The sequence below is a fragment of the Suncus etruscus genome, chromosome 3 (genome assembly GCF_024139225.1).
Source record: "Suncus etruscus isolate mSunEtr1 chromosome 3, mSunEtr1.pri.cur, whole genome shotgun sequence".
Lineage (NCBI taxonomy): Eukaryota > Metazoa > Chordata > Mammalia > Eulipotyphla > Soricidae > Suncus > Suncus etruscus.
Genome location: NC_064850.1, coordinates 85351028 through 85495206, shown reverse-complemented (window position 1 = coordinate 85495206; position 144179 = coordinate 85351028). Strand labels below are relative to the sequence as shown.

The following is a 144179-nucleotide window of genomic DNA, read 5'->3' as shown; positions in this document are numbered from 1 at the left end:
GAAAAAAATGTATTTTAAATTCCTGCAGAAAAGAGAACTTTGAAATTTGCACTTTATATAGCATGTCACTTTTACTGTAGTAAAACATGAATAACAAGTTTAACTTGATTCTTCTTGCTTAGGCTACATTTGACTTGAGAAGGCTATGTAGTAGTTTTTATCAGGCATCACTAGAAATACAATTTGTTAGAACAAAGACTGTTGTGTAAGTATAATTGCATCTTCCTGTATGATTAAATGAGAGCTGTATTGGAGCTTTTTTTCTGCAATGGCAGCTGTAGGCCAACTAAGTTTAGCCTACAAAAGAATTCCTGTGACTAACTGGTACTAATTGTAAATGAACCAGTGGGACTAATATTCATGAATGCTAAAGAAATTAAATATTTCAAGAGTGAATGATTTATCCCTTGTTTTCACCTCTTGATGGTGTCCAGATTATATTATTTGTATTATCAGACCAAATAAAGTAGGAGTTCTTACGCTTTTGTTGTTGTTAAAGATGACATAGTGAGGGGCCAGAGATATAGCATGCCAGCGTTTGCCTTGCAGGCAGGACCTAAAGGACCCAGAACCTAAAGTGGTTGGTTCGAATCCTGACATCCCATATGGTCCCCTGAGCCTGCCAGGAGCTATTTCTGAGCAGATAGACAGGAGTAACCCCTTAGCACTGCCGGGTGTGGCTCAAAAACCAAAAACCAAAAACCAAAAAAAAAAAAAAAAAAAAGATGACATAGCTAGAATTCATGTTCAGGCTCTCATTTTATTTGTTTGTTTGTTTGTTTGTTTGTTTTGGTTTTGGGGCCACATCTGGTGACACTCAAGAGTTACTCCTGGTTCTGAGCTCTGAAGTCGCTCATGGCAGGCTTGGGGGAACATATGGGATGGTGGGGATTGAACCCGGGTCCATCCTGGGTTGTCTGCATGCAAGGCAAACTCCCTATCACTGTGCTATTGCTCCTGCCCTAAGGCTTTCATTTTATAAAAGGAGAAATTAAGGCATAGGGAGTGATTGAGAGGTTAAGACTACTGGACTTCAAATATTTTGCTCAGATTTTAAATGCTCATTCTCAATCATATGTAAATTAAAATTTTTTTTATTGATTTTGGTACCACATCCAGAGGTGCTCATGCCTTACTTTTGATTCTGTGCTCAGGGCCTTCTCCTACTCCTGGGGGACTGTATGCAGTGCAGTACATTGGGTACATTAGGCAAGCTTATAAGCTTTACTATCTCTTCAGCCTCGAAATAACATGTATATGTATATATTTCCACACACATATATAATTTTATATTTAAAGAACCATGATTTATAAAGTTAACGATAGTTGACATATAATAGTTGGCATATAATACTTCAGCACCAGTCCCAACACCAATGTCAGCTTCCATCACTAGTGTTCCCAAACTCCATTATCCCTCCCCCCTCATCCACCATTCCTCTATCATCCTAAATTATAAATTTTGATATCACTTAAATATATTAGTTCCCTAAGTAGATATTATGAATACTAACTAGTGTAAATACTCAAACTAAAATATTTAGATAATGAGAGAAAAATAATTTCTATTTTCCTCCCATAGCCTCAAAATTGTTATCACTCTGGAAACCACCAAATTAGGGCAGTCAGATAAAAAAAAAAAAAAAGAATTTGCTTCTGGAGGATGGGAAAGACTGGGATGCTCAATAAGTTAATCAGAATTAATACAGTCTCATTCTTCTATTTTACTTCCTCTTTACATATGAGGAGTTTTAGACTAGTTGCAAAAATCCTGCAGCATATTAAATAGGAAAACAATGCTTGGGGCAGGAGATATAGCATAACTGTAGGCATTAGCCTTGCACACTACTGACCTGGGATGGACCCGGGTCTGTCCCGAGCCTGCCAGGAGCAATTTCTTTTTTTTTTTTCTTTTTGTTTCTTTTTTTTTTTTCTTTTTTTTTTTTTGTGCTACACCCGTTTGACGCTCAGGGGTTTCTCCTGGTTATGTGCTCAGAAATCGCCCCTGGCTTGGGGGGACCATACGGGACACGGGGGGGATCGAACCACGGTCCATCCTATTCTAGCGCTTGCAAGGCAGACACCTTACCTCTAGCGCCACCTTCCCGGCCCCACCAGGAGCGATTTCTGAGTGCAGAGCCAGGAGTAACCCATGAGCTCCAACGGGTGTGGCCCTAAAACAAAAAAAGGGGGGAGGGCATAGAGATAGCATCACAGTAGGGTGTTTGCCTTGCATGCAGCCAACCCAGAACTGGTCGGTGGTTTTATTTCTGGCATCCCATATGGTCCCACGAGCCTGACAGGAGCGATTTCTGAGTACAGAGCAAGGAGTAGCCCTTGAGCACTGCTAGGTGTGACCCAAAAACCAAAAATAAATAAATAAATAAATAAATAAATAAATAAATAAATAAATAAATAAATAAAAGGACACTTGCCTAACATACACCTGACTCTGATATTCTCAGCATTACTTGGTTTTCCTGAGCCCTGAGCCAGGAAAATAGACCCTAAACACTGCCAACTCTGAACCACCCCCTCCAAAAATTTTTTTTTAATCTTTTGCCATATGGGGTGTATCCAACTCTCCTAGGGCTGGTGATATAGCTCAGCAGAAGTATTTACTTTGCATGCATTTTTTGTTTGTTTATTTTTTTTGGGGGGGGTCACATCTGGCAGTGCTCAGAATTACTCCTGGCTCTGCACTCAGAAATTGCTCCTGGCAGGCGGGGGGACCAGGATTCGAACCACCGTCCTTCTGCAAGCAAGGCAAACGCCCTACCTCCATGCTATCTCTCCGGCCCCAGCATGTGTTAAGGCCCCAAGTTTAGTCTCACTACAAAATAAAAGCAAAAACCAAAAAGGAAAATCTCTCCTGGGATAACAGAAAGTCCAATAGAATTAAAGTCCATGAAGATACATTTCTTTTGTTTGTTTTGTTTTGGGGGCACACATGGCAGTGCTCAGGAATTGCTCCTGGAGGATTCAGTGAACAAAATGCGATGCCAGAGATCAAACCCAGGTTGACTTTGTGTAAGGCAAGTGCCTTACATGCTGTCCTAAAATATTTTTGTTTGTTTGTTTTTGGGTCACACTTGTTGACGTTCAGGAGTTACTCCTGGCTCTGTACTTAGAAATCACTCCTGGCTTGGAGGACCATTTGGGAGGGACACTGAGGGATCTAACTGAGGTCCGTCCTAGGTCAGCTGCGTGCAAGGCAAGCACCCTACCGCTGTGCCACCGCTCTGTCCCCCCCTTTTATTTGCCTTTGGGTCACACCTGATGGTACTCAGGGGTTACTCCTGGCTCTGTGCTCAGAAATTACTTCTGAAATTTCTCAGGGAATCATATAGGCTACTGGGGATTGAACTAGGGTTGGCCATATACAAGGCAAATGCCCTACCTGCTATGCTATCACTCTGGCCTCTAAAGATCTTTTGTTGTTGTTGTTGTTGTTGTTGTTGTTGTTTTGGCCATACCTGGCACTGCTTAGGGGTTATCCTGGCTCTGTGCTCAGAAATTGCTCCTGGCAGGCTCAGGGGACTATATGGGATGGCTGGGATGGAACCTGGGTCTGTCCCAGATCATTTGCATGCAAGGCAGAATGCCCTAATGCTGTGCTATCACTCTGGTCCTAAAGATCTATTTATTTTGTGTGTGTGTGGGGGGGGGTGTCACACCTGGTGGCACACAGTGGTTACTCCTGGCTTTGTACTCAGCAAAATCTCTCCTGGCAGGCTCGGGGACCATATGGGATGCTGGGGATTGAACCCAGGTCTGTCCTGATTATCCACACATAAGGCAAGTGCTCTATCAGTATGCTATCACTCTGGCCCCTAAAGATCCATTTCTTTTTTTGTTTTTGTTTTTTTGGGGCCACACCTGGTGATGCTCAGGGGTTACTTCTGGCTCTGTGCTCAGAAATTGCTCCTGGCTCAGGGGAGCATATAGGAGCCAGGGGATCGAAATGCAGTTCGTCCTAGGTCAGCCACATGCAAGGCGAATGCCCTACTACTGTGCCACCGCTCTGGCCCCAAGATCCATTTCTTATCTTTAAGAAAAGCAAAGCTGGAAGTTTCTTAGGTGACTGTTTGATGTGTAGCTGGTGCCAGGAATTTGGACCATGCCAGTTTCTGTGGGAATCTTTTCCTCAACTCCTAGAGACAAGCTCTCTCCATGGGAGGACATGTGCAAGCCAGCAGCCTTCATTGCTTGTCGCCCCAAGGGCTAATTTTATGCTACATTTTCTTTTCTGGAGAGCCTGGTAGAAAGTATCACTAATCACTTCTTTGTGGCTCTCTGTTGCAAAATCTACAGGTAGAGGGCAAATTGGTCAGCAAGAATCACAGAAGCATCTCAGGGAAGGTCCTTTATGATGTTTATTTGTTTTATTTTTGGTTTGGGGCCATACCTGGTAGTGCTCAGGAGTTACTCCTGGCTCTGCACTCAGGAATTACTCCTGGCAGAGCTTGGGAAACAATGTGGGATGCTGTAGTTTGAAGTCGGATTCGCCCCCTTACCTACTGCTCCCATCCAGGTCCTTTACATAAACCTCTATAAACCACAGAGCCCATCCACATTTACTTCCAGAGGAATTAGAAAATATATTTTTAACAAACAAATCCAGGATTATTTTTCTATTTATGAATCGTTGCTTTGGCATTGACCCAGAAGCAAAACATGTATTATGTGAGCCAGGCGTTAGTATACAACAACACCTGAAATTCCCTTTTAATTTGTCCAGGCTTTTGCTTTTTTTAAGTAGTTATTTGTAGAAAGAGCAAATCGATCTACTTCTGATTTGATTGCAGCCAGAGGCATGCAGGCTTTTTGAACCAATTATTGCCAGACATTGAGATAAATCACCTTGGGAGCCATTCGTGCTTGAAGGATTATCAGCCTCAAAGATTTATGTGCAGGATTAATTGGGGTGTGTGCAGTTGAACACTGTTGGAACCACACTGTCCTGCAAATCACGCTCATGAGTGCTTTGTTCAGAACTCTTTAGCCTTATATAATACTGACAGGGCAGGGAAATCTGAATGAGCATTTTTTTTTTCTATTCCTGGTTTGACCTACCTCTACCCTGCACCCCTTATGGCCAAGTTAAATAGTACAAAAGCTACTCAAAGCATCTAAAGATCTAGGAATTCGCACCATTGCAAAACTACTCCAGTGGCTTCCGCTCAACGGAGATCTGACCTTGCCCTGAGAGTGCAATGAGGTACAAAAAATATACGGCTCTTCTGGAAGCCGCAATTGGCATCACCCCACTTAACAAAAGAGAACTTCTCCCTGAGAGCAGAAGGCATGTGAATCTTTGGCGGTGCCCTGGGTAAGTAGAGGCCACGGCTGATTTATGGGGGTTTTGGGGGCTTACATCAAGAAAGGCTTGTCTCCATCGCTGGGGTGATCTGCCAGGGCTAGTGCTTCTTTTCTTTTATTTCTTTTCTTTTGGGGATGGCCTCTCTAGATGGGTTTAAAATTCTTGGAAGCTGGGGCTGGAAAAATAGCACAGCAGGTAGGGCATTTGCTGGGTTCAGTCCCTGGCATCCCGTATGGTCCCCTGAACATCACCAGGAGTAATTCCTGTGCAGAGCCAGGAATTAAGCCCTAAGCATGCGGTAGGTGTTTGCCTTGCATTTGCGTCAACCCTGGATGGACCTCTGTTTGATTCCCGGTATCCCATATGGATCCTGAGCCTGCTAGGAGCGATTTCTGAGCACAGAACCAGGAATAACTCTGAAGTGCCACCAGAAGTGACACAAAAAACAAACCAAACCAAACAAACAAAAAAACCCCAATATAAAAAATAAACTTCATGGAAGTAAAAAGAGGAGAGCTCATACAGGGATTAAGTACGTGACCTGTATGCAGGCCAACCCAGTTTCTGTTCCTGGCACTGTATATGGTCCTCTGAGTCCCATCAGGAGTGATTCCTGAGCAGAGCCAAGTGCATGCAGGAGGTCAGCATCCTTCCTCCCTCAAAAATATACATTCATGATAATAAAACTCTAGAGGCATGTGAAAAAGAAAAAAAAAACTTTAGAAAAAAATTTAGTCTAATATTCAAGATGATTAGTCTAATAGTCAAGATACTGATAAAGTATTGGGTATATCTAGAACTCTTTTTATTGTTTTTTTCTTGTTGCTTGTTTATTCGTTTTGGGGCTACACCTGGTGATGCACAGGGATTACTACTGGCTCTGTGCTCAGAGACCATTCCTGATGGGCTCAAGGAAACATATGGAATGTTGGGAATTGAACCTGAGTTGGCTGTATGCAAGGCAAATTTGCCCACTGTACTACCTGTCCAGTTTCTAGAACCTATTTTTTGTTTGTTTGTTTGTTTTATTTTTGAGTCACGCCTGGTGACACTCAGGGGTTACTCCTGGCTATACACTCAGAAATCACTCCTGGCTCAGGGGACCATATGAGATGCCGGGGAATGGAACCATGGTCTGTTCTGGTTCAGCTGTGTGCAAGGCAAATGCCCTACTGCTGTGCCATCACTCCGGCTCCTTTCCATGTCTTTCCTTTTCTTTTTTTTCTGAGGACTTAGACAAGAAGCGGGGGGAATCAAACTGGGGACTGACACATGCAAGGTCAACTTCTTAACTTCTTGGATCTAAAGACCATTTGATTTTTCATGCTGAAGAAAGGCTAATGATTTTTTTAGGGGCCTTGGAGCCGGCTTCTTTTTTTTTGAGGGGGGGCACACCTGGTGGCGCTCTGGGATTACTCCTGGTTCCGTGCTCAGAAATCGCTCCTGGCAGGCTGAGGGAACTGTATGGGATGCCAGGGATCAAGCCAGGGTTGGCCACATGCAAGGCAAATACCCTATCACTACTGTGTTATCACTTCGGCCCCCATGGGAGCTGGCTTCTAAAGAGTTATTGTGCAGGCTTTGCATGTTGGAGATCTGAGTTTGATTCCATCCTTACATGGTCCCCTGATAACTGAGTTCATTGTACTTGAGCACCACCAACAAGTATATTAAAGTTCTTTTCTGGATACTAGAGACTTGAGTTCTGACTTTCTCTTGATATCCTTATTGTGTTGTTGTATACATTAAAAAGTGATTTAATTGGTTTCCTTTCATTTGGGGGCCACAGCTGGTGGTGTGCAGGGGAGCATGTGGTGGTGGGGATGAATAGACTGCTGACTTCCTGCATGCAAAGCCTATTTTTTAGACTGTCCCACTTTCTCTGATTTGGGGAGCTTTCATGTAAGGTCAGTGTGTAAATAGATTATTTTTAGGTTCTAAATTGAACAAGCCACACATGCTCATTCCCTGAAAGACCCACTTGAGGTATCTGTGTAACAAATGATATTTCTCTTATAAAAGTAGGAAGTTGGGGGAGGGCTGGAGTAATAGCACAGTGGTAGGTCATTTGTCTTGCACACAGCCAACCCAGGATGGACCTGGCTTCGATCCCATATGGTCCCCTGAGCCTGCCAGGAGCAATTTCTGAGCACAGAGCCAGGAGTAATTACTGAACACTGCTGGGTGTGACTCAAAAACAAACAATACAGAAAAGTGGAGCTTCTATTTGGGGCCAGAGAGATAGCACAGCAGAAGGGCATTTGCCTTGCAAACCAGGAGGGACCTGGATCGATTCTGGCATCCCATATTGTCCCCCAACCTGCCAGGGGTGGTTTCTGGGTGCAGAGCCAGGAGTAACCTGAGCACCACCGGGTGTGGCCCCCTCAAAAAATGGGGCCGGAGAGATAGCATAGCGGTAAAGTGTTTGCCTTGCATGCAGCCAATTCAGGATGAACAGTAGTTCGAATCCCAGCATCTCATGTGGTCTCTCGTGTTTGCCAGGAGTGATTTCTGAGTGCAGAGCCAGGAGTAACCCCTGAGTGCCGCTGGGTGTGACCCCAAACCAAACCAAAACGAAAAAGTTGAGAGAGAGGGAGCTCTGTGAAGATAGTGTAGGGGTAAGGGGCTTGCCTCGCACACAATTGACCCTGGTTTGATTCCCAGCACTACCTATTGTTCCCTAAGCACTCCCAGGAGTTATCCCTGATCACAGAGCCATGTGCGTCTCTTTACAAAAATAAGTAGAAAATGTGGGGTTTGAAATGCTAGCTCAAAGGGCTGGAGAATATGCTTTGCATGTCAAGTGCTGGGGTTTGATCCCTGCACTGAAGATTCTTGGTCGCACTAAGGTGAATACGCCTCCCACCTCCAAAAAGAGCAGAAATACTTAGCCTGTTATTTTTCATGTGAACAATTTATCTTCATAATAGAAGATACAGAAAAATAAAGTGGGGAATCATTCACAGTCCCATCTCTCCCTGGGAGAATGATTCTAGTCACTTGTTTAGGTGAATGGTATAGGTACAATGGAGAGAGGAATTTCTCCCCTCCCCCCATGTGTGGCACATATTGGATGTTAGAACCCAGGGGGCATGACTGATACAAGTGTGCCGAGGCTGCCTGGCACCCTATAATGGAGAGGTAGTTCCACAGCAAACAGTCCAACCCCCAAAATCAAAACAGTGCTGTTGTCTGTCTTTTCTTTTGCCACTCCCCACAGTGTTTAGGGGTTATTAATGGGTCAATGCACATTATGGATCAGAGGTTGCTTCCTGCAGTGGTTGGACTAGGGAGGGGTGCAGTGTCATTAATCAAGCCTGGGGGCTTCTCTATGCAAAGCTTGTGATACAGACCCTTGATCTAAGTTTCTGGCTGTATGTGTGTTAGGTAGATTCCACCCCTCCCCCCATTTGTGAAAGGACGTTTGTTTGATTTGTTTGGTTGCTGTTATTTAGGGGGTGGGGGTGGGACACACCTGGCAGTGCTCAGGATTACTCCTAGCTCTGCACTCAGGAATTAGGCCTACCAAGCTCAGGGGAACATATGGGAAATCAGGAATCCAAACCCAGTCAGTTGCATGCAAGGCCAGCTCCCTACTATCACTCCTAAACATAGGTTTGCTTGATTTATTTTGCTTTTGATTCTCAAAGTTATAGTTAATGAAATAACACATCAGACAACAGAGATCTAGTCATTAGGTATTTTTCTTCATCTTGATTTTGGTTGTCAGGAATACAAGGTAGTTTTTAATTATAATCATGTTAGATGTTGGGGCCAGAGAGATAATACAGCAGGTAAGGCACTTGCCTTGCCTGTGGCAGACCTGGATTCAGTCACAATCCATATGGTCTCCTGAGTCTGCTAAGAGTGAAGCTGACTGAGTACAGTTCTAGGGATAAACCCTGAGCACTCTAGGTCATGGCTCAAAAAACCAAAAGCAAACAAAACAAAAATTAGAATGGATTCATCAGGCATCATCATCATTATCATCATTATCATCTTTATGTTCTTTTCAAAGTCAAAAGATTTATATATACGGAGAATGCAAATGACATATAGAGAATACATGTGAATTAATGTTGCTTAGCATAATGACCAAAGAGTAATTCTTCAATTAGTCTCTACAGGTTGCACCACTGTTACTGGACCTTTGTTTTATAAGACCTTAACATTTTTGAGCAAATTGGGGGCCATTCCTGGAAGTGCTCAGAGGACCATATGGTTCTGGGGATGGAACTAGGGTCAGCTTAGCTTTTTACTATTTTTCAACCCTCCCTTAAGAGTATTTGTACTGGAGGACCTTTGGTCAGTCTCAGTGAGCTGTTGTCCAGTGGGCATGCCCCAACGAAATGATGGGTGTTCGCTGAGAGTATCCTGATAGGGAGGATTCCTCAGCCTCACAATAGTTTTTTTCTTGGCTGCATTCTGCAGGAAAGGCATAGTGTGGTTAACAAATGGGAAATATTTGGGACATGTGAAAGGAGAATCAGGAGCTTGTAACAGCTTGTATAGATTGTTTTCTTTCTGTCCTTCCTTCTTCTTCCTTTTGTTTTGTTTTGTTTTTGGATCACACCCAGCAGCACTCAGGGGCTACTCCTAGTTCTATGCTCAGAAATCACCCTTGGCAGGCTCGGGGGACCATATGTGATGCACGAATTGGAACCACTGTCCTTCGTGCAAGGCAAACACCCTCCCACTGTGCTATTTCTCCAGCCCCACTATCCTTCCTTTATTTTTCAAAAAAATTTTAAGTATTTATTTATTTATTTGTTTGTTTGTTTTTTTTGAGGCCCCACCCATTTGATGCTAAGGGGTTACTCCTGGCTAAGCGCTCAGAAACCGCCCCTGGCTTGGGGGGACCATATGGGACACTGGGGGCTCGAACCGCAATCCGTTCCTTGGCTAGCGCTTGTAAGGTAGACACCTTACCTCTAGCGCCACCTCACTGGCCCCCCTTTATTTTTATTTTTTTATTTTTATTGTGACCAATGTGCATTACAAGTCTTTTACAGTTATATTTATGGTATATACTGACAGTGAATTAGGGCTATTCCCACCACCAGTGTTGTCCTCCCTCTGCCCTTGTCCCCAGCATGCATCCCACACCTCTCTACTTTGCCCCCTGGACTGCTAGTGTAACTTGTTGCAGAATGGTTATCTTGATTTTGTTGTCATTGACTTTGGGTTTGGTATTTAGATCTGATCCTTCCTTCCTTCTGGTTTAATCTTTGGATTTTACAAGTGTAGAATTTATCTTTGTTTGAGTCATAGTGACTGAGGGCTTGGCCTTCAGGCACAGTGGATGTTCCTAATTTCTGGCTCAAGATTTTTCAGTAAGGAATTTACCCCTCAACAAATGCAGACAACTGGGATCTGGTGGCCAAATTATTTCAGTCCATTCTGGAGACCACCTTTTATATTCCCAGAAACTGGGATTAATGAGCACCTTAAATAGGACCATCCTCTTCTTGTCCCCTTGCCCCATGTCAAGGTCAGATTATTTATTCGAAAGTGTTTCTGGGGCCAGAGTTATAGTGCAGAGGTAAGGCATTTGCCTTGCATGTGGCTGACCCAGGACGAACCTTGGTTCCACGCTGGCATCCCATATGGTTCCCCAAGCCAGGAGCGTTTTCTGATTGCATAGCCAGGAGTAACCCCTGAGCATCAACAGGTGTGGCCTCAAAACCAAAAACCAAAATCCAAAAAAAAAAAAAAAAAAAAAAAGGGATCCTGAATAAGAGAAGTGATGTAAAAAAATTAACAACCAGGGACTGGAGTGATAGTACAGCAGGTAGAGTGTTTTCCTGACATGTGGCCAACTCTATTCTATTCCTACCATCCGTTATAGTCCCCATGTATACCACCAGATGTCCTAAGCACAGAGCCAGGAATAACCCTGAGTATGACTGGGTGTGTTTCAAAAAAAAATAAATAAAACAAAACAAAACTGAGGTCTGGTGAAATATCACTTCATTGTAAGAAAACAAGTTCTCACTTGCATCTGTAATATTGTGAGTTCTTTGAATATGCCCAGACAAAATGTACCTTTATTGATTTTTCTTTGAGGGTTGCACCTGTCAATGCTCAGTGGTTACTCCTGGCTCTCTATTTAGGAATTACTCCTGGCAGTGCTTGGTATATGGGACATCTGGGATCGAACCTAGACTGGCCACATGCAAGGCAGAGGATTGAACTTGGAACTTTTGTGTGCAAAGAAGGTACTCAGTCCACTGTGCATTCTCTCTCTCTCTCTCTCTCTCTCTCTCTCTCTCTCTCTCTCTCTCTCTCTCTCTTTCTCCCCCCTACTTGCTATCTCTTGGGAGGAGGCCTTGAGAGGAGAATAATAGGGCCACACCCTTCCATACGAGGGATCACTTCTGGCTCTGTGCTCATGGATCACTGCTGGTGGTACTTGGGAGACCCTAAGTGGTGCTAGATATTGAACCTGGGTTGTTAGCAAGGCAAATGCTTTACTGCAAGGGACCAGATCTGAGTGAATGGGTCTGAAGCAGGGGCACAGGAGAATTAAGGAAGAAAGACATGAGAGAAAGCATGGGGTCTGGGAACTCATAGTCTCCTAGGCTGAAAATCTTCACAACCTGGATTCTCCATCACATTTCATATTTATTGTCATAAGTCAACAATCATTGGAAGAATAAAAGCAATCATTTACAACCTTTTGCCTTTCTATGCTAATCTAACCAACTAAGGTTTTATATATCAAAGGTAAACAGTCTTTTTTTTTTTTTTTTTTGGTTTTTGGGCCACACCCGGCGGTGCTCAGGGGTTACTCCTGGCTGTCTGCTCAGAAATAGCTCCTGGCAGGCACGGGGGACCATATGGGACACCGGGAGTCGAACTAACCACCTTTGGTCCTGGATCGGCTGCTTGCAAGGCAAACGCCACTGTGCTATCTCTCCGGGCCCAACAGTCTTAATCTATGCTTACCTGGAATTTTTGCAGTCTATTCTTTCCTGTTATATTATTCTTTTCTGGGTGCATTTTGCAAGCCCTTTGCATTCGATTACCTAAACTGTCATACCTAGGTACGTATTTCATCCTTAGGTATTTTTGCTAGGGGGAATGAATTCCCACACTTGAATTACTCTCTCCAACCCATTTGTTGTTTCTTAACTTTGAACTTGTATTCTGCTTCTACAGTACTTTCCAATACTTTTAGTCCCAATACCCTCATTTTTCTAATCCCGTTAGTCTCAATAAGAGACTGCAAATGGTAGAGCACATGTATAGGTCCCAGCACCTGAAAACAACAAAGCACAAAAAACATTGAGATGTCGGGCCCGGAGAGATAGCACAGTGGTGTTTGCCTTGCAAGCAGCCGATCCAGGACCAAAGGTGGTTGGTTCGAATCCCGGTGTCCCATATGGTCCCCCGTGCCTGCCAGGAGCTATTTCTGAGCAGACAGCCAGGGGTAACCTCTGAGCATCGCCGGGTGTGGCCCAAAAACCAAAAACGAAAAACAAAAACAAAAAACATTGAGATGCCAGTGATGAAATATAGATAGGTAAGGTGACTGGAGATCCAGGGCCACTCTGACCTGAGCTCCTCTCCCTCTACTTCACTAAACAAGAGGCCCACATTTCCTCCATAGGCTTCTGCCTCTTTCTTTCTGAAGTAGTACTTAGATTGTTACAATGGATGCATAACATTGTATAGTTTTCCTTTTAATTTTTTTTTTTTTGTAATTATGTTTCTGTTTTGTGGCCACAGCCAACTTTACTCACGGCTTACTCTGGCTCTGTGTTCAGGGTTCCCTTGAGCAGTGCCAGGGATCAAACTCTGATCAGCTGCATGCAAGACATATTAGTTCTCCATCCCCTTCGTATTTATTTATAATTTTGCCTTTGCCCCTTTGTCACTGATGGTAGATGGAAGGGGGTGTGTGACACAGGCAAGGTTCTGGGGCTCGCTGAGATTTTGCTGCTTGAATTGAGACATGATGCATGTACAGCTCACTGGCTGTCATGATCCTGCCTCAGTGTTTGCACATCTTCTGCTGCAGTGCTTCTTGTTGGTGCACATGCACACCTGATTACATGGCAAGGATCTCACACTCTGTTGCAGCACTCAGACAGCAGAGCTGCTGACACAGAACTTGAGACATGTGGTCAGCTCCAGAGAACCAATCTTGGACTAGCATTCATGTTTTGCATGCTGGAGGTTCAGGGTTTTGTTTTGGTTTTTGGTCACACCTGGCAGTGCTCAGGACTTACTCATGACTCACTGTTGGGAGTGCTTGAGGTGTCAGGAATCAAACTTACATGCAGTACAGGGATCACAGGGGTTAGCTGTGTGCAAGTCAAGTCCCCTACCCACTGTATTATTGCTCTGGCCCTTGAGAGGCTCATAGGGTCCCCTGAGTACCACCAACAGCAAGTCCTAAGTGTATAACTGGAAGTAGCCCTTGAGCATCACTGGGTTAAGTCCTTTAAACTGAGCAAAACTAAAATAAACTAAAATCGTTACATTTTCCAGTTCTGACTTCTGTTATTTATCAATACTTTTACAACAATCTGTCACTACTGTGAAAAACTAAAATATGACTTAGTTATTTTTGTCTAGTTTTAAAAAAAAATCTTTATTTAGAGCAGAAGAGATATTACAGCAGGTAGAGTGCTTGCCTTGCACACAACCAACCCCTGTGATCCCTGTACTGCATGTAGTTTGGGGTGTCCTAGGTACTCCCAGCCTCACATCCTTGACCCATGCACTGAACAGAGAATTGCTGGTACAGCCCCCAGAGCTGCTGGGCCCTGCTTAGGGACCTCCCCCTTCTCCCAGTGAGATACAGAAAATGAGTTAATTTATTTTTGTTTTGTTTTGGGGCCATAGCAAGTAGTGCTCAGGACTTACTCCTGGCTCTGTGCTCAGGAATCACTGGGGTGGGCTTATGGGCCCCCGTGGAGTAACAGGGATTGAACTTGGGTTGGCTGCAGTCAAGGCAAGCATCCTACCTCCTATACTATCACTTTGGCCCAGAAAATTAATAATAATAATAATAATAATAATAATAATAATAAAAAGCAAGTTATTTCAATAAAAGAATCAGAGCTCTCTTTGCAGTGGAAATCTGTATAGATATTTCACTGTGGGACTGGAGAGATGGTACAGTGGGTACTATCTTGCCTTGTACACTGCCAAACTGAGTTCTTACCCCAGTACCACAAATATTCCCCAAGCCCCGCCAAGAGTAAGCCCTGAGCACTATTGGATGTGTCCCTGGCCCCAAATGTTTTATTCCCATTAAGCCCCAAAGTATAAATAACCCAGCCTGTCTTGATCTGTGGCCAGTTACATCTATGGCAGCAACAAGAGAAACCTGTAGGGCCGCTCCTAAACTGTTGCTTGCTTTGTAGGGTGTCCAGATGGCCTTGGCAGTCAGGGCCTACATTTCCTGCTGATCTCTGGAGAAAGGAAATGGGGGCTCAGCCTGTACAAATAAAGTGGATACTTGACTTGCATCTTGTTGGGAAGAGTGTTTTTTACACTGAGTCCACAATATTATTTTGTTTTACAAACAGAAGCAAATGCCCAGAACTGGAGAGAAGACACATTCTTCTTCCTGTGGGAAGTCGGGTGAGGCAGCCACTTCCTTTGTGCTGTTTGAAAGGCATGTGCAGGCTTTCCCCAGAAAATGTCCAGAAAGAACATTGCTTGAATTTTCTTGGCACGAGGGGAAAAAAATAAGTGTCATCTACCTTTTTAAATTAGCCTCCAACATATACTTATAAAAAGTGAACTAATATTGCAGCCGGAGAGATAAGCATAAGGTATTTGCCTTGCACGCAGCCTATCCAGGACAGATGATGGTTCAAATCCCAGCATCCCATATAGTCCCCTGTGCCTGCCAGGAGCAATTTCTGAGCTCAGAGCCAGTAGTAAACCCTGAGTGCTGCCAATGTGACCCAAAAACAAACAAACAAGCAAATAAAAAAGTGAGCCAATATGATAAATGCTGTGATTAAAAACATTTTTTTGTCCTTTTTCCTTTCTTTCTTTCTTTCCTTTTTTTTTTTGTTTTTTTTTTTTTGTTTGTTTGTTTTTGTTTTTGGGCCACACCCTGTGGTGCAGGTGTTACTCCCATCTCTGTGCTCAGAAATCGCTCCTGGCAGGCACTGGGGATCATATGGGACAGCATGGATCAAACCCAGGCCCGTTCCGGGTCGTCTGCATTCAAGGCAAATGCCCTAACACTGTGCTATCATTCGGCTCCTAAACACAATTTTTTAACAGTTAAAACATTTTCTTCTAGATCCGAATCATAGTACAGAGGGTAGGGTGTTTACCTTGCACATGGTCGACCCAGGTTCGATCCTTGGCATCCCAGATGGTCCCCCATGCTCACCAGGAGTGATACCTGAGAGAAGAGCCAGGAGTAACTCCTGAGCATCGCTGAATGTGGCCCAAAAACAAAAAAAAAATTTTTTTTCTAGGACCAACAGTACAATGGATAGGTGTAAGGTATCCACTATCAACTCCAAACAAAAGTTTTTCCCCAACTGCTTTTTTCCCCCTAACCCCTTCTTTTGATAAGTAAAAAGCCCACCTGGATTACTACACCTTCCACCTTAGAAACAGGAGTAACTCCCCCAAATAAAAAATTTAGGGGGGGTGGTTATGCCTTGAAGTGCCCAGGAGTTACTCCTGGCTCTGCACTCTGAAATCACTTCTGGCAGGCTCAGGGGATCATGTGAATGCTGGGATTGAACTGAGGTCAGCTGTATGCAAGCCAAACATTCTACCCACTGCGCTATCTCTCTGGCCCCCAAATGGTAAATTTTGTTATATTTTACTTCAGCATTTTTAGGGAGGGGCAGGAGCATTCTGGGCAGTACTCAGAGGGCCTTGCAAATCCAGGGTCTCTTGCCAGGAGTGTTTAGTGTGCTCAGCCCATTAAGCTTTCTTTTTTGTTTGTTTGTTTGTATTTGGGCCACACCTAGTGATGCTCTGGAGTTATTCCTGGCTCTAAACTTGGGATCTACTCATAGTGTTTCTGGGGGGCCATGGGATGCTGGGGACCAAACCCAGGTCAGTCAACATGCAAGTCAAATGCCTACCCACTGTGCTATCATTCTGACTCCTAAACTGTCTCTTTAGACCTAATAAGATATTATCCTACAGCATGCATTTTCTCTAATACAGAAAAGGTTTATACCGTTGTTTTCTCCCCTCCCCCCCATGGTTTTTGGGTCATACCCAGTGGTGCTCAAGGGTTATTCCTGGCTCTCCACTTAGGAATCTCTTCTGATGGTGTTCAGCAGACCAGATGGAATGCCAGAGATCGAAACTGGGCTGGCCACGTTAAAAAAAAATGCCCTACCCTCTGTACTATCATTCTGGTCCCTCTTACTCCAATTTTTGTTTGTTTGGGGGCACCAAGATCAAATCTAGGATTTCACACATACAAGGCAAATGCTGCCTCACTCAGTTTACATTCCTATGTTTTCTTTCTTCCCCACCCTTTAAATTTTTTTGTTTTTGTTTTTAGGCCTTGCTTGGCAAGGCAAATGCCATACTCATTGTACTATCTCTCTGGACCAAGCTCTGCTACATTTCTAACCAGACTCTCTTTTTCAGGGTGCAGAGTGCCACCTTGTTATCCTCTCCCTGTGAGTGGGATCGACATCTCCACTGTACCTCCTGCTACAAGTCCAACCCAAGACACAAGAGTGAGCTGGCCCACCGCCTGCCTGACCAGGTACTTGCTGCTTTGTCTCTTCCCCTACGCAGACTTCCATGGAAGTGGTTTCACATCCCAGAGGATGTGAAATGCAATGTTACCTATAAAGAAATGGTTTGATATCAAGGGAGAAAATTCATTTTCATGCCATATTAACCAGCGGAAAGAAACCTCTTGCATTTATGGTTTGAACTGACCAACCTAACTTTGCTCTGATTGGACAAATGCTCATTGCAGTCCTTCCTCACTATTGCATGTGATTACAACACTTGTGGTTCACAATAAAAGCCCACTTGCATGTTGATATCTGGTGTTATAGGACATTCTTGTAGGTTGTGGCTTTTATTATCTGTGTGGTAGTAGTATTATGAAAGACTGTAAGCACTTTGCTGAGCATATAAAGGACATCAGTCACACTGGTTTCTAAAGATTAATTATACATAAGCTTTTAGTGAAAGAGCTAAGAGTGAGTATTATCTATTTACTGATGCCATTTTAAGTACGAATTAAGTGAGATTTACAAGGCATTAAATTTTATTTTGACAGATGCTGGAATGTATTTATTCTTAGTTACTCTTTAACCCCTGATTATAGACTGGTCGCTGGCTGGCTGGAATGGGGTTGGAATTTTTTTCAGGCACTTGTTTCATAACTCCTGTCTAGTTAAGCACACAGCCTCTGCCTGGGCAGATTCCAATAAATGTCAGAGCTGGAGAGGAGTTGTGAATAGCACACAACTGTTCAGTCCTATGTGTCTCTCTTCCAGGGGTATGATCCTAAGTGCAAGTCTTCGTCTTCCTGAGGCTCAGGTCCTTTAACTTTAAAAATGGTATTAATATTGGGGCTGGAGCAGTAGCTCAAGCAGTAGGGCATTTGCATTACATGCGCTAACCTAGGACGAACTGCGGTTCGATCCCCCAGCATCCCACATGGTCCCCCAATCCAGGAAAAATTTCTGAGCCCATAGCCAGGAATAACCCCTGAGCGTCACCAGATGTAGTCCAAAAACAAACAAAAAATGATATTAATATGAGGGTAAATGAGTTAATATAAAGCAAGATTGGGACCAGAGGGAAAATACAGGGTATAAGATACTCGCTTTGCAGCTGACCCTGGTTTGATCCCTGACACTTCTTATGGTCACCTAATTTTTTTCTTTCTTTGTTTCTCTTCTTTGTTTCTCTTCTTTGTTTCTCTTCTTTCTTTCTTTCTTTCTTTCTTTCTTTCTTTCTTTCTTTCTTTCTTTCTTTCTTTCTTTCTTTCTTTTTCTTTCTTTCTTTCTTTCTTTCTTTCTTTCTTTCTTTCTTTCTTTCTTTCTTTCTTTCTTTCTTTCTCTCTCTCTCTCTCTCTCTCTCTCTCTTTCTTTCTTTCTTTCTTTCTTTCTTTCTTTCTTTCTTTCTTTCTCTCTCTTTCTTTCTTTCTTTATCTCTTTCTTTCTTTCTTTCTTTCTTTCTTTCTTTCTTTCTTTCTCTTTCTTTCTCTCTTTCTCTCTTTCTTTTTCTCTCTCTTTCTTTCTTTCTTTCTTTCTTTCTTTCTTTCTTTCTTTCTTTCTTTCTTTCTTCTTTCTTTCTTTCTTCTCTCTCTTTCTTTCTTTCTCTCTTTCTTTCTCTTTCTTTCTTTCTTTCTTTCTTTCTTTCTTTCTTTCTTTCTTTCTTTCTTTCTTTCTTTCTTTCTTTCTCTCTCTCTTTCTTTCTCTCTCTCTTTCTTTCTCTTTCTTTCTTTCTTTCTTTCTTTCTTTCTTTCTTTCTTTCTTTCTTTCTTTCTTTCTTTCTTTCTTTCTTTCTTTCTTTCTTTCTTTCTTTCTTTCTTTCTTTCTTTCTTTCTCTCTCTGTCTCTCTCTCTCTTTCTTTCCTTCTCTCTCTTTCTTTCTTTATTTCTTTCTTTCTTTCTTTCTTTCTTTCTTTCTTTCTTTCTTTCTTTTCTTCCTTCCTTCTTTCTTTCTTTCTTTCTTTCTTTCTTTCTTTCTTTCTTTCTTCTTTCTTCTTTCTTTCTCTCCTTCTCTCCTTCCTTCCTTCCTTCCTTCCTTCCTTCCTTCCTTCCTTCCTTCCTTCCTTCCTTCCTTCCTTCCTTCCCTTCCTTCCTTCCTCCCTCCCTCCCTCCCTCCCTCCCTCCCTCCCTCCCTCCCTCCCTCCCTCCCTCCCTCCCTCCCTCCCTCCCTCCTTTCCTTCCTTCCTTTCTTCCGTTTTTGGTTCACACCCAGCGAAGGTGCTCAGGGGTTACTCCTGGCTTTGTGCTCAGAAATCGTTCCTGGCAGGCTCGGGGATGCCATAGGGGATGCTGGAATTCAAACCACTGTCTGTCCTGAATTGGTTGCATGCAAGGCAAATCCCTACCGCTGTGCTATCTCTCTGGCCCTAGTTTCTGATTCTTGAGTTTCAGTATAGGATATTTATTTATTTATTTTTTGTTTTTGATTTTGGGTCACATCTGGCAGTGCTCAGGGGCTGCTCCTGGCTCTATGCTCAGAAATCGCTCCTGGCAGGCTGGGGGGGGGGGGGAGGGGGCATATGGGATGCCGGGATTCGAACCACTGTCCTTCTGCATCTAAGGCAAACGCCTTACCGCTGTGCTATCTCTCCGGCCCCAGTATAGGATATTTATAGTATCAGTTTCTATCCTATCTGTCTTAGAAGACTGCTGGAGGGGCCGGGTGGTGGCGCTAAAGGTAAGGTGCCTGACTTGCCTGCGCTAGCCTTGGACGGACGGCGGTTCGATCCCCCGGTGTCCCATATGCTCCCCCAAGCCAGGAGCAACTTCTGAGCACATAGCCAGGAGTAACCCCTGAGCGTTACCGGGTGTGGCCCAAAAACCAAAAAAAAAAAAAAAAAAAAAAAAAAAGAAGACTGCTGGAAAATTAAGATAATGTGAAGAATTTAAAATTCATGAGGGGTCAGACAGTACAGAAATTAAGGTGTTTGCCTTAATTGCAGGCAACCTCTTTTTTTTTTTTATATCTTTATTTAAGCACCATGATTACAAACATATTTGTAGTTGGGTTTCAGTTATAAAAAAGGTAACCCCTTTCACCAGTGCAATATTTTCACCAGCAATGCCCCTCATCTCCGTCCTCCCCAGCCTCCTGCCTTTATTCGAGACAGGCATTCTATTTCTCTCACTACCACTGTCATGATAGTTGTCAGTGTAGTTATTTCTCTAACTGAACTCACCAGTTTGTGGTAAGCTTTATACCACAGGCTGGTCTTTTTGGTCCTCATCTCTATTGTCTCTGGGTATTATTACAATAATGTCTTTTATTTTTCTTAAATATCATAAATAAATGGGTCTATTCTGTGTCTTTCTCTCTCCTACTGACTTATTTCACTCAGCATAATAGTTTCTATGTCTATCATGTATAGGAAAATTTCATAACTTTATTTTTCCTGATGACTGCATAATATTCCATTGTGTATGTGTACCACAGTTTCTTTAGTCATTCATCTGTTGGGCATCTGGGTTGTTTCCAGATTCTGACTATTTGTTCTTTTTTTGGTTTTTGGGCCACACCCAGCGTTGCTCAGGGTTTACTCCTGGCTATCTGCTCAGAAATCACTCCTGGTAGCCACAGGGGACCATATGGGATGCCAGGATTCGAACCAACCACCTTACATCCTGGATCGGCTGCTTGCAAGGCAAACGCTGCTGTGCTATCTCTCTGGCCCCCGATTCTGACTATTTGTAAATAGCACTGCAATGAATATAGGTGTGCAGAGTTATTTTTTGTATTGTGGTGTGTGTGTGTGTGTGTGTGTGTGTGTGTGTGTGTGTGTTGGTTTTTGGGTCACACCTGGCAGCACTCCTGGCTCTACGCTCAGAAATTGCCCCTGGAAAGCTTGGGGGACCATATGGGATGCCAGGATTTGGGCCACTGTCCTTCTGTATGCAAGACAAACGCCTTGCCTCCATGCCATCTCTCCGGCCCCTTGTATTGTGTTTTTGTGTTCCTAGGTATATCCCTAGAGGAGTGGTATAACTGGATCACATTGGAGCTCAATTTTCAGTTTTTTGAGGAATATCCACATTGTTTACCATAAAGGCTGGACTAGACGGCATTCTCATCAGCAGTGAATAAGAATTTCTTTCTCCCCACATCCCTATCTGTACTGATTGTTCTTATTCTTTGTGGTGTGTGCCAGTTTCTGTGGTATGAGTTGGTACCTCATTGTTGTTTTGATTTGGATCTCCCATATGATTAGTGATGTGGCACATTTTTTTTTGCATCTTTTGGCCATTTGTATTTCTTCTTTAAGGAATTGCCTGTTCATTTCTTCTCCCTATTTTTGATGGGGTTAGATGCTTTTTTTTCCTTGTTAAGTTTTTTTTTTGGGGGGGATGGCCACACCTGGTGATGTTCAGGGGTTACTCCTGGCTCTGTGCTCAGAAATCGCTCCTGGCTCAGGATGCCAGGGCATTGAACCACTATCTGTCCTAGGTCAGCTGCATGTAAGGCAAACACCCGACTGTTGCTCCACTGCTCCGACCCCTCTTGTTAAGTTCTTTTAATACCTTATATATCTTAGATATTAGCCTCTTATCTGATGGGTATTGGGTGAATAGTTTCTCCCATTGGGTGGGTTTTTTGTTTTTTGTTTTTTTATCCTAGGCACTATTTCCTTTGAGGTACAGAAGCTTCTTAGCTTAATATAGTCCCATCTGTTTAACTCTGCTTCCTCTTGTTTGGACAGTGGTGTTTCCTCCTTGAAGATGCCTTTAGTCTCAATGTCATAGAGTATCTTACCTACATGTTCTTTTATATAACTTATGGTTCCAGGTCTGATATCAAGGTCTTTAATCCATTTGGATTTGATTTTTTTGCATGGTGTTAGATGGAGGTCAAAGTTTGCTTTTTGCATGTGGCTGTCCAGTTTTCTCAGCTCCACTTGTTGAAGAGGCTTTCCTTGCTCCATTTTGAATTTCTTGCTCCTTCATCAAAGATTAATTGATTCTATGTCTTGGAAACATTCTCTGAATACTCGTCTATTTCATTTATCTGAGGGTCTGCCTTTATTCGAATACCATGCTGTTTTAATGACTATTGCTTTGTTGTACAATTTGAAGTTGAGGAAAGTGATGCCTTCCATCTTCTTTTTCTTTAGAGTAGCTTTAGCTACTCATGGGCATTTATTGTTTCCAATCAATTTTAGGTGTGTTTGATCCACTTCTTTGAAGAATGTTATTGGTATCCTTAAAGGGATTGCATTAAATCTGTATAATGCTTTGGGGAGTATTGCCATTTTAATTATGTTAATCTTCCCAATCCATGAACAGGTTATGTGTCTCCATTTCCCTGTGTCCTCATTTATTTATTGAACCAGTACTTTGTAGTTTACTTTGTATAGGTCCTTCACCTCTTTAGTTAAGTTGACTCCAAGGTATTTGAATTTGTGTGGCACTAATGTGAAGGGTATTATTTTTTAATGTCCATTTCTTCTTTAACTTTTTTGTGTATAAGAAGACCATTCATTTTTGCATGTTAATTTTGTAGTACACCACTTTGCTGTAGAATCTATTGTTTTTAGAAGCTTTTTGGTAGTCTTTAGGGTCTTCTAAGTATAGTTGTATGTCATCTGCAAACAGCGAGAGCTTTATTTCCTTTCCTATCTGGATTCCCTTGATATCTTTTTCTTGCCTAAATGCTATGATAAGTATTTCCAGTACTATGTTGAATAGGAGTGGTGAGAAAGGACAGCCTTGTCTTGTACCAGAATTTAGAGGGAAAGCTTTTAGTTTTTCTCCATTGAGGATAATATTTGCCATTGGCTTGTGGTAGGTGGCCTTAACTATATTGAGAAAGGTTCCTTTCATTCCCATCTTGCTGAGAGTTTTGATCAAGAATGGGTGTTGAACCTACCATTACCATTTTGTTGAGAGATTTTATCAAGAATGCTTTCTCTGCATCTATTGATATCATCATATGATTTTATTTTTCTTTTTGTTGGTGTGGTATATTATGTTGATTGATTGATATTTTTATTTTTATTTCTTGGTTTCTGGGCCATATCTGGTGATGCTCAGGGGTTACTCCTGTCTATGTGCTCAGAGATCACTCCTGGCTTGAGGAACCATATGGGATGCCAGGGGATTGAATCGTGGTCTGTCTTAGGTTAGTCACATGCAAGGTTAATGCCTTACCACTGCATCACTGCTCCGGCCCCTGATTTACATATGTTAAACCATCCTTGCATTTTGGAATGAAACCTACTTGATTATAGTATATGACCTTTTTGATGAGGCATTGGATTTATTTGCCAGGATTTTGTTGAGGACCTTTAAAATGCAGGCAACCCTTATTCTATCTTTGACTCTACTTGCTTTCCTGAGCAGTCAGGAGTAAGTCTTGAGCACCTCCATTTGTGGCTTTAAACCAAACTGTCTCAAGTTAAATAAAATAAGATGAAATGGAGGCTATATTCAAGGTAATCTGATCTTACTGTTTTCACAATTTTGTAAACTTACAAATACTTGAGTCATCTGATTATAGCTATCCTATTCTTTGTTTCCTTCTCAACTTGGCCTAATTGTTTGAAAACTTGTTAGTCCTTATGTGTGTAACGACATATGAAATGATTTCACTATTCAGGGATTCAATTTAGTTCTCTAGTCATTGAAATTTCACACAACTAATTTTTAATTGCATGATTTCATATTTTCCTAAGTGAAATGAAATGAAAGAGCAGAATACTAAAATACCAAATACTAAAATTTTCATTGTGACTGACTGGTATAGTATTTAATTGACAGTCAGACCAAAATAAGAGAATTTTTCTCCCTTGCTTTCAGCAACTTTAATTATACTCTAATATGTTTTCCTAACAAAAAATTTGAGCACCTGTTTAGTCATGAAAATAACAAGACAGCATGCTGGTTATCTGGCCTATCCTTGGAAATCGGAGATGTCTGAGCACTTAAGTATAGCACATCTATGAATAATAATACTCTGTCTAGGTTCTGAAACATATTTAATTATACTGGCATGTTTAAGAGAATCCAGAACCTAAGAATGAAAAGGTAACTAGAGGCATACAAACTTATATTCCTTTTATTCAGTGTCAAATTTATCACAAGGATTTTGTTGTTCTTTTACTTTTATTTTGTTTTGAGCCACATTTCAAGGTACTCAGGACTTCTTTCTAGCTATGAGTTTAAAGACCACTCCTGGCTCTGCACTCAAGAGTTACTGGCTCCTGTCATTGCTTGAGGAACCATATGAGATGCCAAGAATGGTAGCCAGGTCAGTCACATACAAGGAAGCACTTTATACATCTCATTGCCTCTCCATCACCTCTTTCAGATCTTAAATGTAACGAAAACGATTTATGCTGCCAACTCTTGAGAGAGGCTTCGTGCTATGTACCCTTGGGTATTCTGATGACTTTACCTTAATAGAACAATGGTGGTAAGAAAAGGAACATCTTTTGTCACTCAAACACATGCACATGCACACATGCACAAAACTCCCACAAAAATGCAAGCAAATAAACAACAAACCTATCAATTTTGTTTATCTTAAACACATCTTGAACATTTTTTTTTTCCATTTGGGCACCACATCCAGTGACGTGCAGAATTTATTCTTGGCTCTTTGGTTAGGGATTACTTCCTTCAGGGCTCTGGGAACTATATACTGGGCTGGTGATTGCACCTGGGTCAGCCGTATGCATGTCAAGTGCCCTACTTTTTTCAGGACTTACGCTGAAACTCTCTAATTCCCCCACTTTTATTTCTCTGTTTTGAGGTCATACCCGGTGATGATCTGGGCTTCCTTTTGGCTCTACACTTGGAATTTATTCCTGACAGTGCTCAGGGGACCCTATGGGTACTGTGTATTCAACCCAGGTCAGGTCAGGTCAGTGTAAGGGAAGCATTTTACTCACTGTACTGTCTCTTTAATCTCTGAACACATCTTATACTCTTTCAACTTAGTATGTATATTTTTTTTGATTTTGGTTTTGGGCCACTAGATTGTTCCTGGTTCTGAGCTTAGGAATCACTCCTGGCTGGACATAGGGGATCAGATCACATGGGTGATTGAACCTGGGCCTGCCTCATGCAAGGCAAGCACCTGATCTATTGGACTATTGCTTTGGCTCTGTTGTATGTGTTTTGAAGACATCCGATGATTTCTGCCCAAGTTTTTGCTTTGCTTTGCTTTTTGGGCCACGACTTGGTGATGCTCTGGGATTACTTCTGTCTCTGCATTCAAGAGTCACTAGAGGCGCTCAGGGGACCATTTGGAACATTAGGAATTGAAACCAGGCCAGCTGCATGCAAAGCAAATGCTTTACCCAGTATGCTATCTCTCTGGCCCTCTGCCTGAGTTTTATAAGCTATTCCCTCAGCATTGTTGTGAAATTAACATCAGAGTTTCTTTCATATTGTCTTTTTCTTGTCCTCTATTATATTATTATAATTATTATATTTATTTTTTGGGAAGAGAAGAACCACCATTGAAATGTTCATGGGCAACTTTAGGGAGTGCTCCATCAACAGTGCTTAGGACCAGGCAGTGCCAGGGACTGAACTTGGGATGCCCATATGCACAGCATGTGCTCCAGCCTTTTTTGTTTATTTGTTTGTTTTTGTTTTTTGTTTTTGGGTCACACCCAGCAGCGCTCAGGGGTTACCCCTGGCTCTACACTCAGAAATCACTCTTGGCAGGCTCAGGGGACTATAAGGGATGCCAGGATTCAAACCACCGTCCTTCCGCACGCAAGGCATACTTCCATGCTATCTCTCGGCCCCTGCTCCAACCTTTTGAATTAACTTCCTGGGCCTCTTCTCTTTACTAATTATGTGGATTCATGCTTCTCTGCTCTGCCCTTTCACTGATGTTTTATTTGACTTGGGGGAGAGAGGAGGCAACAGCAGCAGAACTCACGTGATGTTCAAGGTTTCTAAGAATCTACATCAAATGAGGTAGGGGCTGTGGTTCAAGTGAATGAAAACATGCCTCATCTGTGTGAGTCCCTGGGCACCAGTTATTTCCAACAACATGTGTCTCCTTGCACTGTGGAAACTCATACCTTAGCACTATGGGATGTGTCCTCACCCCTAAAACAAACACTGCCTCTTTCATAGCCACTCCCACCAGGTTGTACATAAATGGATCTCAATAGCATAGCATTGGAAAGGAGTTTGGCACACTATGTACATCTAAGCAGTCATTATTACCAGGGCTTCTCTGTTTTTGTTTTTGGTTTAGAGGGAGGGTTTTCTCTGGCTGATTTTCCTGTGGAGGGAGAGTGGATGTCACTTGCCCTGCACTGTTAGTAATAGTAAAATAATTGAAGTTGCCATGAGTCCAGTGTTGGGCTGGAGAAATAATATATATAATGGAACTCTTTCTATATACATAGCTCTCTCAATATATTTATAGAGTGCTTACCTTGCACATGGCTGACCTGGATTCAATCCATGGCATTCTGTATGATGCCCTAAGCACTTCTAGGAGTTATTCCTGAGTGCAGAGCCAGAAGAAACCCCTGAGAATTGCTGAGTGTGGCCCCAAGCCCTAAAACAAACAAACAGACTGAAACTGAATCCAGTACCTACAGACTTCAGGCACCCTGCCAAGAAGGATGGGTGGTTGCCCCAGAGCAGAGTCCTGTTCCATGCAGGGCTGCTTCACACCAGACTGTGTTCCTGAAGTTGCTCCTGGACTGTGCTTTGCCTCTTTCTGCTCTTGACCAAGCTCCTGGTCTTGCCTGCCAGCCCCAGTCCACCAGATCATCCCAGAAGTCTCCTAGGAGCCCACAGTCACTTTACCCCTAAACTCTCTCCTCAACACCAATTCAGGGCCTCCTAGGACTCCTCACCCATCCTGCCCCCTACTGCTTGAGTTGAACAGTAAGTTCATCTGACAGCTTTGTGGCCAGCTAAGCCTGTTAAAATCAGGAATCTGGCCCTGTTCTCATTGCAGCTGCTTTGAGAGAAGAATACCAAAGCTTCTGATACCAAATGACCCCTGGTGTTTCCATCACCTTTGTATGTGCTATGATGTCCCTCCACCCCCATTTTTGGATTTTGAACTATACTCAGTGTGGTGCTCAGGGCTTACTCCTAGCTCTATGCTCAGATAACTCTTGGCAATCTTTATGTGCTGTAGATTGGATTGGGGATGGCCACCTGTAGTAAGGGATGCTCTACCTGCTGTACCCTTTCTCCGGCCCCTCTGATACCTTTTCACTGTGTAAGAGCTACCTTCCTCTTTACATATCCTAGTTGCCCTCACAGTGATAGTAAAGTTAACAAGAAAGGGGTGTGCCTATGATCAATTTGCAGCTTAGAATGTGCAGCTTAGACCATATCTTCCTTCCTGCTATTGTTCTTCTGGAGGCTTCCCTTACCCATGGCCTCCGCCTCTCCCTTCCTTATACTGTGCTCTCGTCAGAGCTTTTTTCATGGCATGTGAAACACTCAACTCAACTCCAGTTCCTAAGACTAGCTTTTCTGGGAATCACATCCTGTGGATGCTTCTGGCTTTTTTTTTTTTTTTGGTTTTGGGGCCACACCTGGCGGTGCTCAGGGGTTACTCCTGGCTATCTGCTCAGAAATAGCTCCTGGCAGGCATGGGGGACCATATGGGATGCCAGGATTCGAACCAACCACCTTAGGTCCTGAATCGGCTGCTTGCAAGGCAAACACTGCTGTGCTATCTCTCCGGCCCCGCTTCTGACTTTTTATTTATTTATTTATTTACACCCAATGGTATTCAGAGCTTACTTACTCCTGGCAGTGCTCAGGGGACCATATAAGATGCCTGGAATAGAACACAAGATGCAAGGCACACATCTTACCCATTGTAATATTGCTCTGACCCTCTGAATTTACTTTATTTTTATTTTTTGTTGGTGTTGTACAGCAGCACTCAGAGCTTATTCCTGGCTCTTTGCTTATGGGTCATTCCTTGTAGTTCTTAGGGAACCATATGGGCTGCAGGTATTAAACCGGGATTGGCTACATGCAAGATGAGGGCCTTAACCTGCTGTATGCTCTCTCCAGCTTCCAACGTGAGCAAGGAGAAATCTAAGAAGGAACTGGCTCTGGAATGCAAGAAGGTGCTGAGAAAAGGCTCTTGTGTGGGGCCAGCATGAACTTGGCTGGGTCTAAAGAGAAAGAATCACAGAACGCTGTGCTATGCTTAGCAGATTAATTTAAGGGTGCCCATCTCAGAAGAGTGGAGTTTGGAGAAGGTAGCAGGGTCAGTTCTTGTGGAACTAGGGTCTGAGTCAGATGGGCCTGGCCTGTGGCCTAAATACCAAACAATTTTCCTCATACTTCTAGAGACTAAAGAGCCAACATAGGCTTCTTGGTGACCGAGTTTCCTCAAATCTGCTGGGGACAGTGGCCTTTTCTGCTCCTGGTCTTTCCCAGGAGGAAGCACAGGGAAATAAAGATCTTTCCTGGCCCCTCTCCTTCTCCCTATCCCATCCAAGACCATGCTTACTGCCAGACCCCACCCTCATGGCCTACTCCAAATCACCTTCAAATACCAGTCAGAGATTAGAACTTCAACCCCCTGGGAGGTTGACAATACACAGTTAGCCCACAGAGACCACAAACATTGTCTCAAGGAGACCATGGCAATAGATTGGTGACCTTTAAAACACAGGAGTGACAAGATCAGAATTGTTTTGTTTTAAAGGTCTCTGGCTGCTAGAAAGGAGAGAGGTTCAGGCAAGGCTAGATTGTGAGATAGTGAAGAAGAAGGTTGTGGGGACAAGAGAAATAAAAATTTTTTTTTTTTTTTTTTGGTTTTTTGGGCCACACCCAGCGGTGCTCAGGGGTTACTCCTGGCTGTCTGCTCAGAAATAGATCCTGGAGGCACGTGGGACCATATGGGACACTGGGATTTGAACCAACCACCTTTGGTCCTGGATCGGCTGCTTGCAAGGCAAACACCGCTGTGCTATCTCTCCGGGCCCAAGAGAAAAAAAATTTTTTTTTGTTTTTGTTTTTTTGGGCCACACCCGGCAGTGCTCAGGGGTTACTCCTGGCTGTCTGCTCAGAAATAGCTCCTGGCAGGCACGGGGGACCATATGGGACACCGGGATTCGAACCAACCACCTTAAGTCCTGGATCGGCTGTTTGCAAGGCAAACACCGCTGTGCTATCTCTCCGGGCCCACCAAGAGAAAAATTTTAATGTTAAAATATATATACTTGGGCCCGGAGAGATAGCACAGCGGTGTTAGCCTTGCAAGCAGCCGATCCAGGACCAAAGGTGGTTGGTTCGAATCCCGGTGTCCCATATGGTCCCCTGTGCCTGCCAGGAGCTATTTCTGAGCAGACAGCCAGGAGTAACCCCTGAGCACCTCGGGGTGTAGCCCAGAAAAAAGTTAAAAAAAAAAAAGGTATATATACTTTATATGTATATAATACATATATATGTATTATATACATATAAAGTATATAAACATTCACACTTTGAAACAAATAATAATAATGTAATATTTTATAAATTATATAAAATATATTTGGATCAAATATAAATTTATTTATAAAAATATAAAAGTATATAAAAATAAAGAAAAGGATAGTCTTATTATTTGGGGTTAAGAGAGTTGCACCACACTTGGCAGTGGTTAGGACTTCCTCCTGGCTCTGTGCTCAGGGATTACTACTGGTGGGATTCAGGAGACCATATGGTGTTCTGGGGGATTGAACGCAGGTTGGTTGTGTGCAGTCCTTAGCTGCTGTCTCCTTGGTTCTGGAAGTATCTTTGGTTTTTGGGACCCACCCATCTGTGCTTAGGGCTTACTCTGGGCTCTCTGCTTGTGGACCATTCCTAGTGGGCTGGGATACCCTGTGGGATACCAGGGATGGAACTTATGTCGGTCATTTTTTTTTGTTTGTTTGCTTGATTTTCTTGTTTTTGGGTTACACTTGGCAGAGCTCAAGGAGTACTCCTAGCTCTACACTCAGAAATTGCTCTTAGTAGGCACCTGGGACCATATGGGATGCCGGGAAGAATCACAGTCCTTTCTGAATCGGCTGTGTGCAAGGCAAATGCCCTACCGCTGTGCTATCACTCCGGCCCTAAAGTAATCATTTAAAATTCACTCTTGAAGACATTTTGTGGAAAAATAAAATTCTTTGTATTTGGGCCACACCCGGTGATGCTCAGGGGTTACTCCTGGCTATGCACTCAGAAATTGCCCCTGGCTTTGGGGGACCATATGGGACACCGGGATTGAACCGAGGTCCCTCCTAGGTCAGCCACGTGCAAGGCAAACACTCTACCGCTGTGCTATCACTCCGGCCCCTATTTATTTTTATTAATTAATTGTTTTTGCTTCATTCTACTTCTCTTTTACAGTCACTATCATGAAGATTTTAATTTATTTATTTTATTTTTTTTTTTGGTTTTTGGGCCACACCCGGTGGTGCTCAGGGGTTACTCCTGGCTGTCTGCTCAGAAATAGCTCCTGGCAGGGGACCATATGGGACACTGGGATTCGAACCAACCACCTTTGGTCCTGGATCGGCTGCTTGCAAGGCAAACGCCGCTGTGCTATCTCTCCGGATTTTAATTTATTATTTCAAAATAAATGAGCACTGCTAGGTAGCTAGTTAGGATCCTCTTCTTTTCTCTCCAAGATGAGATGAAGTTTAATAAAGAAAAAGCATAAAGACTGGGCATAGACAGTACAGTGGGGAAGTTGCTTGCTTTGCATGTTCAATCCCCAAATTCAATCCCCAGCATCCCCTAATGTTTCCCAACAATGCCAGGAGTGTTTCTTGAATACAGAGACAGGAGTAATTCTTGAGCATAACTGGGTAAAGCCTCAAAACAAAACCAAAAGCTAAATAAAAAAGGGGAGGGGCGGAGCAGTGGTGCAGAGCATAAGGCGTCTGACTTGCACATGTTAGCCTAGGACAGACCATGGTTCAATCCCCTGGCATCCCATATGGTCCCGCAAGCCGCGGGCGATTTCTGAGCATATACTCAGGAGTAACCTCTGAGCAACACCAGGTGTGGCCCAAAAACCAAAGAAAAAAAGAAAAAATTATGAAGGGGGCTGGAGTGAAAGCACAGCATAGGGCATTTTCCATGCACGTGGTCAACCCAGGATGGACCTGGGTTCGATCTCCAGCATCCCATAAGGTTCCCCAAGCTTGCCAGGAGAGATTTCTGAGTGCAGAGCGAGGAGCAACCCCTGAGTGTGGCCAGGTGTGGTCCAAAAACAAAAATAAAAATAAAATAAAAATAAAAATGAAGATCAGAGCATAAGTTCCCCCCACCCCCGGGTGGGGGTGTGAGGCATGGGGAGCTACACTCAGAAGATCTTTTTTTTTTGGGGGGGGGACACCCGGTGGTGCTCAGGGGTTACTCCTGGCTATCTGCTCAGAAATAGCTCCTGGCAGGCACGGGGGACCATATGGGACACCGGGATTCGAACCAACCACCTTTGGTTCTGGATCGCTCTGCTATCTTGAGAGTCATTCCCCAAGATGCTTAGGCCATTGGTGCCAGGGAATTCAAACCAGTCATGCTCACTCCTTTGAACTATCTTATTTCCAGCCTTTTTTTTTTTTTTTTTGAGGGGCATGTTTGGACCACACGCAGGAGTGGTCAGGGTCTACACCCAGTTCAGTGTTGAAGGGGTTGCTCCTGCCTATATGCTCAGGGTTCATATGATCTTGGCCTCCTGTATGCAAAACACGTGCTTAGTTTGTTTTATTTTGCAGGGGTGCACAACCAGAAATTACTCCTGGCGGACCATCTGGGATGACAGGGGCTGAACCCAAGTTGGTCATAGGTTCATCGTGTGAATTGTACCCACTGTACAATTTCTCAGGGCTGTACTTGGTTTAGTTCTTTGATCACTCTGGTTCTGAGAGCAGGACTTCTGTGCCTATTTCCTGGATGTGATGTTTAGGGCCAAGAGGCTGTTTTTGGAAGCAGTAGCAGGATCCTAACTTTGTTAAAATGATTCTGATCTCTGGAGCAGTCATGAGTTAGCTCTTTGTAAGTGAGGAATGCCAGCTTTTGGGTGCGATCATGGGTAGGATTGTTTGGACTGAGAGGTAGTAGGGTCAGAAGAGAAGAGACAGCACAGGGAAGGAGTGCAATGGGGGACGCATTTCTCTGGAGACACACCATTCCCTCAGGACCGAGTTTCATGGCTACCATAGCACTTCACTCATACCTACACTTGAGACACCTTCGGTCTTGTCATCATTTGTTTATCTTCATCATGCTGTGACTCAGAGCCCGAGTACCTTCTCCACAAAGTACGTACATGGCAAGGAATGCTGAAGGATGGGCCCTCTTGATAGCATGGAGGTGCTAAGCATGCAGAAGGATGGTGGTTCGAATCCTGGCATCCCATATGGTCCCCCAAGCCTGCCAGGAGTGATTTCTGAGCATAGACCCAGGAGTAACCCCTGAGCGCTGCTGGGTGTGACCCAAAACCAAATTAAAAAAAAGAGAGAGAGAGCGAAATGCTGAATGAGAGCATCTCTGTATTTCCAGCCAGACATTTAATGTACAGAACAACTCAATCTCTCAGTTAACCTAGATAATCAGGTCTTACTCCTGGCTCTGCATTCAGATTGCAATTGCTCCTGGTAGGTTCAGGGACCATATGAGATGCCAAGGATCAAACCTGGTTCTGTCCCTGGTCATCCGCATGCAAAGCAAAACACCCTACCACTGTGATATTACTCTGGCCCCAAGCTGTTTCTTCTTTATAGGAGAGACTTTATACTACAAGTATATGTATGTGTGTGTATGTAGGTTCAAACATGTACATACATATATTTTTATATAGATTTGTGTATATATGTATGTATTATACACCTTTATGTGTATTCCTAAATCTTTTTTTTTTTTTTTTTTGGTTTTTGTGTCACACCCGGCAACGCTCGGGATACTCCTTGCTCTATGGTACTGTCATCATCTACTTTAGTTAAGGAAGCGAGAAATTTAGGAGTCACTTTAGATTCACTTCCTCTTCCTCACCTCATCTCTCATCAGGCAGTCATCCAGCCTGTTAATGCCACTTCCCTGTAACTTCTCTAGAACTGATGCATACTACCCAACTTCATACCCGGTGACACTCAGGGGTTACTCCTGGATATATGCTCAGAAATCGCCCCTGGCTTGGGCGACCATGTGGGATGCCAGGGGATCAAACTGCAGTCAGTCTCAGGGTACCACATGCAAGGCAGACGCCTTATGCCCTGCGCCACCGCTCTGGCCCTTCAAGGCTTTCTCTTGCCTTTGCACTCTAGATCACTCCAGGCGGTCCTCAAGGGACCATATATGATGCCAGGGATTGAACCTGAGTTGGTCATGTGCAAGGTAAGCAGGTAAGCAGCTACTGTACAGTAGCTATACAGTGCAGTGCCTACTGTACTATATAGCTCCAGCCCACTTACATTCTATTTATTCTCTTAATTTCTTATTTCCCCACTTGATATTTATTCCTTTTCCTTGGAAAAGGTTTTCTGCTTGTTTTGTCTCACAGATTTATTCCTCTCTCTCTGTCTCTCTCTCTCTCTGTCTCTGTCTCTCTCTCTCTCTCTCTCTCTCTCTCTCTCTCTCTCTCTCACACACACACACACACACACACATACACACACACATATATATATATTAGGGCCATATTCAATAATATTTAGGGTCCTATCTCTGCACTCAGGAATTACTCCTGGCGGTGCTCTGGGAATCTTGTGGGATGCCAGGATTAGAGCTTGATTTGGTCATTTGTTTTTGGTTTTTGGATCATCACACCCGGCAGTGCTCAGGGGTTACTCCTGGCTCTATGCTCAGAAATCGCCCCTGGCAGGCACAGGGGACCATATGGAATGCTGGGATTTGAGCCACTGTCCTTCTGCATGAAAGGCAAATGCCTTACCTTCATGCTATCTCTCTGGCTCCTGATTTGGTCATTTGTAAGTCAAATGTCCACTGTATTATCTTTTTAGCCCCCATGCATCTGTTATCATCTATTAGTAGTCCCATTTTCCTAGTTTGGGTGAAAACTCCCTTGCCATCCTGGTAAAATTTCAGGTTTTTGTTTGCTTGTTTGTTTTGGTTTTTGGGTCACACCCGGCAATGCTCAGGGCTCCTAGCTCTACGCTCAGAAATCACTCCTGGCAGGCTCAGGGGACCATATGGAATGCCAGGGTTCAAACCATCAAACCATCGTCCTTCTGCGTCTAAGGTAAACTCCTTACCACTGTGCTATCTCTCTGGCCCTTTTGTTTATTTTTGGGCCACACCTAACAGTATACAAGGATTATGCCTGGTTCTGTGCCTAGAAATTACTCCTGGCAGATTTTTGGGACTGTATGGGATGCTAGGGATCAAACCTGGTACAGCTGCATGCAAAGCAAACACCCTACTTGCTGTGCTATCGCTCCAGCCCCTAACATTTAAGTTTTGAAATTTTTTTAGTTTGCTGCAGTAGATGTAGATCTTTAAAATAAGAGCATATATTGTTTATAGTTGCTTTTATTCCCCTGCTTGATAGAGACATTAGTAATTCTGTTAGGATTATTTTGGAGAAATAAATTTTAGGCATGGTATTCAAACATGCAGCCCCATGTGTGGGACATATATATGATAAATGGCTTCTTAAAGAGTTTGTATTGATTTATACTGCCACCAGCAATGCAACTGTCTCAACTGAATTGGGTTTTTCAACAAAGATTTATTAAGTCCTTATTATATGTAAGGCACTGTGCCAGAAGAATAGTATTTCTAGTTTATGAATCATCATTTGGGGTCGTGTACTTCAAGAGAATTTTCTGTAGTGATGGTAATATTCTCTATGGGTGTTGTTCACATTGGTATCTATTATTTATCTGTATATGGCTATGAGTGAAGCCCTGGAAATGTGACTAGTGTAACTAAGAAATGGAAATCTTAATTTCCTTTAAATTTAGTAATTTTAAATTTGGTAGAAATGGAGTCGGAGCGATAGCACAGCTGTAGGGTATTTGCATGCAGCCAACCTGGGTTCAAATCCCAGCATCCCATATGGTCCTCCGTGCCTGCCAGGAGCGATTTCTGAGCGCAGAGCCAGGAGTAACCCCTGAGCACCACGGCCGCCGCCGGATGTGACCCAAAAACCAAACCAAACCAAACCAAACCAAAAAAAAATCAGTTTGCTAAATTTGGCAATTTAGGGAGAACTAACCATCTCCCATCTGATTCCAGCCCTTAGACTTAAATGTATAAAATACCCACAAGCAACAAGTGGTAATGGAAGGACAGGACAAATGAAAAAGAAAAAGGAAAAAGAACCATTTGTAATGGCTGCTTCCTGAACCTGTATTCCTTTATTAAAGCTTATGGTAACTGCTGCACTAAGGCGCTAGCAGTTCACAAATGTGTCATTCTGAGTCAGTGCCACCTCATTCACCAGGCATTTTTTAAAAAAACCAGTGCTTAGATCTGGAGAGTAACACCTTTCCTCAGAAGTACAAACAAACACCTCCATTTGGAGAAGGGAAGTGAGAAAGGCCTTTTGGGGGAGGAGGGGTTGCAGGGACAAAGACAAACCAGGCTGTGCTCAGAGCCTCCAGATGGCTCTGTCCGCCTAAAGGATCACTCCTGGCAATGCTCAGGGGATCATTTGCAGGGTCTGATCCCAGTTAACTATGAACAAGGCCAGTCAGTACTTTCCACATTTAGACTTGTATTTCCATGTGTTCTATACAAATTGTCATTTAGGCAGGAAATGAAGCAACTTTTTGCTATTTGTGTCCCATCAGTGGGTCAAAGCTGGCCTTTCACCTTTTTTTTGTTTTCTTTTTGTTTTTCGGGCCACACCCATTTGATGCTCAGGGGTTATTCCTGGCTACGCAGTCAGAAATTGCCCCTGGCTTGGGGGTACCATATGGGACGCTGGGGAATCGAACCGTGGTCTTTTCCTTGGCTAGCGCTTGCATGGCAGACACCATACCTCTAGCACCACCTCGCCAGACCCGGCCTTTCACATTTTACCTACGTGTGGTGTGGTGTGGTGTGCTGTGGGCCAAGGTCTCTGGATTGTTCCTTTGAGAGAAGAGCTGGGTGGGTCACAGTCTTCACTCTTACATAACGATTCCCTTACATTTCAAACTTCCAATTGAAATTAGTCTTAGTCCTCCAGATCTTCAGCTGGCTTATCTAGCACAACCTTTTGTGCTCCCACAACTCAAAAACCAATGTGCTGAGTTGAAGCAGATTAGTCCCACTGGAGAAGCACCGGTGACTCACCCATCAGTAGTCTTTTAAAAGTAGATGGGAGAGGAGGGGGCCCTAGCGCCATAGTGCAGAGGGTAGGGCTTTTGTCTTGTAGATCCCCGACCAGGTTTGATCCTTGGCATGCCTTATGGTCCCCGGAGCCCGACAGGACGAATTCCTGAGCAGAGTTTACAATTAAATCTTGACCACTGCCAGGTGTGGCCCCCAAACAGAACAAAATAGAAAACTTAGGTGTGGTGTACCCCAAGACCCACCCATATCTGGGAGGAGTTTTGGGAACCGGATAATAGGTGTAACTACCTGCAAGACCTCCCATTTCTGGGAGGGGTCTGGAAAAGGATAGATAAACCTCTGAGCCAGGGGATTCGGGGCTGGTGCCCTTTTGCCGTTTCTCTTTTGGCCCGGCTTGGCTTCCTGGCTTTTGGATCTTTGGGCCGCATGGAGCCCAAAGGGAAGATGGCTAACAGGAGATAAGATGCAGGGCTAGCAAAATATAGCTGAATGCTTAAAAGGTTGACATAGGCCACACACCTGTGGTGGCTAGGGCATAAATAAAGATGATTCTTCCTGAAGGCTGCGTGTGAGTGAGTGATTTCACCTGGGCCTGGAACTCGCCGGCTGCATGGAGGTTGCAGAGCCATGTGGGCTGGATGGCATCATCCACCTTCCAGCCCCATTGTTAATTATTTAACACAACACTTAGGTTAAAAAAAAAGAGAGAGAGAGATGGAAGAGAATCTGTGTTCCAGGGCCTGGGTTTGGAGCCATTAAAGATGCTGAAATGACAACTTAAATCATATCATTTATTATGATCATCTATGTCCTAAAATCTCAGAAATGAGGGTAAGGAATTGTCAAGTTGAGAAATTTGTGGGGGGGGGGGCAATGCCAACTTGGGTACGAGTTGGCTGGTCGGGCAGGCAGGCCTCCCTGCGGTGGAAAAGTTGCGGTGAAAAGTTGGGGGGATGGCCTCCGTGGCCCTTCTTTCACGAAGGGAAGGTGAGCGCCGCTCTTAAGGAGTCTCCAAATTCTTCTCCAAAGATGAAGCCCAGGAACCACACTCGGATCCTGCTCCCAGCGCCCACCATCCCAACGCTGCCAACTTGCAGCGCTTCCCGGCGCGCGCGCTCCGGGCCGGACCTGCTCACCCGGAGCGCGCCCCGGAGCGAACCATCGGGTAGCCGGCGCGGGGGTGGTGTGCGGGCGCCTGGCCGCGAGCCTTGGGGCCTCGGGGTCCCGGAGCCGCCGCCGGTCCCTCCCGCACCAGAGTCGAGACTCCTGCACGGCGCAGCCGGCCGCGAGAGCCCCGTTCCCGCAGCGCCGAGGCACTCCCCATCCCGGGCCGCGCGGGGGTGGTAGCGGCCTCAGCGCGAGTTTCACCGGCCGGGGCGGGGCTGGAGGGAGGGACAAAAGGGGCGGGAGGCCGGGACCCGCATCGCGACGCCGGCGGCGGCAGGTCCTATCGGCGGGCCGGTGGCGCGCTGCAGACCGAGTCCTCAGAGCGCAGGGTTCGGACACGCGGGACACGCGGGCGGCCAGGATGCCGGTGCGGGGAGATCGCGGCTTTGTCCCGCGGCGGGAGCTGTCAGGCTGGGTCCGCGTAAGTTGGGGAGCGGGTCTCCCAGAGGCGCGGGCTTGGGGGCGCGTGGTGGGCTGTGCTGCAGCGCGGGAGGGAGATGCTGAGCCTCCGAGGTGGCTTAGGAGATGGCTTGGTGGCCTCCGGAACCTCTGGATTCTTTCCACCACTCTCAGGAATAACCTGGACTCGAACCTAAGTTGCTAGCGGGGGGGGGGGGGATTGTTTTAAAAGTCCGCTGGTTGTGGACTCGCTCCATCCCGGGTCTCCTGTGCCTGTTTTACCGCCAGCTCTCCCGCCTTTGTGTTTTCCTTCTCTTTTCCAATCCGCCCAGCGCGCTCTCTTCCTTGATGCAGAAGTGCTTGTGCTTGTGCTTGCGACACGACTGACAGATTTGGGGAGACCAGAATTCTCGATCCCTTTCGAATCAGTCGCTTCTGCAGTATCCGAGTTCGTTTCACTAGGGACCAGGGAGTGCACTTTTTGGAAGAAGCTGCAAGGAAAAGGGAGTGATGCATGCTTTCATGTCTGCTCGTATGTTTACCTGCTCCCAGTTACTCTTTTGTGCTTTCGTGTGTTAAGTTTCCACTTTCACACAGTAGTTTAACTTATAAATCATCTGGGGTTTGACTTCAGTTTCTTTTTCTTTTTTTTTTTTTTAACATTCTTGAAGTGTGGATGAAGTTGGAGATGAATACTACTGGGCTTAGTAATGGAATACCTCCTCCCACACCTCTATTTTCGCTTCACTTAAGCAGAGCAGCGTCCCTGGCAGCTGTCTGGCCTGAGTAATGGCTGTGGTTTCCCCGAGTTCCCAGGACAGACTCATCCCATCATAGAAACCCGTCTTCTGAGTCACACTACTCAGACAGGAGAGAACCCTTCCTCAGCTCGTAGGTGGTCTGTGCTGAGTACACTGACTCCACTTGGATATTTTATATTTTCTCAGAAATGTTTTGGGGACCACAGTGGGTGAGTGAGATCTACCCATTGAGAAAGAGATCTTTTTCTTTTTGGGGGGTGGGGAGGGTTTGGTGGTCCTAACAGGTGGTGCTCAAGACTTATGGCTCTGGCTCAGGGATTATTTCTGGTGTTGCTCAGGGGACATTATGGGCTGCTGGGGATCAAATGGGCTAGCCATATGCAAAGCAAAGACCATGTACTGTCTCTTAGTCCTGGAAAGAGAGCTTTTAAAGGAAGTTATTGGAGATATTATATTTGCCCTGAAGACACCATTGAAGACACCATTGTAATAATGCCCTGAAGACACCATTGTAATAATCTGTAAAGGGAACGTGTTCAGTGTATTTTTATGAACCACTGCGTTTCAATGTGGACAGTATAAATGGGTGCTAATGAACCACTACCATTTAGCTTTTTAAATTGTGTAACTGAATGTGGGGTTCATGAAAACTTGGCAACAGTAAAAGATTTCTGGATAATGCCATGAGTAAAAATTCATTCAAAATCAACCACATAATGGATCTCTGGTATTTCTGGCAGTCCTTAATTTTCTTTTCATCTTGCATTTCTTGGGTGAAAAATGGAAAAGGTTTAAGAAGCCCTGCTCTATCACATAGCCCTGCTGGGGAACTTTGCAAGTAATTAAGAATCTGATGTGTTCCAATTAGCAATGTGGACTAGGTGCCACAAGGAGCTTTCCCTCTCCTGAAGAAGAGGAAACTTGGGGCCGGGCGGTGGCGCTGAAGGTAAGGTGCCTGCCTTGCCTGCGCTAGCCTTGGACGGACCGCGGTTCGATCCCCCTGTGTCCCATATGGTCCCCCAAGCCAGGAGCAACTTCTGAGCACATAGCCAGGAGTAACCCCTGAGCGTTACAGGGTGTGGCCCAAAAACAAAAAAAAAAAAAGAAGAGGAAACTTTTGCTTTATTAAGGCAGTGACTTTTGTGAACTTTTTTAAGGGCACATCCAGCTGTGCTTGGAAATACCAAGCATCAAACTCAGGAGCCCTGCATGCAAAATGTGTGTTCCACCCTTTGAGGCCATCTATCTTGCTCAGAAAAGCAGATTTTAAGTACTTTAAGATCTTTGTTTTGAGGCTGAACCTGGCTATACTCAGAATTTACTCTAAGCACCCCACTCAGAGATCACTCCTGGTGAGAGTTGGAGGCCATAGACAGTGAAGGGAATAGAATACTGTTGACCAGGTGGAAGGAAAGCCAACATTTTACCTGCTCTATTGTGTCTAGAGCTTGTTTCTTGAGAGATTTTTCAGAACTGTTAGAAATGATTGAGGAAGGGAAATTCTCTCCCCACCTATTTGAAATGCAACTGCAGCTATTTTAGTGCCAGGAAACTGGCAAAGGGTTTTTACTTGCTCCTTCATGAAGGAAGCTGTGAACTGAGTGCTTTGAGATTGTTTTGGACTTCAGGGGTTGTTTCAGTGGAGATACCACGTGTGCAGAAAAGAGTGAGAGAGCCCTAGAGAAGCTCTCTACCGGGGATTCTTACCTGGAAGAAAAAGGGAGGCATTTGAACAGAGAGGTCACCATGTGAGTCAGTGTAGAATGAAGCTTATGATGTTCCTAGAGGCTCAGGTTGAGCAAAGACTGAGTGAAATGATGGCAGTCCTTGGCATGCAGTGAGCTACTAAAGTGGGAGCAGCAGGTCCTTTGAATAACATACTTATTCAACGGGAGAAGCAACTTTTGAGAACCTGGTTTTGGTATATGTCATTTCATTGGAATTTGCAGTTTCCAAAACCCCGTGGACCATGTTTTTTGTTTGTTCTTTGGCCCATGTCAGGCACTGCTCAGGGATCACTTCTTGCATATCTCCCAGGGCCAAATGTGGTACCAGAGAGTGAACTTAGGTCAGCTGTATTACTACTCTGAGACTCTCTGAGGACCATGTTGAGGATCATGTTGCTGGAATGGGAACTAACTACAGGTGCACGAGTGAAATAAACTTTTATTTCCTTGGTGGATAAATGCAATGGGGGGGGGGGGTAAAAGTGAGTTGCAAGTGCCAGGGAGGTGTTAAGGCAGGAGCTGTTTGAAAGAGAAAGAGTTGCACCTGCTGTTGCAAAGCTGTGGCTACCACTAGTGAGTTGGGGGTGGTAGTAGTACAGTGTACTTTATTGATTCATAATGAGGTAGGGCTCCTTGAGTTCCTCCACTTCCTTAGGAAGTCTGGGATGGAAAGATGTTCCTTCTATTAGGTGATTTGGGGACCTGCCCCCCCCCCCCAGCAGCTGAAGGCAAGAGTTCCAGAATGCTCTTTCTGGAGCTGGTAGGTAGAGTATAGGTGGAAGATAGTACAGCAGCTCCTCATTTACTTATCAGGGCTCAGAGTACTCTTAGGAGAACCCCCCCCCCCCAAAATGTCAGAAATTCCTAATGTCGAGTGATTGATTCAAAGAACTGAACCTGTAATTACGCACTAAATTCCAGCGAATACTCATGTTCTCTACCACCCCTACACCAGGGATATTTTACTGTTTGGGGGACTTTTAGACTTTAGACCAGTGCATTTTTCATTTGCATCACCCCCTGGGGGATTCTGTTTACAAGGATTTCTCCATTTGTTTAACTTTTTTATCTAGTTCTTTGTATATTCACAAAAGGTCGGCCCAGCCAACCATACATCTTCTGGGAGATAAGTGTTTGGGAATGCTAGAGAAAGAATAGAAACTCCACAGTCACTTCTGAGTTGAGCAAGATTTGCTCTTTTTAAGAAAAAAAATTTTTTGTAGTTGTTTGGCCTCATCCAGCGATGCTGGGGCTTATTTCTGCCTCTGCTTTCAAGTATCACTTTTGATGATGCACAGGAACCATATATGATGCCAAGATTAAATCGGGTCAGCCTTATGCATGGCAAACACTCTATTTGCTGTACTGTCTCTCCATTTAAAAAGGTTTCTTTTTAGGGGCCCAGAGAGATAGCACAGCAGTAGAGTGTTTGTCTTGCAGGCAGCAGATCTGACGGGATGGTGGGTCAAATCCTGGCATCTCACATGGTCCCTGTGCCTGCCAGAAGCAATTTCGAGTGCAGAGCCAGGAGTAACCCCTGAGCGCTGCCAGGTGTGACCTCCCCCCCCCCAAAAAAAATCAACCAAACAAAAAAAAATGTTTTCTTTTTAGGGGCAGGAGTACAGTGGGAAAGGTGTTTTCCTTGCACATGGCCAACCTGTATTAGATCCCTGGCATTCCATATAGTACTCTGTGCCAGTCAGCCAGGTATAATTCCTTTCGGTAGATCCAGGAGTAATCCCTGAGCAATAGAGGATGCTGTGCAAAACTAACAAAAAGCCAAACCAAAGCAAAATCCAAAAAGTGTTCTTCTCTCCCTCTCTCTCTCCCTCCCTTCCTCCCTCCCTCCCTCTCTCCCTCTCTCCCTCTCTCTCTCCCCTTCCCCCCTTCTTCCCTTCCTCCCTCCCTCCCTCCCTCTCTCCTCCTTCCTTCCTTCCTTCCTTCCTTCCTTCCTTCCTTCCTTCCTTCCTTCCTTCCTTCCTTCCTTCCTTCCTTCCTTCCTTCCTTCTTTTTTTTTTGGGGGGGGGCACATACCCAGCGACTCTCGGGGTTACTCCTTTCTATGTGCTCAGAAATTGCTCCTGGCTTGGGGGACCATATGGGACACAGGGGATCAAACCGAGGTCTGTCCTAGGTTAGTGCATGCAAGGCAGATGCTTTATCGCTTGTGCCACTGCTCTGGTCCCCAAAGTTTTCTTTTTAAATAACAAATACATCCTGAAGCAAGGCGGGGCTGCTTTGCTCCAGTGCAGTGTACTGGTGAGTTGTCCGGTAGTTTATAAGGGGTCATGTGAAATCCAGGAGTGGCACAAGTGTGGGAGTGTTGGGGTGGGGTAAGTGATTCTGTAGGGTTAGTAATCACAGCAGAAACTTTCAACTTCTTTCAACATACTTCCTCCCAGAATATCTGCCATCGGGGAATTCCTTTCCTAATCTCTAAAACAAATCCCATTAAGGAGTTGTGGCTACCGATTAATTTATCTGGTTTGTGTGCTGTCTCCTGCAATACACCACACTGATCTGACTGTGAACAATAGTTAAGGGCTGGTCAGACTGAATTTGATCCAGTCACATTTAATGTTGAGAAACATTTCCAGAACAAGGCGATTTGGGACAGGAAAGGTATGAGGGTGTAATTGCAACCTTATGATGTGCTGTGACGGTGTGTACAAAATGATTATCTAAATGCTTTACTGCCTTAGTATCTTGACCTTACTCTATGGGTCAGGTTCAGAAACTCACAGGTAGGTTTCACAGAGGGTTAAGTGCTCAGTAGATACATGAACAGTGTTTACATTATTTACAATGGTTACATTGTTTACATTCTTAGATTTAAAGAAAAACACTTTCTTAAATTTATTTGGAACCTATTTCATCCTTGCAGAAATTTTTATATTGATCTGTGTAAGCAGAAATCCCTTGCAGATTTATGAGAGTCTGGGGTATCTTTGCCTCTCCCACACATTAAATTTTCTTTTCTTGGGGCCGGGCGGTGGCGCTGGAGGTAAGGTGCCTGCCTTGCCTGCGCTAGCCTAGGACGGACCACGGTTCGATCCCCCGGCGTCCCATATGGTTCCCCAAGAAGCCAGGAGCAACTTCTGAGCGCATAGCCAGGAGTAACCCCTGAGCGTCACAGGGTGTGGCCCAAAAACCAAAAAAAAAAAATTTTTTTTTCTTTTCTTTTTATTTCTTTTTTATTTTTTTCTTTTTTCTTTTTTGGGCCACACCTGGTGACAGGGGTTACTCCTGGCTATGCTCTGAGAAATCGCTCCTGCCTCAATGGACCACATGGGGCACTGGGATCAAACCCAGATCCATCCTGGGTCAGCCGCCCTACCGCTGTGGCTCCCCACACATTAAAATTTTTTTTTGTTTGTTTGTTTTTGGGTTACACCCAACAGCGCTCAGGGGTTACTGGCTCTATGCTCAGAAATCACCCCTGGCAAGGCACAGGGCACCATATGAGATGTCGGGATTCGAACCACCAATCTTCTGCATGCAAGGCAAATGCCCTACCTTCAAGCTATCTCTCCGGTCCCACCACACATTAAATCTTTTATTAAAAATCGTAAAGTGCAGGGCTAGAGAGATAGCATGGAGGTAGGGCATTTGCCGTCGTGCAGAAGGACGGTGGTTTGAATTCTGGCATCCCATATGGTCCCCTGAGCCTGCCAGGAGCGATTTCTTTTTTTTCCTTTTCTTTCTTTCTTTCTTTCTTTCTTTCTTTCTTTCTTTCTTTCTTTCTTTCTTTCTTTCTTTCTTTCTTTCTTTCTTTCTTTCTTTCTTTCTTTCTTTCTTTCTTTCTTTCTTTCTTTCCTTTCTTTCTTTCTTTCTTTTCTTTTTTTTTTTTTTTGGAGCACTTTCTGAGTGCAGAGCCAGGAATAACCCCTGGGCCCTGCAGGGTGTGACCCAAAAACCAAAACCAAAACCAAAGCCAAAAAACCATAACGTGGAAAAAAAGTAGTAGGCACTCAAATCTCAATCTCCAGTACTGGAAAAAAGCCAGCTTCAGGCTTGAAGGTACCTAAGAACCCTATCAGGCCAATCAGGGTGTTTTCTGCTTATTGTATGAAAGGCTGAGTACTGAACCTGATTGCCTGATTAGGAAATGCACCTTAGACATTAGCATCTGCTTCAGCTCTGGCAAGCCAGCAGGGGCCCTCTGTGGCCTGACTGCTTCATACTGGTTTCTAAAGGGACTGATAGCACTGTTATCTAATGAATGGCATTGTACTCAGCCATGATGATTTGTGAGTTCCAGAGACTGGAGACCAGTGGTTTTCAGCCACAGGTTTGCTAATACAGGTATAGGTATAGGTATACAAATAGGTTAGAAACTGCTGATTTGCTGCAATAGTTGTTGACTGCGGGTGGAGGACTAGTTCATGGAACCTGCAGATTGATAACGAGTGCGATAGATGGCCATACTAAAACTATCTGATGCATTCATGAAGCATGTTCTCTGCCATTTTGCTGATCCCCACCAATGTTTTTCAGAGTGTGCTCTTCAGACTTAGCAGGTGGCTTTCAGGTTTTTGTTGTTGTTTTTGTTGTTGTTGTTGTTTTATTTTGGGTCACACCCGGCAGCACTCCTGGCTCTATGCTCAGAAATCGCTCCTGGCAGGCATGGGGCACCATATGGAATGCCGGGATTCGGACCACTGTCCTTCTGCATGCAAGGCAAACGCCCTATCTCCATGCTATCTCTCCAGCCTCGGTTTCAGTTTTTTTTTACTCTCTGACTGAATATGAATATTGCGTGTCTGGAATAAGCCCAAAGCCAGTTGTCAAGCTCATTTATTTTCTGGAAAGATAGGTCAGGTTGAATGAAAGATAATATTGAAGATAAGGAAAGTTCAGTTTTATTTTGTTTGTTTATTAATTAGGTTTTTGGGTTATACCTGGCAGTGCTCAGGGGTTACTCCTGGCTCTGCATTCAGAAATTACTCCTGGCAGGCACAGGGAACCATATGGAATGCTGGGATTCGAACTGCTGTCCATCCTGGATCAGTTGTATGCAAGGCAAATACTATATCACTGTGCTATCTCTCTGGCCCTTGTTTGTTTATTTTTGCCATGCCTGACATTGCTCCTGGTTCTGTGCTCTGGTTTTACTTCTGGCAGAGCTGTGGAAGTATATATGATTCCGGGAATTGAACTTGCATCAGTTATATGCAAGACAAGCACCTTACCCTCTTTATTATCTCTCCATACCTATCCAATTTTTGGGTTTTGTTTTGTTTTTGGTTTTGCTCCTTGGACCACACTAGGCAATCTCCAGGAATTACTCCAGCCTTCACACTCGAGAATTACTCCTGGTGGTGTCCGGGGGACCATATGAAAGTCAAACACCTTATTGGCTGTACAATTTCTCTGACCATCTAACCAATTTTTTAAACTATGATTGAAGGTTGTGTATTTAGAAAGCTCTTTGTGACCTAGCTGCTGCTCATTCTTTTCTCTGCTTCTTGTGAGTCATTCTGCAGTTTTGAAGGCTTGTTGGTATGGCATCAGAGATAGGAGTGAAAGGAAAGAACTGTTTGGCACAACTGGAGGATATCATTGTTGGTGCCTCTTTCCTTGTGATAGATATATCAGAACTGAGGGAAGGCGAGAGCCCAAACAAAGGTTGGTTCATTTCACTTGGTGTTGGAGATAGGCTTGGGTGTGTGGGCCATACTGAGAGGTCCTCACGCTATTCCGGGCAGTGCTGAGGGTGGGGTACCACAAGTAATGTCTGGAATTCAAATTGCAGTAAGTAGTTTGCCAGGCTTTAGGAGGGATATAATTTTAAATTTTGGTGATCAAATATGAATATTCTGTATGGAATTAAAAAAAAAGCCAGTTGGCAAGCTCCTATATTTCCTAGATTCCTCAGAATGATCAAAAGATAAAATTGAAGAAAAAAAAGAGATCACTTTATTTATCGTTTGGTTTGGGGACCACCTTGGCAGTGTTCAGGGTTTACTTTTTGCTCTGTGCTCAGAAATTATTTCTGGTTGGGGCTTGGGGGATTAATGTTATAAGATGCTGGGGATCAAACCTGGATTGTCCATGTACAAGACAAGCATTCTATCCGCTGTACTATTGAATTAGAAGTCTGGAGGTAGAACAAAAACAATAGTGTCTTAGTCTACAGAGATGTGCTTTTGAAGATCACCTTCAAGTAGTAAATAAAAATCTGATTGAAAGTATTTTGTTTCAGTCATTGTTTCAGTCACCAAAATTGCTGTGTGTGAGGATCCTGAGCCTGCAGTTCGTAACTTGTACTTTAGTCATTTTAAGTCAGTACAGATATTTGTTTACTGACTGTGCCAGAGAGTTAAAGTTAAATCAGGGTTTTCTCCTTAAAAGAACAATTCAAGAGCTAGAGCAATAGTAAGACCTGAGTTTGATCCCTGTCCCCAGCCCCATGTGGTCCTCAGACCCTGCCAGGAATTAATTCCTGAGTGCAGAGCCAAGGAGGACTGCTGGGTATGGGGCCACCCTTAAATAAAAGAATAGTGCAGTTATCCTTAATCGCCCACCATTACATATTAAGACATGTTTTTAAATTTTTTATAGGAGTGTTAATTTTAACTCTTAGACCAACTTTTGGTCTGATAGAATATTGTAGATTACAGTTTATGTTTGTGTGTGCTGGCACACACCTCAGTGATAGTGCTGTGGACTGAGATCCTTCTCTTGAGAAAGTAACATTTATGCCTTCGGAAGTTGGACTGATCAAAACATTTCAAATTACACCATTAATCACAGCAAAGAACTTAGGTCCACATCCTTGAAATTTTACTGATATGCATGTATAAATATAGACTTCAGAATGAACTCAGGTTTCTTTCACAAACTCTGATCGGCTATGAAAAATAAATACAAGAAACTGTGGTACATAGACACAATGGAATGTTATGCAGCAGTCAGGAGAGATGAAGTCATGAAATTTTCCTATACATGGATGTACATGGATTCTATTATGCGGAGTGAAATAAGTCGGAGGAAGAGAGAAAGACACAGAATAGTCTCACTCATCTATGGGTTTTAAGAAAAATGAAAGACATTCTTGCAATAATTTTCAGAGACAAAAGAGAGGAGGGCTGGAAGTTCCAGCTCACTTCATGAAGCTCACCACAAAGAGTGATGAGTGTAGTTAGAGAAATAACTATATTGGAACTATCCTAAAAGTGTGAATGAATGAGGGAAGTAAGTAGAAAGCCTGTCTAGAGTATAGGTGAAGGTGGGGTGGGGAGGAGGGAGATTTGGGACATTGGTGATGGGAATGTTGCACTGGTGAAGGGGGGTGTTCTTTACATGACTGAAACCCAGCCACAATCACGTTTGTAATCATGGTGTTTAAATAAAGATACATAAAAAAACGAAAGATAAATACATTAGGTACGCAGGCAAATGGCAGCTCTCAATCTTGACTTCTAGTGGGCAGGTAGGTAACTGTTATTTCTACTTAATAATTAAAGTCCAGTTAAAGCTTTACCATGTATGAAAGAAAAGCTGTGATCAGGATGAGAGATGCTGTGCTCTAGACTGCCAGTGGAGTAGCAGGTGAGAAAACGATGCTTTCTGGTCATTGAGGAGTGAACTAAAACTTTCTGTAGAGTCTGCGCAAAGTTCTGACAAAGAGGAAATATTGTTTCAAATGTAGTGGTTTGTTTCTGTCCATTGAGAGCCCTGTATTATGGAGTCTTACTGATACTTGGCCTAAGTTCTAAGCTATTGTTCGATTTTGTTTCGGTTTTGGGCTACATGAGTGTGCTCTGTACTACCTCACGCTCAGTTGGGGAGCTGCTCCTGGCAGTTCTCTGGGGACCATATGCGGAGACAGGGATGGGCTCTGGGCCTTCCACATGCAAAGCACGTGTGAGCAGGCTGTTGAGCTGTGTTCTACTTCAGGTTGTGGGGTTTCTGTTGGGGTTTTTTTTGTTTTTTTTTTGGGTCACACCCAGCGGTGCTCAGGGGTTACTCCTGGCTGTCTGCTCAGAAATAGCTCCTGGCAGGCACGGGGGACCATATGGGACACCGGGATTCTAACCAACCACCTTTGGTCTTGAATCGGCTGCTTGCAAGGCAAAGGCTGCTGTGCTATCTCTCCGGGCCCTTCTGTTTGTATTTTCATGCCTTCTCCAGCAGTGTGGTTCTGAGACCTTGGAGGCAGAGGAGAGGGGAAGCTCCCATGGGAAGGTACCTGTTGGCTACCTTTCATGGGTGACATTCAAGCTGCCCATTCTCAACATTGGGAAGACTTTGTAAATGAAGCAGAATGAAATTATTTGAAGTAATTCACGGGGTAAACAGTGCTTTTGAAAAGATAGCGCATGAATTGTTTAGATGGAACTTCCTGATGAGCTCATTTTTAGAAACCTGGTTCCTCCCTTACTCCTCATTACTCTGGCTGAATCAGCTGTTCTCTTGCCTGCGGTTGGGCAGCTGCATATGCCAGGATTACCAGAGTCTTATCTCGTCTGCTCTATGCCAGTCACTTCCGGGCAGCTAACGTCCCTCCCAGACTTAGTCATCCTGCCAACCCCGGGAGCTGGCCTGGTACCACACACACACACACACACACACACACACACACACACACACACACACACACACACATCACACCATGTACATACACACACACCACGTCCATCTAGTATTTTCCTACACCCAGCTTCTCTATGCAAACCTTGAGAATGTAAGACTCATGAGAATTTAGAAGTGTGAATTCCTGGTACTGATAGAGAGTGGATGGTAGTTTCTGAGTATCACCAAAAAGAGAAAAGAATTGTGGCATTTGTGACTGACAGTTCACCACTAATGAACTTTAGCTAAGCCTTTGTATACAAATTGATTTTTTTGGTTTATGTTTTTGGGTCACACAGCAGCGCTCAGGCTCTATGTTCCTGACTCTATGCTCAGAAATTGCTCCTAGCAGGCTCGGGGACCATGTAGGATGCTGGGATTCAAACCACCATCCTTCTGCATGCAAGGCAAACACCCTATCTTCATGCTATCTCTCCGGCCCCCTGATGGCAGCTCTTAAGAGTTACTCCTGGATCTGTGCTCAGAAATTGCTGCTGGCAGATTCGGGGGACCACATGGAATGCCAAAAATTGAACCCTAGTCTGTCCTGCGTCAACTGCATGCTAGGCAAACGCCCTACCACTGTGCTATCACACTGGCTCCTATTGTTTTGGGATAACAACTGGCAGTGCTTATTGGGGTACTTCTGGTTCTGCACTCAGGAATCACTCCTGTCAAGCTCAGTGTACCAGGATCAAACCTGGGTCTGCAAGGCAAGCTCTCTACCTGCTTTACTCTGGCTTTGGCCCACTTTTGTTTTCTTGAAAAGAGATCCAGTGGGTTCTGTCTGAAAGGCAAACAGAGCCCCCATATGACTTATAATTGTTTAACTCATGAAGCAGTGGACAGATGTATTATTCAGTGCAGTTTAAATAATGCATCAGTGCTGTGTGTACTGGATACCTTTCTCTGTCTCTGGCCCAAGTAAGCAACTACGACAGCTCTGGAGAGCTGCATGAGAATTATTTTTCCTCCTTCCTCTTTCCCTCTGTCTTTTGCAACCAAAGCTGCAGAGTAGGGACCCTCTCTCACCTCTTTTCTGTGAGTGTTTCTCCCTGAGACTGTATGATTCTCGAAGGCAAGGTGGCCTGCAGCTGGGAGCTCTTTCTGCTTGGTTCTTAACAGAGGGGCTGATGAGGAGCTGCTTGGTAACTAATGGAAGGCACCAGCACTCATCAGCTAGTGCCTGTGTAAAACTCCTCCTCCCCCCAAAGTTTCAGTGTCTCTTCAGGCACATCAAAGTTTTTTAGCCCTAGTTCCAGGCAGACCACTTTGCCTGTCTCAGGCTCTTCTGTTTCATGTCCTGATGAGTTTTAAGAGAGGAGTGAGATTTGTGGTATCTTAGACACCGTTGAAGTTTTCCAGATATGGAACTGGAAACACTTCTGCTTTTCTTCCTGGTTTTATTGCTAAGAGTCAGGGGGGAGAAAAAAACAACAAAACAGGCAAATGTTGACACATTGAAATGTGGAGGCTCCGAGTTCAACAGAACTTTAAAGTGAATTAAAATCAAAGGTCTAGGTGGGGGGGGGGGCAAAAAAAAAAAAAGAATCAATGTTTAGGAGAGAAGCCGAAGCTGGCAGGGTGCTTGCCTTGTATGTGGCCAGCCTTGATCCATTCCCAGTACCCCACTGATCCTCTAAGTACAGAGCTGGAAATAAACTTTCAAGTACCACTGCTGAGACACCCCCAACTGCAGGGGCTGGGAGGAGCTGATGGTAACCAGTAAGTCTGGGAGAACTATTTAGTTTATTTCCATGCATAATCATATAACTTGCAGGTGTCTTTCCTTAAGAGAAGCAAGTGGGGAGGCTCAACTTACTAAAGAACTGAGGTGAAATATGTTCTTTTCTTTTTTGTTTTTGTTTCTGTGCCACATCCAGCAATTATCAGGCCTGACTCCAGGTTCTGAGCTCAGGGTTCACTCTTGATATGGGGTGTCTGGGTCAGCCACGTACAAGGCAAGTATTCTACTGTACTATCACTCTGACCCTTCTTTAGTCTGTTTGTTTTTGTGGTGGTTGGGCCATGCTTAGCAATATGTAGGGTTTACTCTAGGGTCTGTTTTCAGGGATCACTTCTGGCGGTGCTCAGGGGACCATACTGGATGCTAGGGGTCACAGCAGAGACAGCCACATGCAAACAAGCACCTTACCCTCTGTACTATAACTCTAGCCATCTTCCTATATCTTTTGTCAAATACATTGGAAAGAGATTAGAATGTTTTTCTTTTACTGCTATTCCTTAAATCTCATGCTATGATTCGGTTAGATTACTTTTATGTCTAGCTTATGTCATGAAATGTGGCCTAGAATGTATAATTCTTGAGACACTTGAAAATCTTGAACTAATATTGGCTCCCTAGTATGAGGACACATGAGGCAAGAATGGCGCATTTTTCCTTTAGGGTGTCAGAATATTTCATCTCATGCAAATCATTGCCCCATAACCTTGATGAACTTTATTTCCTACTGACATTAATATTGTTTAAAGTAAGTATCTACAAACAGTCTCAACAAGGGATTTGTTGATTCACCTTTTTTTTTTTTTTGGTTTTTGGTTTTTGGGTCACACCCAGCAGCGCTCAGGGGTTACTCCTGGCACTATGCTCAGAAATCGCTCCTGGCAGCTCTGAGGACCATATGGGATGCTGGGATTTGAACCAGCATCCTTCTGCATGCAGGGCGAACGCCTTACCTCCAGCTATCTCTCTGGCCCCTACCTTTTTTTTTATATCCTACCTTTTTTTTTTTTTTGAGGTATCTTTGGTGCCACTTTTAAAAGCTCCTTCCTGGGCCTGGAGAGATAGCACAGCGGCGTTTGCCTTGCAAGCAGCCGATCCAGGACCAAAGGTGGTTGGTTCGAATACCCCGTGTCCCATATGGTCCCCCGTGCCTGCCAGGAGCTATTTCTGAGCAGACAGCCAGGAGTAACCCCTGAGCACTGCCGGGTGTGGCCCAAAAAAACAAAAACAAAACAAACAAACAAACAAAAAAAAAGCTCCTTCCTTACAGGGAAATTTGAAGCAATAAAGAAAGCAAGTGCCAAGATAAGCATGACAAGTAACTTCATTTTGGTCCCTGGTTTAAGTACATAGAGGAGCTGACTGCAAAGCCTGCTTAAATTAGAATGTGCTAGAAATATATGGGCAGAATCCCTGGCTTTATCTCTTTCCTTTTCCCCCCCAGACTTCTCCAGACAGCCGGGAGCTAAACAATGGGTGTCCAAACAGTTTACAGTGGCTAATACAATGGATAAAGAGCTTCACTGTGTGGAGAGTAGAAAGCAGAGCTAAATGGTAGCTTCTTAAGAGCATTGACCTAATTCATAGCTTTGGCAAAATGATTGGTGAAACATCTATGTGTTTCTGCTGTGGGTGCCTATAAATAACAGTTTGTAGTGGTGCAACTTGAAAAGGTGACATGGGGGAGCTGCTTTGTATGTTTATGTAAAATATACTCTTTATTTTAACAGCATTCCTTTTGTTTTTTTTGTTTTTGTTTTTGTTTTTTTTTTTGGTTATTGTTTGTTTTGGGGTCACATCCAGCTGAACTCAGGGCTTTGAACTCCTTTGATTACCCCCAACAGTGCTCGGGACCATGTAGGATGCGGGAGATCAAACCAAGATCAGTTGCATGCAAGGCAAATATGCCTTACTCATTGTACTATTACTTTGGCCCCATGACAGTATCTTTTGGATAAGGGGGAGGGGCAGTTCTAGCTTCAACTGATTGCCTACAAAGGGATATTAAGAAAGACGCTGAAATTGCATTACCCCCTTTCTTCTTGTCTGGAATGCCCTTGCCACAGTAATGGTCAGGAATCCCCTTTTATAAGATAAGGGGCTCAATAGAATGACTCCATGGCTCTGAATTGAAAGTTTAGTAAAACTGAAGACTCTAGTGCAAACCACAGGTGTCCCACATGTACCAAGTGCAATCCTGGCAACTCTGCTCTCTGCACCCCCCTATACCCATATCACAATCTTTCCTGAAGATTATGTTAGCATTGTAAAAAGGGGGGGACAACCCACAAGTGAGCACTACAACTAAAAAGACGGAGAACATCATGGCCAGGGAAGTGTAGTGAGAGCACTGTATTGAACTTTGTCCAGTAGCTCAGCCATGACTTAAAAAAATAATTGAATCACTCTGAGATACACAGTTACAAAGTTGTTATAGCTTGAGTTTCAGTCATACAATGTTTCAACATGCATGCTTCCACCAAGATACATTTCTCACCAGCAGTGCCCCTATTTCCTACCCTTTATCACTCTTTCCTCTACTTTTTCCATTTAGACACGATGGTTTGCAATACTGTTACTGAAAGGGCATCATACAAATCACTTTGCCTTCTTTCAGTATCCAGTTCTTGTCCAGAGTGATCATTTACAACTATTATTGTAATGATGTTATATTCTAACTGTACCTTCCACCCACTTTATGTCAAGCTTCCTACTATGGACCAGTCCTCCTGGTCCTCATTTCTTTTGTTTTTGTTTTTGGTCACACCCAGCAGAGCTCAGGGCTTAACTTCTGGCTCTGTGCTTAGAAATCACCCCTGGCAGGTTCAGGGGACCATATGGGTTGCCAGGAATCGAACTGAGGTCCATCGGGGTTGGAAGCGTGCAAGGCAAATGCCCTATCGCTGTGCTATCGCTTCGGACCACTGGTCCTCATTCTATTGTCTTTGGGTATTCTTTTCATACTGTCTTTTATTTTTCCTTTAATGTCCCTCAAAGGAGTGCAATCATTCTTTCTCCCTCTGACTCATTTTACTCAGCCTGATGCTGATGCTCTCCATGTTTATCCATATATAGATAAATTTTATGACTTCATCTTATCCAAACAACTGCATATTCCATTATGTAGATGGACTATGGTTTCTATATTCACTCTTTGTTCTCTGGCACTTGTGTTTCTAGATCCTGGCTTTTGTGCATAGGGCTGCAATAAACATAGGAGTGTAGATGCCTTTTTTGCGTTGAGTTTTTGGGCCCATAAGGTATATTTCTGGGGTTGCTGGGTCATATAGAAGCTCAAGTTTAGGTTTTTGAGGAATAGTCATATTGTTTGTCAAAAAGGCTAGACCAGTCAATATTCCCACAAGCAGAATGAGTTCATTTCTTTTTCTTTTCTTTTCTTTTCTTTTTTTTTTTTAACTTTCTCTTTATTTAAGCACCATGATTGTAGTTGGGTTTCGGTCATAAAAAGAACACTCCCTTTCATCAGTGTAACATTCCCACTACCAATGCCCCTCATCTCTCTTCTTTCCCATCCCCTGCTTATATTCAAGACAGGCATTCTACTTCTCTCACTCATTAACATTGCCATGATAGTTAGGGTAGTCATTTCTCTAACTACACTCACCTCTATTTGTAGTGAGCTTCACATCGAGAGCCAGCCCTTCTGGTCCTCATCTCTATTGTCTCTGGGCATTATTACAATAATGTATTTCATTTTTCTGTTTTTTTGTTTTGTTTTGTTTTGTTTTTTGTTTTTTGGGCCACACCCGGCAGTGCTCAGGGGTTACTCCTGGCTATCTGCTCAGAAATAGCTCCTGGCAGGCACGGGGGACCATATGGGACGCCGGGATTCGAACCAACTACCTTAGGTCCTAGATCGGCTGCTTGCAAGGCAAACACCGCTGTGCTATCTCTCCGGGCCTGTCTTTTATTTTTCTCAAAATCCATAGATGAATGAGACTATTCTGTTTCTCTCTCTCCCTCTGACTTATTTCACTCAGCATAATAGATTCCATGTATATCCATGTATAGGAAAATTTCATGACTTCATCTCTCCTGACGGCTGCATAATATTCCATCGTGTATATGTACCACAGTTTCATCTGTTGAAGGGCATATGAGTTGTTTCCAGAGTCTGGCTATTGTAAATATCACTGCATTGAATAAGGTGTGAGGAAGGGATTTTTGTATTGTGTTTTTCTGTTTCTAGGGTATATTCCTAAAAGTGGTATAGCTGGATCATATGGGAGCTCAATGTCCAGACTTTTGAGGAATCTCCATATTGTTTTCCATAAAAGCTGGACTAGATGTCATTCCCACAGCAGTGAATAAGAGTTTCTTTCTTGCCACATCTCCGCCAGCACCGTTTTTCTTGTTCTTTGTGATGTGTGCCAGTCTCTGTGGTATGAGATGGTACCTTATAGTTGTTTTGATTTGTATCTCCCTGATGATTAGTGATGTGGAGTATTTTTTCATGTGCCTTTTGGCCAATTGTATTTCTTCTTTGACAAAGTATCTGTTCATTTCTTCTCCCCATTTTTTGATGGGGTTAGATTATTTTTCTTTTTTTTTTTTTTTTTTTTTTTTTGGTTTTTGGGCCACACCCGTTTGACACTCAGGGGTTACTCCTGGCTATGTGCTCAGAAATCGCCCCTGGCTTGGGGGGACCATATGGGACGCCGGGGGATCGAACCGCGGTCCTTCCTTGGCTAGCGCTTGCAAGGCAGACACCTTACCTCCAGCGCCACCTACCCGGCCCTAGATTATTTTTCTTAAATTCTGTCAGTACCTTGCATATTTTCAATATTAACTCCTTATCTGATGGGTATTGAGTAAATAGTTTTTCCCATTCTGTGGGTGGCCTTTGTATCTTAGACAGTATTTCCTTTGAGTTGTAGAAGCTTCTCAGCTTAATATAGTCCCATCTGTTTATTTCTGCTTCCACTTGTTTGAAGAATGCTGTTTCCTCCTTGAAGATGTCTTTAGTCTCAATGTCATGGAGTGTTTTACCTACATGTTGTTCTATATATCTTGTGGTTTCACGTCTGATATCAAGGTCTTTAATCCATTTGATTTGACCTTTGTGCATGTTGTTAGATGGAGGTCTGAGGTCCCTTTTTTACAAGTGGCTAACCAGTTGTGCCAACACCACTTGTTGAAGAGGCTTTCCTTGCTCCACTTTGAATTTCTTGCTCCTTTATCAAAAATTAATTGATATGGGGCCGATGAGGTGGCGCTAGAGGTAAGGTGTCTGCCTTGCAAGCGCTAGCCAAGGAAGGACCGCGACCGCCGTCCCCTGGCGTCCCATATGGTCCCCCCAAGCCAGGGGCAATTTCTGAGCGCTTAGCCAGGAGTAACCCCTGAGCATCAAATGGGTGTGGCCTGAAAAAACCAAAAAAGAAAAAAAAATTAATTGATTGTATATCTGGGGCACATTCATAATGAGTTCATTTCTCCCTGCATCCACACTAGCACTAATTGTTCTTGTTCTTTTTGATGTTTGTCAGTCTCTGTGGTGTGAATTGATATCTCTCTATGATTTTTGAGGGACCAGAGGCCCACATCAACAGTGCTCAGGCCTTATTTCTGGCACTTTGTGTAGGGAACTAGAGGTGGTGGTAGGGTCTGAAGCACAGTTTTCTGCTGCAAGGCAAGTGTCCTGCCCACTTGACTATCAACTCTGGACTTCTGGGTCTCACATTTTTTGGGGGGGGGGGCACACCCGGTAATGCTCAGGCGTTACTCCTGGCTATGAGCTCAGAAGTCGCTCCTGGCAGGCATGGGGGACCATATGGACGCAGGGATTCAAACTGATGACCTTCTGCATGAAAGGCAAATGCTCCATGCTATCTCTCCAGCCCCCTGGGTCTCACATTTAAGTGTGATTCCAGATGAGCAGGTATGCAGCTTCCAGTGACTACAGCAATAGTGTTGAGAACAAGCAGGGAGGGAATCAAAAAAAAAAAAAAACAACAACAACAAACCAACTTTCTCTCTGGTCTTTTCCTCTATAAAATGTGGGGAAGTAAAACTGAGTTTAGAATAAAGGTTGGTTACAGACATCGTATTAGTAATTACTAATTTTGTTTGTTTGTTTTTGTTTTCTACTTCTCTCACTCATTAACATTGCCATGATAGTTAGGGTAGTCATTTCTCTAACTACACTCACCTCTATTTGTAGTGAGCTTCACATCGAGAGCCGGCCCTTCTGGTCCTCATCTCTATTGTCTCTGGGCATTATTGCAATAATGTATTTTATTTTTCTGTTTTTTTTGTTTTGTTTTGTTTTTTGTTTTTGGGCCACACCCGGCGGTGATCAGGGGTTACTCCTGGCTGTCTGCTCAGAAATAGCTCCTGGCAGGCAATGGGGACCATATGGGACACCGGGATTTGAACCAACCACCTTTGATCCTGGATCAGCTGCTTGCAAGGCAAGCACCGCTGTGCTATCTCTCCGGGCCCATTACTGAATTTCTAAGTTTACTGTTTGCCATGTTTTGTCCGAACAATGCTTTTACAATTTATTATTGCTACAAAGGGAAATTTGTAGATTGTAAAATAAAAATTCACAGTTTGTGAGATCACCCCTGGTACTGTATTTCTAAACCCCATGTAGCCGTATCTGAAGAAGAAAGGTAGTGACAGTAATAAAATGCCAAGCCAGTCAGGAAAGTCAAGGAACCAGTGGCTTCTCATGGCTTCTTCTTCCCTCACGGTGTATCCTTGCACCAAGCCAAAACATACTTTTCTTTATTATGTCCCCGTCCACCAGGAGGGGAAAAATCAAGAGGGAGACAGAAGTACCTATCCAGTGGGCCTTTTCATTTGAAAAGAGGAGGCTTAAGGAAAGAGGAAGTGGGGGGGACCACCTTTGTCTTGGGTTTGTAGCTGGGTGTCAACCTGTAGTAGACAGCATGCATTGTCCTTCTTTTGCTTGTTAGGAGACACAGGAGCAAAGGAGGAACATTTGTCTCTTGCCATCAGGAAGCTAGAGCTCCCCTGGCTCAGTAGCACGCTCCTTGGACGTGTTGGCGTTGCTCTGCATTGTGTTCGGTGGGGACTGGATGATTAAATATAAATGTTGACCTGGCTGGATGATATCCCAGCAAGTGGACTGTCCTGTGCAAACAGCAGGAGCCTCTCAATGAATACAGTCACCAGTCTTGTTCTTTGGCTCTCTGGGATAATGATTTATGCAGTGAGGTTGTCTGGAAACTGGGATGCTATCATACCTCATCTGTCTCCTTGGTCTTTTCCAGCTTGTATTTATTAGCTTTATTTGTGAGCTCAGCCATATGGATGGACTGTTACTTTCATGTGTAGGGACCTAAGCTTTTTGGTGGTGGTGACCTTAACCAAAATGAAAGTCTGGAGGTCACTAATAAAAAAAAAAAAAAAGTCTAGAGACTTGGGCACAATGTTTTCCTTTCCGAAGAGCGGTTTATTTTCAGTGACTGAATTTTGCACAGTATTGGGGACCTACTTATGTGTGGCAGACACTCAGAAATGATATGGGTATCATGCAGTGCTAGAGGTCAAACCTGGGGGGCCTCCTGCATACAAAGCATGTGCTTACTGCATTGAATTCTCTTCCTCCTATGGACAACCAGTTTTAATGTGTGATTGTTGATTGTGAGTTGTTTTTCTGTTGGTTGGTTCTTTGGGAATCACACCCAGTGGTTTTTGAGGCTTATTTCTGGCTCTGCACTCATGATTCCATATTCGTGGGGTCTAGATGACCTTACAGAATGCTAGGGATCAAACTAGGATTGGCCACACTGCAAGGCAAAAGGCCTTACCCACTGTCCTATCTCTCTGGTCCCTGACTGGGCTCTTAAGAACAAATCTTCTTTGCATTTTCAGAGTGAGAGTAGAATAGTCACAGCTGGTGAGAAAAAGGTGGAGAAGGAAAGAGAAGAGTGCCCAGTCCTTGAGAGCTGAAAAGTGAGCTGCCTGTGTTTTGACTTCCCTTTCCCTGTGTTCTCTACCTCTCCCCAAGCACCCACGTTGCTCAGTGACTATCTTAGATATGAATTCATGGTGCATGCAGGAGAACCCTGAGGTTGCCCTTGGCTCTCTGCAAACACCAAGGGTGCTGGGCTCACGTATGCTCATGGAAGCTCAGTGCCAACTATTTGGAAGACCCCAGAAGTTTGTGTGAAATGCCTGATCATGATGAGCCTGAGACATAATGCAAAATGGTGGGTTAGTTTTGCTCTGGGCTGGGAGAAATACTAAAGTGTTGTTTATTTATTTATTATTATTATTATTTTTGAGTAAAGTTGGTGAAAGAAGCTACATTTTGTTTGGTGCAGGCCTATGCTGAGGATATCAATGCATTGTAGGTGGGTTTAAAATTCTACTTTTGGTTTGTTGGTTGGTTTGGGGGCCACATTCAGTGCTGTGCTGCTCTTGAGCTATTGCTATTACCAGCGTGGTCCTGGGTATCACCATAGGATTCAGGGTAACCTCCCCAAGAATAAACTCCCTGGGAGTAACTTCCAAACATTGAGCCAGGAATAGCCCCTGACCACAACTAGTTAGTGGCATGTAATACCTAAGCACCACTGGGTTGCCCAAAAACAAAACAGGGACAGTTTGAGTCTTAGTAGATTTTATGTCTACTTTTAGAAATATTAAAGGCATGTCTTGTAGGAGTTTTCTGCAACATCTACAGTCTTTGGTTAAACATGACCATGTTAGTTTTGCACCCCCTACTCCCAAATCAGTGTGAATTTCAACAACAGTTGTTTTTATTCCTGGAATCTAGCTGAGACCATGTGCTTCATTTGCCAAGAAAAGGCAAAAAAAGGCCCTGTTTGGGAGTTGGAAGAAAAACCCCTGTCCCCCAATTTTCTTCTAACCTAGCAAGGACCTTAGCTTGTGGAGGCCCATCCTCTGTTTTTTTTTTTTTTTTTGTGAGGAACAGAGCATCCCGTTGGAAGCCACAGACTTTATTTTGCTTTGCTTAGTTTTATTTTGTTTTTGAGTCACATCCCTGCCTCAGGAATCACTCCTGGCAGAGCTTGGAGAACAATACGAATGCCAGGAAATTCGCATCGGCCACATGCCTTACCTGCTATAGTATACTATTGCTTCGGCCCCAGAAAACGAACTAGTTCTTTTCTTGTCTTGCTGGTGAAAAGATACAGTTCTTCTCAGTGTCTTGCTCAGCATGCATGGTGATGAGATTAATACATGGAGTTAATGATTGGCCCAGGGCTTGAATGAGAGGGAACTATGTACAAGTCCAGGCTTCAGTTAGGTAAACTGTAACCAGAGGAGTCCCAGGATGACCCAAGACAAGTGCTGTCCACTTTGAATTGACTTGCTGTGAGAATATGTATCTATGAACTTGTCTCTTAGTGATTAGAATAAAGATAAGACACAATAGAGTAGAATTATCTCTACAGTGAGCAGATACTAAAGTCAGTCGTAGGGTCCTTGAGGAGAGCTGTGAAGAGGAGGTGAAGGAGAAGAATCTGGAAGTTCAAGCTTGATGCGCCTGTCTGCACCACTGTGAACTCTCAGGGAGAGGTCACATGTCAGTGGCAAGAGGTCAGTCATTGGCTGCCGTTGCACATGTTTGTACTCTGGGGTGGCAGGTTTCAGGAATTTGACCAAGACACAGATTGGCACTTGGAAAGATGAAAGATCCCTTGAAAGATCTATAGTCATAAGTCTGTGATGTGCAACCCATTCATCTTTGTCCAGCAGTCCAGCACCTAGAATGGGTCATTTAGAGATATAGCCCCTAATTTTTCCACTTTAAGTAGTACAACCCATGATGAATCAATGCTTATTTGTTGTTTTAATGGTAGCTTTATTTCTTACTAGTTAAAATAGTGCTTACCATTAAATATAGCTATATTGGACCAGAGACATAGTACAGAGGTTAAAGTGCTTGCCTTGCAAATTGTCCTAGGTTTGACCCCTGCACCTCATATGATGCCTTGAACACCTCCAGGGTGATCCTTGAGTGCAGAGCCAGGAGTAAACCCTGAGAATCACTGGCTCCAAAATTTAAATAAAAATCTTAACTGACTATAAAAGAGTCTATATATTGTTCATCAGCAGGTTAATTAAATACATTGTGGTTCATCAAGAAAGTGTTTGTGGGGCTGGAGAGATAGCATGGAGGTAAGGAGTTTGCCTTCATGCAGAAGGATGGCGGTTCGAATCCGGCATCCCATATGGTCCCCCAAGCCTGCCAGGAGTGATTTCTGAGTGTAGAGCCAGGAGTAATACCTGAGCACTGCTGGGTGTGACACAAAAACAAAAACAAAACAAAACAAAAAAAGAAAGTGTTTGCAGTCTTGATTTAGAATCATGCAGGATGTTTGGTCTCTGTGGGTACCATATGCCACCAAGCTAGGGACTTATGAAAGAATTGGACTCTTATGGTTGCTTCTGTTCCAGGTCCCTTGTACCATAGAATATCATTTGGGGTGGTTGGCTTGAGCTGCATCAGGACTGACTGGCTTCTCATTTCATTCAATTGATGACAGGGGCAAAGGAGGAGATAAGATTGCATAGTTTTTTCCAGTTAACTATTCATATGCATTTTAGCAAATGTGGAGAAGAGAGTTCCAAGCATGCAGCAAGGGCATAGATAAATGTCCCACAGAAAGCAAACACTTTTCTTTGGGAATGTGGCATATGCTACCCTTTCTCTGGGACCCAATGGAGGACTTGTTCAATTTCAAACAACTGATGTTTTTTTGTCTGGAAAAAGTTGAGTTTTCATAATCCACACTCATGGGCTCAATGTCTTAAAGACAGAGCAGAATAGTGATGTGTATTTGTTTGGCTTTGCTTTTGGACCATATCCTGGTGCTGGCACTCCTGGCAGTGCTCAGGGGACATCTGGTACCAGGGATAAAATCTGGGGCTCTAACATGCAAAGTGTTTGCCATCTCCTAGGCCCTGCTCATTATGTTCCTTTCATTCAGGACACCTGGAGAGAGAGAAAGAGAGTGAGAGGCTTTGGGTTGATGAAAGGTAACCTGGCTCATGTACATTTACTTTTGTACTATGGATTGTTCCAGGCTTTTCAACATTCAAAACACTAGTTCTCTTTGAGGGTAGAAACTATATCCTGTATCTATATAGGTCTTCATCTTCATAAATGTGGATTTACCAAATGAAATATATTTATGTTTACATATATTTTTTTTTCTTTAAGTATCTGTTTTGTTTTTGGGCTACAGTCAGCAGTGCTCAGGGCTTACGCTGGACTCTTATGCTCTTATGCTCAGGGATCTCCTTTTGAGGCTCAGAAGATCTTACGCCATGCCAGGATTCAAAGTGGGTTTGGACAAGTGCAAGCCAAATGCCCTAATTCCAACTTATCTCTTCAATACCCCCCATTTTTTTTTTTTTTACATTTTGCATTCTCTTTATACCAAAATGAGCCCCCTTTTGAATGGGATTGATTTTTAATAAAGGGAGCCTTTGTCTCTTGCTCTCTTTTCAGTGCTTTATTTATTCAATGCAATTTTATTTATTTGGTTTTGGGGCTACATCCAACCATGCTCAGAGCTGACTTCAGGCTCTGTACTCAGGGAACACTATTGACAGGGCTTGGCGGACCATATGGGATGCTAGAAATTGAATCTGGGACTGCCTGCATGCAAGGCAAGCACCCTACCTGCTGTACTAATGCCCTAATTCCCCTATCCCATGGGTCCCCAAACTATGGCCCTTGAGCCACTTGCAGCCTGCTGAGGACTTTTATCCAGCCTACCAGGTATTTCTGCCACTGCTGCCTCTGCTGCTTAGCAGCTGACTCATCCCAGGCCTGCAGTGCACATGTGTGGGATGTGTACGACGCTCTCCAACTCCCTCATTCTCTCTGTGTCTCTACTCGTCCTCTCAATCTCTTTCCTGAAACTGGCCTACCAAAAGCAAGCCCATAGTTCCCTTTGAAATACTGGTAAGTTTGTTAATTTAACTTTATTTGTTCTTCATTTTAAATATTGTATTTATTATTATTAAATTTATTATGTATTATACAGGAATATTATGCAGCCGTCAGAAGAGATGAAGTCATGAAATTTTCCTATACATGGATGTATATGGAATCTATTATGCTGAGTGAAATAAGTCAGAGGGAGAGAGATAAACACAGAATGGTCTCACTCATCTATATATTTTGAGAAAAATAAAAGACATTTGTGTAATGATTGTCAGAGACAAAATAGAGAAGAACTAGAACAGGGGTCTCAAACTCAATTTACCTGGGGGCCATAGGAGGCAAAGTCGGGGTGAGGCAGGGCCGCATAAGGGATTTCGCTTACCGAATGTTCGCAATAAAAAAACGCATTAGTAAGAAAAAAATCGCATTAAACATTTGCATACCCCAAACGGAACTGCTCGGGGTATGCGAATATTTAATGCGATTTTTTTCTTTTTTTTTCTTTTTTTTTTTTTTTTTGGTTTTTGGGTCACACCCGGCGATGCTCAGGGGTCACTCCTGGCTGTCTGCTCAGAAATAGCTCCTGGCAGGCACGGGGGACCATATGGGACACCGGGATTTGAACCAACCACCTTTGGTCCTGGATTGGCTGCTTGCAAGGCAAACGCTGCTGTGCTATCTCTCCGGGCCCGTGATTTTTTTCTTACTAATGCAATTTTTATTGTGATTATTCAATAAGCGAATAATTGCAAATACTGCGATATTTGAAGGCCGGCTGCGGGCCACAAAATGTTGTACGGAGGGCCACAAACGGAGGGCAGCTCATGACATGAAGCTCACCACAGAGAGTGATGGGTGTAGTCACAGAAATAATTACACTGAAAACCATCGTAACAAAATGTGACTGAATGAGGGAAGTAGAGAGCCTGTCTAGAGTACAGGCCGGTGTGGGGTGGGGAGGAGGGACACTTGGGACATTGGTGATGGGAATGTTTTTTTAAAAAACAAACAAAAAATATTCTGTTTGTTCTCATATTTTTATTTTTGTTTTTCAATTCAAAATAAGATATGTATGTGTACATAGGAAGTTTGTTCATAGTTTTTTTTTTAACTGTAGTCCAACCCTCCAATGGTTTGAGGGACAGTGACCTGGCCCCCTGTTTAAAAACCGTGAGGACCCCTGCCCTATGTAATGCTTTCAAGTTTATAAATACTTTAATGTACACATGTTCCCTTGATTGTCACCAGTTCATAGAGGACTTTTGTGTGAGAGGCTGTGTCAGGATAGACTAGGTAGAGAGGACTTGATATGTGAGGTAATTATTTGGTTCCAGCCCAACCCATCAGGGGACCAGGGACTGAGTCATTTTGGCAAAGGCAAATCCAGTACTTCCTGCATTTTCCTTCATTGGAGTTGGTTGTTGTCACTTTCGGATGAGCCTTATAGGACAACCTGTCTTCTTCCCTCAGCCCTGTGACTCATCCTGCTTCCCCTTTCTTCCTAGAATGTTTGGTAAACATGCGTGGGCTTGGCGCCCACAAAGCCCACACAAGTATTTCATCTGTTCCCCAGGAATAGGCTGTCTGGTGTCTTTGGAACCTGCCTTAGGAGGCCCTTGGACCTCAGCTTTCCTGAGAAAGCTCCCTCCCCCAAAAAGTGAATTGCAAAAGCCAGAGAGCTAGTACAGTGGTTGTGGCACTTTCCATGCAGGCCACTAACCTGGTTTCATTCCCAGGACCACATAGGGTCTTCAGGCACCATTAAGAATGATCCCTGTGGGGCCAGAGAGATAGCATGGAGGTAAGGCGTTTGCCTTGCATGCAGAAGTTCGGTGGTTTAAATTCCGGCATCTCATATGGTCCCCTAAGCCTGCCAGGAGTGATTTCTGAGCGAAGAGCCAGGAGTAACCCCTGAGCGCTGCCAGGTGTGACCCAAAAACCAAAAACCAAACAAACAAAAAAAAGGAATGATCCCTATGGGTGTTGTTCAAGCACTCCTCTGCTCCCCCAAAAGGTAGAATCTAAAGCCAGGGATCTCCTTCTTTTCAGCCTGTGTCCAATAGGCAGTGGACTTCAGCCTGCAGTTCTCAGGAAGATCAGAGATTTGGACTTTAGAATATACCAAAAGAATAATGTCTTATGTCTGAGGAAATGTCTGCTCATTTCTTCTCTCCATTTCTTTCTTGTTGAGGGAGGTGGTGGTGTTGGGACACACGGTGATACTCAGGGTTAGTCCTAACTGCTGCAGAGTATCCTGGTGATATTTTCAGGGACGAGATGGGATGTTAGGAATCAAATCCAGGTCAGCCATATGCAAAGTAAGTTAAGTTCATTACCCGCTGCTGTCCTGTTTCTTTGCCTCATCTTCTTCCTATTTATTTTATTTTTTTGGGGGGGGGGGACACCTGGTGACACTCAGGGGTTACTCCTGGCTATTTGCTCAGAAATCACTCCTGACTTGGGGAACCATATGGGATGCCGGGGGATTGAACAATCGTTCTGTCCTGGGTCAGCTGTGTGCAAGGCAAATGCCCTACTGCTGTGCCACTGCACCGGCCCCTTTTTCCATTTCTTGAGTGAATTTTTTTGTTGTTGATGTTGAGAGTGCTATCTGTATCCTAGATAGTAATTCCTTGATATATATGTACAGATAATCTCTCCCAATTCTTAGGACATCTTTATTTTTTGACTATTTCTTTTTAGTGAAGTTTTTGTAGTTTGATATAGTCTTATTTGCTTATTTTTGCTTTGCTTTCTTTGTCAAGTATTCATATCATGGCTCTGATGTAAGGTACTAGAGAGTTTTCCTTAATATATTTTACTGAGGGGCCGGAGAGATAGCATGGAGGTAAGGCCTTTCATGCCTTTCATACAGAAGGATGGTGCTTCGAATCTCGGCATCCCATATGGCCTCCTGTGCCTGCCAGGGGCAATTTCTGAGCCTAGAGCCAAGAGTAACCCCTGAGCACTGCCGGGTGTGACCTAAAAACAAAAACAAAATTTTTTTTTTTTTTTTTTTACTGAGAAAGGTTTGAATTCAAGGTTTTCAATACAATTTGAATTGACCTTTATGTACAGTGTGAGGTGGTTTTTTTTTTTTTTTTTTTGCTTGTGATGTACTTTTTTTCCCACCACTTTTTATTTTATATTTTTGGCTTTGGGGTCACACCCTGCGATGCTCAGGGGTTACTCCTGGCTCTGCTCTCAGAAATCACTCATGGCAGGTTCTGGGACCATATGGGATCTCGGGATTTGAACCACTGTCTGTCCTGGATCGGCTGTGTGCAAGGCAAATGCCCTACCAGCTGTGTTGTATCTCTGGACCCGCAGCACTTTTTTATTTTAAGAGAAAGTTTTATTTATTTGTTTATTTATTTACTTGGCTGCACTTGGTAGTGCTCAGTGTTCATTCTAGGTTCTGCACTGATGGCAGGGCTCAGAAACATCTGAGGTGCCAGGGATAGAACCTGGTAGGCAATAGGCAAGGCAAATGCCCTCCTACCCACCGTGCTATCTCTCTGCTCCCCCCCCAGCACTATTTTTTTTGAAGTAACTCTGCTTACTATATTTCTATTTTTGGAGGGCCCACACCCAGCAATACTTAGGGGTTACTCGTGGCTTTGTGCTCAGAATTATAGTGGAGGGCACTGGGGACCATGTGGGATGTCAAGAATTAAACCTGGGTTGGTAGTATGAAGGGCAAGCACCATACCAGCTGTACTATCTGTCTCTCTAACTCCTCCTTACTCCACTTTATACATTTATCTGTAAGGACTATGCACACCTCTGTGTTCATCATAGCACTCTATAGTAAGGGAAATCTGGAACCAAGATGAGTGGGTCCAGCCATTGTGGTAGGAACCAAAGCTATTGTACAGCAAGTAGGTAGGATGTGTCTTGTATGCCACTGAACCAGGGTTGATCCCCAGCATGAACCTCTCATCCTGCCAGGAATAATTCCTGAGTGCAGAGTCAGTAACCACTGAACACTGTTGGGTGTGGCCCCCAAATGAAACAAAACAATAAAAAAAGTTGTTGCATATATATACCATAAGATACTCATCAGGTATGAGAAAAAATGAAATACTGCAGTTTGCTACAACTTGGATGGAATTGGAGGGTGTTAGGTTAAATGAATTGAGTCCTGAAAGTAAAAGCTAAATGCCGGATTATTTTCTTCCTTTCAGACTAGAAAACCACAAAGGAAGTAGACCATCTATAGCCAAAAAAAACCCTGAGATGTGATCCACAGAACTAGGAATTAGGGGCTGAGAGAGGGGGAAGGGTCCATGAGATAATTAGCATAATTCGTATGGAGGGATTATTGTCATAAGTCTACAACTATAAAACTTGAGTTTTGTGCTATTATAAACTGTAACACAATAATAATTACAAAAACAACAGTACTAAAGGATGAATTCCCTTTTATTGTTGGTTTACATCACACTCGCAAGAGAGACTTAGGAGCCTGCCTGAGAAGACACCCCCCTTTTCTTCAAGATAGTCTGGAATGCTATCTTGATTCTTCTTACAAAAGCTGCCCCCCTCTGTGCCAGCTGGGCCACCTCTGGTCTGTTTTTTTGTTGGTGTTGTTGTTAATGCTTTGGAGGTGCTCAGAGGTTACTCCTATCTGTTGTTCTATCAGTGCAACCCTCTGGTCTGTTCTCATGGATCTCTCAGAGGGAAACTTTGTCCGCTCTCTCAGGGGCCAGATCTGCTCTCCTCCACTTCTTTGCATTCTCTTCACAGTAGATATTACAGTTTTTCTGCCCTTGTTGGCTGGCTCCTTCATTTCTGACTGTGAATTCCATGAAGGCTGCTGTCATTATTTATTATGTTCAGGCCTTAATCCACCGCGCTCAGTATAGAGCCTGGCACGAAAGAGGTGCTTCATAAATATTTACTGAATGAACCAATGCCAGATTCCACCTTCTGTGTGGAATCTTGATCCCTGTAGCTCTGACTTCTTAAAAAGTTGTTTCGCCCTGACATTGATTGCCAGTGCCCAATGATTCATACTTGATAGTGTTGCCTTCTGGTTTCCAGGTATTTTAAATTCCTTTCAAAATCCCACAGTGTCCAGAGCAGGGCCTGCAACTTTGTAGGGTGTTGAGCGATGGTACTTACTGTGTTGTGGTTTTCACTCTGCTACTGAACAGTTGTAATTTTCTGCTTTCAGTCTCTCATCCTTCTTTGTGTTGTTTGAAACGTCATCTTGCTTCTTATAAAAGCTATAATGATACGGTTTTGTTGGAATTGTTAAGGCTCCTTTCTAATTTCCTTCAAATTACATTTTTGAAATTTAGATTTGGAAGGAAACCAGCTCTTTTTATTTCTGCATCATCCCGCCACCTAGTGGATGATCTCTTTTACTATGAAGTGGATTTTGCTGATTTCCTGAAAATCAAAAGTTACATTGGAGGGAATTTGTAGGTGTCTCTCCCTCCTCTACACTTTCTATATCTTCATGGCACATTTCAGGTACTCAGCACAGCTGTGGAAGCATAGCAACATAACACCCTCACCACAGGGGATCTTTGTTCGCCAGTGCTTCTTCCACTTGCAGGTGAAATCCCAGGTCTGTCAGCAGTTTCCGGGAAGAGTTTGGTATTCAACTGTTCTCACACTCACAAGACCTGGTATTTTTGTTTGTTTGTTTTTGGGCCACACCGGTGATGCTCAGGGGTTACTCCTGGCTATGTGCTCAGAAATCACTCCTGGCTCAGGGACCATATGAGATGCCAGGGGATTGAACTTTGATTGAAATTTGATCTGTCCTAGGTTAACTCTGCAAGGCAGCTAGATGCCCTACCACCTGTGCCACTGCTCCGGCCCCAAGAACTGGTATTTGTAGCTAAAGAGGGATTTTTTTAAGGGGAGTTGGGCCACACCCAGCAGCGCACTGGGGTTACTCTAGCTCTGCGTTCAGAAATTGCTCCTGGTGGGCTTGGGGACCATATGGGATGCCAGGGATTGAATCCTAGTTTGTCCCATTTCGTCAGCATGCAAGGCAAATGCCCTATCGCTGTGCTATCACTCTGGTCTCTAAAGAGAGGTTTTTTTTTTTTTAGTGTTTCTTCATCTGTCCCACAATTCTCATAATAAAGGTACATCTTCAAGGATCAAGAGCTGGCTTTCCAACCTGGCAATGAAGTCCTGTATGAAGCATCAGCTGATAGTGCCTTGGGTCTGGGTGGGACAGTTTTTGCCTTTGTGCTTCATCCTGCTGTGACCAGTCTCACTGGCAAGAGTTAGCTGAGTACTCCTAATAATTGGTTTTCCACCTTGCTTTTTGACAAAGCAGCTTATTATTTTCCTTTATCTTGGTACTCATCTCAGTGGTTTGTTTGCATGTTTGTTTTTTCAAACGAAGCTCTGCTTTTAATCTTGGTCTGGGCTTGGTCACTTTAAAATCACAGATAAGGAGGGAGGTGTCTGGGTGGCCAAATTAGCACCTTCCTTTTTGACTTATTAATGGCATCTTTGTAATTGCAAATAAGAATGACCTGCTTCAGAATTATGATTATACTTTATAGTTTGGTACACCTGAGCTATAAACATAGAGGTCTTAAATGTAATTATCTCTTTTTCTTCTTCTTCTTCTTCATATGTTATGAAGAAGACTCATGTTGATTCAGATTCAGACAGATTGACTAGCTGTGGGGCTCTGTATAAAGTTCACTCATGTATCAGGTCCTATATGGAATGTGATTTGGGCCACACTTGTAAGTTCTCAGGAGGTTTTGGGGGACCATATATTGTTGCCACATGGATGACTCCATGCAGGATAAACATCTTTTATTTTTTATTTTTTATTTTTTGGCCACACCCATTTGATGCTCAGGGGTTACTCCTGGCTAAGCCCTCAGAAATTGCCCCTGGCTTCGGGGGACCATATGGGACGCCAGGGGATCGAACCGCCGTCCTTCCTTGGCTAGAGCTTGCAAGGCAGACACCTTACCTCTAGCGCCACCTCCCCCTCCCCTGGGATAAACATCTTAACCCAGGGGTCTCAAACTCAATTTACCTGGGGGCCGCAGGAGGCAAAGTCGGGGTGAGGCAGGGCCGCATAAGGGATTTTGCTTACCGAACATTCGCAATAAAAAATTGCATTAGTAAGGAAAAAAATAGCAAAAAAATCGCATTAAACATTTGCATACCCCAAACGGAACTGCTCGGGGTATGTGAATGTTTAATGTGATTTTTTATTGTGATTATTTGGTAAGCAAATACTGCGACATTTGAAGGCCGGCCGCAGGCCACAAAATGTTGTACAGAGGGCCACTAATAGTTCGCGGGCCACAAGTTTGAGACCCCTGTCTTAACCCCTGTATTATCTCTCCATCCTTCCCTCCCTCTCTCTCAAGACTTTGCAGATTTTTTGTTTTTGTTTTGGGTCACACTCAATGGTGTTCAGTGTTTATTCTTAGCTTTATTCTCTCGGATCATTCCTGATAGAGTCAGGGATTAAACCTGGCATGTATCTTGTACTGTTGCTTCAGTCCCAGGAAGACTTCCTACTTTTTGAGTGGCTCAGTGTTCACAATACTCATGATTTGAGGTCCAGCAATTCTCCAACTGGGTCCCGCCCCTATGTTTCCTCCAGTGTCAGACCCTCTAGGTGAGCAGCACATCTGTTTCCTGTGGTGGATCGACACTGCCATCATTTTCATTTTCATTTTCACAATGGTGTGCAGTGCTGAATATCCTGTGGGCTGGACAATTATGCAGTTACATGCAGCCATCTTTAAGATACCATAGTGCTTATTTTTTCATTATCACTTATTTCTATATTTGAAGTCTCTGAAACAATGCTCAGAAGACCAAGGGACACTCTCTTAATAGATTCTTGGCCAACTGAGCAGGTGGCTTCATGCAACGATTTGAGGACACTGACAGGTGCCAGGGATTATCTCAGACAAGCTGAGGGTGCTCTGGAGATTGGTGCTGGGAATTGAGCCTGAGGCCAAACACATTCCAAACATGCTCCCTAACCACTGCATTATCTCCCCACTGTATTATGTTTTTAAACAGAGCCACACCCTGGGCTGGTGGAAAATGAGGGCATGTGATGTTGGGGAGCAAACTCTGAACTTGACCATGCTTTTACCGTGTGTTCTACCACTTGAGCTATCTTCCCCAGCCCTGCTATCCCTTCTCAGGTGAAGAGTCTGTTAAGGTCTTCTTCCTCACCCCTCCTTTTTTTTTTTTTTTTTTTTAGGTTGTTTACTTTTGGTTCTTTCTTTTTTAATGTTCTCTGTTATTTTGGATAATTCCCTTGCAACAGCAGCGTTTGCCTTGCAAGCAGCCGATCTGGGACCAAAGGTGGTTGGTTCGAATCCCGGTGTCCCATATGGTCCCCCGTGCCTGCCAGGAGCTATTTCTGAGCAGACAGCCAGGAGTAACCCCTGGGCAACGCCGGGTGTGACACAAAAACCAAAAACCAAAAAAAAAAAAAAAAATTAGGGGGGGGTCACACCCGGCTCTACACTCAGAAATCGCTCCTGGCTGGCTCGGGGGACCATATAGGATGCCAGGATTCAAATCACCGACCTTCTGCATGCAAGGCAAATGCCTTACTTCCATTCTATCTCTCTGGCCCTGTGTGTGCATTTTTTAATTTACTACTTCTCTTGACATAGTTGATCACAAAGCATAATTTAAACTTTTTTTTTTTGAACCATGCTTGGCAGTGCTCAAGGTTTAATCCTGACTTTGCTCAGGGATCAACTCCTGGTGGCCTTATGGGACTGTATGTGATGCTAAGAATCAAACCTAGGTCAGTGAGTACAAGGAAAGTGCCCTACTAAATGTATTATTGTTCCAGCTCAATTTAAATATTTAATAAGCTTGTGTGGCTCATCAAGCCTTACTTTTTCATAGTATAAAAAAAAGAAACAAATTATAAAGTGTTTGGGGTGAGGATTAGGGGCAACAGCTATAAAACATTTATGTGTTTGGGATTATTCCAACCAGCCTGGGGGTGCTCTGGAGACTGTGGTGCTGGGAATCAGTGGGAATATGTTTCATTTATTGTTGGGGGGTGAATTGAGCCAGGCATGATTTCTGGCTTTGTACTCAGGGATAACCCCTAGTGGTGCTCAGGGGATCATACATGGTGCTTGGGATTTGAACCACAAATCATAGGATCTGTGGGCTACAAGCCAAAAACCATAACCCCCTGTACTAGTGCTCCAGCAAATGCACTTTCTCTTTTTGGGAGTGGTGAGCACACATAGCTGGGTTATTCTGGACCTGCTTAGTAGTAACCCCTAAGGGCTCAAATCTGGATCTTCTGGCTCCAGTTAACCACATGCAAGGCAAGTGTCTTATTCTATGCACACATCCTCGAAAACTTTGTAGTCCCTCCTTTTCTGGTCTGTTCACATTGATAAAGTTTATTTTGGAGCCTATGCTTAATTGGCTCTGGAAAAGCCAGAAATAAATTGGATCCCGTTCCTGCACCCTTTTATCTTTATAGAAAAATTTCTGATTCAGTTGACTGAGCCCAACATCAAGGAAATGGCCATGCTTGCCAAGTGGTTCTGAGTTTTTGGTGTGATTAGATCCATTATTGGATGCACCAACCACCATGCTTCTTTGTTTGAAGGTCAAGGATGGTCATGGGAAAATTTTGGGACCATAATGGTGGTCTGTGCTCAGCGATCACACATAGCAGGGCTTGGGGAACCATGCTTGTGGTGTGCCATGTGGACTTGGGATTGAACTCAAAGTGGTTGTATGCAAGAGAAGCACCTTAACCCCTCTGCTATCTCCTTCCACTGCCATTTCTGGTGGACGTTATGGTCATGGTGACCCAGGTTACACATGCACTAGAATGTACAGCTGTGGTGTTGGCTGAAGTACATGTTCTCTGCCCCCTCTCCTCTGTGGTGATTTTGTTTGGTTTCAGTTTTGCAGTGTTAGGGTGTGACTCAGTCTTCGATTTCAATTTCAAAGTCACATCCTTGACCAACTCTGCTTTGTGGTAGAGTTCACATGCATTTAGTTGTGGTGTGGTATAGCACGATGGGGAGGATGCTTGCTTTCCATGCAGCTTACCCAGGTTTGGTATTCAGCACCACATATGGGCCCCTGAGTATCAGAACCAGGAATAAGCTGAGTACCACCAGATACACTTTCCCCAATCCTCCCAACACTCAAAAAAGAAAAAAAGTCACTTCTATAGCTTCTGACCTCTTGGCAGTTTCCAGGATCATGTTCAGGGCATAGAGCAGTGTGAGGGACTGAATGTACGTTGCTACACATTTCCCAGACAGGTGTCTTGAAGCTCTGAGTTAGTCTCCAGGATCCTCTTCTAGATACTTCACAGAGCTGGAGCCATGTGTCTATTTCCCTTCACATCTGGCTTCCTTTACTTACAGTGTTTGGAAGGGTGATCCTTATTGCAACTTGACTCCTTTTGACTAGTTGTTTATTTTGTGGATGTGCCACATTCATTAGTAGATGGGCACTTAAATTTTCTCTTCCCTTTCTGCTATTATAAACACAGTCCTGCCTGCATGGCAACATTTCTGTGAATCCCAGAGCATATGCACAGCGAAGGTCCCAGTTCCCTTGAGGCCAGTTTCTTTCAGTCTACATGTAGTAGTCTAGTAGGTTTATTATATTTTCATTTAATAGATGTGTGTGATTAGATTCTGTGACCTTGAGCTGTATTTACAGCTCAGCCTTGCATATGTGAGACCATAGGCTTCATCCCCATCCAGCACCACCAAATAAAACACTTTTTTTGTGGGGGTGTAATACCTGGCAACACTCAGGGGTCACTCCTGGCTCTGCGCTCAGAAATTGCTCCTGGCAGGCTCAGGGGACCATATGGCCATATGGGAGGCCAGGATTCGAACCACGAACCACTGTCTGTCTTGGGTTGGCTGCATGCAAGGCAAATGCCCTACTGTTATGCTATCTTTCTGGCCCTAAATTTGATAACATGAGCCAGGGAGATAGTAGTACAATGTGGCTACTATGGGTTCAATCAAACCACATATGATCTAAATCTTGCCAGGAGTGATCCTTGAACACAGAAGAATAAGTTCTGAGCACCACTGTGTATATGTACCTTCCCATAAGTCCCAAAATAATGAGAAGTTTTGGGCCTTCACAAAAGGAGACTTACCTGAGCCTCAGGATGCTGTTCTTAAAATATCTCCCCCATCACTAAATGTTCCTTGTAATGGCTGTTGTTCAGTCTGTACTTCAGTGTACCAGGGTATGTGCAGCCATGCTGGTTCTATCTGTTGGACGCCAATGTACTGACTACTGTCTTCTCGGAGGAAACACATAGATATTTAATTGCACACATGCCTGATCCATGTTGTCCATAACTGTCCTGAATGTTTCCTGGGCTTCTGGTGCTAATGCTGAGTACCACAGGGCTCCTGATCAACAGGGTTCCATTGACCCTCAGCAGAGATCCCAGGACAACACTGTGCCACTCATTTTAGAGGTGGAAAGTCAAGGTAATCAGTTCAAGATCACAGAGCTGTAAGAGTGTCAAGAGCTAAGCTTCACCCACTGTGAGTGATGGCTTGCAGAATTCTGGGGCATTTTAGATATGTCTGTATATCCCTCCCATTCTCCCTCCTCCCCCGCCTGATTTCTGCAGAAAATTCTCCTGGGAGTTTGCCTCATGTAGCCTGCCAAGCAGCCTGCAGTCCCCTTGTTTTCATCTATCGCTGGAATTGAGTGGGTGCCCAAGGTCAGGCAGAGCTGGTAGGCCAGCTCCTTGGCAGGAAGGCTGTTCTTGGAGTGCCAGTGCTTTTGCAGTTCAGTCCAACTGTTTCAAAACTATAGATTGTGCCACTGGGCAGAGTGCATCTGCTCCCACTTCTTGATTTTTTTTTTTCTTTCTGTACTTTTCAAAGTTTAGTTATTGACTCACTGTGTGTTACAAAGTTATTTATCATTGAGTTTCAGGTGCACATAGTTAGACCAATCCTATCTTGATTCTTTCTCTAAGGACACCCTGTGCACATAGGAAGGATGATGTGTAATCAGAGGCAGCTGCAAGACTCAGAAGCTCTGGGACCCCGGGGCCTGGAGTCCAATTCTCAGAAATCCCTCTGGAAGTATCCAAATGTTGCATCTGTTTTCTTACCCATCTCTGGTGTGTGGGCACACTTGGTTCATTCTCTTTTGCTTTGAGGTTACACCTGCTTGATCCAGCTCTGATCTGTGTGGGGGTTGCTCTTGGCAGTGCTCAGGTGATATCATTAGTTTTGTCTTTTTTTTTTTTTTTTTCCCCCTTTTCCTTTGGTTTTGGACACATCTGGTGATGCTAAGGGCTTACTCCTGGCTCTGTACTCAGGAATCACTCCTGGCAGTGCTCAGGAGACCAAGTGGGATGCTGGGTTGGCCCTGTGAACAGCAAGTGCCTATCCCCTCCTAATTATCACTCCAGCCCTAATTTAGTTATTGTAAAATTTTGTTTTGGGGACCACACCTAGAGCTACTACTCAAGGTTTACTCCTGTCTCTGTGCACAGGGGTCACTCCTAGAAATGCTCGGAGCAACTCTTTGCCATACAAGAGATTGGATTTGGATTGAAAGCACTCAACACCAATGCTTTAATTCCTGTACTGTCTCTCTGGTCCATCACTAGTTTTAATTGTCTGTTGCCAGCACTTTGTTCCCTAAACTGTGAATGGAAGGGAAGGACCTAGTGATAACACGGAAACTTATCTCTGAAGGTAAAAATCTTACTTTGCCTTTTGTTAGTAGACAAAATGTTGGAGAAGGGATTTATACTTACTTTTTTTTTTGGTTTTTGGGTCTCACCTGGCAGCACTCAGGGGTTACTCCTGGCTCCATGCTCAGATTGCTCCTGGCAGGCTCAGGGGACCATATGGGATGCCAGAATTCGAACCAATGACCTTCTGCATGAAAGGCATGAAAGAATCCCGGCCCGGGATTCTTACTTTTATAGTGCTGTTCTAGTTAACTTTTGCAAGGTGCTGATCTCACCTGGAACTCCTGCATGCAAAATGTGCACTCCAGCATGCAAAATGTGCACTCCAGCTCCATGTAAGGGATTCCTATTGGCTTTTGGGCCAACACCTGCCAGTGCTCAAGTACTGTGCTTGGAGGTTGCTGGTGTTGGGGAAGGAACTTCAGACCCCTTGCATGCAAATCATGTATTCAGCACATCCATTATCTCTCCAGGCCCCCAGGGTGGAATTGGGGCTCTTTTCTTTTCTTTCTTTTTTTTTTTTTTTAATTTTTTTTGGTTTTTGGGTCATACCCAGCAATGCTCAGGGGTTACTCCTGGCTCTATGCTCAAAAATCACTCCTGGCAGGCTCTGGGGACCATATGGGATGCCGGGATTCGAACACTATCCTTCTGCATGCAAGGCAAACACCCTACCTCCATGCTATCTCTCTGGCCCAAGGGGCTCTTATTTTTTAATTGAATTGGTATGATTTCCCATCATTAATTCCTTCACAAGAGGAAAAAAATGAGAACATGTGGGGAAAATCCTTTAAGTTAGAGAAGCCTAGACAGGGGTAAGAATAGAGATTCCTGCACTATACCTCACATAAACATCCTCTTGCAGGCGGCTCATTAAGTTTGACCCTATGGAGTCTGCTGTGTGCCAACCCTGGAACATACAGCTTTCAATTTAACACACCCCTCTGTCCAGTTTATGACCCTCCCCCCCACCCCCACCCCCGTGGTCTCTGTTTCAGGACACTCATTTCTTCTGTGGTCTCTGGCACAGCCAGCCCACTATTATTCTGCGGATACCATGATATTGTAATGTGAATGGAGGAGTGATCATGCTACTCAGATGCCACTCTATCCTCCCCATGACCCCCCCCCCACTTCTTAACTCTAGTATTTGCTGGCCCCTCTAAAATCGTTCTAGATTTTCAGACATTTGCTTTCAGACTCTCTTTCCCAACCCTGCAATAGTAAAATGTCAAAAAAGAAACAGAGGGCTCTTTGTTATTCTTTGTATCTGCTAAATTTACAGAGAGGTTGGCAAGGCACGTCCTGCCTCCTGGAGGTGGCACCAGTTGTCTAGGTCTTATCTCCCATGATTTCAATCTGTATCTCCTAGGCCGTAAGATTTTTTTTTTATGAGATCTGTTTATCTTAATGCTTTTACATTTCTGTGTAGCAGCAGTTCTGTTCACCTAAAGCACTAGCAATTCTTTTCCACCTGATTTATACATTGTGTGTATGTTTATGTGTTTATATGTGTGTATGTGTATATATGTTTATGCACATATGTGTAAGAGCCTTTTTCTGGATAATAGCCTTTTATAAATATCATTGCTCTAAACGTTCTTTTCTTCAGTATTAATCTAGAAAGTCTTACTGAGTCACTTGTACTTCAGTACTGAATCTTTATTGTCTGTCTATTAAATCACTGTATGTGAATATTCTCTTGTAGTTTTCTTCACTCTCCAGGAGTGAAGGATCCAAAAACTGTCCATTGAGTGGTGTCACTCCAGACTGTTTTTCTCCCCAACCCCGTCAGTCCTCCTTTTCTTAGGGCTCCGTGTGCTTGCTGCAAGGATGTGTCACTGCCGGAGATGACAACAGACTTTGCTAGGAATGTGGGCCACTATTGTATCCGCCTTATGTAACCACGTGGCCGATGGCAGTGGGTGAGTGGTGGGGGTGTGGATAGTGGCCTGCGGGTTAACCTCCAGAGGCCATGAAGACTGCTCAGATCCTACAGAGGCTATGGATTCAGGCTGTGAGAAAGTTGGGGATATTGAAAGACCATGTGAGTCCCTCTGCTAGCTCTCCCCCTTTCCTTTCCCAATCTCTCTGCAGGAGAGACTGAGGGAGCAAAAGCCCTGCAACAAGACTCTTTTCTCCTCAGATTTAACTGCTCCTGGCAGCTTTCCATAGTAACTAATTGTGGGATGCGGATTGTAGGGAAAGGGACGAGGGTCTTATTTTTAGCAGACTTGTGAAATGGGCATTATCTTAGAGAAGGCACCGGCACCCTGCAGGCTCCATAAGGTCTAGCTTAATAAGCTGCCTGCAAGAGGCAGATGTTTGTATGCGGTACCAGTTTAAGTGGCCTGATAGTGCAAAAATCTCTATTTTTATCCCCCTGTCCAGGCTTCTAACTTAAAGGACTTTCTAAACCTACATGTTTTTGTGGTTTCTTTTCTTCCTAGCCTGGGCTTCCTATGAGTGCTATGGCATGTATGAGGGCATATTTTAAATTGAAGTTTATTTTGTTTGGGGGCTGCATCTGATAATGTTCAGGGCATACTACTGGCTCTTTTCAGGGATTACTCTTGGTGGTGTGTGGTGGAGGTGGGGTGGGGCACAACCACATAAGGTGTCAGGGATAAAACCTAGTGTGCAGGGCAAGCCCCTATCTTTTGCAATGTTGCTCTGATTCTGAGTGCTTATTTTTATGGCTTGGCTTTCTGTTTTCTCTTTTTTAGTTTTTATTGAAGAAAACAGAGATGGGAAGGGGGGAAAATGAGGAAAGAGTAGTGGAGGGGCCGGAGAGATATAGCATAGAGGTATGCATGCCTTGCATGCAGAAGGACGGTGGTTCGAATCCCGGCATCCCATGTGGTCCCCTGAGCCTGCTGGGAGCGATTTCTGAGCCTAGAGCCAGGAGTAACCCCTGAGCGCTGCCGGGTGTGACCCAAAAACCAAAACCAAACCCCCCCCCAAAAAAAGTAGTGGAGAAAGAGATAAGTTCTTTTTTCTTTTCTTTTTCTTTTTCTTGTTTTTGATAAGTTCATTTTTAAGAGAAAACACAAGCTTGCAGGAAGAGCCTGGCATGTATTCTTCATGTCCCTTACGGACAAATTTTGATTAAACTTTACTTTTAAGACTGATTGTCTTCCCTCATTGAGAAGAAGGAGCAGTTTGTGGACCTCAAAAGCTGCTTATTAGGAGAAAGAGGATTGTAAAGAGAAGGTTTTGTTTTTAACACACTTTCATATTTTTTATATTTTAATGTAAAGTGTATTTATATAAAGTAATGTAAAATTTTTGCCTGTTTGAGATCTTTTAAAAGGAAAAAAAAGTGGGTTTTTTTTTTGGGGGGGTGGCCACATCTGGTAGTGCTCAGGGTTTTCTCTTGGCTCTGTGCTCAGAAATTGAACCTGGGTTGACCTCATGCAAGACAAATGCCCTACTGCTGTGCCATTGCTCTGGCCCCCAAAAAAGAAAGAAAAAATTAAGAAAACTAGAAAATATTTTGGTAAAAAGTATCTCTATGGACAAAATAAAGTTAATGGCATACGTAAATAACTCAGAGGTATAAAACTTATTTAAGGTTTCTTTTGGGGGAGTTTTGGGTCACACCCCGGTGGTATTCAGGGGTTACTCCTGGCTCTACGCTCAGAAATAATAACTCCTGGCAAGCACAGGAGCATTTGGGATGCCGGGATTTGAACCACCTTCTAATCCTGGGTTGGCCACATGCAAGGCTCAGTGCTCAGAAATCGCTCCTGGTAGGCTCAGGGGACCATATGGGATGCCGGGATTCGAACTGGGGTCCATCCCAGGTCTTCTGCATGCAAGGCAAAAGTCCTACCACTGTGCTATTGTTCCAGCCCCGAATGGGTCTTTTTGGTGCCATATCTAGTAGTGTTGTTCAGGGATAACTCTGAATGAGTTATAACTCCAGTTCATTCTCAGCAGTGTTAAATGGACTATACAGTATTTGGGATCAAACCCAGGCCTCTGAAATGCAAAGCAAGCACTGTCATGTTGAACTCAGTGATGGGGGGCTGGGTTTCTTTGAAATCATGTTTTTGATATTGATATCATGTTATTAATATCGCTATTGCTTGGGGGAAATTCTTCAGTTTCCTCTGTACCTGGCTATTAGTATGAATGCAAAATTACTTTGGGTCGGACAGAGTTTGGGGAAGTACAGGTTGACTCTTTAATAGAAATCTCAGTGCCTAAACTGTGTTTAGAGATTCATTGATTGTGTCCCTAGGGATATGTCTTTTTTTTTTAATTTCTACTCTACTCAGAGTCAAAAATGACATAGATGGATGTCCTCGCTTTCCCATCTGTGTCATGGTTATGATGTACATTCCTTGTCTCTAAATTTTTGGAAGCCTACAGAAAAATAGAGGAATTCATGTCAGCTGCATGCAAGGCAAGTGCACTACCAGCTGAACTGTTTCTCTGTTGTTTTTATTTTAAGGGGTGGTATCATACCTAGCTCTACTCAGGACTTATTCTTGATGATACTTGGAGGATCCTTTTTGTGACTGGAATTTACTTTGGTCAGTCATGTGCACAGCAAGTTCTTTAAGCTTTCTACCATCTCTCCTCAGCCTTCTATCAGTGCTAGTTTATCTCTCTTGCTTTTAGATTGCTTGGCCAGTTTATCTAACTTTTAAGGATTAATCCTCAAAGGCAGTCTTTGTTTAATGGATTTTGATGTTTTGTTTTTGGGCCACATCTGGTTGTACTCAGGATGAGATGTGTAGAATTACCCCTCATTAACAATAGTGCAAACCACAGTGTCGGGGTACGAGTGGGGGGAGAGATTGATTAAGGGATGTGGGAGGATGGGAGGGAAACCGGGGACATTGTTGGTGGGAAATATTCATGGATGAAGAATGGTGTACATTGTAAGACTGAAACTTAGCCATGAACAACTTTTTAATTATGATGTTTAAATAAAAGAAAAAAATAGAAAAATAAAAGTGTTTGAAACAGGTAGTGTGACTTTCTTGAAAAAAAATTGTCAACTTTTATTCTGGGTGTATTTAGAATATGTGAGTCCAGCAGCTTTATATCTATGCAGCTTACATTGCTCTAGACTTGAAGTGCTTGCAGTTTTATTCAGACAGTTTTGCTTATTTTCAAACAGGCTCCCGGCATGGAAGAATTGATCTGGGAGCAGTACACTGTGACTTTACAGAAGGTGAGTAGTACTTCCTGTCTGTGGAGACTACACTCTGTCCCAGAACTTATAGAGCATGCATCATATTAATTTCTGCCTGCCCAGTTGCTTTATTCCTTTGGACAATGTACTGTGCTGGTAATCATTAGAATGCTAACAAAATTTTGAGGAATTTTTTTTTAATAATACTCTATTTAAACACCATGATTATAAATGTGATTGTAGTTGGTTTTCAGTCATAAAAAGAACACGCACCTTCACCAATGCAACATTCCCAACACGGATGCCCCCGTCTTCCTCCTCCCTAACCCCCTGCCTCATATTCAAGACAGACATTCTACTTCTCTCACTCATTAACATTGTCATGGTAGTTGTTAGTGTAGTTATTTCTTTGAGGGCTATTGTGTTTTCTGGTTTAACTCTGCATATGATAGACAATTCTGGTTCACCATGCTAGAAAGAACAGTGTCCCTCAGGACTTACTACTGGCTTTACACTCAGGAATTACTCCTGGTGGTGTTCAGGGACCACATAAATGCCACTGCTTCGACTCCTGCATACAAGGCAAGTGCCCTACCCCACTGCACTATCTTTTCAGCCCCATGCACCTTCAAGGTTTTGGTTTTTTTCTCTGTGTTAGAGTCATACCTAGCACTGCTCATGAGTAACTCCTGGCCCAGCAGTGCTCAAGGGTAACTCCTGCCTCTACACTCAGAAATTTCTTCTGGCAGTGCTTGGGATTATACCCTCAGAACCAAAATAATAATGCAGAAAAACCCTCTCCCTCTTTTGCTGGTTTTATTGGCAGTTCTTTGAGATCCATTAGCACAGTGAACCCTGTAGAAAAATTTTCTTTGTGGAAAAGATATTCTTGTTCTGAATAGGTTTTTCTTTTTCTTTTTTTCTTTCTTTTTTTTTGGCTTTTGGTTTTTGGGTCACACCTGGCAGCGCTCAGGGGTTCCTCCTGGCTCTATGCTCAGAAATCACTCCTGGCAGGCTCAGGAGACCATATGGGATGCCAGGATTTGAACCACCGACCTTCTGCATGCAAGGCAAACATGATACTTCTATGCTATCTCTCCGGCCCCCTGAGTAGGTTTTTCATACTGTCACATCTACCCAGCTTATCTGGACAACAGTATGAGTTTAGCTTTATAAATATAGAAATCAAGTAGGATTCTGTAGGTATCTTTTGTATGTTTAGGGCTTACTATAGGCTCTGTTTTCAGGAATCACACATAATAGGGTTTAGGGGACCATGCGAGATGTCAGGGATCAAGTTAGTCAGCTGCCTGCTAACTAACTAACTAACTAAATCCTATAATATCTTTCTGACTTAAAATAGGATTATATATTATGGGTTTATTTCTACAAGTTTCTAGATATAGCTACATTAATGGATGTCATTAATTTATTTCCTGCTCTTGGAAAGGTTGTTTTGTTTGGGGGCCATACTGGCAGTGCTCGGGAGCTTTTCTCAGGGGAGCATACATGGTGCCATCGACTTGAATCAAGGTTGTGCTTCATGTACTATCTCTCTGGCCTTTGTATGATTTGTCTTTAGGTCACACTCTGTGGTCATTAGGAGCTACACCTCACTCTGGGTGGTGGCTGATCCCTGCAGTGCTTAGGGGACTGTGTTTCTGCAGTGGGAATGGAACCTATGTCTCCTGAATGAGAAGCATGCACTCAGCACATTGAGCATTCTCTCTCTATTTCCTTTCTTATTCGTTTTTTTTTCTTTTTGGGCCATACCTGACTGTGCTCAGTTTACTCCTACTTCTGTGCCAAAAATCACTCCTGGCTGGACTTGAGAAGCCATATGGTATACTGGGGATCACACCTTGTTCAACTATGTACAAGACAAGCACCCTGCATGCTATACCCCTTTCCTCCCCCATCCTGAGCCCCAGCTGACTTCTGTTACAATATTTTACTTACAGTGCAGATGCTTGTGCATTATTAATAATATTTTCTACAGTAAAACCAATCTTAGCTTTATATGATAAAATACACTTATATTTTTATAAACCTATTCAGATTTTATTTAAAAATTTTTAATTATTTTTTCCCCTCTTCACTCTTGCTAAATTGTATATTTATAGACTTTATCTTATCCCTTCATCCTGCCCATGGTACTACTCTCTAGCTCCTGTATTTTTTCAAGTAGAAAAGGGGTTAATGCTTTGCTTCCTTAGGACACAGAATTAAGTTTATGTTTGATTATTTTGGTTGGTTTTCTTTTCTTTCTTTTTTGTTTTTTGTTTTTTGTTTGTTTGTTTTGTTTTGGGGCCACACCTGGTGATGCTCAGGGGTTACTCCTGGCTATGCACTCAGAAATCGCTCCTGACTCGGGGGACCATATGGGACACTGGGAATCAAACCAAGGTCCACCCTGGATCAGCTGTGTGCAGTCCAAATGCCCTACTGCTGTGCTATCACTCCAGTCCCTCAATTATTTGGTTTTTAATTAAATTAATGTTTTAATTAAAGACTTGATATATTTTGTAGTATATTAAACACACTCAACAGCTTAGTTAACTTGATGTTAAAGGTCTACTTTATAAATATACAGCACAGATTCTTGTGTGTCTAAGAATATAGCCTAAGACAATGAGAAGGAAGAAGTTTGGTGATGGAAGTGAGTACAGAAGTCCTGTTTCCCAGGCCCCACGTTAACTCTAAGCTCTGCTCTTTGTCTTGTTCAGCTTCCATAGGCTGTTTCTTTGAGATAAGGCATTTCCCTTTATAGACCTGTCAGCCAGCCATGCCGGTGCTTGCTTTTGTTTCTCATTTGTCTTTGTAAGCTCTCTGCTTCTGAGGTGTCTCTGGTTAGTACTTCAACCTTTATTGAATGCAGTAATAAATCCTGAAGCCACTTGTATTTTTTTCCCTTCCTTCCAACGAATAGGATTCCAAGAGAGGATTTGGGATTGCAGTATCCGGAGGCAGAGACAACCCCCACTTTGAAAATGGGGAGACATCCATTGTCATTTCTGATGTGCTCCCGGGCGGACCTGCTGATGGACTACTGCAGTGAGTGTCCTTCCTCCCGCCCGCAGCTCCAGCCAATACCCTTATTTGGCCGAAAACAGGCTACTTCGGGTGAAGTGCGCTTCTTAAACAAAAATAAAACAAGGCAACAACCAAACATTTGTTTATATTGAAATTCATAAATATTTGTTAACAATCTTGAGCCCTATGAGACTAGCCACATTTTCTAAGGAGAAGGGTGATTTCCAGTGGGAGCAAATTACAGCCAATACAAAAATGATTGTACCTAGGCTTAGAAATCATTTTAGAAAGAGTCTAAGATTGGCATGCTTCTCTCTCACCATGCCCACTTAACTTACTCATTTTAGGAATGTATATGGTACTAGAGATAGCCAGGCCTCAAACCTGTAAGGCATATTATACAGTTAATACACCCAGAGGTGCTTGAGGCTATATTTGGCAGTATGCAGACCCTGTGGTGCTGGACATCAAACCCAGGGCTCCTACATGCCCTGCCTATGCTCTAGGCTTTATGCTTTAAGCTCTCTCCCTGACCCCAAACTAGCCTATTTAAAATAGCAGAGTGGGGGCCAGCAGGAGTTTGCAGGAGTTTGTTCCTCAGCTCTACATGGACTCTCCAGCCTTGTCAGGAATAACTCACTGAGAACAACTGGGAGTAGACTCTGAGGTGATAAAAATAAACTGTACCCCTGATAAAAATTAAACAAAATAGTATTGTCTGGGTTGCCTGGTGCCTATGTGACATCAGGAACTTGAACTCATGACTATCCACTTGCGTGGTTGTAAGCAGGTTATGTTTTCACCAGACTGAGCATGATTAATACTCATTTAAATTCATAATGTCTAAAATCATAGTGAAGTACTTTAATAATGCACCTCACTGTTTCCCAAAGTGGGCATTATTGCCCAATTCTTTGAGTGTGCTGGAACAATCCAGGGGTAGTAGTGACCTTGGATGCAGTGGGAGTAGGGGGTTGAGCCATGGATTCTTCACTTAGAGAAGGCCCATTTCTAGGGAGACACTGATCGACCTCATATTTTTTTTTGTCTGAATATAGCGGCAGCAAGCCAAATCAAGTTGAACCCCTCCCCCGCTCTAGCTTAATAATTACCTAAAATGTTCACAGGAGCCCAGGTTTTTCAGTTGCCAGCCTTCCAGAATGAAGAGATCGTGCCATTTTATTAACTTGTTTATTTAAAATATTTGGGGAGTTTGATTTTTGGGTACACCCAGCTCTATCTTCAGGGAACCATGTACTGTTGGAGTCACACCTAGACCCCCCACATATAGATGCCCTTGAGATATTTTCTGGCCCAAAGATCTGATTTTAAAAGATGCAGGCCAGAGAGAAGGTATGGTTGGGTAGGGTGCTTGACCCAGGTTTGATCCCCAGTACTCCATATGATTTCCTGAATCCCATCAGGAGTGATCCCTGAGTGCAGAGCCGGGAGTAAGTCCTGAGCACTGTTGCATGTATACCTCTACCCCAAAAGGGAGTAAAAAATATTCATGTCTGCCTCACTTCAAGTTATTTTCTCAGCAGAATCAAACATTAATAACTATGAACTGCCTTGGTCAGAGTTTAAATGATCTCTCTCTGTTATCAGAGCCTCTGGTCTTTCTGACAGAGAACAATGTAGAATTTCAAGGCAATTGTTCCCAACTGTGATGAAGTAAAAATTATAATTCTGTACAGTTGCTGGCACTACAGGCAGTACAAAACAGCATAAAATGAAGTGCCTTTAAAACCTGAGGCAAACCTGTGATCTCTAAACATACGAGAGAATAGATCATTGTGGGGGAGATAGTGTGCTTCCCCTTCACATGCCTTATATAAAGAGGGTCTAAGGTGGAAGTTACTTTGTATCCAGCCCTTGACTAAGGCAGGCTACCTGGGAACCCTGTACTCTGGCCCATTTCCCCATTGGTTTCTTGTAAACATAGTCAGAAGTCAACCCAGGGACTCCTGTGTCCCTTGGTAGAGCTCAGGCCAACTTGGCTTGGAGGCATCCAATGTCGGAGCCTTTTTTTTTTAGCATTGCAGTTTGCTTTTCTGCTGTTAGTCATTCCTCAAGAAATGAATTTTAGTGGAGATATGGTGCTTCACATATCCCTTCTTTCATTCTTTATTTGCAGAGAAAATGACAGGGTGGTCATGGTTAATGGCACCCCCATGGAGGACGTGCTCCATTCCTTCGCTGTCCAGCAGCTGAGAAAGAGTGGGAAGATAGCTGCAATTGTAAGTACCTAACGGCTCAGCTTTTGTCACTTATGTGCCCAGATAAAAATGAGAATTTGCTTTTATAAGCCTGTAACCTTATGCTATCTCCCTGGCCCCTACCTTATTTATTTGTTTGTTTGTTTTGATTTTGGGGCCACACCCAGAGTCTCTCAAGGGGTACTCCTGACTCTTCGCTCAGAAATCGCTCCTGGCAGGCTTGGGAGACCATCTGGGATGACGGATATTAAACCCGGGTCTATCCTGGGTTTGCTGTATATAAGACGAATGCTCTACTGCTGTGCTATTTCTCGGGCCCTACGTTAGTAATTTAAAGTTACCAGATCCTTTTCACAAGGGACGCAGATTGGGGAGGTCACATTCCCGCTGGTTTATCTGTAGAGACACAGTGCTGGACTATCATGCCCATTGTCTCCTTCCATTTTCGCTCCTTAGGAGCTATTTCTTGCCTCTGGTCTCTTTCTAATCGAGAAACCCGAGGCTTAGTGCACAGGGAAGGACTTGCAGTTTTATTGGGATAAAAATATGGGCTTCCTCCTGCTGTTCCTACGTTGGATTGCCATTGGCTTGTGTCCCCCGTTTGTTGGCGACAGGTGGTCAAGAGGCCTCGGAAGGTGCAGGTAGCCCCCCTGCAGGGCACCCCTCCAGGAAACGATGACGACCGGGGTTTCGAGGTGATGGATGAGTTCGATGGCCGGAGCCTGCGCAGCGGCTACAGCGAGCAGAGCCCCCGCAGCAGTCGCGGGCGGCGCAGCCACAGCTGGGAGGACAGCCCGGAGAGGGGGCGCCCGCACAGCCGGGCGCGGAGCGGGGATCGGCACCGGGAGCGCAGCCGTGGCCGCAGCCTGGAGCGTGGCCTGGACCAGGACTATGATCGAGCCCGCGAGAGCAGCCGGGGCCGCGGCATCGATGAGCCCTGGGAGCGCGCCTACAGCCCCGACGTGGAGTACGGCCGCAGGGCCAGGCCCGAAGCCCGCTACGAGGCGTCCCGCAGCCGAAGCCGCGAGCATTTGCGCTCACGGAGCCCGAGCCCCGAGGGGCGGGGGCGGCTGGACCAGCAGGATGGGGACAGGCCCATCGGGGTCCTTCTGACGAAGAACAAAGCGAATGAAGGTAGTGAAGGCCTACTGGGAGAAATCATAGTCTCTCGCTCCTCTCTGTACTTCCCCTTTGTTGCCCTTGTGCCTGGGCCACTACCAGTAGTGCTCAAGTCTTACTCCTGGCTCTATGCTCAGGGATCACTTCTGGAGGTGCCTGGGGGACCAATTGTGGTATTAGAGGTAGAAGTGGTATCAGCCATATGCATGCAAGGCATGTATCTTAACCCCTATGCTGCTATCTCTAGACTTAATTTGGGGACCAGATTTGGGGCCATAAATGATGATGTAGGGATCTTGGCTGTGTTCTCAGGAATTATCCTGGTGATGTGCAGGAAACCATCTAGATGCCTGGGGATCAAACCGGGGTCATCTTCTTGCAAGACAAGTGCCCTACCTGTTGTACTATCTCTCTTGCCCTTAGAACGATATTTTTTTTTGAGGAGTGGGGGTGGGTTTTGTGTTTTGGGGTCATGCTTGGCTCTGCTCAGGGGTTACTTATGACTCTGTGCTCAGAAATTGCTCCTGGCAGGTTCGGGGGACCATATGGGATGCCAGGGATTCGAACCCTGTTCTGTCCTGGGTTAGCCACATCAAGGCAAATGTTCTGTTGCTGTAATATTGCTCCATCCCCCCTCAGAATGATATCTGATATATTTTTCCCCCTAAAGAACTTCTAAAGATTCATGAAGAGTTGTTGTAGAATGAGGTGCTTGTTGAAATAGCTGAAGGATTGTTCCAGGGTGCCTAGGATATGTGGCATCTGGCCCCAGAAAAGGGATGACTGGCATGGCACTGTCTTTGTGCATCTCAGGTGGCTACAGGATTCTGTTACAACTGATGATAATGACATCCTGCGTTTACTATTATTCCAGAATTACAGACCTATAAAAGATACTTTGGGAACTGAAATTGAGCTGTAGTTCAATAGAAGGAACGTGCTTTGTAGTGCTAAAGCAGTTGTATAACAGATAGAATTCTAGTCTTGCCATGTGGCAAATCAGGTTCAATCCCTGACATCACATATGGTATCCCACATCAAGGTAGATTATTGAGTGCAGAGCCAGGAGTAAGCCCTGAGTATCACTAGGCGTGTCCCAGCCTTCTCCCTTTTGGGGGAAAAATAAAATAAAATATGGAGTAATAATATAGCAGGGAGGGCATTTGCCTTGCATGCAGCCAACCTAGGTTTAACCTCAGCATCTCATATTGTCCCCTAAGCATGCCAGGAATAATTCCTGAGTGTAGAGGAAGGAAGACCCTGTGCACACTGTCATTATGGCCCCAAAACAAAACAAAGAGAATGAAGCATACTTTGCCTGAAGGAGATCTGGGTTTAAACCTGGACACAGCAAAGTTCACTTAGCACTGCTAACTCTGACCCTGAATACAAAGATGAGAGTAGACCCATGCTCAGGGGTTACTCCTGGCTCTGTGCTCAGAAATCGCCCCTGGCAGGGTTGGAGGACTTATATGGGATACTGGGATTCGAACCACCATTCGTTTGCATGCAAAGCAAATGCCTACTGCTGTGTTCTCTTTGGCTCCTGATTTGATTTTTTTTTAAATTTTAAAACTTTATTTACTGATTGAGTAATTGGTTGGTTTGGGGGCCATACCCAACAGTGCTTAGGGGCCACTCCTGGCTTCAGTACTCAGAAATTGCCCCTGGCAAACTTGTGGACCATATGGGATGCTGGGACTCAAACCAGGTCCCTCTTGGTTCTGCTGCATGCAAGGTAAACACCCTACCACTGTTCTATCTCTTTGGTCCCTGATTTTTTTTTTTTTAATAGAAAAGTTTATTGAAAGGTGAAAGGGAAAGAAAAAGATACTTCCCAATTGGCAAGGAACATGGTGTAGGACTAAGTTGCTGAATTGATATATTTGATGCGTCAAAGCCAGTTGTCACAGAATATCCTATATGCAAAATTAATTTTCGCAGATATTTTTCAAATGGTTCAAAACCATTTTGGGGGGCCGCACTCAGTGGCACTCAGGGGTTACTCCTGGTTCTGCGCTCAGAAACTGTCCTTTGCAGGCTCGGGGAACCATATGAGATGCCGGGATTCAAACCACCATTTGTCCTGTGTTAGCCCTGTACAAGGCAAACACCCTGTTGCTGTGCTATTGCTCCAGTTCCCAGACTACATGTTTTTAAACATTTTGTTTTGTGTTTGTTCACTAGAATATGGGCTCCGGCTCGGGAGTCAGATCTTCATAAAAGAAATGACAAGAACAGGTCTTGCAACTAAAGATGGCAACCTTCATGAAGGAGACATCATTCTCAAGGTAAGTGGACAGCAACCAGCCTATGGGCCTCATGTTGTGCTTTATAAGGCCACAAAAATAGTACAGTGGATAGAACATTGTCTTGCACTTGGCCAACCCAGTTTTACACCATGGCATGCTAGATGGTCTCCTGAGCACTGCTAGGAGGGATCCCTGAACATAGATCCAGGAGTAAACCTTAAAGTACTGCTGGGTGTTGTACAAAATGAAGAAAAACAAAAAGAAGAAAACAACAAATATGTTGGGGTTGTAGTCTGCATTTATTTCTTTAAGTACCAACACAGTGAAACTTTTTGCCAATCAGACAAAGGCTAGAAACTTTTTTTTTAAATTGAATCACTGAGATACACAGATACAAAGTTATTTATGGTTGAGATTGAGTCATACAATGTTCTAGCACCAATACATATTTCTTCACCAGTACACATTTACCACCACCAATGTCTTTATTTTATTTTATTTTGTTTTGTTTTGGGGCCACACCCTTTGGCGCTCAGAGGTTACTCCTGGCTCTGAGCTCAGAAATTGCTCGATATGTAGGCTCTGGGGACCATATGAGATGCCGGGAATCTAACCCACGTCCATCATGGGTCGGCCACGTGCAAGGCAAATGCCCTGCTGCTGTGCTGTCTCTCTGGCCCACCACCAATGTCTTTAGTTTTCCTTAGCCTTCCTCTCTGCAGATACTACCACTACTACTACCATCACTACCACCATTACTACTACTTCTTTGTCTCTTCCTCCTCCTCCTTTTTCTCCCCTTACTCTTTATCTTCTCTCCTCCTCCTTTATTTCTTCCTTCTCCTTTCTTTGCAATACTGAAAGGGCACATGCATATCACTTTACCTCCTCTTAGCACTCAGTCCTTGTCCAGAACAATCATTTCCAACTACCATTGTCATAGTGGTCCATTTTATGTCCTGTGGCAGGGTCAAAGCTTTTGTTAATTGGGACCCAGTGCAAACTGCTGGAGTGGGTAAACATTTGAATAAGATAATTTCGAATGAAAATTAGACTTGAGATTTAAAATAATTTTATTGTTTAAAAAATTTCAATGAATATTTTTTTGTTCTTGTTGGTTAAATTATTTAAGTTATGGAAAAAATGAAAGCATTGATAGCACACAGATATTAAATATTTAAATTTTTTTTTATTTGAGTTTTGGGTTTTGGGCCACACCTGGTGATGCTCAGGGGTTACTCCTGGCTATGTGCTCGGAAATCGCTTCTGGCTTGGGGGACCATATGGGACACTAGGAATCAAACCAAGGTCCGTTCTGGATTAGCCACGTGCAAGGCAAATGCCCTACTGCTGTGCTATCACTCTGGCCCTAAATATTTAAAGATTTTCTAAATATCTCTGGTGTTTGGAACAATGATCATTTGTCATTTTCTCCCCTCTTCTTTCCCTATACCAAGTCCTTTGGTTTTTTTTTTTGTTTTTGTTTTTGTTTTTTGCCCTTTTTGGGGGGCCACAGCCCGTGACGCTCAGGGGTTACTCCTGGGTATGCACTCAGAAATCATTCCTGGCTTGGGAGATTCCAGGGGATCAAACTGCAGTCCATCCTAGGTTATCACATGCAAGGCAAACATCTTACTGCTTGCACCACCGTTCTGGCTCCTCTTTTGGAAATTTTTTTGATATCTTGCCAACTGTCTACATCTTTTTTCACTTTCTCTGATTTTTGTTTTTGAGTCACACAGCATCACTCATGGTTACTCCTGGCTTTGTATTCAGAAATTACTCCTGGCAGGCTTGAGGGGCCAACAGGGATACTGGTGATCAAACCTGGGTTGGCCACATGCAAGTAAACACCCTTACTGCTGTGCTATCACTCTGACCCTGAATTTCTTTAATTTTATATGGCTTGATATTAAATCTAAACTTTAGCTAAGTTAATTAGTTAAACCTCGTCTTGAGGCTGGATGTTAAATAAACCATCAGAGTAACTTTAGACTATAGGTCTCACTTGTACTTCGGATCTAACTTAAGCAGGCTATATTTAATTTAAAGGATAATTCATTTTTATTCATTTCTAAAGCCTTTGTCTGTATGAATAGTGAAACAAAAGCTTAAATTTTAGGTCAATAGATATAATTTTAATTTGCTGTGAATTTAATAGTTGCTTGCATATATTATTGCTATTCCATAAACACAGATCAATGGAACTGTAACTGAGAACATGTCTTTAACGGATGCTCGAAAACTAATAGAAAAATCCAGAGGGAAACTTCAACTTGTGGTGCTGAGAGACAGCAGGCAGACCCTCATCAATATCCCATCTTTAAATGACAGTGACTCTGAAATAGAAGGTAAGGAGAAAGAGAAATTGTGAACTCAGCTGGAGGAAGGCCAGTTTTGTGTTTGTTCTATTGACATTTTTCAATTTTTTTTTTTTTGAATTTTGGATCATACCTGGTGATGCTCAGGAGTTATTCCTGAATCTGCAGCTCAAGAATCATTCCTGGTGGGCTCGGGACCATATGGGATTCTGGTGATCAGACCCTGGTTGCTACAGCAAAGCAAAGCCCTACTTGCTCTACTATTACTGTGTTCCCTCTCCTCTCTGTTGAGTGTAGCCATGCCACTGAAAGTTGTTTCCAACAAATGCTCTTCTTTTGAATTTTAATTTTTTTAATTAGCAATAATTGCACCTCGGATAAGCCTCATTGGCTACGATACTGCCACTGCGCCAAGTTGAAAGTCAGTTTTCTAACATGAAATTTTGGTGCTATTGTCAACTCCCTCTATAAATTCTTACTTGTTTAATTAAGTCTTTTTTCATTGCTTCTTTTTGGGGTCCACACCTGTCTGTGCTTAAGGATCACTCCTGGTGGGCTCAGGGGTACCACAGCTAAGTGGTGCCGGGGATCAAACTCTCATTGGCACATGTTAAGCAAGTCCCCTCCCTGTCATACTCTTTCTCTCACCCAAAGTCAACTTTCTTACTTTTCTTTTCCTTTTTTTTTTTTTTTTGTGGGGGGGGGGTGGGCACACCCGGCAGTACTTAAGGGTTATTTCTGGCTCTGCACACATCTGCACACAGAAATCACACCTGCCTAGGGAGACCATATGAGATGATGGGGATCAAACCCTCATCTATCTTGGGTCAGCTGTGTGCAAGGCAAACACCCTACCATTGTGCTACCACTCTGGCCCTGACTTTCTTACTTTAAAGGTTTGCTCTCAGTATCCTCAGCATCACTGGTGGTACCTGGAAGCTTTATAGAATTACAGAATCTCGGTCCCCATCCATCTTATCTGAATTCTAATAAGTGTGAGGGCAGTTTATGTGTAGCTTCCAGTGTGACATGCATTAGACTGTGTGGTGAAAGAGTATTCAGTAAATCATTTTTTGACTTTGCAATAGCAATTTTGATGGAAAATGTAATAAAAGAGAACATCCAATTCTGAAGTTGGCTTCCTCTTTATTTATTCATAAATTTTCCTTTAAACTGACTTCTCTTCCCTACGCCCCCCCCCCCCTTGGGAAGACAATTAGACAGATAGCCCATTATCCTCTAGCTTCTCTGCTGTTTCCCACCTTTCTTCCTCAGAGAAGAGTATCGTTTCTGGTGTCTTAAATATTTTATGGAGAAGTCTTTTCTTACGTTTCCACCCAGATATCTCAGAAATAGAGTCCAACCGATCATTTTCTCCAGAGGAGAGACGGCAGCACTATTCTGATCATGACTATCATTCTTCAAATGAGAAGCTGAAGGAAAGGCCAAAGTAAGATGATGTTCTTTTACCTTGCACGCACCTAAGTGTGTATACCTGCCCACATTTGTTCTTCTGTGCTCTGCTGAGGCATTAACACACTATGTGCTTAAGTTCAGGAGAGGGCACGCCTAGCAGATGGTCCAGAATGGGCGCCACCCCCACTCCGTTCAAGTCTACTGGTGATATTGCAACTGCAGTGGAATCTGAGAAACCCAGACACCATGAAGAAGGCACAGGTGAGGTGCAGTATGCACAGCTACGTTCAGAGCATGTGCTTTGGCAGGTAGGGCATTTGCCTTGTACATGGCCAACTTAGGTTCAATTCCTGATATCCCATATGGTCCCCTAAGCATGCCAGATGTAACTTCTGACACAGAACCAGGAGTAACCTCTGAATGTCATTGGGTGTGAACCCACATAAAAAAACATGTGCTTTGTGTGCTCCAGAGGCCTGCTAGAGGGAAGGAGAGAAGTTATTTTCAAGCCATTCTCATAGAGAAAAGTGGAAGTCTTGTCTCCTTTCCATCATGTGTTTGGGTGAACCTCACTCCTTCCCCATCCCACATCACCCCCAATATCTGGGATTGAACCTGGGGTATACCCATGCCAGACTTCTTCTTTTTTTTAAACATTGAAAAAAAATTAGAAAATTAAAAGAGGGGGCCAGAGAGATAGGATGGAGGTAGGGCATTTGCCTTGCATGCAGAAGGAGGGCAGTTCAAATCCCAGCATCCCATATGGTCCCCAGAGCCTGCCAGGAGTGACCTCTGAGCACAGCCAGGTTTAACCCAAAAAAACAAAAACCAAACCAAACAAGGCAAACAAACAAACAAACAAAAAACAACAAAAGAGCAGAGGCCAGAGAGATAGTACAGAGGTAGGGCACTTGCCTTGTTTGTGGCTGACCCTGGTTGAGTCCTGCCACCACATATAACCTCCAAGCACCACTAGGGGCCACTCTGGGGCATAGAGCCAGGAATAGCCCCCGAGCATCACTGGATATAGCTCCTGACCCATGTGTTTCCCCCACTCCCAACAACCAAGCAAAGAAAAACCCCCAATAAATATACCAGATTGACCCCATTTTGTTACCTTTTGAGGGAGCAGGGCATATCCTTTGACATTCAGGGGTTACTGCTGGCTATGTGCTCAGAAATCACTCTGGCTAGGGGGACCATATGAGATGCCGGGGATCGAACCAAGGTCCATCCTGGATTGGCTCCATGCAAGGCAAACGCCCTACTGCTGTGCTATCACCCCCCCCCCCATTTTGTTATTTTTTTTTTTGTTGCATTTGGTCCTTTTGTCCTTTTCCCCCTGATCTAGCTGGACTGTTCTCGCTCATGACAGTTCTCACATAAATGTGTGAGATTTTTGCCTCCCTTCTACCTTTGAGCCTCTTCTCAAATTCTCCAGACACTAGTTTGGTGTCCTGTGCTTCACTGCAAGTCTGGCACTGACCTGGCGTCCCAGTGGGTTCAGGGACCTTCACTTAAGATAGCAGCTTTAAATCCCAGGTGTCTTGGGAGTGTTCTTGACTTCCCTCCCTCTCTAATGTGACAGTGCTGAAACAATTGGAAGAACTGTAGTAAGAGAAGGAGCTTTTTGCTTACTTACAAGTGCCTGTTTTTAAAGAGGGTACAATATAGGAACAATGTTCCAAAAGATTGGAAAGCACTTGGAGAAAAGGTACAGAGCCTTCCTCTCCCCGCTTCTCCCTTCCTCCCCCCACTTCTCCCTTCCTCCCCCTTTGTCTAACAACTAAGAATTTACTTAAATCTGTTGTTTAAATGGTTTTAATAGAGGCTTCACCCTGGAACCATGTTGATTAGTCATTGTCCATTGGTGATTGAAGTCAGTCCCTGTCCCCTCTTCACTCCCAGAATTGGGTATGGGTGAAAGTTGGGTTTGTTTTTGTTTGTAAGCCATACCCTGCAATGCTCCGAGGTTACTCCTGGCTTGGCAGTAAGGAATTTCTCTTGATACTGGTCACGAGAACACTGGGGTGCTGGTGACTGAACGCAGTCTGTCATTTGGCAGGCAAGCATTCCACACAGATCTGGGAGCTGAAAATTATAACCCTCTAATTCTCTGTTGGTGTCTGGTAGCTCTCTCCCCTTCCACACCATCTTGAAGCTTTTCAGGAGTCCCACTACCACTTTACAGGAAGTGATACAGTGGCACGTGCTATTAATGTGCAGCTGGCATCCCACTTCTCTCTCTCTCTCTCTCTCTCTCTCTCTCTCTCTTATCTCTCTCTTATCTCTCTTCTCTCTCTCTTCTCTCTCTCTTCTCTCTATCTCTCTCTTCTCTATCTCTCTCTTCTCTCTCTCTCTCTCTCTTTTTCTCTTTTTTAACTTTTATATTTTGGCTTACACCCAGCACTGCTCAAGACTTAGTCCTGGCTCTGATCAGGGATCACACCTTGGGGGGGGACATGATGTGGTGCCAGGGATCAAATCTGGGCCTGCTGCATGCAAAGCAAGTGTCCTATGAACCCCTTCCTCTTAACCCTGACCTTTCCTTGGTGTGCCAATCAGACTTTCAATTGCATATTTACCTTTGGAACAAATATAATGAGGTTTCTAAGTTTTCAAAAAAGACTCATTTTTGTTTCTTTTTGTTTGTTTGTTTGTTTTTTGGTTATTTTTGGGGGTCATACCCGGCAGTGCTCAGGGGTTACTCCTGGCTCTATGCTCAGAAATTGCTCCTGGCAGGCTCGGGGGATCATATGGGATGCCGGGATTTGAACTGCTGTCCTTCTGCATGCAAGGCAAATGCCCTAACTCCATGCTATCTCTCCGGCCCCTCATTTTTGTTTCTTGATGACACATGTGATGTAAGGTTTATGCTTGACTTCTGTGAATGTTCTCGATCTTAGTGTTTGGATAGAAACTCCTATGATGGTTATAGCTTTATTTTTTTCCCCTTGAATCCTTAGCTCCTCAGCCAAAAGCACTCCCAAGAAGTTTTCTTCGGCCTAGTCCTGAAGATGAAGCTATATATGGGTGTGTATGTCATTCTCTTTCCCACCCCTTCCTTCATCCAAAGAATTTTCTCTCCTTACCCAATATCTGGAAGAATTTTTTAAACTACCGCTGGCGATTTAGCACAGTCAGCCACCTTTAAAGCAACCCCTATTGTTAGAATTTTTGAAAAAGAGAAATAACAAGTGGGAAAAGTCGGATGTGAAAGTGAGTGAATTTTATGATATTAGCAATGTATGTCTCCTCTGATGATTTATCCAGAATGTCCTGAAATATTTGAGTTTGCTCAGTCAGTAGCCAGCTGCCAGATCAGTGGAATTTTTTTTCTTGGTTTTTGGGCCACATCTGGCAGTGCTCAGGAGTTACTCCTGGCTGTCTGCTCAGAAATAGCTCCTGGCAGGCATGGGGGACCATATGGGACACCGGGATTCGAACCAACCACCTTTGGTCCTGGATTGGCTGCTTGCAAGGCAAACGCCGCTGTGCTATCTCTCCAGGCCTGGAATTTTTTTTTTTTTTAACTATATGCTTTCAGATGCTGTGGTGGCTTTAGATCCCAGCATGTGCTGATAGGGGTCATATCCCCAGTGCTCTGCACTTGGTGGAATCTCTGGCTTGGTGTTCGGGAACCCTAGCCCCTGGTTTAGAAGCCAGTTTTCTCTTGGAATAATTCTGAATGTGAATCAGATGGCTTCTGCTTGAGACCTAAGGGGCTAGAAGCATAGTATAATTGGTTGGATACTTAACCTTGAATTCAGTTGACCCGGCTTCAGTTTCTGGCATCCCATAGGGTCTCTTGAGCCCTGCTGGGGAGTGATTTCTAAGTGCAGAGTTGGGAGTCCCCCTGAGCACAGGCTGGTATTGCCCCCCCCCAAAAAAAGAAAAAAAAAAACAGAAAAAAATCCCCAAAACATTGGTGATCTAAGCCAAAATTTGCTTTCTAATCTCAAGTGGACTTAGAAAAGAAAATACTATCTCTTTCTCCCTCTTCTCCTGTAAAGTGTCCAGGAATATTTACCTCTCACAATTTCGAGAAAGGTAAAACCTCTAGATTCAATGAAAAGTGAAAGAGCTTTTTAAAGTACTTCCTAGAGAGTTTAATCTTAAATGGCTCATTTTGGTTCCCCCTTAGTAAAAATCCTAATCTGTGTTCTCTCTTTTCTGGAATGGAAACTATTGCAGCCCCAATACCAAAATGGTGAGATTCAAAAAGGGCGATAGCGTGGGCCTCCGGCTGGCTGGTGGCAATGATGTGGGGATCTTTGTGGCTGGTATCCAGGAGGGCACCTCTGCGGAACAAGAAGGTCTTCAAGAAGGGGACCAGATTTTGAAGGTAATGAAAGCCCAGCCCTGCTTCAAGAAGTTAGTAGGAAATTGTGGGAGGTGGTAGATGATCTTATGTAGGAGCTGGGAGTTCAGCTTGTAAAAATTGGCTGGTCATAGGTTTCTTGGTGGTCAGTAGTAGTAAGAGTTCTGAAATCCTCAGTCCTGCAAAAGCTTTCCTAAAAGTACCACTTGTGCCCCAAACCCATCCCTGTGTTTTCGGTGTATATAGTACTTAATTAAAACCTAGGCAAAGGGTGTTATTAATTTATCTTAACTTAGAGAGGTGTTCAGAAGAAGTATTTTTCAGAAGTCCTGCTAATCTTTGCTTTTTATTCATTCCTCCTGCAGGTTGTTCCTTTCCTCTTTTCCCTTCTCTTTTTTTGGGTTGCCTACACTAGGTTGGCACTGTTGGTTATGCCCGTACATGTGGCCTTGGTACTTGCTGCTGGGGAGTATGGGCACATTTCAGTGTGATACTTGCACACTTGTTTGCTCACATACTTTCTGCTAGAGCGCTTGTGGGCATGGCTATGGAGATCATATGTCCCTGGGGGGTCTTTCTCCTGGCCTCCGGTGCTTACCTGATTTTAGGTGCTTGCCTAGCTTGCTTTGGAGGTCACCCGTACTGTCTTAATGCTGTAGGTCTCAGACAGAAGAGCAGTGGAATGGTTCTTGGTACCTGCAGGTCCCAAGGCAGTGGTAACTGAGAAAAGGCAGCTTCTGGCATTGGTTGCTCTGAGTCCTCTCACAGCCTTTGAGCAGATCTGTGAGTCTAGCTTCATCTCTAGCTCAGGTTTCTATATCCATTCAGTGAGGGGTAATAGTACCTGCCCAGGGAAGATTAAAACCTAGATCACGCTCACAAGGCACCCTGCAAATTCCTGGCAAGGAACAGGAAGGTCTACATGAGTTCTGGCTTTCATGTTGGAAGACACCATCTCGCAACTTTCCTGTCTATTATTTGCATCTAAAATCATCTGGGATAGGGGCCAGCAGTATGGCGTTTACCTTGCACGCTGCCGCTGATCTAGGATGGACCACAGTTCTATCCCCAATGTCCCATATAGTCTCCCAAGCCAGGAGCGATTTCTGAGCACAGAGCCAGGAGTAACCCCTGAGCGTCATTGGGTGTGGCCCAAACACACACACACCAAAAATAAAAAAAGGATAGAGAGAATTCCTGGTTAACCAAATATTATGTGTGGGGGTTGGGGTTGGGGGGTCTCTTGGGGCTCCAACAGGGCTTAGTGGCCTACGTATTACTTGAACAGACTGTGTGGGCTTGGGGACTTGGTGATGCTTAGGTCTCACACTGATCTGGGGCCACTAGGCCAGACCTGTTATTTCTATGGATCAACTTCTGGTCAGCCATCAAATGACATACTTGCTAAACTAAGTTTCTGGCCTGGCATTAGATAGTTTTATAAGTGTTCCATGAGATTAATCCAACAGTCAGCATTAATAGGACAGTTCCTTAAAAGAATAGAATATTGTAAAACATAGTAATTTTAAAATTAAGAAAAATTATTTTGTTTTTGGACAATACTAGTGGTATTCAAGGCTTCTTCCTAACTCTATTGAGGGTCTACTCCTGGTATGGGTTGGGATATATAAAAATTTACATAATTTTTTCTTTTTTTGACTTTTGGTTCATACCCGGCAGTGCTCAGGGGTTACTCCTGGCTCTGTGCTCAGAAATTGCTCCTGGCAGGCTTAGGGGACCATATGGGGATCTCAAGATTCAAACCACCATTGGTGGGGCTGGAGAGATAGCATGGAGGTAAGGCGGTTGCCTTTCATGCAGAAGGTCATTAGTTTGAATCCCGGTGTCCCATATAGTCCCCCAAGCCTGCCAGGAGCAATTTCTGAGCACAGAGCCAGGAGTAACCCCTGAGCACTGCCGGGTGTGACCCAAAAACAAAAACAAAAACAGAACAAAACAATAAAGCATCATCAGTCCTGGATTGGCTGTGTGCAAAGCAAATGCCCTATGCTGTGCTATATCTCTGACCCCCAACACACAAAATTAATTTTCATAATGAACTAAAATTTTATTTTTTATAATTTTGGGGATTCAGAATGATAGTACAGCAAGTAGAACATTTTGTCTTGCATGTGGCCTAGCCAGGTTCAATTCCTACCACACCATATGGTCCCTTGAGCCAAGAATGATCCTTCAGGGCAGAGTCAATAGTAAGCCACAAGCATTGCCAGTTGTGGCCAAAGAAACAAACAAACACCCACACACAACAAAAACCCAGAGCTGGAAATACAGCACAGTAGTAGCGCATTTGCCTTGTACACAGTGAGACCCAAGGCGGACCCAGGTTTGATCCCCAGCAGCCCATATGGTTCCCTGAGCCTGCCAAGAGTGGTCGCTGAGTGCAGAGCCAGGAGTAACCCCTGAATGCCATCGGGTGTCATCCCAAAAATAAAAACCAAAACCCAAAAACAAACCACAACCCCAAACAACAAAATTTAAAATAATTTAGAAATTGAAATATTTTAATGTTATACAACCTAAAATATTTTTTCAGTTTATTAGTGGGAGGAGGTCGGGCAAAACCCAGCAGTGCTCAGGGCTTACCCCAGACTGCTCTCATAGGAGCATATGATCATAGGATCATAGAGATTCTGGGCATTTGAACAGATTTTGGCCATATGTAAGGTGAGCACCTTACATACTGAACTCTCTCTCTGGCCCTATATATCTATATGTCCCTCCCCCCCTTTTTAATCAACCATTGATATAAAAGTTAATAAAAGATACCTAGCTAAGCTTTGACATTACTTGTTAGATCTAATGTTCTTTTTACTGATAGAAAAATAGCACACTGAGTGGCAAGCAGAGGAGAGTGAAAAGTGGCAGAATTCCCATGGAGTAGAGCACAGAAAGATCTTCTCACTGGGTTTGTCTCCTCTGCAGAAGCTCCCATTTTCTTTTTGGAGCAGAAGGGCAAATACTTGCTCATGCGTTTTGCTGAAGTTTTTCAGTGATATTCTAGAATCTCTTGAGCTCTGCTTGGGATACTGGAAAACTCGCTCGCTGTGCCTGAGAGTACCTCCTGGGATCATCTGCTCCTAGGAAGTATACCATTTGCCAAATGTCACTGATAGCAGTCCTCTCTCAGTTCCAGCTTCTACCAGTTTACTCTTGGGCTACTATCCAAGGACAGAAAAGAACATATTTTTTTTTACCAGGTGAAGAGCCATAGGTCGATCACCAGCTAGAAATGTAGACATTTTGAAGACTCCAGGCTTTTGCTCTTGGAGACTCAAATGGTTTTGTATCATAGGGAAGAAAAATATTTTCTGCATATTTATGAAGAAAAGTGTGAATTTACAGAGGACTTTCTGTAAGAACCATTGTCCTCCATTTTTGGTGAGAGGATGAATATTAGAGTCAGTTCAAGGGGCCGGAGAGATAGCATGGAGGTAAGGCGTGTGCCTTTCATGCAGAAGGATGGTGGTTCAAATCCCGGCATCCCATATGGACCCCCGAGCCTGCCAGGGGCGATTTCTGAGCATAGAGCCAAGAGTAACCCCTGAGCACTGCTGGATGTGACCCAAAAAAACAAAAAAAGAAAGAGTCAGTTCAGCCAGTGTCTGAAACTGGATTGGCATCCGTTTATTATAGTTCTCCATTCTTTTTGTCTCATAGTTGGCCAATTTCAGAATCACCCATTGCTACTCTGGCCCCCTTTGTGGGAGATTCAAAGGAGAGGGAAGACATAACCGCAAAAACGTTCTTTTCATTGTTGTTGTTGTTGTTGTTGTTGTTGTTGTTGTTTGGTTTTTGGGCCACACCCCGCAATGCTCAGGGGTTACTCCTGGCTGTCTGCTCAGAAATAGCTCCTGGCAGGCACGGGGGACCATATGGGACACAGGGATTCGAACCAACCACCTTTGGTCCTGGATCAGCTGCTTGCAAGGCAAACGCCGCTGTGCTATCTCTCCGGGCCCTGTTGTTTTTTATCTTTATTTAAACACCGTGATTACAAACATGATTATAGTTGTATGATTACAGTCATGTAAAGAACACCCCCCTTCACCGGTGCAACATTCCCACCACCAATTTCCCAGATCTCCCTCTTCCCCACACCCCTACACCTGTACTCGAGACAGGCTTTCTACTTCCCTCATTCATTCACATTGTTATGATAGTTTTCAGTAAAAATATGGAACGCTTCATGAATTTGCGTGTCATCCTTGCGCAGGGGCCATGCTAATCTTCTCTGTATCGTTCCAATTTTAGTATATGTGCTGCCGAAGCGAGCACCATTATTGTTGTTTTTTCCAAGTACTAGAACCTTGAGTACTTACTGTCTGGCCCTAGCTGGTGACTGATTGGTGGGGAGGCAGGTCAGGTAGTATCTTCCTTGCTGCCTTAGCCCCCTTTTAGAATAGCATGAGACACCACTGCTCCTTGTCTGTCATCTATATGCTTCTTTAGGCAAACCCAAATGAAAACAAACTGAGAAGGGGCCAGAAAGACAGGGTTCAGAGTGATGGTATGAGTAGGTAGGATGTTTTGCCTTTCATGCAGTGGACTTAGGTTCACCCCATATGGTCCTCCATGCCAGCCAGAAAGTGCACAGAGAAACCCCTGAGTATTGTAGAGTGTTGCACAAAGACAAAGATAAAAACCCAAACAAAAAACTCAGACAGTATAGTGGGGAAGACCTTAAACACAGTTGACCCCAGTTTGTTTTTTTTGGCACTGTGTATCTTTGAGCTCCTCTAGAAGTGATCCCTGAGCACAGAGACAGGAGTGAGCCCTGAGCACTGCCAGCTATAACCCCAAAACTAGAACAAAGATACTCAGAGCCATCTGTATCACCTTTGCTCTTCCTCTCAGGTGAACACACAAGATTTCCGAGGGCTGGTTCGAGAGGATGCCGTTCTCTACCTGTTAGAGATTCCCAAAGGGGAAACTGTGACCATCTTGGCTCAGAGCCGAGCTGATGGTGAGTGGTTTGGCCATTAGTTTTATATGGGGGTGGGGGAGAGTCGAGTTAAAAAGAGGTTGGACGGGAAGGGAGGTGGAGAGAGGTCTTTGGGGACCAGAGGAGGCAAACCAAAACTTTACCACTGGGTAAGATGGGTCTGGCTCACAGTTACATAAAAAAGTTTGGAGCTTTCATTGAACTTTCTAAAGAAATGTCTTGTGTGCACTCACTCAAAGAATTCAAATTCCAGGAGTTCTTTCTATGCAAAGTAAGATTGCTTTTGTGATCTGTGGGAGTGTGTCCCAAGTGCCTGAGTTTTCCACATGACAGATCAGAGGACTGAACAGTCTGTACCACACTGATCACTCCCCTCACTGTTCTAGGCCTGGCTGCCTCCTTCAAAGCTAAGTCCTTCCCTGGTTTGTTAACTGTTTTAGGCTTCTGCATAGAAGGAAAAAAAAACCAAACAAACAAATCCAATAGGCTATTTCTGTATACATGCCTGTGCACATATAAACACAGAGGAAGAGAAGAAAGAAAGGACCTGGCTCCTGTCATGATGGAGGCTGACAGGCCCAGAGTCTGCAGGATGTGTCAGCAAACTAGAGAGCTGATGACTCACTTCAGCATGAGTCTGAAGCCCTGTGCAGTCTGTAATCTGGCAGACTCAGGCAGAACAGGCTTTGTCACTTTGGCTCAAGGGACGGGATCACCCTCATTTTCTTTCATGTCTTCAACTGATTGACAAGGCCCCCCCTACATGGGACCATGACCCACTTTTCTCAGCCTCCCAGTTAACAGTGTTACACACAGTCTCTCTCTTTCTCTTTGTTTTTTTGGGCCCCACCCATTTGATGCTCAGGGGTTACTGAGCGGGAGGGGGCGTAGAACTCAGAAATTGCCCCTGGCTTGCGGGGACCATATGGGACGCCGGGGGATCAAACCGCAGTCACGATCTTTCCTTGGCTAGCGCTTGCAAGGCAAACACCTTACTTCTAGTGCCACCTCGCCGGCCCCATCTCTCTCTCTCTCTCTCTCTCTCTCTCTCTCTCTCTCTCTCTCTCTCTCTCTCTCTCTCTCCCTCTCTCTCCCTCTCCCTCTCCCTCTCCCTCTCCCTCTCCCTCTCCCTCTCCCTCTCACTCTCACTCTCACTCTCCCTCTCCCTCTCACTCTCACTCTCCCTCTCCCTCTCCCTCTCCCTCTCCCTCTCCCTCTCCCTCTCCCTCTCCCTCCTCTCTTTTCTCTTCTCCCTTTTCTCTCTCATTAGGTTGGTCATCCTAATATCTGGTTTCCCTTTTCCCAGTCAAGTTGATAGCGTAAATTATACCATCCTAGCACTTAGCTGGGTATTCTTTAGCCTGTGAGCTATGATTCCCAGCAAGAGTAAAGGGAAGGGAAAGGGGTGATGAACAGGACAGAAGCTGGTAGCCCTTTAAAGGTGTATGGCTCGTGGCACTGAAGGTGTTGTGGACTGACGCTTTTATCTTCCAGTGTACAGAGACATCCTGGCTTGCGACCGGGGGGACTCGTTCTTCATCAGGAGTCACTTTGAATGTGAGAAGGAGACCCCACAGAGCCTGGCTTTCACACGAGGGGAGGTCTTCCGTGTGGTGGACACGCTGTATGACGGCAAGCTGGGTCACTGGCTGGCTGTGAGGATTGGAAACGAACTGGAGAAAGGTTTAATCCCCAACAGAAGCAGGTATCAGAGGTTCTACGCCCCCTCCCGCATCCCATCGGCTCTTCCTCACAAACAGACTAAGCCATGCAGCCCACTTCATGCTCCTTATCACATTCTTCTCCCTTCCTCCCTCTCCTCCTGGCTTTTAACAAGGAACAGGCTGGTGCCCAGCCCTCATCCATAAGAGATGCTGGCACATCTCTACCGCCACTCCACCACAAACAAGGTGGAGTGATTTTGGCAGAGAAGTATCCAGAGATTTTTAGGACTTACTCCTAACTGTGCCAAGGATTCACTGCTGGAGGTGCTCGGGAGGCTATATTGGTACCCAGATCAGCCACGTGCAATGCAAGAATCTTACCTGCTGTGCTACTGCTCCTTGCATCCTCCCCCGCAGCTCATTAACGAAGGGACCAGATTTGGTGAGGGATAGTCCCTGTGCCCCCTTTCTTACCAAAAGAGTCACAGTCCCTTCCCTTGGTTGCTTCTGTCAGAGCTGAACAGATGGCCAGTGTTCAGAATGCCCAGAGGGACAATGCTGGGGACCGGGCTGACTTCTGGAGAATGCGTGGCCAGCGGTCAGGCTTGAAGAAGAACTTACGCAAGAGTCGGGAAGACCTCACAGCGGTGGTGTCAGTTAGCACCAAGTTCCCTGCCTATGAGAGAGTGTTGCTGCGAGAAGGTGAGGAAGCCAGGAACACATGTTACAGACAGGGACCCAACAGAGCTCTGTACCTATTTTTCTGTATGTTCAGACCCTGAACAGTTAAATGCAAAAGTGTATATATCTCTTAGAGAAAGGTCAGGTATTAGAATGGGACATTAAATCAAACAAGAAATGAAACTTGAGCAAAGTGAACATTTCTCAGTTAAAGTATGATTATTTTTTTTCTGAGCTCACTTTTTATTTAGTATTTGGACTATACCCAGTGGTCCTCAGGGCTCACTCTTGACTCTGTGCTCAGGTATCACTTTTACTGGGTCTCAGGTGACCATCGATGGTGCGGGAGATTGAATCCAGGTAAGCTGTGTGCAAGACAAGCACCCTGCCCAATGTACTATCATTTCCAATTCCATCACTTATCTTTTTAATAGTGTCTTCTATATGACCTGTTATAAAATTTAGCTTTTGTAATGGGTAGGGAAGTAAAGGTATATTATTCATTAAAGAACTGGAGTATAAAGTTGGTGACTAAGCACACAGTTTCACATTTAGTCTTGTGATCTATAAGATGCTTTTGTTCAGGGCCGGAGCAATAGCACAGTGGTAGGGTGTTTGCCTTGCACGCAGACGACCAGAAACACTCTTGGGTTCAGCATCCTATATGGTCCCCCGAGCCTGCCAGGAGGGATTTCTGAGCGCAGAGCCAGGAATAACCCCAGAGCACTGCTGGGTATGCCCTCCCCACAAAAAGGATGCTTTTGTTTTCCAACTCAGGTACTTGAATGTTGTTTTCATGTCCTTTCTCTTTTCAGCTGGTTTCAAGAGACCTGTTGTATTATTTGGACCCATAGCAGACATAGCACTGGAAAAGTTGGCAACTGAGTTACCGGACCTGTTCCAAACTGCTAGTATGTAATACTTTTCCTTTCCCAGTTTTTATTTTGGAAAATATCTCATACAGAAGAGTTGAAAAAAGTCAGCAGTCTGGGGCCGGAGAGATAGCACAACCAGTGGTAGGGCATTTGTCTTGCATGAAGCCAATCCAGGATGGACAGTGGTCTATTTCCAGCATCCCATATGGTCCCCCGAGCCTGCCAGGAGTGATTTCTGAGCACAGAGCCAAGAGTAACCCTTAAGCACTGCTGAGTATGACCCAAAAAACAAACAAACAGAAAAAAACAAGTCACATGAACTTCACCTGCCTGTCATAATTTTTAAATATTTTGCTATTGCACACACATAGTAGTATATACTTTGGGCTGAGGGGTATTGGGTCAACAGCTGGTGATGCGCTAAGGCTACTCCTGGCTCTGAGTTTTCTCTTGGTGGTATTCAGGGGGCCATGTAATACTGTATGCAAAGCACTGGGTTCCTGAATGCAAATATATGATAAGTGATTTGAACCATTACTCCGTCCCTATTACATTTCTTTTGTACAAGACAAAGTCTTCTGGCATATTTCCTGTTTATCCATGACCCCCAGATACTGATTAGACCTGCCTTGTGGCCTCTGTCCATTTCTTCTTGGATGATGCAAGGCTGAGTTGTTTCTGATATTCAAAAAATTCATTAGTTCTTGTTTGTTCTTTGACATGCAGAAACAGAACCAAAAGATGCAGGATCAGAGAAATCCAGTGGCGTGGTGCGGTTAAATACTGTGAGGCAAATTATTGAACAGGTGAGGAAAAAATTGCTTTTGAGCTTTTGGATCCCAGGTGTTGGTGCTTGAGAGCCCAACTCTGTGACCCAGACGTCCGTCCCACTGAGATTCAGAGGGCCAAGTGGTGGTGCTAAAGAATGAATCTGGGCATCTCACGTACAAAGTGTGTGTCCACTGAGTCAGCTGTCTAGTCCCCAAGTGAGACCCTCAGACAATGTCAGAAACATTCAGGCAGTTTGCTGCCCTCCTTTTTTTTAGAATAGAATCTTTATTTTAATAGGTACTAAATGTTAATGATAACAAATTTAGATGCTTTTGGCTACTTGTTGTCAGTGTTGTACCATAAAACTTGTTAAATCATTTCTGCAGAATTTCTAAAAGATTGGTAGTATTAAAGCAGACATAATACGGAGAGAAACATTTGTGGGGTTTTGTTTGTTTATTTGTTTTGGCTCACACCTTTCAATACTCAGGGGTTGTTATTCCTCAGAAATCACTCATGGTGTTGCCTGGGGACAATATGGAGTGCCGGGTATTGAACTCAGGGATTGAAGTACCTTACCTGCTGTACCGTCTCTCTGGCCTCCTGTTTTTTTTTTGTTTTTGTTTTTGTTTTTTTCATTTAAATTGGCAGGTTTTATATGACATAGCATAGCCATGATTTTCCCCTTACCCCCATTCAGTTTTTATTCCTATATCTTTGAGGGAAGGATTTTCAGGCATTACTCAGGAGGCCTTGGGGACTGCTAGAGTGGTTTAATGTGAGGACCCAAGATTGTGGGTGTTACTCAGGCCCTGCAGTGCTGGAGTTATCTATGCTATCCCAGTGGTGCAGGTGGCCCACAGGGATACATCATTTGGTACTCAGGGATTGATCCCAGGTTGTGAATAATTTCCCTAATTTAATTGTGGTAGAGCAGTGTTCAGAACATAACTCATGGCTGTATACTCAGGGATCACTCTTAATAATCTTAAGAGATTTATATGTGGTACCAGGATCAAGCCAAAGTCAGCTGTGTGTAAGGTAGCTTTTTTTGATGCTGTATGACTTAAGGCACATACTAATGTCACTTTTCCATTTCTGCAGGATAAACATGCATTGCTGGATGTGACTCCTAAAGCTGTGGACCTATTGAATTATACTCAGTGGTTCCCGATTGTGATTTTTTTCAACCCAGACTCTAGACAGGGTGTCAAGACCATGCGACAGAGGTTGAATCCAACATCCAACAAAAGTTCTCGAAAGTTATATGACCAAGCCAATAAACTTAAGAAAACTTGTGCACATCTTTTCACAGGTAAGTGCAATTTAAGAGTGCTCAAAAATTGGTCAATGGAGAATAGAAGCAACACAAAGGTAATCTGAATGGAAAACAGTAATCTGAAATCCTAATCATGAGTCATTGAAAAGTAGTTAATCCTAAAAAATGGTGGGTATGTTGGGCCACTGACAGTGTATTTTAGCTGCTTGAAAATCACTATTTAGACATGCAACGATCCATGACATTCAATAACTGACCATTGAGGAAGTGCACAGTTTTGTGTGTATGACTAGGAGGCTAGAAGGCCTTACTTACTACTGGCACCCTCAACTCTATGAATTGTGCATCATTCTCTACTTAACATAATCTGTGTGATGTACTTACTCAGTGATTTCCCCTTCCCCCAGATTTGTAAGCATAAAAAACTTCTGGTGATTATGTTGTTTAAATGTCTCTGAGTTAACCATTTGTTACTTTGGATATTAGATTATGTTAAGGATTTACTATACTAAATTTCTTATGCTTATCAAATAAGAGTTCTTACTTTCTTTGGGGGGCACACCTGGGGGTCATTTTTTACTTCCTTTTATTTTGGTTGTTTGTTTTTTTCGGCCACACCAAGTGATACTCAAATTCTACACCTGGCTCTGTGTCATTCCTGGCAGTGCTCAAGGGACCATAGGGGATATCTGGGGTTGAATCTAAGTCGGCTGCAGGATAAACATGCATTGCTGCAAATGCTCTACTTGTTGTGCTATTGCTCTGGTCCCAGGACTCCTTATCTTTTAAGGAATCCTTATTCTTTATACAGAATAGGATATTTATGATGGATTAATATACATTTTTATTACATTTGTCTTTTATTAAATAAACATTTTAAGTGGGGGATGCCCAATATATATCTCACCCAGGATCTTAAACATGCAAGTGCTCTGCTTCTGAGCTTTTTTTTTTGGACATTGTTTTGTTCTCTTTCTCCTTTTTTTTTTTTTTTTTTTTTATTTTTATTGTGGCCAAAGCGAATTACAAATCTTACACAGTGATATTTAAGGTACACAGTGACAATAAATGAGGGCCTTTCCACCACCAGTATTGTCCTCCCTTCATCCCTGTTCCCAAGCATATATCCTTTATCTCCCTCCTTTATCCCCCAGAATGCTAGTGTAACTAAAAGCATATATGTTAACACTAATGTAAACCATTTTTTTTTTGCAGTTCCAGATATTTTTACTAGTGGTTTCTTAAAGGTTTAGAGTCAAAGGAGCACTGTAAGAACAATGTTAGAGGGCCCGGAGAGATAGCACAGCGGCGTTTGCCTTGCAAGCAGCTAATCCAGGACCAAAGGTGATTGGTTCAAATCCCGGTGTCCCATATGGTCCCCCGTGCCTGCCAGGAGCTATTTCTGAGCAGACAGCCAGGAGTAACCCCTGAGCACCGCCGGGTGTGGCCCAAAAACCAAGAAAAAAAAAAGAACAATGTTAGAGTGGCAGTTATCATTTGCATGGGCCCACCAAAGTATGGGGGTCATGGAAAGGAAAAACTTTGGCCTAAGTACCCCTGAAGTTTCCCGACATAAGACCATTTCTAGGCTCCAGGCAAACTAGTTTGTCCAATCCCGGTCAGATTAATATACATTTTTATTGGGCAGGTGAGGTGGCGCTAGAGGTAAGGTATCTGCCTTGCAAGCGCTAGCCAAGGAAGGACTGCAGTTCGATCCCCCAGCATCACATATGGTCCCCCCAAGCCAGGGACAATTTCTGAGCACTTAGCCAGGAGTAATTCCTGAGCATCAAATGGGTGTAGCCCCCCAAAAAATATATATATACATTTTTATTAACTACTGTGTTTGGATTAGCTTAAATGATTTTCAGAAAAAGAAATTTTTAGTGTATCAAAGACTTAAGTGTTGTTATTTGGGGTTGGAGGAGTAGTACAATGGGTAGGACATTTGCCTTGCATGCTGCAGACCTAGGTTCAATCTCTGACATCCCTAAGTAATAAAAAACCACTGCTTATGTTACTCATGAAAGTAAGCAATTTAAGAATGGGGTGTGTCAGGGCTGAAGAGATAGCGGTAGGGTGTTTGTCTTGCATGTGGCCAACCCAGGAGGGACCCGGTTCAGTTCCCAGTATCCCATATAGTCCCCCAACCTGCCAGTGGTGATTTCTGAGTACAGAACCAGGAGTAACCTCTGAGCATTGCTGGGTATGGCCCCTCAAACCAATCAATCAATCAATCAATAAAGTTAAAAAAAAGAATGAGTGTGTTTTGGTAACAATATATGCAGTTCTGGGGAACTCAGGTCTCCAGGCTGTAAATCATGTGTGCTCTAGCCTTTGAGCCACTTTCCCATCACTGTAATTGGTTTTCTTGTAAATGAGGTGCAGTACTTCCTACTAGTAAGAAGGGTTGTAACTGAGAGGTTATTGTAGCCAAATGCAAAGATAAGAGTAATCCATCATAAATAGGATTTTTGTGAGTATTATGGGCTCTTTGGGAGCTATGGCATAGACATGTGTCTTTCCTATGTCTTTTATTTCTGCTACTATTATTATAGGGAGTGGCCTAGCTATTATAGCTATACTGTATAATACTATTCTGTTACAATATGTAATTATATTTATCATAATGTATAATTATATAATTTCATAATATATGATTCTATAGTTGTATGTGTAATACTTGTTACTCTGTAGTAATAACTAACAGTGGTATAGCTTTCATGCCCACAATTGTATTAAGTCATTAGAGGCCAGGTGACTTTTGCAAGGCCATACACCCAGTTTACAGTTGAGTCCAGTCTGAAACTATGATTATCTATGATGTGTGTCAGACATTTCTTGACACTCCAGCACAGACATGGTTTCTGTTGCTGAAGAATTAGATGCTTTTCTTTCTTTTAATAGTTTATGTGAGTGAGACCTATGTGATTTAATTGAAGTTCAATCTCTCACTACTTCATTCTCAGGCTTTATTGACATCCAGGACTCTCCTCAGTTGATCTGTTTGTTTGTTTGTTTGTTTAATTGTTTTATTTGTTTTAAAAAATACGGTTGCTTTATTTAAGCACCTTGGTTACAGAATTCTTCATAGTTGGGTTTCGGTTACCTTTTCACCACCAATATCCTACATTTCCCTCCCATCCCTCTACCCCTGCCTGTCTTTGAGGCAGGTATTTTGCTTCTCTCTCTTTCTCTCTCTGCTTTTTGACACAGTGGTTTGCACTGTTGTTAATGAAGGGTGCCATGCATGCCACATTATCCCCTTGCAGCACTCAGTTCTTGTCCAGAGCAATCAGTTCCATCTATCATTGTCATAGTGGACCCTTCTCTACTTCTACCTGCACTCACAACTCTTTGTGTCAGCTTCCTACCTTGTTCTCGTCTCTATTGCTCTGGATATTATTACCATAATGCCTGTTCATTTTGAGGCCACTCCTGGCTCTATGCTCAGGGAATCATTCCTGGTGATGATGAGAACTAAACCAGGTTTGGCCACAAGCAAGATAAGTGCCTCATCCCTTGTACACTCTCTCTGGCCTCACTCAGGTTAGGTTTTTTAATCTTCCCTTTCCTTTGGTTATTGTTTCTGCACTGACATGCCTGGCTGCACACTCTTTTTTTGTTTGTTTTTGGGCCACACCAGGTGACGCTCAGGGGTTACTCCTGGCTATGTGCTCAGAAATCGTTCCTGGTTTGGGGGATTGAACCACAGTCCTTCCTGGCTAGTGCAGGCAAGGCAGACACCTTACCACTTGTGCCACCTCTTTGGCCCTAGCTGCACACTCTTAGTTGTGGTGCTTCAACTGTTTTGCAGGGGATCACAAACAAAAGAGCCACTGGGATACATATGTGGGGTTGTGTCTGGAATTGTTCTCTTGGCCTTTGGGCCTACAAGCTCTGCCTAGGTAGTTTGGATAATCCCAGCACCATAAAACCTAGCATCCTCAGGCTTGGGCACTGAACCATTAGCCAAATGGGTTGAGAATTGCCAGCAGGAACTCTTGGGCCCTCTGAGATCTATCTGCCTGGGAGACTTAAGAAGTAAAACAAAAACAAACTATAATGTTTCTTACTTGACCTTTAGAAATGTATTATTAGAACTTGATAGATTGTACAATGAGTAGGATGCTTATCTTTTATGTGGCCCACCTAGGTTCATTTCCATCATCATATATAATCCTCTGAGATCCATCAGTAGTGAGCCCAGAGCACAGAGCCAGGATTAAATCCTGAGCACTGCACAATATACATGTACTGCAATGCAAAGCTCTTTAAAATATAGTACTGTTATATTTAACTTATAGTTAAATGCTAATATTAAATTAAGATATATATATATAAATTAGATTATATTAAAGGTACTTTAATATATCGTACTTTTTTTTTTTTTTTTTTAAAAATTGGTTTTTGTTTTTTTGGGCCGCACCAGCAGCAATAGTCAGGGTTTTTTCTGGGTTTTGAGCTCAGAATTCACATTTGGTGGATGCCAGACATTGAACCTGGTTGGTCGTATGCAAGGCAAGTGCCCTACCCACTGTACTGTCACTCCGGCGCAATATATTGTTTTAGATTTATTTAATATGGGGGCTGAAAATATACTATCAAATTAATTTTTCCAAAAGATACATTCTTAATAGAAATTACAGTTGCCATCTCTGTGGTGGTATGAGGACTTATTCCAAGACCTTCTCTCACCTTATCAAAATTCAAGGATGTCCAAGACTGTTCTATATAATGTCTTTGTATTTGTATATAATCCATGTACATTCTCCTGTTTAGGTCATCATAAGATTACTTATAATACCTAATACCATGCTAATGCTATGTAGTTATTACACTATATGTTATAGGAAATAATGGCAAGAAAAATCCCTTTTGTATACATCAAGTTCACCCAATCATCAAAGACCTAGTTATCTAGCACAAAGCTTTCTGTAGTTGGTTGAATCCAAGACTGTAAAACTGCAGATTTAGAGAGTCAAATGGAGTCATTTCCTTGCATTGAAACACCCATCTATAAATTCCAGCCACTAGCTGGGTAATACTAGCTTTTAGTTACTCTCCAGTAAAGGTATTCAAATAGGTACAAACTTGGTCTTGTGTTTGCCCAAGTTTTCCTTGAGCTCTGCCAGCAATTAGTACAAATGATTCATTTTCCTACAAGCATTGCTCAGACCTTGTAATCTGCATTTCCATAGCTGTAATCAACCTGAATTCAGCCAATGACGGCTGGTTTGGCAGCTTGAAGGACACGATCCAGCAGCAGCAAGGAGAAGCAGTATGGGTCTCGGAGGGAAAGGTATGTGTCCCAGCTACTCTGCTAGAGGTGAGAGAGTCCCGTGTCCTGAATCTTCTCTCAAGAGGGTAGTGAATGTAGTAAAACAAGTCTCATTTGACAAGATTCCAACCTATGTGCTTGTCAAGTGTGAAATATTACCAATTTTCTGACAATTTACGAACCTTTCCAGAAGAAAAACAGTGTGTTGTCTGCACCTCTACATTCACTCCCCTTTTACTTTTGATGTAGTATCTAGTGTTATATTCCAACCACACTAATCAGAGCTTACAAGATCTCATGCTGAGCTCCACAGCTTACTAAGATGTGGCCAACTCAGGCTAGAGGGGAGAAACGAGTCGGAAGAGCATTGAAAGCAGGGTAAATACGAATAGAAAGAAAAAGAGCCAAGAGTTCAAAAGACAATTGCACACCATGGGTTGTAGGCATTTGAGTCAGTAACCAGAGGGCACTGAGAAACCCTTCTGCAGAGGCCTCATCTCCCCCAGCCGTGTACACACAGCTCCATCTGCGCTTCCTCCTTCTAGAGCAGAGAATAGTGCTGCCTGTTTTAGGTTTTAGGAGCCTTGGGTGCCAGTCTTCTGTTTGCCAGCTAAACTGATGGTTCATGAGTCACTGGCCCTCCAATTTTGGTGTGGAAGAGATACTTAGTTGGTTCCATCCTAGTTTTGCTTGTTAGGGTGGTGATGAGGTCAGCTCCCATTTGAGTGACTCAGACTCTGCTCACCTCTTGGTGAGAACAAATTGGACAGGATGCTGCTTCTGCCTGCAAGAAAGAATCCTATGGTAGTTAACAGTCCAGGAGCAGTGTGCATTTATTCCTAAGGGCCACATAGGAGGAGATAAAAGGTGGAGAGGATTTAAATTCTGGAAGAGAACTACAACATTATGAGCAGGCATGGCTCCCATGTAGCACATTGGAGAATAGTTGCAAGGGCACAGTGGGTCTTCATTTAAGTCCCTGTGCCAAAAGGAACAGTCACTTAAAGCCAAGTGCTTGCAAAAAATTAAAAGTGCAACCCCTTTGTAGAATATGTCAAGGTCCCTGGAACCTTGGCTTTGCCCTTGGGAGATTTCTTAAGTCCCCATTCCCTGGGGCCCCCGGCTGACTCCACTGACCCTTCAAACAAATTCCTCTAGATGGAAGGGATGGATGATGATCCTGAAGACCGAATGTCCTACTTAACCGCCATGGGTGCGGACTATCTGAGTTGCGACAGCCGCCTCATCAGTGACTTTGAGGACACCGACGGTGAAGGAGGTGCCTACACTGACAATGAGCTGGATGAGCCAGCCGAGGAACCCACAGTGTCTTCCATCACCCGCTCCTCGGAGCCGGTGCAGCATGAGGAGGTGAGGCGAGGCCAGGCCGAGGGCTGCCAGGCACCTCCAGCAGGAAAAAAGGAGGTTCCATCGTCACTTAAATTTGAAAATGGCTGTTAGAGCCCATGACTTATAGGAAGTCTCCGGTTCAAGTCAGTGCTGTCTACTGGTAGTTGAATTCCCTGGGGAGTGGGTCAGGGACGAAGCGCTGGGGGACACTGAGTGAACAGCATCAGGCACCCTCATGCCCGTGTGCCAATTTGCTAGATGGCTGTGTGTGCCGGCTGTCCAAATTCCACAAGAGACATCACTGTTTGATGCATTCCTGCTGTGTTCACTTGTAACCTTTGATTAGGTCTCTGGATTCTAGGTCTCCTTGCTTGTCCTTCTCTACCTCTAATCTTTCTAATTTTGCTGAAGCTCCTGAGTATTTCCCCATCAGTTTCCTCCTCTTGTGTGTCTTATTTGAGAAAAAAAAAAAGTTGGGTAAATTATTATGATTTATTTTGCATCCACTCACATGCACCATATATCCCACTGTGGACCACTTGGGATGCGATTACACTTAGTGGGGTAGGAGAATATCTTCCTGGTAGAGTACATTGGCATGTATTAGACCCTGGGATCTATCCCAGTGCTGCCCTAAATAGAAATCTGATTCACTAGAATTTACATTAGTAGCCATGAAGCTAGCTAGCATCAAAACAATTAAAGTTGCACCTTGGAAAATATTGCACTAATGGCCTGGATAGGCAAAATTGTTCTCTTCCTACATCTTTATTGATTGCTGTAAACTTTCCTGTAGCAATTTAGCTCATTTCAGCAACTGCTACTGTTCTTTATGAAATGGAAGTACCAAGAATACAAGGTGATAAGTACCAAGAAAATGTCACCATGACAGAAGATACATATACACTGCCAAACATGTAAAGAACAGTTAACTCCAGAATAACTATAGATAGAGGTGAACTAATGCTTAAAACATTCTAATGAATGTTTTAAGTGAAGAACATTTAAGTAAAAAGAGATGAAATTTCAGAAGGGCCTTTTTCTTTTTTAATAAATCTTAATTTAAGCACCATAATTACAAGCATGTTTGTAGTTGGATTTCAGTCATAATCAGAAGGGCCTTTTTAAATTTTGTTGTATTTTAAGGAAAAGACAACTATAATGGATGCAGCCTGTTTGGGCAGGTTGGTGGGGGTTGTTTTCTGTTTCTTTTTATGTTTGGTTGGTTTTCAGTATCTATTATATATTTCTGTTCAATGGGAATATGCCTAGCATTTACCTTTTCTGTAAAGAAGCATTGGATCAGAACCTTAACTTCGGAGTTGGTAGAACTCCAGTAAAACCGACGAGGGTTCTCTTCTTCCTGCTGGCATGTTCTTTTTGTGAATGAACCTTTATGTCTTTTAGAGCATAAGGAAATGTAGCCCAGAGCCACGAGCTCAGATGAGGAGGGCTGCAAGCAGAGATCAACTTAGGGACACTAGTCCACCTCCCGCATTCAAGCCAGAGCCGCCCAAGGTACGTGGCTGGGAAGATCAAGATGGGAAGGCAGAGGACATAGAACTTTCTGGAGCTCCTTGCAGGCCAGAGGAGATCCCTAAGAATTACTAGGTTGGATTACGTGTTGGTTTTATTTGGTTGATTTTAATTTATTTTTGTTTGTTTTTTGTTCCTTTGCTTTTTTTTTTTTTTTTTTTTTGAATTATGTTTTTGACTTACTATACTCTTTATTGGAGCCTGTCTTTTGGCTTGTTATTAAATCTTCAAATTAGGGAAGAGTGAAAAGACAGGACAGAAGGCAAAAAGAAAGTGTACAATTTCAGGACTGGTAATGTCTGCTAATTGGCCTTTAGTGGGGAGGAGGTTAAAATGAATAAAATTGAACCCATTTTATGTACTCGGCATATACAGCGTCACCAGTCTTAAAATCTATTTTTCCGTTTTTGTCCAGTGAATCTTGTTCATCCACTTTCTGACTTAAGTGTATCAGAAAATCTTTACTAGTGATTCACTAAGGGAAATCACTACATTGTTTACCATACTCACTATAAGAAAAAATTTTGGGGACCATACCTGGCAGTGCTCAGGGCTCTGTGCTCAGAAATTACTCATGGTAGGCTTGAGGATTCAAATGGAATGCCGGGGATTGAACCTGAGTTGGTCTCATGCAACACCCAATGTGCTTGTTGCTCTGGCCCCATCATTGTGAGATTTTTTTTTGTTTTGTTTCTGGGCCACACCTGGTGATGCTCAGGGGTCACTACTGGCTATGCACTCAAAAATTGCTCCTGGCTTGGGGGACCATATGGGACACCAGGGGGTTGATCCGTGGTCCACCCTAGGCTAGTGCATGCAAGGCAGGTGCCTTACTACTTGCGCCATCGCTCCGGCCCCTCATTGTGAGATTTTTAAACTAAAGTATTATCCAGAACTGAATTATCATAGCAACACCTGGCCCAATTATTATGATTCCTTTCCCTGCTTTCCATATAACAGCTTTTATTACAGATTTTTCCTTAAGAGCTGTTCCCTAGCCCACCCTATTTTTGTGACTCATTATTTTCTGACAAGAAAATAACAAGGAGCTTGTAGGCACTTGAGTGAACTGTTACAAGCAGTCAGAAGCCTGAGAACTATTTCAGTGACCATTGGATCCATGCAGGGAGGAGGAGTGTCCACTAGGAGCATGTCAGGTTCACTGACTATCTGCCCCTGGCCTACATGTACTGCTTCTAGCTGGACACAGCTCTCACCCAGGGCCTACACCCTCTGTGGCAGAAAGACAAGAGTCTGTTTCTTTATCCCAAAACTTGCCTTGTTCTGAGGTGTTTTCCCAGGTTCAGACCCGTATAATAGGAAATAACAGCTAAACTTTCCCATGACTCCTGCACTGGCCCAGGACCCACTCTTTTTCCTGGATCTCTTACTCCTCTAAAGTAGGAAACCAGAATAGGGCTCCAGATACCTACACTTGGTTCATCTACCCCATTCCTTATCCACCAATTTGGAGTTCATTGAGCATCTTTGGAAACTGATCAGGAAATCAAGTGTATTAAATCACTAACCAAGACATGAAAAGAAGCTGTAAGCCCAAGTTAAGAAAAAATATGTCCTTGTTCTCTTCAGGCCAAAATACAAACCAGAGATGACTCCTTTGATCGCTCCAGATCCCATGAGTACAAGTCAAATCCCTCTGTCTCAGCTGGCAGTGAAATCCCTGGGGCACCCACCAAAGGTTGCCCTCCTCCTGTCGCAGCAAAACCTAACTTCGGATGGTCTATTTTGAAACCCTCAACTCATGTGCCACCCCTGGAGAGTGATGAGGTGGGGGAGAGCAGTGAGGAGCAAGACAACACTCCCAAATCTGTCCTGGGCAAAGTAAAAATCTTTGAGAAGATGGACCACAAGGCGCGACTTCAGAGAATGCAAGAACTCCAAGAAGCACAGAGTGCAATGGTAAATTTATTTTATTACTTTATTTTATTTTATTTATTTTTTGTGGAGGAATTTGGAGCCTCACCCAGTGGTGCTCAGAGGCCATTTATTTATACCTTTGTGCTCAGAAGTGATTCCTGATAGGGATCAGAAATTATTTAGGATGGCAGGGATCTCACCTAATTTGGCCATACGCCACGCTAATGTTCTTTATTTGCTTTTCTATTGCTTTTGTCTATTGTTTGAATTTTTGTACCATGTGTAATGAAGCTTTCAAAAGTCAGAATTTAAGTCATTATTGGAATAAGCTTCTCCTGCATTATAAACATAGACACCAACCCTCTGATCTCTTTCCAGCCTCTTTCATTCTGGAATAGGGAAAGAGCATGGTCAGGAGGAGCCCAAGGCTGATAGTCCAGTAATAGTTTATTTTTTCCTTCTTGTTCTTTTTGTCATGTAGGTGGAAATTGCTCAGAAGCATCCTGATATCTATGCAGTTCCAATCAAAACCCACAGACCAGACCCTGGCTCTCCAAAGTACACAAGGTAAGGGCTGTTTGGCACAGTCAGAGCATTAAAAGGGGGTTATCTAAGATTTGGACTCCTCAGGAAGGATCATCTTCCTTTGCGTTTCACAGTAACAAAGATTTTTCCCCTTTCCACAGTGACTTACTGTCTTAGTCATTTAAATTTAATCAAATATTACAGAATTAAAACTCATCTTAATTGTGTACATGGAAATAAAATAATATTTCAATTCAGCTCTTACATGTATTGGAGACCATTAGGTTAGCTACCTTGAGAACAGAGCACAGTGCTATTCCTGACACCTAGTTATTACTATTTTTGACTTTTAACCTAACTTGCTAATTCTTTTTCTTTTGTTTTTGGGTCACACCCAACAGCACTCAGGGGTTACTCATGGTTCTGCACTCAGAAATCATCCCTGACAGGCTCGGGGGACCATATGGGTTGCCAGGAATCAAATTGAGGTCCATCAGCGTTGACCGCATGCAAGGCAATCACCCTACCACTGTGCTATTGCTCTGGCCCCCATAATTTACTAATTCTTTTGTATCACATAACCAAATCAGGCCACTAACACTGAAGTATGGTCTGAAGGAAAGTTGACAGTTGATTGATCTATATAAAAGATGCTCTAGATTTAAAATAGTACCTAAGTACAGTGTCTTCTTGTTGAGGTTTTGTAAGGGAACATTTCTTGCTTCCAGAATACACACCAAAACAAAATAAAACTCGTCTTCTGTGATAGCCATTCTAACTAGAAGCTTTAGAACTATAGCCATGGAAAATTAGAAGCAAATATATGCTTCATCAATTGAATGATGGCACAGCCAACCCAGTCTTCTAAGGTATCGAGGAAGATTTGGTGTAATTAACAAAGGCTGATAGAATATTCTCTGCTGGGTGAGACATGACTAGGGAAGCTTTGGGAGTGGGTGGACCAGGGGAAGACACCCCCTGAACTAGCGGGACTTGGGAGACTTTTTGATTTTGCTTGGGGTCCACACCTGCTGGTATATCTGTGTGACCCTGTTCTGTGCCCAGGAGTCAAGGATAGATTCAGGGCCTGCTACATGCAATACATACTCTGAGTTCCTAGATCTCTCTCCATCCCAGATGGGAAATTCTTAGCTTCATGGAGTACTGGGCCAGCTACATCACTCTCAGCCTAAGTGGCAGATCAGTTACTTACATCCCCATCTCTGGGACTCAGAAGCTGGGCTGCATTTAGAGAAGCTCTGGTCTGGTTTAGAAGTATATGGAGGGGCATGGTCCCCAAAGGGTCTGGCTTAAATGTGTCTGCCCTTGTGGTCAGAGGTCAGGATGTGCCAAGCAGCACCCTTACTGCTTTCCCTTTGTTAGTTCCAGAGCCCCTGAGCCACAGAAAGTCCCTTCCAGATTCTACCAGGAGCCCTGGGGAAGTTACGGCAGTGATGCTGAGGAGGAGGAGTACCGCCAACAGCTGTCGGAGCACTCGAAGCGTGGCTACTATGGCCAGGCATCTCGATACCGGGATACTGAATTATAGCCATCTTGGGAGTGACTTCTAGTATCCTGCTGCTGCCACCTCGGAGCTGCACTGCTGCTGTTGTTGAGCCACGGCCTGGTTCTTTTGCACTGCAGAGGGATGGACCTCTTGCCCTCTCTTGCAAAGTTGAAAGCCAGCCCGTGTGAATGAAGGACTGAGTTGTGGGGAGGGGTCCTAGGTGTGGGAGGGAATGGCTCTGTGCTGAGAATGGAGAGAAACTCTGCAATCTGGTAACTGTTACCTGCTTCAGTGGACCAAAATCTTTGTTCATTCTTTTTGTGGATTTTTAACTTGTCTATCAAGAAGTGATAACTATTTTTTCACCATTAATAGCTGCCTTCAAGCACAATGTGAAAAAGGAATAAAAATACCTGTTGGACTCAACTAAATTCCAGAAAGTATTTTATTACAATACTAAGTGCCTTTCACAATAAGTGTCTTAAGTATTTTCCCTCAAAGCTTTATGCAGAGCCATGATGGACTAAACTATTTTGACTAAATTTTTATACCAGTTTAATAGCTACTGTTTTCTTTGCACTGTGTTGTCTTTTCAAGACATTTGTCTTTGTCATATCTTCCCATAAATTCTAACTACATATATATATACATATACATATATGTATATATAACTATATATGTAGTTTCATATAGTTTTATCCAGTGCTAAATAGCTTGGAGATCAAGAAGTTGGGTATAGGAATTTGTTTAAAACCATGTATTCCACAAAAGCAATTATGCCTCCCCAAAAAACCTACACATCTTATTTCTGAAAGTGTATGTATTGATCACAGTTTTGTAATTTAATAAAGACAATATTGCAATCGACTATTTGTTTTGTTGATTTCTATACTACCTTTTTTTTTTTTTGGGGGGGTTTTTGGGTCACACCCGGCAGTGCTCAGGGGCCACTCCTGGCTCTATGTTCAGAAATTGCTCCTGGCAGGCTCGGGGGACCACATGGGATGCCGGGATTCGAACCACCATCCTTCTGCATGCAAGGCAAATGCCCTACCTTCATGCTATCTTTCTGGCCCTATACTATTTTTAAAAGGAATTTTTATTTTGATTACAGATCATAAGGTTGGAAAGTGCTAATTGCTGAATATAAGACAAAAAAGACATAAAGGCATCATTCATAAACATAAAAATATATGGGTCCCCATAATCCTACCTAGCAGATAATTTTGGTATATTTTCTCCATTTATGTATTTCCAGATATGTGCACTACTCAGGGAGCTATAGTCTGTGTTTAACAGTTCCATCTCCTATTCAAATATTTTGGGACCATAGCAATGGGTAAAACATGGGTGACTCCTGGCACAGTGCTCTGAGGTCAATCCTGAGGAGGGGACAGCATGTAGTACAAGGGATTGAACCCAGGCCTCCCAGATAGATAATTATATTTTAGCCCTTTGAGCTTTCTCCCTGGTCCCTTCTTATTTTTCCTTTTATTTTTTACTTTTTTAGTTCAATCTCTATGGAAAATGGTATGGAGACTTCTCAAAAAATTCAGTGTAAAACATTTTTTGTTTGTTTTTTGTTTTGTGGCCACACCCATTAGTGTTCAGGGTTTAATTCTGCCTCTGCACTCAAAAATCACTCCTGGAGGGCTCAGGGGATCATAATTGGATGCCGGGGATCAAACCCGGGTAGGCAGTGCGCAAGGCAAACATCCTACCCACTGAGCTATCATATCACTCCAACCCCTCAGTGTAAAACTTGTATATGACCTATTGCTTATACTTCCTTATATCTACCCAAGAATAAAAAAGTACATGTGCCTTGCTATGTTTATTGTAGCCTTATTTGCAGTAGCCAAAATCTGAAGACAACCCAAGTGCCCAACTACAAATGAGTTCAAAAAGAAGCGAGTATGCATATGTAATAGAATACTAATCATCTGTGAGAAAAGATGAAATCTTGCATTTCACTTCAGCTTGGTTGGATCTGGAGAGTGATATGTAAAGTGAAGCAAGTCAGAAGATGAGAAATATCAAATGTTCTGCTTATGTGTGAAATATAAAGAAACAAAGCCAAGAGACCAGACAATGCTTGAAGGAAATAAATCCTGAGGTCTTATCCCTGAAAGCTAGGGATAAGCCCTGAATACCACATGATGTGGTCCCCTGGCCCAGTTCTAAATAGACACACACAAACAACTGAAGCTGCCAAGATGGAGAGGTGGGTGAGGGATTTGGGAACAGGGGTAGAAAGATATTGACTCTGGTGTTTGGTCAGGCGCAGTAGTATTTAGCGTCATTAATACTTTATTATCTTAACCATAGAATCAACAAAACTAAAAATGAGATTCAAACTACAATAACCAACTAGAAAAATGTTCCTGGCAAGGATGCAGGGTGGGAAAATAAACGGAAACATTGATGGAGGAAGTGGATACTTGATGATGAGACAGATGTGAAATTGTATGCCTGGAACAAAACCATGAATAACTTTGTAAATCAGTGCCTAAAATAATTTTTAAAATGCTCTTTTAGTTTGAAAACACCATTAACTATAATACATCAGTTAAAAAGGCCTGACCTGTGTTAAACAAAAAGATATCACTAAAGATTCTGCTTTTTTTTTATATATATTGTTCCTAAAAACCCACAGCTGTTAAGTGATCATTGACGGTGTTGATCTCTTGGGCTAGAGAGATAGTACAGTGGACAGGGTACATCAGGGGCACAGGCTGACCAAGCTTTGAGTTCTGTCATCTTATGTTCTCCCTGAGCATGCCCAGGTGTAGGCCAAAAGCCAAAATAGAGCTAATTTCAAAGTCATCCTCTCAATTAAATCTCACAAGTACACATATATAAAACCAACACAATTTAAATTTCCCCAAACAGTGGCCACAGTAGCAGAAGTATTGTAGTATTTGATTTTATGCTATTAAAAGGAAGAAGTGGTTTCACAGCTTTTGAACTGTCCTCATCCTTTTCTAGCTCATACTTTAGCTAGTGCTAGCTTCCTCTGTTTGAAGTTTGAGCCACTCTAGAAAAGGCAATGGAGATAAGAGAAGAAAACAAGGAGGTGCAGGGGCCGGAGAGCACAATGGTAGGGTGTTTGCCTTGCATGCGACCAACCTGGGACGGACTCGACATCCCCTATTGTCCTCAGAGTCTGCCAGGAGTAGTTTCTGAGTGCAGAGCCAGGAGTAGCCTCTTAGCGCTGCTGGGTGTAACACCCCCCCCATAAACAACATTAACAAAAAGAAAACGAGAGTGCAGTGATGTGACTTAGTGACAGCACTTGCCTTGAGTGAGGCCACATATTTATCCCTAGCACCTTGTTCTGTTTACCATTAGTGTGCAACTTTAATCAACATCTTGGACATCAGAGTGACAACAAAGGCAACAAAAGCAAAAATGAAAATGAGGAGTAATGAGAGGAAGAAAGGCTTGACCCAGGGACTAAAGCCAAAGCCCCACTCCTTTATGCCCTTATGAGCCATGAGTTTTTTCTTTTATACACCATCTGCCATTCTAAATCATTCTAAATCATTAAGGATGACAGGCAGTTCTAAAGGATTCAAAAGACCTGTAGGAAATAAATGATGGATTGACCACACACTTTGTTAGATGTCCAGGAAAGAGCAATTGAGACTGGAGCGACAGTCAAAGATCCTCAAACTTTTTAAACAGGGGCCAGTTCACTGTCCCTCAGACCATTGGAGGGTCTGACTATAGTAAAAACAAAACTTATGAACGAATTCTTATGCACACTGCATATATCTTATTTTGCAATGAAAAAACAGATACAAATACAATATGTGGCCCGCGGGCCATAGTTTGAGGACCACTGTATGGTATGGCACTTGCCATGCACACAGCTGACCTAGGTTTGATCCCTAGTTCCCTGAGTCCTGCTGGGCGTGATCCCTAAATACAGAGCCAAAAGTCAGCCTTGAACATTGTGTGGTCTAAAAACAAATGAAATTGAAATGATAGCAAGAAACTAGAAAGGTTTTGAAGGGGTGGGATGGAGAAGGTTGGGCAGTGCTCTGGATTTAGTGCTGACTGTGCTGAGGGATCATTTCTTGTGTGTCAAGAGGGATTGAGCCAGGATCAGCCACTTGAAAAACATATATTTTAACCTATAAAACCTCTACAGACATTCTGAGGCTGTCAGCCAGGTTTGGGGGGGGGGGCTGGTGGAGGGCTCCGCAATAATTTTTGGGAAGCCATAAACAAATATGATTTGAAATAAAAGGTCCTACTTAGATTAAGGATAAAAATCTGTGACTATTAGAGTGCTGTGAAAAATCAGTGGCAGTGTTAAGCTACTGGTTTATCCCTATTTTACGAATGAAAAGTATTAAACTTAAAGCAGTTAAATTACTTTCCTAAAATTCTAGCCTCAATACACAGAATTGATGTTTGGATGTAAATCACATTGATTCTAGAATGTGATTCCACAACGATTTTTTGTTGGCTTAGCAGGAAAATGATAACAAGGAAACCAGCTCTATGAATTTCAGTGGAGGAACTAATATGATAAGCACAACACTTTTGCATTTATATCTCAAACAAAATAAAAGCTCAATCCAAGGAGCTTATATTATTATCACTGTCAATGATTTCATGAACATGCCCATTTAGAAATCTGAGTGGTGTTGATGTTCTTACTCTTCTTTCAAATGTTGACCTACTTTATTCTACTTAACATCTATTTTTAACTTCCCTTTACCCTTTCCCTACAACCATTACTCTAGTTGGTAGTAAACACACTAATTGCCCATCCAGCCAGTAGGCTGAATCATCTTTCTAACATAGTACTGAGAATGTGTGGTTTGTACCTTAAAATCAATGACAAGTTTCCCTTGCTGCAATTTCTTCTTCCTTCCTTCCTTCCTTCCTTCCTTCCTTCCTTCCTTCCTTCCTTCCTTCCTTCCTTCTTTCCTTCCTTTCTTCCTCCTTTCTCTTTCTTTCTTTCTTTCTTTCTTTCTTTCTTTCTTTCTTTCTTTCTTTCTTTCTTTCTTTCTTTCTTTCTTTCTTTCTTTCTTTCTTTCTTTCTTTCTTTCTTTCTCTGCCTTCCTTTTTTCTTTTACTTTTTTTTTCATAAACAACACATAACATTGTGTAATTTAAGATATATATGACCTGTTGATTTCATGTGTTTATAGGTAGCAGTATGATTACCAGATTGGAACTAAGCTCATATACCTACCACATCTTATAATTGTAATTTCCTATTTGTGGTGAGAACAAATTAGATAGAACTTGTCTTCTAGCAATCAAATTTCATATTTTTGTGGCTTTTAAGATTTTCTCTTCTGTCCTTGAACTCTTGGTTCTAGTTCTTTTGCCCATTCTGTATGATATCCCTTGCCATATGACATTACAGTCTCTTACACTAAAAGGTCAGAATCTATTTCTTCACCACTTGACTTTTGACTGTCCAGTGACTTGCTCTTTTGTACCAGTTCATCTGTGAGAGGAAACTGCTCAGACTATCAGGTGTTTCTGAAGCATGGTGAGAGAAAGATAAGAACAAAAACTAACAACCCATCCTAAATCAGCTGACCCCTGGATGTATGAGAAATAATGAGTGGTTGTGGGTATTTGGTTTGAGGATAGTTTGCTAAACAATTGACCCCCGAAGAATTCTTTTTCAAGTCACTTTCTTTTGCCCAGCTTATCTATATTCTAATCTTATAGAAGGTGTCTTATTTTCAGAGGGGCCTACTCAGTAGTGCTCCACAGCCAGGGAGCTGTTCATTGGGTGTGTTAGGGACCTCCAAGCCTGCTAAGGTGTCATGTGGAACAAGCTTCAAACTCCAGGTCTTATCATGGTTGGCATGGATCCAGTTCTTTTATATATCTTCCACCCATCCCAACCTTCTATTCTTTAAAATTTCTGCTATTTCCGTGTGTGTGTGTGTGTGTGTGTGTGTGTGTGTGCGCGTGCGCGCGTGCGTGCATGTGTGTGTGTGTGTGTGATATTTGTTTGTTTTTGTTTTTGTGGTGGAATAATTGGGTCATGGCAGGTGGTGCTGAAGGCTTACTCTGGCCCTGTGCTCAGGAGACTATCTGGGGTGCTGAGGATCAAATTCAGAGTGCCTTATGCAAGGCCAAGCACCTTATCCTTTGTATTATACCTCTGATTCCCTCTTTGTTATCTCTAAAGACCTACTCATCCTTCAAGATTCTGTAAATATATCCCATCCTTTGTCTGGCTTTCTCTAATATCCCTCAATTTATCACTGACCCTTCCAATAATGAACAGAACCCTGGAATTATGGTAATCAGTGTATAGAACTGTTCCTTTCTCATTTCCAAACTTTCTTAAAAGGGGTGTGTGTATTTGAATGAATGCTATTCATTTTCATATTATCCTCCATGTCACATACATATGAATGAATAAGTGAAAAAAATACAATGCTAGCCTTTAATCAGAAAAGAATGTCAATGATGTAATGATTTTTCTAATATATATAGTTTTAATTTATGTTGTTTTTGTTTTGGAACCACACCCTACTGTACTCAGGGCTTACTCTTGTCTCTACACTCATGGATCATACCTGCTGGGCTCAGGGGCCAACTGGGGTGCTGGGTATTGAACCCAGGCTGACCTTTTGCAAGGCAAGCACCCTACTTGTAGTACTATCGTTCTGACCCCAATTTTCTGACATTGTGCCCAGTTTAAACTTCAACACAGATACCACTGAAATAAGCTAAAGAACGAGTTGTAAGATAATTTAGACAAACTGCTAGGAACTTAGTTTGGCTAGGAAAAAGAGCAAACTCTTAAGGTATCATTTTCAAGAGAATAAAACTATATTTATGCAAATATAAAATGAACACAGCAAAGATTTAATTTTTAATTTGTGGGTCCTTAAGGGTCACACCCTATAGTGCTCAGGGCTACTCCCAGTTGGGGACTATTCAGTGCATGGATGGAAATCAGTCTCCTGCATGCAGAACTGGTACTCAGACTGCTCCCTGATCAGCCTTGATAGGCTCAAAATAGGTTGTATTTGAGACTTCACTAAAAGAGAAGGAAGAGTACCAGCAAAAAAGCTTTTTGGAGTCAAATACAGAGACAGTCACCTCCATCTTTGGCTTAGAGTAAGCATCAGCACCTCTCTCTGTGGTTACACCCTATTCTGTAACCTGAAATTATTTATCAAATATTTATCTGCAAAATGTCTATAGCAGTAGTTCTTTCTGTGAAGTAAGAAGAAAATGAGAAATATATAGATCTAGTATTTGACCCTGAATATGTACTATTTGAAACACTAGCCTATCCCTACTACCAAGAGACATTGGCTTACTTTCTTTGATATAAGGCTTAGGGAGCAGAGATTCTCAAAGGTGGTGACTTAAAAAAAAAAAACAAAAACCTCAGTGTTTGTAAAATTGCATACTGAGCAAACTATCTATGCTTGAGTTCCTCTCTAGAAGCTACTGATTGTTGTTTTGGGCTAATATATAATGTCCTTAGATTCAGTGTGCTCTTTGAAAGTGAAACATAAAAGTTACACCTATTTCAGAAAGCTGATAGTGAGGAATACATGGCCATTTTGGGGAAGACATTATGTGGTTTATGAAATGGTAAATGACGGGATTTCATGCTTAAACATCCCACCAGAGTACCTGCTTCTTTCCACCATTATCCCAGTGTTATCTCTTACACCCACCCCTTTCTATTCAGCTTCCTACAGAAGACCAGTTCTTAATTTTGTTGCTTTGATTCACACTTTGTGCTCCCTTTCTTTCTGACTAACTTCACTTAGCATAATACTCTCCATTCACATAGTGGCAGTAGATTGCATATTTGCTGGGAGCAAATACCAACATTAAGAACTAGGACTCTGGGCCCGAAGAGATAGCACAGCAGCGTTTGCCTTGCAAGCAGCTGATCCAGGACCAAAGGTGGTTGGTTCGAATCCCGGTGTCCCATATGGTCCCCCATGCCTGCCAGGAGCTATTTCTGAGCAGACAGCCAGGAGTAACCCCTGAGCACCGCTAGGTGTGACCCAAAAACCAAAAAAAAAAAAAAAAAAAAAAAAAGAACTAGGACTCTGGGGCTGGAGAGATAGCATGAAGGTAGGGTGTTTGCCTTGCATGCAGAAGGACAGTGGTTCAAATCCCGGCATCTCATATGGTCCCCTGAGCCTGCCAGGAGTGAATTTCTGAACATAGAGCCAGGAGTAACCCCTGAGCGCTGCCGGGTGTGACCCAAAAACAAACAAACAAACAAACAAACAAAACTAGGACTCAGAGCTGTTTGAAGAACTGCTTCCATATAAAGCCTCTCAGGTGGGTTACCTGACACAATAATATGCACGTGGGGTCAAATAGTCACCTGCCAGACCTAGAGAAGGACAAAGTATGAAAGCCCAGAGTTCTTGTGGAAGAGGAAACCACTAGCCAGGGTCAAGAGGGTCAAGAATCTTTCACTGGAACTTCAGGGCCAAGCAAACACATTTCAACTGGAGACAGGTTGAAAAGTTTTATTTACAGCATCCTGGCAGCTCGAACGAGGAAAAATTTATTTCTCAGAAGCCATCTTATTAGCTTGGGCACAGGAACAGAGGTACATTATTAGGAGTAGTGGATCTCAGACCTGAGTGTCAGAATAAACATTAAAATCCTCTTCTTGGGCCCGGAGAGATAGCACAGCAGCTTTTGCCTTGCAAGCAGCCGATCCAGGACCAAAGGTGGTTGGTTCGAATCCCGGTGTCCCATATGGTCCCCTGTGCCTGCCAGGAGCTATTTCTGAGCAGACAGCCAGGAGTAACCCCTGAGCACCGCCGGGTGTGGCCCAAAAACCAAAAAGAACAAAAACAAAAAACAAAAATCCTCTTCTGGTGTATCACCTGGAACTAGGTAACATGGTAATGGGGCACTGGCTATTTTTAGCTGCAAACCTACACTTAAAGTCAGGGATGTAGAATCACCCCAGGCACCATGTTTCCAAATCTAGGTGAATGGGTCTGAAGAGGTGTGGGAGTTGGACAGAATAAGAAAAACTGTCCATCTTTTATTTTTAATTGGGTAAAGGAAAATTGAGGACATGTTGTCCTTATCTTTAAACTTTGGCCCAAGCATGGTTGTCCTTGTCTGATGCTAAACTTTCGCCCAATTTCAATGAGACCCACTTGATGTTTCAAAGCCTGGGAATTAGTTCTCTCCCATCTCCACCCTGGTATTTGAAAACGATACTTCTCACACTACTGTGAGGTCCTGCTCTTTGCATAAATAGGAAATTTTGTCCTCAAAGTGAAACTCCCAGGTTTCTTGCCTTGTCTGGCAGAAAAGAATTTTAAGAAGAGATCAATGTGAAGCCAAGAAACGTTATTAAAAGGGAGGGGGAAAATAAATATGCTCTGGGGAGAATGTAGGCATCTCCAGAGAGAGGAGCAGACCCTATAAAATAACAAGAATGTAGGCCAGGGGTCTCAAACTCAACTTATCTGGGGACCGAAGGAGGCAAAGTCGGGGTGAGGCAGGGCCGCATAAGGGATTTCACAAAAAAAAAAAAAAGTCCTCAAACGTCATTATTAACAATTTTAATTTAAAAAAAAAATTTTTTTAGGGGTCCGGAGAGATAGCATGGAGGTAAGGCGTTTGTTTGCCTTTCATGCAGAAGGTCATCAGTTCGAATCCCGGCGTCCCATATGGTCCCTCGTGCCTGCCAGGAGCAATTTCTGAGCATGGAACCAGGAATAACCCCTGAGCACTGATGGGTGTGACCCAAAAACCACAAAAAAAAACAAAAAAAAAAAAACAATTTTAATTATTTCTTCTGAACATGAATAGAACATTGAGTGAAGATCATGAACAGTTCTTCTGAACATGGCATCTTTTGCCTATTCCTTGCTGCCAGAGACTTAACAGCACTTCTTCTCACAAATCTGAACCACATTTGACTTTAGAGAGGAAGCAGTTGAGACCCTCAGTATGGCTTGAAGACGATCATCATTAAGTCTAGACCTGTACTTTGACTTATTGAAGTTCAATGTGGAGAATTACTTTTCACACAAATATGTGCTCCCAAAAAGGCACATGGTACGCTTGAACATTCGGGAAAGCTCAGTGAAGCTGGGGGGCAATTCTCTCAAAAATTGCCCATGCATGTCATGTCTGCTTTTCCACTAATCTCCCTGAACTTGGCTTTGAGATCAGAGTTGCATTGCAGAACAATGAGCTCCATATGAAGCACAGGAGGGGCATCTTGCACATCAAAGGAAAAGGGGTCCACAAAAATTTGGAAAGTGGCTCTGTGCTTTTTGAAGTCTGCAAATCTGTGATCAAATTCCTTCTCTAGCTTAAACATAGCATCAACATATTTCTCACCACTGAATAGTATGCCTGCATCCACAAGTTCCTTGCATGTTGGGAAATGGCAAAGGTTTGTCTGAGAGAGCTGGGATTTCCATAACACAAGTTTTGTGGAGAATGCTCTCACATTGTCAGAGGCAGCACTGATAAACTGCCCCGGGCCTTGTAACATCTTGTTTAGTACATTCAGCTTATGTGTGATGTCAACAAGAAAAGCTAAGTCCATGAGCCATTTGTGATCACTCAACTCAGAAACAGCATTCCCATCCTTCTCCATGAAGGCTTTTACTTCTCTCAACTCAAAAAATCTTTTCAGGACATTTCCCCTGCTGAGCCAACATACCTCAGTGAAATAGAGCACATCTCGATATTCTGACTCCATTTCCTCAAAAAAAAAAAAAAAAAAAAAAGTACGGAACCTCCTGTGCTTTAAGCCCCTGGATCTGATTTGATGCATTTCACAACAACAGACATCACATTGTCACACGGCAGGCATTTACTGCAAAGGGCCTGCTGATGGATAATGCAGTGAAGAGCAATGGCCTTCTCTACACCCTCCTCTTCAAGTTTTTTTTTGAACAAGTGCCACCAGTCCATTTTTCCTCCCTGTCATCGATGGCGCTCCATCAGTTATTATTCCAACAAACCTCTTCCATGGCAAACCTGCATTCTCAATGGCATTACACAGATGCCGAAATATCTCATTAGCGGTGATCTGGCCATGCATTGGAATTATTGTGAGCAGCTCCTCTGTCGATTCAAAATTGCAGTCAACACCACGGACATAAATTGTGAGCTGCACAGTGTCTGTTATATCTGTGCCCTCGTCAAGAGCAACTGAGTTTGTTTGTTTTTTGTTTTTTGGGCCACACCCGGCGCCACTCAGGGGTTACTCCTGGATATCTGCTCAGAAATAGCTCCTGGCAGGCACGGGGGACCATATGGGACACCGGGATCTGAACCAACCACCTTAGGTCCTGGATTGGCTGCTTGCAAGGCAAACACCGCTGTGCTATCTCTCCAGGCCCAAGAGCAACTATGCATCAAAACATTTGGCTTTCTCACACAGTTGATGATAAATGTCACTTGACATGTCAGAAATGCACTCTGCCACAGTGTTGGCAGAAAGGCTGATTTTGCTAAACTGACCTTTCTTTTCCAGACAGATAATACTTGCAGCCTGTAACATGCATTTTTTTTTAACAAACTCTCCTTCTGTGAATGGTTTCCCTGCTTTAGCAATCATCTCACTAACCATGTAACTAGCTTCGACTGATGCAACATTCTCTTTGGTTGCTTTCTTGAAGAAATCTTGTTGCCTCATTAGACATGCTTTAAGACTGGCAACCCACTTGGCTCTCTCATTTCCTTGATATTTTGCACATTCCTCAGCATGTTTAGTTGAATAATGGCGTTTCAAGTTGTATTCTTTGTACACTGCAACTTTCTTTGAGCAAATAAGACATCTGGGGATGCCCCTGTGCTCAACAAAGAAATACTGTATCTCCCACTTTTCCTGAAATTGTCTGTGCTCCTCATCAATCTTTCTCTTCACTGCAGGCTTTGATGAAGTCATGATGAAGATTTGACAAAATCTAATTCTGTAATAAACTTCTCTCCCTTCTCTCCCTTAGGCCTCCAATAATGCAAGGGACAGCGGGCAGGAGCAGCGGAAATGATGTCTGCACTAGGTGCAAAGTACTCGTGATTATTCACTTACCGAAAAATTGCAATAAAAATCCATTAGTAAGGAAAAAAATAGCAAAACATCGCATTAAACATTTACATGTTTAATGCGATTTTTTCTTACTAATGTGATTTTTATTGCGATTATTCGGTAAGCGAATAATTGCGAATACTGCAATATTTGAAGGCTGGCCGTGGTCCACAAAATGTTGTATGGAGGGCCGCAAATGGCCCGCGGGCCGCCAGTTTGAGACCCTTGATGTAAGCTGTTATTTTTGTTTCTGTTTTTGGGTAACACCTGGCTCTGCACTCAAAAATTACTACTGGCAGGCTCATGGTATCATATGAGATGCCAGGAATTGAACCTGAGTTGGCAGTGTGCAAGGCAAATACCCTACCCTCTGTGCTATTGCACTGGCCCAGGCTTGTATTTTTTTTTTTATTTTGATCATAATGGGTTACGTATCTTTCACAGTAGTATTTTAGGTACATATTAACACTGAATCAGGAGAATATCCATCACCAAATTTGTCCTCCCCCAATCCCCATTCCCTTCCTGCAGCCATATCCCCCACCATCACCCCCCCCCCCCCCCCGGGCTCTAGAGTAGGTGGTTCCCTCTTTGTCTAGCTTACTATTAGTGATCATGTATCTGTTTGGCCCTGGTACCCTCCCTTGTTTCTCTCTCTATTTAAGAGGCAGAGCTAGATAAATCGAGTTATGTGGTTCTGTTTGAAGGAAAGAAAAGCAATAGTTTGGGGTAGAAAATAAGAAAAAATAAAAAAATAAGAAAAAATTTAAAAAATAAATGAAAAAATAAATCAAATAAGCTAAAAATGGCAGAGTCCTTCAGGCTTCAACCTCAGTTTGAGCGAGGACATGAAAAAGGTAAGTAAAACACCACATCAATACAGAAAGAAATATCAAATTAAATATCCAGTGAGCTCTACAGCAATAAAGACAAGCACCACATAATAGTCTAGGTTCTGAAATCAAACCATGCCGGAGTACAAGAAGAAAGATAAAGATAAAATAAAATAAAATAAAACTGGAGACATCAACTTCAATATCTACACAAAATAAAGACGTCTATAAAAATTGATCAATCAATAAATTTATATGTGGAAACATGATTATTTTGTGCCTTTTTTTCTTTTTCTCCCTGCATAGACACAGTAACTATTGGGGATATTATAGAGGGAATTCCCTTGGCCTAGGAGATACAGGGTTTCTCCACCCCTGAAATATACTGTCATGGGATTAACTATAGACTCCTTGCATGATCATTTACTCTCCCCTCGGTGCTTTCATGGTGTATGGAAGACTTCTGCTTCACGTTGGATGGTAAAATCAGTCCTCTGTATCTAGAGATCTTGGTGACTGACGTTTTCTGCCTGTTGTGCTAGGGTTCATTGACTAGGAGATGTACAAAATTGTGGAGAAGCCAGGCTCTTCTGACTCTACCCTTCTTATATGCTGCCAGCTTACCTTCGATCATGTAGCTTCCACAGATGCTCTTGAACAGGGATGGTCCCAAGAGCCACAGCTGAGTGTCAGGAAGCAGTGCTTGCTAGGCATTCAGTGGCAATCCTTTTTTTAAATTTTTTTATAACACCGTGATTTGCTAAGTTGTTCACAATAGTTAGTTCAGGCATTAAATGTTCAAACACCAATCCCATCACCAATCCCACTAATTCCTTCACTCATATCCCAATCACCCACCCACCACCATAGCCTGCCTTTATACCAGCACAAACACATTTATTTTAGATTTCTTGTTAATTTTTTTTTTTATTTTTATTTTCTTGGGAGGTTACACCCGGTGGTGTTCAGGGGTTATTCCTAGCTCTCTGCTCAGATATCACTTCTGGCATGCATGGGGGAGGGGTGACTGTATGAAATGCTGGGATTTGAACCACCACCAGTCCTGGATCAGCTGCAAGCAAGGCAAACGCCCTACCACTGTGCTATCTCTTTGGCTCCTCAGATTGTTTGTTATAATACAAATGTAACTAGAAGTATCATATCTTAGATAAATACAGGTCAATTTATATCTCTCCATGGTATTACTAAAAATCAATGTCTAAAGATTTATTTGGTTGTGGTTGGTGCTAGTTGAGCCTCTGTACTACTAGTTAGATTCACAGAAGCAGGTAGAGAACTATGTAACTCTAACCAGATTTCTTGCAGCACTACTGGGCTGACAGTGCAGGATATAAAGGTGTCTATATAGTCCAAGATTTATACATCTAAAACAAATTAGGTGGCTTGGAAGTTTGACAAAGCCAAGTTGTGGAGCTGGTATCAGAGATGGTGTTGGACTGCTGTAGTTAAAGCAGAAAGGAGGATCTTTCCATTCCTTTCTGAGAAGACCATAGAGTTATCAGCCCTGACCAGACTACCTGGGGAAGTATTGGCAGCCATTATTCTCTTCTGAAAAAAATGGTGGCTGAGCTGGGCCTTTTTTCTGCTGAAAAGAAAGAAATGTTGGGCAGGATCTGCCAGGGCTTCCAATGGTGGGGTGAGTGCAGGAGGGCTCAGTTGTCCACCATTTTAGAAAGAAATGCCCAGAGATTTTAATCTCATAACAAATCCTACTGAGAGAATTTAGATGCTCATATTGTATGATTTCAGTCATGGAGCTGGGCCCTTTTTGTAGGAGGATGTCAGGAAGGCATTGGGCTGCTATAGTTCATGCATAAAGGGGAATCTGACTTCCTCTTTCTGAGAAGGCCACAGCCTGCACGAGATTACCTATAAAGTATTGATTACAATACTTTCTCGGTTGTTAGTAAATGAACATCTGTCTCAATGCTAAAGCACTAAAAAAGTAAGTTATTGATTTACATAACTGAAAAGGCAGAGTTGGAGCTGGAGAGATAGTATAGTGGTTATGGCACTTGATTTGCACAATGGCTGACCCATGTTTTCCACCTATATGATCCCCTGACCACAACCAGGAATAATTTCTGAGTAAAGAGCCATGAGTAAGCCTTAAGAAAACCAATCAACCAACCAAATAAACAAATGAAAAACCAGAAAAAGTAGTTACCAGAGACAATAAGTCCCAGGGGGTGGGGGAACATGCCTCTACCCCCACTGGCTCTGCTGGCTTCACTCTCTCCCTCCCTTCTACAACTGATGGAGTTGCTTTGTTCCCACAATTTCAACAAGGAAGCCAGCAGTCCCTGGGGCTACTTACTTCCTCCTTAATATCAGATAAAAAGTAGACAGAAACTTCATTTCACAACTTTCCAATAAATGACTCTAACTATACTCTGATTGATAGCTTGAGTCACATTTCTTCTCCTAGACCAAATTGCTTGATCAGGGCAATGGGCTCTAATGGTTGGTATAAAGAGAAGTGTAACTAACAATAGAGAAGAGTGAAGCAATCCTTGACTACTGGGCTGAGAAATAATCTTTGAGAGATAATCTGCTCAAAGGAGGTTGGCAAAACCTTTTCTAGAAGAAGAGGAGAAAGTTCTGGGTAGCAAGTATTGTTTCAGTATAGAAAAACACCACAAAGGGAGGGTAACTGGGGAAATTGGTGACTGAAAATAAACACTAATGAAGTTTGGATGTTTGAATGTTGTACAACTAAAACGCAACTGCCATCAACTTTTTAACTGTATCTCACTGTGATTTAATTAAATTAAAAAGAAAAGAAAAGAAAAAAGAAGGGGCTGGAGAGATAGCATGGAAGTAAGGCATTTGCCTTTCATGCAGGAGGTCATTGGTTCAAATACCGGCACCCCATATGGTCGCCTGAGCCTGCCAGGAGCGATTTCTGAGCATGGAGCCAGGATTAACCCCTGAGCACTGCCGGGCGTGACCCAAAAAAAAAAATGAAGAAAAAAAAACCACCACAAAGTAACCAGTCTTTGTATCTCTGAGCTTTAGATAATAGAGTAACTTGGGAGGCTGGAGTGATAGCACAGCGATAGGGCGTTTGCCTTGCATGTGGCTGACCCAGGACGGGCCTGGGTTCAATTCCTAGCATCCCATATGGTCCCCGAGCCAGGAACAATTTCTGAGTGCATAGCCAGGAGTAAACCCTGAGCATCACAGGGTGTGGCCCCAAAACCAATACGTATATATATGTATGTATATATATAGTAACTTGGTGGTGACTTTTTATTTTTTATATATCTAATTTTTAAAGGAAAATAGATTGATTTTAAACTATAAGACGTTTTATATTTTAAATTGGCAAATTGAATAGAAATGAATACAATAAATGAATCAATAAATGGGTAAAGACCTTTTTTTAGCCCTGTATATAATAGCTTTCTTTATTCTTTGAATTGCTTCTCCCTTCAGCATTATTCTTGTAACAAAACCTGCTATTCTGACCTTTTCTCTCTAAGTAAAAAAAAAAAAGGTTCTGTTTCAGGCAGGCTCTAGGGGATCCTTGGTATTCACAGAATCTCCCTCCTGCACTCTCTATTTCACTTAACAATTTAGAAGCAACTGCGAACTGCCCCCCTCCCATGTGCTATTCTGAGCTTCTGTAATTATTCAGCCGTTGAGCATTCTGTTCAGTGACAGCTGAGATACATCAAACTAAGAATAGGATTTTGACTGATGAAGGAAGGCAACAGCAGGGGGACCAGGAGGATCTTGGCTCTGTCAGAGCATTTCCACAAGACCTCAAATATAGTTTTGCTCATGACGCGTAGGTTTGCTACTGGGCCGTGCTTTGCCTTTTTCTTCTATTAATGTTAAGAGCTGGTTAGCTTCATATACACAAATGATCTGGGCCCCGAGAACCTTGACCAGGGTGTCCCAGAGAATGCCTCTCTTCTCAGCCAGGCCTTCCTGGGAACTGAAGTTACTGGACAATTCTCCATTGTACTTTTGGGAATTCTTAGACATTCCGAGTTGAAGTCAGAGGTCACTTGTGCAGTTTCTGAGAGCTACATCTGAGAGAAACCACTGGAACCCTTGGTCTTCTTTGGACACTAGGTGCTTTGTGAATTGGAAGAGTTACCTGTCTAGTTCTGCAGCCTGGGAAAGTTTAAGATTTTTATGTTTTAACCCCTTCCCTCCATTCATTCCTTTTGGCTATTTTTTGCCTCAGTAGTGACTGGACATGAGGGGCGCAGGGATGTATGTTCTCTCTTTCAATTGTGGTGCTTGCACACTTTCCAGTTGTCGGACTTTCAGTGGGGGCAGGGGAGTCATTCACTTAAGTTGCACTACTTGTACACAGCTGGCTGTGCTGTTGTGGCACTGGGGAAAGGGTGCCTGACCTACAGAACTGCCTAAATCACATTTGGCTTGTGGGGGGCATAGGGTGATACTGAGGATCCAACTTGCAGCCTGATACTTACAAGGCAGGTACTTCTTGCTACTCAGGCAGCTCTGGGCCTCAGTGTAAACTTTAAAAAACTTTTTTTCTGCTTTTTACAGTACTTTTGCTGATAGGAACAATATTTATACATAACACTTTGCCACCTTTTAGTACCATTTCCTCCTCTTGATTAAATGCTTTTCTCCACCATAGGCATTACCCCTTTCTCCCTATTTTCCTATCCTCCAGGACACTCAAGATGTTTGTTTACTACTGTATATCATTTCACATGTTTTTTGTTTCTATTGTCTTTGGGTACTCATTATTTCATCTTTTTTTTTTGTATTCCACATATGAAAGGGATAATTCTGTTTTACTCCCTTTGACTAACTTTATTCAGTGTGATACTATACAGTTTAAAACTTAGCTTAATTGGGGCTGGATCAATAATAAAGTGGTTAGGGCAGTTGCACTGTATGAGGCTTACTTACTTGGGTTTAATATTTGTCACACTAAGAGCATAGAGTCAGGAGTAAAATATGAGCTCTACCAGGTATGGCCTCAAAACAAAACAAAGCAAAACAAAGCTCAGCTTTGTCATCAATAACACAGGGGACCTAAAAATCCACCTAATAATGCTATTGTCATGATTATAAAAGTGGAAGAAGCAAGCACACTAAGTGCCCAATATTAGTGAATGTTATCTTACAGTAGAGAAATGTCATATACTTTTCAGGAAATTCCATGGACTGTACATGATACAAATCAGCCACCTTGAAAAATAAAGCTCCTTTAAATTGGGGTTTTCCTCTTTCTGAGGCTCATTTTCTCTTATCCCTTCCATTCTTTATAAAATATAAAATCTCTGGGATCATCTTTTGGGCTACTCTACTAGGTCCAATTTGGGTCACTTTTTTTGTTTTTTTGGGCCACACCCAGCGATGCTCAGGGGTTACTCCTGGCTGTCTGCTCAGAAATAGCTCCTGGCAGGCATGGGGGACCATATGGGACACCGGGATTCGAACCAACCACCTTCGGTCCTGGATCAGCTGCTTGCCAGGCAAACGCTGCTGTGCTATCTCTCCGGGCCCTTGGGTCACTTTTTTAAGATGAAGCCTCATTTGGTCATATCAAAGGTTATGAAGACAACAATACTGATCATGGTTGTAGTGTTTTGGGTTTGTTTGGGAAAAGAGTTGCTGATGATACACTGCTTTTTAGTATTTGATGTAAAGTAATTCACAAATTATTTTTAAACAAAAGAAAGAATAAGAAATAGAAGATTATAAACTGGGAAGAGGCCAGAGAAATATAGCAATTTAAACCCTCACTTCTTACATATCTTTCTCTTTTTCTTTCTTTTTGACACTAAAAAATTATTTAAAGAGTAGCTGGAACAGTGGCGCAAGTGGTCCCCCAGCGTCTCATATGGTTCCCCCAAGCCAGGAGCGATTTCTGAACGCACAGCCAGGAGTAACCCCTGATCATCTCTGGGTGTGGCTGAAAAACAAAAATATTATTCAAAGAAAATGCATCATATAGTTGACATAGTTGATCATAGTACATTTGTTTCCAGATAAGTGAAAGCAAAGTTATCAAAAAAAAATAATAAAGAAAAGACAAAAAGGAAGAGGAGAAAGTTTAAAAAAAAAGATAAAAGAAAAAATAAAGTAGCAAGCGCATTTGTGAAAATTATTGTCTCTAATGACGTCATTAAGACAATGGCAGAAGGTTTCATAAACTCTTGTTAGTTGTCCATTCTGTTAAATTGGGATGTTCTGATAGGGATGACAGCATCAAACAAATAAAGTTGTCCATAGATTCACAACACTATTTTTGATAGCAAATCTTAGGGGTGTGTACCTATCTTCCAGGCCTCCTGAAAGAAGGAAGGTATGGGAGGAGGGTGCCCATACTCATTCAAAAAGCCCTGGCGATATCAGTCTAAAAAATGTTGTACCTGCTGTGTGATCAGATTGGTATCACTGAAGAAAATCGCAGAAGGTCGTTTATGAGGCAAGGTAGTAAGAGGAAATGGTGATCCTGGCTGATGGTGATGGACGCAGAAGGTGTGGCTTTCGCAGGGTGGGGACTTGGTCTGAACTCGCCTCTCAAAATGGCTGGTTTTCTGCTGTGTGGCCCCATGATCTTTCATGGCTCAGTTTACATCTTGTTGGAGAAAAGAGTGAGTTTATGAGTTGGCCTGCTCTCTCTCTCTCTCACTCTCTCTCTCTCTTTCTCTCTCTCTCTCTCTCCCTCTCCCTCCCTCTCTCTCTCCCTCTCCCTCTCTCCCTCTCCCTCTCCCTCTCCCTCTCTCCCTCTCCCTCTCCCTCTCCCTCTCCCTCTCCCTCTCCCTCTCCCTCTCCCTCTCCCTCTCTCTCTCTCCCTCTCCCTCTCCCTCTCTCCCTCTCCCTCTCCCTCTCCCTCTCCCTCTCTCTCTCTCCCTCTCCCTCTCCCTCTCCCTCTCTCCCTCTCCCTCTCCCTCTCCCTCTCTCCCTCTCCCTCTCCCTCTCCCTCTCCCTCTCCCTCTCCCTCTCCCTCTCCCTCCCTCCCTCCCTCCCTCCCTCCCTCCCTCTCTCTCTCTCTCTCTCTCTCTCTCTCTCTCTCTCTCTCTCTCTCTCTCTCTCTCTCTCTCTCTCCTCTCTCTTGATTTCGGGCCGTACCTCTGCCAGAGATCAAATCAAATGCCCCACCTTCTGTGCTATCACTCTGGCCCCCTCCCTCAAACAGCTTTTCTTTCTCTCTCTTTTTTCTTTCTTTCTTTCTTTCTTTCTTTCTTTCTTTCTTTCTTTCTTTCTTTCTTTCTTTCTTTCTTTCTTTCTTTCTTTCTTTCTTTCTTTCTTTCTTTCCTTCCTTCCTTCCTTCCTTCCTTCCTTCCTTCCTTCCTTCCTTCCTTCCTTCCTTCCTTTCTTTTTCTTTCCTTCTTTTCTTTCCTTTCTTTCTCTTTTTGTCTTTTTCGGCCACACCCGATGATACTCAGGGTTTACTCCTATGCTCCCAGAAATTGCTCCTGGCTTGGGGACCATAAGGGACACGGGGGATCAAACAGCAGTCTGATGCAAGGCAAATGGCTTACCACTTGTGTCACCTCTCCTACCCCTCTTTTCTTATTTCTTAAAAAGAAATAGAAAGGATACTAAAAAGTAAAATGCTAAAAATAGAGTTCAAGTAGATACAACAAGAGGGTTAAAGAGTTGGGCAAATTACATCCTCCTATACACTGAACAATTGATTCCCAATTACTCTTTTTGTTTTTGTTTTATTTTCTTGGTCAAGGACACACCTGCTGGTGCTCAGGGCTTATTCTTTCTTGGATCTATGCTCACGACACTTAAATATCAATACGTGGTGGTTCTTGGAAAATCACATGTGGCTCCAGGGATTAAACCAGGGTTAAACCAGGTATAAAGGGACTCAAATTAGGGACTCAAGAGCAAATGACTTGATCCCTTTATTTTCTCTCTAGCCCCAAATCTTGAGCACTTATCTCTAGGACTCTCATTCTTTGTTTTGCTTTTGGAGGCATGGTGGGGTTTGGCCCAATTGTGCTCAGGGCATGCTCCTGGCACAATAATTCTTTTTTTTTCTTTCTTTATTTGTTTCTAGGTTAAATCCAGCTTTTGCTCAGGGGTTGCTCCTGGCTTTATGCTCAGAAATCGCTCCTGGCAGGCTGGGGGACCATATGGGATGCTGGAATTTGAACCACCATCCTTCTGCATGCAAGGCAAATGCCTTACCTCCATGCTATCTCTCTAGCCCCGGCACAATAATTCTTATGCTTCTGCAAGTCTCTTCTGAATCTCTATTGTTTTGCTTACCTCGGTGCTGAATTGACTATCTTGACAGCAGAATCCTCTAATGGCTGTCTTCTAGTTTCAGTAGGAGTCTTGCAGATACCAGGATAAAGAGGGGACATTGTAAGGCTTCACATTTTACACTTGGTTTGCTGGTCTAATTACGATGACTATATTGCAAATTACCCCCCAACTGAGCAGTGGAAACAGCCACAGGCACCTGAGACAACCTGTTATCATTCCATGATTACTGAGAACTCACTGGAGGAGCAAAGATGAAAGTTAGAACCATCTGAGGGCTTGTTCATGTGTCTGGTGGTCAATGCCAGTTTTGGCAGGAAACTTAGCTCTTATATCTTGTGGGCTTTGCTATGTGGTTTCTCTATGAGGTTTGTTTGAGCTTCCTAACCGCTTAGTGTCTGAGTTTGGAGGCAAGTATTCCAGAAGTCAGAAGAGATTTAGGACTCCTTCTTTGACCTGGCTCCCAAGTCACTGGGATAAATCATTATTTATAATATGTTTGACTTATTGAAGTAGTCACAGGTTCCATTCAGATTCAATGGAAGACTAGAGAGAAATTGCCTCATGAGGGAAAAAGGCAGGCTTTGGATGAATGTGGAACTGGAAATTTTGCTGTGACTATTTTGAAAAATACAATCCGCCATATTTCTGGCTAAGACCCTGAAAGGGTTAACAAAGCTTCTGAAATTAATTTGAGGTTTGCTTGTTTCTTTTTCTGATTTGGAGCCACATCAAGTGGTGCTCAGTGATTATCTCTGAATCTATCATTTCGATCCCTCCTGGTGGGGATCACTCCCAGTGATACTCATTAGACCACAAGGTGGTGTTGGGGATTGAATCAAAGTCAGTTGCATGCAAGGCATTCATCTTGCCTCTGGAATATAATTTAAAATTAAAAAAATATTAAAAAGGGGGGAGAGGAAAAATTTAAAAGAATATAATTTGCAATAAAGGATGATAGTGAAATAAGAGAATAGCCAGGATAAATGTGGTATGTTACTGACTTAGATGTGAAAAGAATCAGAAAATTTTGTATCTCATGGGAAAAACAAACAAATAAACAAAATGAAGATGTCATCCTGTTGGTTGTCCTTATCAGTTTCCTTCCTGAGAAATCAACCACTTTCAAAGTTATTTATCTGCTTTTCTCTGTTTTTTTTTTTTTTCCTTTTCTTTCATCTCAGCAGTGTGCTTATGTTACAATATTTGGTTTATCTAGTCACATAAACTCTGTAGTGTTGAGAGGCACACGTGGCCAGATATTTGGGGATTACTTTTTGATAGTGTTTGAGGGAGGGGGAACCTAGGGCTCCTGTCTGTAAAACATGTAGTCCTTGTACTAAATTATTTTTTAATATTTTTTATTTAAACACTTGTGAATATAAAGTTATAAAATTGTTCATGATGGGTTCAATGTTCCAGTACATATTCCAGAATTTTGTATTTTTCATTAAAAGTATTAAAATATTACAAGATTTCTTAAAGGAGTACCAGTTAATTATAGTTTTTATTTTATTTTATTTTTATTTTTATTTATTTTTTTTGTTTTTTTGGGTCACACCCTGTGGTGCTCAGGGGTTATTCCTGGCCCTGTGCTCAGAGTGACTCCTGGCAGACTCTGGGGATTGAGAATCTAACTTGGTTCATCTGGGGTTGGCTGTGTGCAAGCAAACCCCTACTGCTATGCTATTGTTCCCCTTAGTTTTTTTTTTTTTGTTTTGTTTTTGTTTTGTTTTGTTTTGTTTTGGTTTTGGGGCCACACCCAGTGTTGCTCAGGGGTTACTCATGGCTATGCACTCAGAAATCACTCCTGTCTTGGGGTTGGGGGACCATATGGGACGCCAGGGATCAAACCCAGGTCTGTCCTGTGTCAGCCGTGTGCAAGGCAAACACCCTACCACTGTGCTATCACTCCGGCCCCAGTTTATTCATTTATTATTTATTTATTTATTTATTGTGGTTTTTGGGTCACACCCGGCAGTGCTCAGGGGTTACTTCTGGCTCCATGCTCAGAAATTGCTCCTGGCAGGCACGAGGGACATATGGGATACTGGGATTTGAACTGATGACCTCCTGCATGAAAGGCAAACGCCTTACCTCCATGCTATCTCTCCAGCTCCCCCAGGCCCCAGTTTATTTATTTATTTATTTATTTAATTTAGAGAGATTTTGTTTAAGAAAGGGTAAAGAAAAGGGTAAAGAGAGTGACAAAATTCCTGAGAAAGGTCTCATGAGCAGTATTCTCTTGATTCCAATATTTTTAATTAAACTTCCAGCATTTAGGATGTGATGAGTGACTTTTGCATACACCTCAGTTATAAAATTTAGCATGATATCACCTACCCCTTCCTTAAGTCTAGTAAAACACAGCTCTGCAAAGAAATATATAATCTAGACTAGAGCATTTCTCAAAGAATGGACAGTCATATCAGTAATATAAGTTTCTTTTTTTTTAATATAATTTTTATTTTGATCATAGTGTCTTACATATTGTTGACAATAACATTTTAGGTACATATTTACATAAAATCAGGGGGGATTCCCATCACCAAATTGTCCTCCCTACACCTCCGTTTTTGTCCTACCTCCCATTTCCTCTTCCCTCACCCCCAGGGCGGCTAGAATATGTGGTCTTGCACCTGTTTGGTCTTGATGCCTCCCTTATCTCCCCCTCTAACTGTAGGCAGGACTAGCTAGTTCAAGTTGCATGGTTTTGCCGGAAAAAGAGAAGATATATAAACTGGGGTAAGAGTCTAATACTCCAAAAATGGGTGGAATCCTTTTAGAGGCTCTCATCATCGATTTGGGAGATGAAGGAGAAAAAGAAGGTGAAACACTCCACCAGTACCAAAAAAAAAAAAGTGTCAATTATCCAGTGAGGACTCCAGCTATATCGATAAGCACCACAAAAAATAGACGAAAAACAAAACAAAACAAAAGAAACAAACAAAAACAAACAAACAAACCAAAAACACGCCATGGTCTTGAAATAAGAAACATGGCATAGCACATAACGAAAAAAGAGAAAAGAAGAGAAAAAAAATAAGTATAATTGGGGACAACGATTTCAATAATCACACCCAAACAGAGAAATCGATCAAAATAGATAGGTAAATAAAAATAATAATAACAATAATAAATGAAGGTAAAATATATATGTATATATGTATATATATATATATATATATATATATATATATATATATATATATATATAAAATAACCAAGGTTTTGTGCTTTTTGTATTTTTGTTTTTTCCCCTCCTGCCCTGGCACAGTAAATATTGGGGTCATTCGAAAAGGAATTCACTTGGCCTAAGAAATATGGGGTTTCTCCGTCCTTGGAGTATACTGTCATGGGATCAGCTCTAGACTTTGCTCAGGATCATTTATTCTCCCGGTGGTGTTTTTTTGGTGTGTGGAAGACTACTGCTCTGTCCAGGGTGATCCAATCAGAGCTCTGTGTTTAGAGGTAATATAAGTTTCTGCCTAACTTCTCTGGGTCAAACTTTCTGGATACACAATATCTTTTCATTTCCATGCTGAATTACAATGTAATATTTTTGACAATAGATTAATTAAACACATCCAGACAACAATGAATAAAACTACTCAGCTAAAGAAACAAACTATGAAAGGTCTTGCCAAGTTCAATTTTGTAAAGGCAACAA

The 144179-nt window shown here is 43.2% G+C and overlaps 1 protein-coding gene, 1 non-coding gene and 1 pseudogene across 6 annotated transcripts; 1 reads left to right on the top strand and 2 right to left on the bottom strand.

The window, feature by feature from the left end:
- The first annotated feature begins 37652 nt into the window (after nucleotides 1-37652).
- TJP2 (tight junction protein 2) lies at nucleotides 37653-119443 on the top strand. Of its 5 annotated transcripts, none has more exons than XM_049770926.1 (23): nucleotides 37653-37824; nucleotides 80375-80428; nucleotides 83319-83443; nucleotides 85560-85662; nucleotides 86256-86775; nucleotides 88948-89051; nucleotides 91210-91363; nucleotides 92675-92783; nucleotides 92886-93010; nucleotides 95716-95782; nucleotides 96944-97094; nucleotides 101946-102054; nucleotides 103528-103738; nucleotides 104212-104399; nucleotides 105194-105289; nucleotides 105980-106059; nucleotides 107129-107339; nucleotides 112505-112605; nucleotides 113743-113955; nucleotides 115342-115452; nucleotides 117061-117390; nucleotides 117830-117915; nucleotides 119257-119443. In XM_049770926.1, the coding sequence occupies exons 1-23, from the start codon at nucleotides 37765-37767 to the stop codon at nucleotides 119420-119422; spliced, it is 3474 nt and encodes a 1157-aa protein (XP_049626883.1). In that variant the 5' UTR covers nucleotides 37653-37764; the 3' UTR covers nucleotides 119423-119443. The 5 variants fall into 5 exon arrangements, with proteins under 5 accessions (XP_049626883.1, XP_049626885.1, XP_049626886.1 ...); XM_049770925.1 differs by lacking the exon at nucleotides 37653-37824 and adding an exon at nucleotides 77188-77287; XM_049770928.1 differs by lacking the exon at nucleotides 115342-115452.
- LOC126005495 (uncharacterized) lies at nucleotides 91637-91750 on the bottom strand (annotated as a pseudogene).
- On the bottom strand, nucleotides 101260-101366 carry LOC126005518 (U6 spliceosomal RNA). Its single transcript, XR_007494570.1, has one exon. It is a non-coding gene; the product is annotated as a U6 spliceosomal RNA (small nuclear RNA).
- Nucleotides 119444-144179: the final 24736 nt, after the last annotated feature.

Excerpts from the sequence above, each read along its gene's own strand:
- TJP2 (XM_049770925.1), top strand. The coding sequence starts at position 77,216 with ATGAAGACTGCTCAGATCCTACAGAGGCTATGGATTCAGGCTGTGAGA. Across the intron at positions 103,739-104,211 it reads TTAATCCCCAACAGAAGCAG|AGCTGAACAGATGGCCAGTG; the intron begins GTATCAGAGGTT and ends TGCTTCTGTCAG. Across the intron at positions 104,400-105,193 it reads GAGAGTGTTGCTGCGAGAAG|CTGGTTTCAAGAGACCTGTT; the intron begins GTGAGGAAGCCA and ends TTCTCTTTTCAG.